Here is a 137,216-nt window from a genome sequence, read left to right on the forward strand (position 1 = left end):
AAGCCCCGTGAAAACATCCAAAATGATCCATGTGAACCTTCTTGTGCATCAGGTGAAACATCAAATCCCCGATTTTCAGCCTCCGATATCTTGTCGGGGGGGGCGAAACAGTTTCTAAAAGTAGCCAAACGTTGTGACTCCACGTGCAGTTATTCCCCGTGCTGCATAAAACTGTTCTTCTCCCCATTCTGGTAGGGAGGAGGAGGAGGAGGAGGAGGAGGAAGGCTGGTCTTCCCAGAGCCTGACGTGAACTGCCCTTGTGGAACAGCTCTGATGTGACTGACACCTTTCTCCTCTTTGTCTTTGCCTCTCCAATTAGCCTGGTGACAGGCGCATGTTGAAGAAACCAGACAATCAATTACCGTCCTCCCCTCTCTCTCATCTTTATCCCTCCATCCCCTTCATTTCCTTTCCATTATGTTCCATTCTTTACCATTCAGACAGAGTCCAGCTTCTCGTCTCTCTGCCACATGACCGTGTTCCGCCTCCCACTCGGGGTAAAGACTTTGGTGCCGTTTGGGTGGTGGTAAAGCCGGTCAGGAGCCCTAAAAGATGCGTTTTAGCATCACCTGAAGGGGCTCGGGTAGCTGCTCATGCTAATTTGCCACCCCAGATTAAATATTTATCAGATTACTAAAGTGAGTTCATCTGGAAAAATCAATAAGCATCCTTCTGGGTTCTTTAAAACACTGATGTCATTGCAGTTCTGAGGGCGGGTCCAGCTGAATGTTTGATGGCGGAAGTTTGCCACCTACTGGTATTATTTATCACCACCCTCATCGTCCTTGATGGAAACATTTTAAGCGCTTCGCCCTGCTAAAGTCAACGGTCAACTTGAATCTAGTCCCAAGTGTTAAATTGAAATGAAGTATATTCTTGGAGCAGATTACAATAAATCTATATAAACCATCATTTAACCAAGAGAACAAATGAGGTGGGACACCTACAGTCATAACCTGATGACTTGGTTATTTAGTTCAGAGATTGATATCACAGGAGGGCTTTTTTTAAAACATGAATTCAAGGATAAGCTACTTTTTTTAAGACACTTTGCCAATCCATCCTGACTAATGCTCAGGTGTCCTTGATCTTTCTCATCATGCTTTGAGTGAGAAATTGCTCCTCAATCATTTCTCCATTACTCAGCCGTCACTTAATAAGTACCTGGCGGTGCGGGTAAATGTTTTACTGGCCGCTCGGCGCGGTGGCGTGACAATGTGATCATTCTGCTGCGTTTTTATTGGACTCAAAACGACAGCGGGGGAGAGAGGGGGACTTAGAGAAAGAGACGAGGAGACGGGTGAGGCTCATCTTTTCCAATGTGTCATGGCACAATTTATTTATTAAACATAAGCATAAACTTCCAAGTCGATGATTGTGACAGTATATGTTGAACTTCATGACATTATTAGAATATCAGGCGGTTAGAGGGTGGTGGGGGGTGGGGTCGCCTACAGTAACGGAGAGAAGCGGCACTTCTGTCATAAGCTGATACAGAGAGCACGAGGGCTCCTCGTAGAGTCGCGTTAGCCGTCGGTTAGATGAGGACGCGCGACATACGAAGCGTTGGGGGGGGGGGCACGGAAAGAGGAAGGAGAGAGAGAGATGACACCTATAAAGGAGAGTCACACGCGCAAGGAGGGGAGGAAGGAGGGAGGCAGCACAGAAATGTAACAGGACCAGATCAGAGCCTTTGCAGACTCTTCATTCTAGTTGACCTCATCCCTAGAATGTCTCTGAAATTAGACTTTAAATGTGATTAACACCATCAGATCTATCTGTCACCAGTGCAACTCTGGCCTCTATTCACCTGTAAATACATTCCGGCCCTTTTGTCAGGGTATGTTTAGCGAGCATGCTCGTATGCTAGCGTGCACTCAACACTCACACCAACCCTGAATGTCGGAGGCGGGAAAAGCAGCCAAAAACCAGTAACACCAAGGCCAAACGCATGCAAGCAATGTGGGAGACACTTAAAAAAAAATGAAGAGAGAGAAAATAAATACATCTTGGGATAAAAAAAAAAATCTTAATACATTATCTTAAAATTTTCCTTTTCTCGTTTCGTGTTGCATATATATATATTCTAAACACACATCTTTGTACATTTTGGCATAAGTTCTCTTTCTTACAGGGAGTTCTGGGAAAAATGGGTTCGATTATAGAGGGGTGAGGTTTGGGGGCAGTCTCGTTTCCCTGAATGCCTTGTGCTGAGGGAGAGGGATGTGGCACCAACAATCGAGCTCCCCCCCACCCACCCCGCCCCCAAACATTTCCGCTCACGCTTGCGCCTCTCCGCCCTCCGTGGCAATCGTGGGTGACGGCGGTGGAATCCAAGAAGGGTCTCAGCAGTGAGACGACAAGCTTATAGGGCGTCCAAAAAGTCCAGGACACGAGGAGAGAGAGGGCAGACGACGCTTCGGTACTTCCTCTTCGGGGCCAAAGACCGGGCCAGAGTTGCACTATCTTTTATCTGGGGGGGGGGGGGGGGGGGGACAAGAGTTGATGGATGAGGAAAAGGACAAAGGGCGGGTTTTGTAATCCGCAGGTTGATGCAGCGTTACCTTTGCTTCCGTCCGTTTCGGCTGTCGACCCCTCTGGCCTTTGGCTTATTAGATTGTTGTACTTAACCTCCACCTCCTGCAGGAGAAACAGCTCACTGTGAGATGGCAACGACCACAGTGTGAATTATATTTATGGGTGCACCGATGTCCTTGTTCCTTGCCTTCAGATAGCTGAGGTTGGCCTGAAGGCTTCGGAGGTGAGACAAAACCTGCTTGCTGAAAGACGAGAGGCTGCCCGCCTGCGACATGGAGGAAAATCTCGAATTGCTGCACGAGTCGACGGTGCAGCCTCGCGAGGAGCGCAGACGCTTCCCTGCTGCCGCCGCCAGGATGTCGTCGTCTGTGCTGCTCTCCCCGGCACCGCCGTAGCCCTCCAGCATCAAATATCCCGCTGAGGGAATCGGGACAGTCATTTAGCGCCCGACAGATCAAATCTTTGAAACATTGCCTCTCAACTAACCATAGTCCTCAGGGCTGTCAAAGAAGCCTTTGTCTCTGGAGCCCAGGTCCTGAGCCGCTTCCTCTAGCTTGGGGCTGCTCTTCTCTGAGCCATTGTGGACCATCACGCGTGCGCAGCTGTCCACTGGGGTCCGCAGAGAGGTGGTCCTGAGGAGACGGGGCCCCGTGGAGCGTTTGTTCTGCTGCGTGGCCTCCTGGGACATCAGCTGGGTCACTAACACCTGTCTCAGAGCCGCCACTGATGGAAAGGTTTAACACATATTGTAACGCCTGCGTGTTCAGCTCATCCGTCCTGTTTCCTCCACTTACATGTTTTCAGCGCTTCGTCTGCTCTCGAGGGGAATCCGCCGTACACGTCGCGCTCTTTGCCGTCTTCAGCCACTTGGAAAGGAAGCTCCAGGTCCACAAATGCTCCCTCCTCTTCTACCTCCGCCTTCACCTCCACAAAGGTAGGACAACCAGGGAGGGCACTCTGGATGGCACTTCTGGGGGCTGGGCTGCTCTCTTTATCTTGGATAGCATGAAATTAAAGGACATAAGTGAAATGGAATATTTCAATCAAATGGAAGAGCAAAAGGAAGGGAGCCTCTGCTGTTACCTGTAGACTGTGTGCTGCCAGTAGACGTGCGGTCCGGGTCTCTAATCATCCTGGAAACACCTGCTGTAATGATCTCGACACCGTCTCTCTCCCCCCTGACAAGCGGAATCATTTGGTTATAAAAGGCCCCTGTTCTCCACATTTAACAATTAAAAATGAAGTTTAAAGCCACATACTCGGTCTGAGGTAATGGGATGACGCTATGAGGTTTGACTTTAATGGCATCTGCTCTCTGGGTGATGAGACGCTGCCACCTGGTGTGGGGACAGAAGATTTATTTCGTAAGGACGTTTGACAACGGCGGCTATTGGAGCGTCATTCCTTCTGAAGGGTTACGGGCTTACGTCATCTGATCCGAGACGGTGGGCGCCATCAGCTCATAGATCTGGGCTCCGTTTTCCGACATGGAAAGGACAAAGAAGGACTTGTTGTCTGGCGTGAGAGAGCGACGATCCAGGTTAGCCACACGTGTAACAAAGAGAGACAAGCCGAGAGGCGGCACTGACCTGTGGCCACGGAGCGCACCAGTACGGTGTTGAGCTTGATGATGGGGCTGAAGGTGTGTTTGGTGTCCGCGGTGCCCGCCAGGTTTTTGCTGTGACATTTAAGGATGAGGCGCTCATCCTGTTTCTGTAACAGGACCAGGATGTCCTCCAGGAGCAGCGTGTAAAGTTCTGATGGGAGACGGTTGCTTACTTTCAATTCATGTGTCAAAGGTTTCGCGATGAGACGTCAACGATGCTGATCACAAACCAATAGTCTTGTCTTTGTTCATTTTCCAGGACAGCGGTCCTTCATGCACCATTGTTCTCTTTGTTAGATCCAAGTTCTGGTTGGAGAAACATTCAACACCTGTAAGCACTTGCTGCTGGGCCGTGGAGCCAATTTAACAGTTTCTGGTGCAACACTATTTGTACAAGTGAAAGGAATTAAACTTCGACTGGAGATAAAAGGTTTGCGTAGACAACTCACCTTTAACTCCAGGATCATTGGGTTGTCCGTCTGTTTTAGAGACGAGAGATCCAATCTTCTCTGATAGTCCTCTAACCGCTAGGAGACACGGGAGAGAGGATAAATACATGCTCCTGAAAATGAGGCTGTGGCTTAGGCTGCAAAACAGGCAGTGAGAAATAAACTGTGGCAGACCAGGGATAGAAAAGGAGAGGAGAAATCAGAAGAGACAGGATAAAGGAAGAGGAAAGACTCAGGGACTGCATAAAGCAGAAAGGAGATTAAAAAGAAAAAAAGTCACACCTGCTTGTCCTCCGATTCCTTCACAGCCTGGTTGACGTGATTGAGAATCTTTCTACAGCAATCTGCTGCCTGCTTCACTTTGTCCTTCTCAGCCGTGTTGTCTGTAAGATATTGGGACATCAAACACGGAATAAAGCCTCGTTATTCCTGCAGGAGTTTGGCCGTGAAATTGATATTTCCCATGTCCATTAACACACCGTCGCCCTCAGAAATTATGATAAAGCAGGGGGAGCATAGCGATGCTCTGACAGCTGGTATACTTTATTGTTAGCTCCTTCCCTGTGTGGGACCCCAGTCAAGGCAAAAATGATAGACCCAGTAATGGCCGAGTCATTTCCTGGAGGGTGCGCTGCTGCTTCAGAGCCATTAAACTGCTCATCTCTCCATTTGTGTCTGTAATTCAACAACTGTGGCATTTTAAGACTCTGCTCAAGATTTATTTTCTTCCTTCCACTAAATCAAGAGTTGATTTTCACAAATGATCTGTTGTATTATGATAAATTCACATGATAAATGCCAAACTAGGTACTTTCCCTGGATAATGGGAGTTACCGCAGAGTATCACATTTAACTGAAGATCATTAAAGGTCAATAAGCTAAACTATTAATAAAGGTCGCGGGCTGAGGCCGGAGCATGTAGACTGCACATCAAATACCAGACATCAAGTCAGGAGAGTCTTGGAGCTTTCACTAGTGAGGAGTGTAATGTTTGAGAAAGGTCACTGTTACAAAGAGATGCCATCCTTCCCTCTGATGGTATGACAGACAACAGCCTTAATGAGTCCATATGAAGCCGACACATTTCTGACAGCACCGAAGGTAGAGAACTGTCATCCTCCCCCCTACAGAGTGCTTGGTCGATCTCTCATCCAGATGTGCAGCTCCTCGGTACCTGTATATTTTGCAATGTTGTCCAGCAGCAGAGGGTACTTGGTGAGCCGCTGCATCTCTATGGGGATGATGTCTTTAAGCTGAAGTCGGCGACACAGTCGGTTACTCTCGGCCTCCTGAAAAGCAATGAAATAAAACCGAGTGTGACTACTGGTAAGTGATGGTAAATGTGATCACGGAGGTGAATGAATGCCCCGAATTACGCCCTACAGCTAGGCATGGGATATTTCATTTGTCAGTGTAACATTTTGAGCCTTCCTTCTTTTATTCTAAATAACAAACTCCCAGTACCTGGATGAATGATGCGAAGCGGGAGTCCTTTTTCTGCTTCGTCTTGATGATCTCCAAAGAGAAAGGCTGGTTACTGCAGAAGGTGCCTGCTGCCCGCTTGATCTTCTCCTCCTCTCCCCTGCTGAACTATAAGCACCCAGCCGAAGACAGGGCAGAGCAGAGACGGCCATCAGTCGCCCACTTAATCTAGGTCAAGGGTAGTTGCTATGGAAATGCCTTGAATTTAACCATTACAATGCATGGCGAGTCCCAGGAGGGGGCCTGGCTTAACTTGTAGAAGACACGGCTTAAGTCTAAATTAGATTGATGCCAGGACCCTCGGGGGACTGTTTACCCTACTTAGCCCCACAGAAAAGTTTAAGACAAAGATGCCAGCTGATAACGGATTACAGAGATCAACGTGCAGAGACCTCAAGAAGATCTAGGATGTTGTCTGACATCACTAACGATGAAGAAATGCTGTACTGGCTGCTATCATCATGGAGACGGAAGGAACATCGATGCTTTTTACACTACAAAGCCATTTCAGGCCAACTATTTCTTTTCTTGCCACTCGATATTTTTTCCATTCCACATCATCATTCAAAATGGAATTTACTCAATACGAGAAAACGTCTGGAAGAGGAAAATGCAGTTTCAGTCTGGCAATTGTACTCACCCAGGAGAGCAAGTCATCTCCTATCTGATCAATTACTGAAGACTCGTTTCTCTTCCGAACGGCTGCCATTTGCTCCAGTATTGAAACTGAAATTCAAAGGAAAGTGATGGAATGTGATTGAGTAGAGATAACTTTGTTTTTAATCACCAATCAATAAGGCTGCTTTGGTTGTGAAGCATTATACGCAATATCTGAAAGGCTGAGGGATGATGTTATGCATGCGTTTGTACCGTGCAGTTGTAAAATCTCTTCCAGATTAGTAAAGATGTTCTTAATGTCAGCAGGAGGTAGGATGGCGTCTTTGGAGAGTCTCTGGTAGAAAAGGTGGTCCAAAACTCTCAGCATTCGGACGTGCGCTCGCTCGGTGTAAAGCAGTTCTGAGGGCACAGCAGAGCAACTTTAGGAGCAACCCAGTTCAAACCCAAGCAGATATATTTGGAGTATGTTCTTACCATTAATGACTTCTTGTCTCTTGATTTCCTGAGGCATCAGACCTGCGAGGACCTCCCGCCCAACCAACTGCTGCCAGTATGGGGGGTCATGCTCGGAGTCGGTCCCTTGGTCGTCCTCGCTCTGGATATCAGCGCCAACTATTCCCTCAAATCTGAGATAAAATTGTTTTAATTTAAAAATGTAGCAATAAATATCTAAAATTTGCAAATAGAAATATCACAATGTCTGATTCTTCTCACCTTCTAATAATTTTTGGTGTTCCCTCATGAGCTCTAGAAAATTAAGACGGGAGAAATTGTTTGAAATAGCTAATCTCCTCTGTAGACGTACATCAACCATCAAATGTGATGTGAATGTACCTGTCGCTTTCTCTGTCCTCCTCTTGCAGTTGGTCCAAGCTGTAAAGGTCAAAGTGTGTGGGAGGGTATGGCAACCCTTCCAGTGGGTCAGCCTGAAGGCCATCACTCATCCTGGAGGGGCCTGAGGTCAGAGTACCACCTTAAAAACGAGCCAAACTTAATAACTCATTTCTCCCTTCCTCTGGTTATTTATCTGAAGAGATGCTTACTCGCATCGGCGTCTCGGCTGCTGTCCGAGCTCACGGCTGTGCTGCTGGGGGATGAAGTGTTGACAGACGTTGAGTGAATCAGCTCGGGCCCTTCGCTTGATTGGCTGCCTCTGAGACGACCAGCCTCCGTGTGCTCGCTGGCGCCAAGCGTGGGCTGAGACAGCTGTTTCTGAGGCCGTGGACGGCCGTCCAAAGCCTTGCTCACTAAGAATGGAGATGACAGCGTTGTCAAAATCTTATAAAAGGATACAAAGGGCTTATAAAAGGTTGATTTTGAAATTTATTCTGTTATTTTAGAAGTTCTCACTCACCTGGTGCAGCTTCAATACGGCTCGGTCGACGCTGAGGTCCGAGAATACTGGGAAATCTGGGTTTCTTCTTCTCTTCTCCTTCCTTTTCTGTCTTTATGCTTTTCTATAATAATGTAAAGCAGAATATTGTGAGGGAGATATGACAGGAAGGAAGGGTGAAGATGCAGTTGCTACTGATGCGTACCTTTATCTTGGGCAGAAAGTTGATCCGGACCCGTTTGGACTCCAGACTGCGAGGTTCCTTGACCCTCACACCAAGGTGCTTCATGTATGTATAGATGACATACTGCATTGTAGTGCTACGTGGGGGGAAAAGGGCATCAATTATTCTCAGTTTTAAAAGATCTTGTTTTTAACATGTAAAGAGTCAACAACGGTAAAAAATAAAAAAAAGTAGCTGTTTATGAACTATTCATACATTGTAAAATTACAAAGACAAAAGTCAAACAGTTTACTTACCATTTCTCTTCCTCTGTTGTCTGTGTAGTTAACCTACACACAAAAAAACCTCAGTCTCAATGACCTGAATAACTGGACAATATTTATGTATTTAAGTGTGCGTGTGTTTCAGCAGTACTTACAGGATGTCCTCTATCTTGCCAATAATGTTTTCAGCATATGAGCGTTCTCGCTCCAAGGTGACGCGGTCTCTGATTCGCTCTTGGTCCAGTCTGGACAGCTCCACCTCTGCCACTGTCAGGCCCATACTGCGCTTCTGCCTACATGTACAAATACAGCCCGGCGATTGAAAACTGTCAATGTCACTGAGGAAATGGTTGAACGACACAAAGCAGATTAATAAGCCAGGTCTAACCCACCACGCCCCCAGCAGCTAATAACTCTGCATAGACACATTTACCTGAAATCCTCGAGGTTCTTCTGGATGTCAGGGAGCAGAGAGTCCTGCAGCATTTGAACAAGCTGTCTGTTTATTTCCTCTGGGATCAGTTCTGTCCGTCGCCGGTCTACAAATAATAACAGAAACAATCAAAGTCGTGTACGCTTCAAAGCACGGCTAGCTGTGATGGAACATCATGGCTGCCTATTTTATACCTATGTTGTGCCCGTTTCTAAAAGGATTTTCTTGTCATCATAATTTAGAGGGTTCTACAAAGCAACGTACACATTTGGAGTAAGGAAAATATAGATCTACTCACCAAGATCAGCAGAGATGGAGTCGGGAACAGGAACTTTCAAATTCTGCATCAACAGATGTTAAAAAGCCACATTTGTCACGCTTTACCCTTATGATTATTTATGAATAAGAATAAACAGTGAACTTACTGCTCCCCGGTCAATGAAAAAATTGTGGAGGTCCATGAACACCCGTCTGGTCTCTTTGGAGTTGGTCTGCTTGTAGAAATCAGCATAGAGGTAGCATAGCTGCAAATAGATTTAAAAAAAAAAATCAGCAAACTGTCCGCATTTAAAAAAAAAAAGAAAGTCTGGGAATTCAGAACAAGCAGAGCTCTTACCACAGGAGCAGGGTCGAACTGGGAGATGACGTGGTGGAGGAAGGCTGCGAGGTGGGCAGGCCGAGACTTGAGCTGCTCGATGCTGTTAAAGCTGTTACACTGGCCGTTTGACTGAAACACAACCAGTACAATGTTGTAAAGATCCCTAATCTCCCTGTTAGACATCTGTATCCCCTGAGAATTTGTCTAATTAGCTGTTACAACTACCTGCTCCTGGTCTGAATCAAAATAATCATCTTCAGCTCCAATGATTTGGGAGATGACGCGGGAGACGGAGGGACTGCTGACTGTGGTTGGGGAAAGAGAATCCTGGGAGGAAAATATAGACAATGAGCCGCTATTAAATGCTCTTTATGTTGCTACACTTGAAGAGAAGCGACTGCAGCTACCAGGTCAGTAACGTCCTCTGCGTCTGGCGAGTGGCAGGAGTTGAGGCTGCTTCTGGGCGTGCTCTTTGGGCTGGGGAAGGATGACTCTTTTAAATGGTGGTTCTCTGGAGATCCGCATCCGAATCCACGTGATGTCTGAAAATGAGACGAATGCTCAGATTGGAAAAGCGCATAAGCCGAAAACGCGTAGTTTGACTACTCACAACCAATAGTATCTCCTGTCAGTCAACTTATTAACAGTCTGTTAATACTTTAAACTTTATTGGGTTACTGTGAGCAAACAGTCCATTTGCAGTGAATTCATACTATTTTGCCATCTTCACCAGGCAAAATTAAACAGAAACATAGAAGGAAAGCTGTTTGGAGATTAAGTGTCAAAATTGTTTATTTTATTGGAGTTAATAGACTCACTGGAGTGCTGGTCCAGGACGAATCCGTGTTGTTGTCTCCTTTAAAGGTGGGAGAGAAGTCCGTCTCAAACATGCTACCATCGTCTGCATCAATACCATGAAAAGGTTCCTGTAGATTCACATGAACAAAAACATCCTCAAGGTGGCCAAGTTTCCAAAAAAAAAGAAAACACAGATGATTTACATAAAGAGGCTGTCACACAGACAAAAAAAGAGTGGTTTTCCACTGGGAAAGCCTAAAGTTGTGTTGCACACCGCACAAAGTTCTGTAAACAATTACAGATCACTGTAGTCGATGTAGCTGGAAAGTTTTTAGTTCTGTCTGCAGGTCTGAGGAGGCAGAGAGTCTGAGGCAGCTACCTGCGTTGCACCAGTGGTCCTGCAAGGGTGACCCTGTTGAGGAATGTGTTTCTTAGCTTCTTGGGTGTCTTTCAGTAGTTTTGGGGAGAGTTTCCTGCTGTACTCCTCCTTCATGGCCTAGACAATAGGAAGACGTGCACAAAAAGATCAAAGCTTGTACATTTGGGCCATTTCTGACAACAAAATACACTTCTGTAATTCCAAATTGCTTCCTAAACACTGGTGCACCAACAAGCGCAAACATATAAAACAAACACGGCACACAGAAAATAACAACCCAGACATTACTGAAAGAGCAATCAGATGAGTAATGGGGAGGCAAAAACGCTATATTGGCCAATTTTAGAGAGCTGTTTTCCACAGATTTCGCTGTTATGATAGAGAGCAAAAGGTCACTAATCCAATGTCTGGGTCACAGGATGAACAAAGCACCATTACCTCTAGTTTTTAGATTTGTTTGTGTGTTGGTCAATAAATAGTGATTAGATAACCTCAGGGTAGGAACACCTCAAAAGGGACTGCATTCTGAGCACATCTGAATGTCAACAAGTGGAGATAACACAAGCTGTGTGTTTAAAACTTATTGGCCATCTGCTCTTGCCAATGAATGGGTCCAGACTCAGTTGATCAGTGAAAGATCATCCAGCCTGTTCTTAGCAAATGGTCTCATGAAGAGAAACAGCAGTTGCGCAAGAAAGCAAATTCCAAAAGGACACAGGTAAAAAGAGATTTCTGGAGGTGACTCAAAGCCAGTCAAAGCACACAATAAAGTGACTGACTAAAGCTCTACGAACCTGCAGGTCCTGCTCTCTGGAGAGCATTTTTGCCGAGTAGTCAACCTTCTGGTTGCAGACACTGTTGTTCTCATCCTATGATTAAACACAAAGAGGAAAAAGATAAAGGAGGAAAAGATCCAATTCTCAAGACGCATATACACACATGAAGAGTAAAACATGAGTGAAACATTATTACCAATGAGAAAGAAAATACATTGAACAATGCTATAGATGTAGGGAACAAGACGCTGAGATGTGTGTAGTACCCATGATGGCTGGGCAGAGAAGCGATCCTGAGGACTGTATGGGCGTTCTGTTGCTGGAGAGCTTGGAGAAGAAATGCTAACACCCAACATTTCTGACTCTGCTTCAGATAGAGGTATCTGGGTAAGCCCTGGAGGACGGCCCAAAACTGTGAGGGCCACATAGGAGCCAGCTAGCATGGAAAAAAGAAATAAAGTGTGAGATTTGATTTTGGGTTAAATATCCAACGATGTATTTTAAAGGAGAACAGGCAAAAGAACTTACATTTGATGAGCTTCACCACCTCGATGTGATTAGAGTGTGTAACAAGGGTCCCGTTAACCTGTAAGACCACACGGGCAAGTGTGAAGAAGGTAATCAAACCTAGTTTTCTAGGCTGAGCTTTAAAGCCACAGCTCCTCACACAGAGTAGAAACTGACCACCAGATGGCAGCCTCTAGCCAGTATGCTGACCTTGGGACAGGAGGTTTAAATAGACCATAGAAGCAAATAAACGCAATACCTTGATAATCCTATCTCCTGTCTGAACACCTGCCCGCATAGCAGCCCCATCTGGCAAACACACAGGTGAAAAGAGCATTAAAGCAACAAAACAGATGCAGACGGGACCTGAAAACTGAGCTGTGACACTGATAAAGAAATAGACGGAAGAAAAAAACCACAGTTAAAATATAGGCTGCACCCGGTGCAAGAACAAGCATTTAGATGATGTTTCAGAGCCAATAACTTGTTATATCTGTAGTAGGACCTGTTTCACGGCTACTCCCCAAACAAAGGGATTGTGGCACAGGACAGGTTATTATGAGAAGCACAGCTGAGTCTATAGTCAGAAGCTTGTCAGCTAAACACAGTTTGACTAATGTGTTATTTACGATGTGCATTTTGGATTTTTGGGTTTGCATTGGTAAAACCATTTTAAGTACACATTTGTATGCGATTAAGTGGTGTAGAGGTATATATTTTACTGTGAAACATAAGCTTAGAGAGCATTCAATCCTCACCTAATCCCCAACACAAAAGCTGACGATGATGCAAATGTTTTGTTTTCCTCTTGGGTCATAAAATGTAACAAAATTGGCTGTATAAATTATGCAGATGATACTAAGTAGGTTGCTCTTTGTTGAGTTGGTCACAAAAGCCCAAATGGAGAGGCGTCGTGCTCCGATGACGGTGCAAGAAAAATCTCTGAAACGTTCTTCTTTCTCTCCTACCGTGTAAACCATAGAATGTTTTCAGCTTCATGACTATAACTCATACACTCGGTCCAATTGTTGAGTCTTTTATGGCTTAGTTTTGTCACAGGTAGCGTAAAGGTGTTATTAATCACATTTCCAAACCAACCTTTCAGTCAGTCAGACTTTGTAAACAAGTCTGTCCCTGAGACGCTTTTACAAATGTGATCCGTTGACATATGTTCGTTGTCGTGTCTGTGAGTTATTTAAAGTCAGCATCAACGAGCATCTGAAAGACTTGCTCCTCACCAGAAAGGCGAGCCAACTTTTGGCATACCCACAATGCCTGGTGGGAGTGAGAGAAGAGCTCAGAACAGTACACACATACAAACCGCTGCTGCCTGCAGGGAGTTGAAGTAGTGCACAGTGAGCACACACCCTCCCACACGCAAGCTAATGAAGGAATACAGCTCTGATCAAAATGCTGCTGTTCACAATGTGCAAGTGGTAATAAAAGATTTATTATCATTCCTTTGTAGCTTGAGGCAGCAACACTAGTGTGTCGTAAAGTAAGAGGAGCTGAATGTTTTAAGATGTTAGATGGTAGATTTTCTTTCGTGTCTGTTTTCATTAATGATATACACGAAAGCGTCTGATTCCACGGACGTCATCCCTGCGTGGACCTGCCTTTACCTTCTTTGACAAGCTGCACAAACACTGGGTTGTCACCGCTGACAGTGAGCCCAAAGCCATTTTCATCTTTCTGGATTATTACGCATCGCGGGACCAGACCTGCAAATGAGAAAGAGAAGAGTTAACAGGAGAGAATGCCTTCAAAATGGCTCGTTGGACTAAACTGGTCAAAAAAGAGGTCTGTAAACTGATACTGTTTCTCCATCATTTGCTTATTTACTGCATTATTTAGGAAAGTGATTGCAGCCTAATATATTTGGTTGGTGGGGGGGTTCCAAATGCCTTAACAACAGATAACACAGGTCACTAGTCTGGGACACTGGTGCCAGTATAATGTGGTAATCTCCAATAATCCCAGCATACTGTAAATAAAGAAATGACATATTTTGAAAATAGTATTAAAAGAAAACGTTTTATGTTATCAAGAAGCGTTTCCGGGATTCTTCTGCCCCAGTTGGCGTTTAAAATAAACTGTCTAAGACCTTTAGTGACGGTGGGTGGTCTGAATTGAAGAATGTAACCTTTTGAGTTTTTATGCTGTGGTTCATTACTGTTGCAAAGGAGATTAGATTTTATCTGGTGAATCATTAATACCGACTCATCCATTTATTACCAAAAAATGGGGCGAAGACACTTCCTACTTTACCATAAAGAAGAAAATCTGTGTATTTCTCATGAAAGACAGCATTCAACTTGACACTACTAAAAGCTAGTTTATAGATATGCAAGTATTAAGTGACTAAAATATTCCACATGAGTCAGAGACGCGTTAATCAATAAGGTCAGCGGAGGGTTGTGGCTGCAAGAGTGGAGGGAAAATGAGACGTAGCTCATATATTGAAAAAGGTAATAGGAGGCAAAACCCTGAGGGAGGGGGTGTTAAAAGCTGAAGGAACAGGGGGAAGGGAAGCGGAGAAATGGCATGGGAGTGAAGTATGCACTCCTGAGGACCTCCGGTCTGTTCACACATGCAGCACGCACCAGGAGGGTCTTGACTTGCTCGACCTGGTAGTCCCTTGGACTCTTTTCCAGGCTCCATTCATGTTGACAACGCGGTGCTTTTCTCAATAACGGTGAGGGATTTTACCTCGTCTTAAACAACCTACACGTCTGTACACGTGCCATAAAGGCTCTCCTGCTGCGTGCAGACACGAGGCTCTGCTGGAGAGAAGACAGGAGCGGACATTTGCTCTCCCCCAGCTGATATTCTGATCAATTGTGAAGGGTTACAGTGAATGTGTAAAGGGACTACCACAGGAGAAGAGGTCGTTGGGGTTAACACACAACCACTAGATGTTTGTCTTCTGCGCTCAACAGTGTTTAAGAGATCTCAAGGAGCAGGAGTGCTGACATGATCAATGATCAGGTTAATCCTTTTAAGCTAATGTATAATTCAAAGGTTTAGCCCATTACTAATCAACACCCTTTGGGAGAATGTTCTCTAACAACAAACCTACACTCAGTCATTACAGCACTGCACACACATTTATTATTGTTTGTTTGTTTGTTTGTTAAAGCTTTAGACTTCTAAATGCTGCTCTGTTTTATTGCACAAGTTCTAATCTGGTGCAAGACCAGATCTGACTGAGGTGACGACTCAAAAACAAAGAGCACATCTGTGCTTTGTTAAATATGTCAGCAGGAGATTATCTTGATAAACTCTGTCCTAGACAGAGACTAGACGATACAGAAACTGCCATTATTGGCAGCTGCTTTATGCCAGTTTATGGATCATCCACTTTGAATAGAATTTTGATCATTCCTCAGTTAAATGTGACATCAGAGAAGCAGGTGATGCTGCGAGAAAGTGTCAAAAGAATTAGGTAAAATCAAGAAAAGGGTCCTTATCAAATACGAACACGTGTCACAATATTCACTTATTCTTATGCGTTCAGATTTAAAATGAATTAAACATGTCTGAGGCTCACAGTAGAGCAGCATATGAGTGATACCAACAAACATCTAGTGACTCGTTCACGCCCTGACCGGCAGGATGTATTAACGCAGCTGTCACACCAGCCATACGAGCAGAAGTGTCTTACCACAGGACTCAGGCTTTCCTTCTGCTAGCACACTGCTGCTGCCACTCTTCTGCACCGACAGAGCTTCTGCCCCACAGCCCCCACCACGCAGACAGCACACATACGCACGAAAGGAGAACCAAGGAAAGGAAACACAAATCAGGAAGGAAAATATTATGAGAGAAGCATTCATGGAGGAAGAAAAATTAAATGAACAACTCAGTAGGTTTAATAAAAACAATGGCCAGGAGTTTACATGACGCGACATAATATCGCACATTCTTTTCAAGATTTTATAATGTTCCAGGACAGAAAACAAAGGCCTCTAAGCAGAAACTGTGAGTGGAGGCATTAACACACTTACATTGTCTCAGATGATGTCATGGGAAATAAGCAGTTATGGATGCAATAACAACTAAATTTAAGTTTTCCTCTGCATATCACATCGACGCCAGATAGGTTAAAGAAGCGATTTTCAAAGAGAGCAAAGAAGCTGAGTAATTATTTAATAAATGTAAACCTGGTGGCATCATTTCTACCAGATTTGGGGGCAGGCCACAGTTCTGAGCTGCTATCCAGAGAAAATGAGAAGTGGAGTATTAAATTCTGGATGATGGTGCCTTTTGCTCCCATTTGACTGACTTTTCATGCTCAGACATGATTCACCAGTTTGAGGTTTCTGTCAAACACTTTCCACATGCTCTCTGTGGAAAGGCTCGGCGTTAGCTCCAGCTGCCACGGCTGAGAGTGCACCTGGTGGAAATGTGAAGTAACAGCCGCGGTGTCGACTTCCAGGGCTTTAGTTTGGACGGTTAGGTGAAGCGTCTGTGTCTGATGGCCTGGGAGCGATCTTTACATGCAGAGAGGATATTCTAAAACCAATAATAGCCTGGAGAATATTCTGTAAGAGCATCTGACTAACTCCTGACCATCCCAATTAACTGAAGACCCGGTAGCACAAGACTGAGAAGAAAAACTAAGCATGCAAACTGGAGCTTGCTATGAAGAAACAGGCAGCATGCAGAAATTAATGACACAAATTCAAACATAAAACAGGATGAGGAATAAAGACGACGTCAGAGACACACAATCACGTGCATTTCTTGTGTAACCGCGCACAGTTATGTATTTGATGCTGCGTCATTGCGAGATAAGCCAGCGTGTGGAGAATTTGCACTTTTGTTTTGAACACAAAGGCTTCACTTATACTTTAAATCATACTGTCCCGGTCTGGAATAAACATTACAGGGCATCATCACATTATTCATGTCTGCTCACTGAACACAGCTTTGTTATGCAGATATATTTAAACAGCTCCTGTTAAACAGTAACAGCCTAACTCAAAACACTGAATGCACACATGCTACAGACTGCATGGATCAACATCCCATCATGGCATGTGCAGCCAGTAAACCATCAGCAGCACAACTTTGTATATGAGAGGGTGGTCTCATGAGTGTGTGTGTGTGTATGAGGAGACAACTAGGAAATATAGGAGGCACTCAAATAAAGCAATGCAGTCAGAGATAGGTCAGAACGTAGAACAGAAAGGCCCCTTTACAACTGGTATTAAAGTCACATTGCATAACTTTTTTGGCTTAAAATAGCATGAAAACAATCTGCGGGTGACTCCTAACAGGAAGAATGGGGCTCCTCCCAACCCCTGACACTGCAGAGCTGCGTAGTTTAGAGAAAACCAGCTCTGCTCAGTTATTGTGCTAATAATGGCTAAAAGGTAGAGTTGAGATGAAGACATGAATTACCTGTTCCAACACACTTTTACACCAACGTCGAGGTTGACAAAAGTAAAACTGGCATCGAGAAAGCTGCATGAAGCAACAGGTATGGACACGGAGCAATGGTACTTTATACAACAGCACAGCCAGAAACAGTGTTTTAGCAAGCAGCAGGATATTAGCATCCTGTCCATGGGTCAACTGAGGTGAGCAATGTCATTTGTGAAATGCTTTGGCAAACCAACTCACACCAACATTAAACCAGGGGTAAAAGAGGGTGAAAGAGGAATAAACAAGAAGTTAACAAATATGGCCCTTTTGACAATTACCTGTAGGGTCAAACTCATTGGAGCTAAGTGAGGATTTGTCACTTTTAGGTTTCTTGTCTGGGGGGTGGTCTTTACTGAGAATGCTGCTGGTTCTGGAGGAAGACAAACAGATATGTCACACATACTGCTGGAACAAGGTTCTGAACATGAGGCACCGCCGAGAATATACAATGCTTAAAACTATAATCTGAGCCTTTTGGTGGCTTACTTTTTTCTGTTGCATCACTATATGAGGAGACTGTGAAGATGGAAGAAATTAAATCAGCGGAATGCAACCGATTGGGAAATTGGATAATGGAGGGGGGGTCTAGTCAGCAGCGAGATTGCTCAGATGGTCCTAGAGGAGGTGCTCCAAGTCTCGGCTCCTGTATGAACCTCAGGAGAGTATGTATGGCTGCCTCTGCCTATACCGGCCCCAACAGTGAAAGGCCACTGTTCTGCTCACAGTGAAAGTCTGTGATGGGCCGTCCTCAGAAAAGGGACCCCTTTGTCCCTCATTCTGTGCATATGTGCACACGAGGGGGGGGTGGCTGTATATTTGGTTCAGACTCTGAAGTCCTGACTGTGGAGCACAGCAGTAAACCTGGCCCGTTTCCCTCCATTGAAAGTCTGTGTGTGCCAACAACTGCTGTGTGGATTACTTTAGCACGCTTAACTCTCTTTAATGAAATATACTAAAAAGAAAAAGAAAAAAAAAATGTCAAGAGAGTCTTACCTGTTAGCTTTCTTGGGAAACCTGCAAAAGAAAAGGAAAAAAGGATCAGTTTCGCTTTGGAAATTTGAAATGACCTTTTGCTGTGAATAAAAAGGAGGAAGTCGAGCTTATGTGAACACAGCTGGGAGCCATATAGTGGTAAACATGATAATCCCGATCAACCGTCGCGGCTCTACAGCCGCAGATTAAAGCCGTTTCCAGGTCAAATGTCCTCTGCCTCTCAGATCTGGACAGACATCACGGCCTGACTGCAACATCAGAGTCGGATCCACAACATTTCCATCTAAAACGACTTTATTGTCATTTATAACCTATCAATAACCTTAAATCTATTTTTATTAAGTGGCCTTTCGTTATTTCTGTGTGATGGAGCAGCTTTCCCTCCAGAGGAATGCTGCTGCGATCGTATCCGCTCTTAGCAACAGTCAGCAAGTGTGGAGGTAACGCGCGGTTAAAGAATCTTGCTCGAGGGCACCTCAGTGATGTCATGATAACCATGAGGTAGGGGAAATTGTAACCTTTCATTTTTCCCGTGCAGCTGGGCCAGAGGTTGAATAAACCGCATTCTGACCACAAGCACGCAGCGCTCCCCTTCTTTGTAACCCGGGACTCCGCGCGATAAACAAAAACCAAACAGACGAGTTGACAGGCGCGTTGAGGTAAAATGGCAGCATCTCGGTAGCCGTCAGTACCCTAAATTCATGCTACTTGACATCATTTCCATCTGCTAATCAAATCACTAATATAAACGAACCGATCTATTTGCTTTGTTAGAAAACGTAGACGCTTAGGAGCGGTGGCTGATGGTACCTGCGAACACCAGTCATCCATAATGGGGACCTCTCACGGCTAACTAGCCCACATTAACTCTGACTGTGCTGGCGACAGTGTGTCCCATTCACAGTCACGGAGGAAAAGCTGAAAGGCCCGTTTATACAAGCGCTTTAAACTGTAATAAGTTCCAGAGCTTACAGCAGGAAAAAAAAAAAAAGCTAAGGTTTAAGTAGCACACTCCCTAAAAACCTCTGTGTCGGAGGGATGGAAAAGTCAGCACATAAACACACACAGACGCTGAACCGGGACATGTGTACACATGTTGTGCACAGGCTCAGAGAAGCCAGAACTGAGTGGGCCTGTGTTGGTTTATCATAGAGGAACAAGTGAAAACGAGACCTGCGGGAGGCTGAATGACACATCGGCCTGTCTGCAACTCTGAAGATACGCGGCTAAAAACGAACGCTTCGACCCTTCATCCTAGATGTCGATGAACGAAAGATTCCAGGTCCTGGTTGGACTGGGCTCGGGGTAGCAGGGAGGGACAGTTCACGGCATCGATGGAGTCATTATCCAGGAAGTGGCTGGACACTGTCCTGCCCCCGAACAAACCCAGTACCTCTAGCTCTGGAGGGAGAAGCCCCTCAAGGATATTTCCCTCAACACAATAGTGACCCACCACCAAACCAGTGGTGCTGGAGGACGTAGCGGTTCACTACAGACACAAACGACTGATTCAAGCATCTCCAGGTGACAGAGCTCAGCCACGTACACCAGTATTACAACAATTTTATAAAGAATGGTGAATATTTGGCCCAAAACGAGCTGTTCGATGTAAATCATGCAAGTTTAGCTGTGATACTGGCGAGCTCTTCTACAACTGACGTCCGACACGCCATTAGTGCACATCTCAGGACGCCTGAGAGTCCTCAGAAATCCACTCCATGATGGTAGCATAAGGACAGAAGCTCCTCTGGGAGGGTTGTTTTGACAGCCAAGCTCTGAGGCATTTGCCAAAGGAGACCAGAATTAGCAGATTCTGCACCCTCACGTGACAGGCCCGGAAGAGCCCAACTACAATCTGGTGGCCATTATGCTGCCTGCAGCAGAGCCGTGAGTGGAGCTCTGCAGTGATCCCCGTGTTGTCAACGGTCCCCTCGCGACCATTACGGTGATTGTCCACGGTGCCACAGCCAGATATGACGCTGGTGAAGAGGCTCAACATACGCCCCTGGCCTCAATTCAACCGCGCAGCTACGAGAAAATATGTGTTGTTGAATCTGCTGCAACGTAATAAGTCGACTGTCGAGGGGCTCAGTGATACAACATTCAGGATCCGGGAGGAGGTCCCCCTGGACACCATCTGCCAGCTCCTCAGGAGCTACCCCATATGTTACAAGCACATTGAGCTGCTGGGATCAAATTTACACAGACCGTATTTATTATTTATTTGTTTATGCGATGTATATAACGTTATTATTTATCACGGGTGCAGGCTAGTTAGCAGCGTCGCCTCGCAGGAAGAAGGGTTTGAATCCAGCTCAGGCCCTCGTGTGTGGCGTCGGATGGGGCAGGTGAGCATTTGTCAATCAAAAGTTCCAGAATAACGCGCCGAGTTGTATGTTCAACACCTATGGGCAACATTCAAGCCTTGAGAAGCCACCGTGCATTTAAGGCTAATGCTAATCCAATTTTATAACCAAATTATCGGGCGAGAAGCAGCAATTTGTCATTTTGAGCAACGACTGACAAATGGTTTCAGCCATTTTAGAGGTGATATGTAGCATAAACGGTAGAGCTGGTCCTGCTGAAGCCATCAAATGTTAAAGCAACTCTTTGTGACACAATTTTTCAGTCAATTAGCCGGATCAATAAGCCGCCTATAAGCGCCGTCGCTGCTGCATCACTTTTTCTGATAACGTGAATGATACAATTAGCAAAGCTAATGTAGCGGTAAATCCATTTTACATCCACTTGTTTAATTGTTCAGCTCTGGCTGGAATAGCCTGAGCGAGGATCTCTTCCTGGAGAGAACCATTACTTTCACGGGGAGCGGGGTGGGCTGAGAGGGAGGGGCGGCAGCGGAGCGGGCCTGGGCTTGAATGCTCCATTGAGGTTTGGTGTTTTGATGGAAAACTGTGCGAGTGCTGGGCCAAACTGCAGCAACAGTGGCAGCGAGCGGGGCCTGGGACCGCAACCAGCCCGGGAGAGAGAAAAACGCAGCAAAAAGGACAGTGACGAACGCTCCCGAGAGAGCGCTGCTGCCAGCTAACTCTGCTGAGGAATCTCCCTCAACTAAAGCAAAAGGAAACAGGGAACAATAAGAAACTAGACCGTGTCAAACAAAGTACAGGGACGCACTTTAGGTTATTCTCTGTTCCCTTTAGAACTGGGGGGGATGGAAACCTAAACACATTCAACAGTGACGACAAAGTTGTTGCTGTAAATTGTACCGTGACTTGCGGAGATTATGGGCTGTCTGTTCCCTGAAAAAGAGCGACGCGGGTCAGGGCGCAGGTGTCGTTAAACTGGGAGAGGAATGGACAGTTTAGGGAGTCGCCTGTGGGCTGCGGAGAACGAGAGAGAGGCGACTCGGGTGTGTTCACTTTAAGGCTTAGACGCACTCAGCAAACACAATCTAGAGCCACTTAACTGGCTCTTCATCACTTAATCACAGCCAGACACCCACAAATACATTTTAGGGAACACTTTCATTTGCTTTTTCCAATAAACCAAATATATGGACGAGAATTGACCCTTTGTAATCGGCGTTTTTACAATGTTTGCTGGTCAAACTATAACAGAAATAACAACCCTTATCTGGGATTGCAACCTGAAACCAAAAACCAGTAATAACTGCTCTCAACGCCATTCAGCCAGTCTTAAAAACCAGTCATGATTCCATCTCTGCGCCGTAATGATACATTTTCAACAACAGCCTGATTCATGTCTGCAGCCTGCATACACACTTATCTAATCTGAAATGACCTGAGTCACACAATGTGGGTTCACAGAAACACACAGTTAGCATGTCACCGTCTTACACTCTCTCAAAAGGAAGACAAAATAGAGAGAGAGAAAGAGAGAGAGAGATTCCTATGACATGTGACCCTAGTGGTATAGCCACGTCCTCTTGTGTGTGATTTTAAAGAAAGCCAGCAGCGGGTGTGTGAGACAAAAATAGCAACCCAGAGAGGTATGGTGTGTTGCGAGGCAAGAGCAATAGTTCTGGAGTTCAAACTACAGCCTCGGGGGGAAAACTGTGCCCTTTCTGCCCCAATAAACCTCATCAGGATTCCTGACATGAGGTCCAAGGGAGAGACATTTCTTCACGCTAAGCTGTCTGCTGTCCTGCAGCCATGGGAAGGAAAAAGCGGTTGTTTGACGCGCGGTGGCGTCCACGGTGGTTTTGGGGTTGTTGTGGAGGCGATCAACCTGGATTTACACTAATTTGTTGCCTAATTATCTCATTATCTGTTAGAGTTTCTGTTTTTTTTTTGTAAAGGTGCTCCGTGAACGTGTTCTGGTAGAGAAACTAAAATGCTGCGGTGTGAAAAAGGCCAGTGTTGCGTTAAGTGTTAGTAGTCTATCTCCACAGCGCAGACAGTCCCAGGACACAAAAGCCCCTTTCACATCCCAGCAGTGAATGCACTGGAGAGGACCTCTAGACTCAGATCAGACGGGTCCACACATCTGTCTGGGCTCACGTATTTCACAGTGTCTCCACAGATGATGAGTTGATACAACATGACATCTAGCTTCAGCTATTGTTAAGCTATCATATGGTTAGCTTGAAGTCATTAGCCTGGTTTATGGCCACAAAACACTTTTGTGTCCGAGTGAAGACGTGACATTTGGTGGGGACAGCTTTAGCCACGTCCCCCTTTTCTCTATTCTCGTGTCTTTGGTGAGGTGAAAGTAATGCCTGAGCCCTGAAGCTCTGTTGGATAACAGGCGACGGCCGCCGTGGCTGTCCGCAAGCATCAGTCTCAGACAGACCCCGACCCATGCAGCCAAAGCCCACCGACCAATCCAGACTTCAGCGTTTGTCGCGTCCCGACTTGTGTTTCCTCCCAGAGGATCGGGCTTTGACCCTCATCAAAGAGCCCAAAGCTAAACATTCTTTATCATGGCTCACATTTGCTGTGATTCCAAGCAATACCTCTTTTTATCACTGACCAAAACCTCCAAATCTTCCAAGTCCAGCTATCGGCGCAGCTCCGCCGGCGCATAAATCAGGTCGGGGGATGTCTAAAGTTGGCATGTGTCCGCCAAAGTAACAACCAAGTGTGAGTGGAGCCTCCTTACGGTCCTCATTTACACTCAACAAGCAAACAAACCAAGAATCTGGCTACTCAATCAGCAGCTAATGACCAAATGGTGACTTAATGCTGCAGCAATGCGGCAGCACGGGCGCTATGAATCGGTCCGGCTCTCGATTTAAACGTGAAAATAGAGCAGCTGAAACGGCTGAATACGGAAAGCATCCGGTCTGTTGCGCTTGGGCGCCACCCTGCTCTGCACCGGAGACTCCCCAACTCCTCAGAGCGGAGGTTCGAACCACATCTGGATACTCGTTCAAATGCGCCGTTCCGACGAAGCTTGGCCCACATCAGCGCTGTCGGGAATACCGCGTCATGGGGGACGGATCCCAAACAACCTGTCGGGTGGCTTTTTAAAAATAAAGGAAAGGAAGATGATGCAGACACATGCCAGCACCTCCCTCTGAACTGTGGATGTACCTGATGGGAGTGGAATGCCAGTTTGTCCCACTGGAAGCTATTGTTTACCACCAGTGATGTCACTAGCACCACTTCCCGGGAGGGCCTCCGGGGGGGTGGGAAAAAAAAGTGGAGATCAGCAGAACTCTGGGACAAAGAGCTTGTAACAGCACACCAAACTGACCCATTTGCTCGTGGTTCAACCCCAGTTGATGCTGGATGCGAACACCCCCTCCCTTCGCAGCCAGCAGAGCAGAAACAAAAAGGCTGTGACGCGAACTCTGAGACACAGAAACTGTGGACTGGGTGGGTTTGGGGTGGGGGGGGGGGGACATCTGCGTAGCATCAAGGAAGGACCAAGTCTGCTGGCATTAATTGATACGTAACAGCCATCAAAAAACCCCTGAGTCGAGTCTGTAAACGGGCAAAACCTCAAATTAAGCCCACGATTAACACGGCGGATGGAAAATGGGTAGAAAATAAAGAGGACGGGGTTTGCAGGGAACCCAAAAAAGTGACGGACAAGGTCGCTGCCTGCATCAGTCCCGAGCCCAGCTGCGGATTCATGCTTCCAACGTCAAATTAAGAAAAGTGGGGGCTTCTATTTTTGTTTATTCTTCCAGCAACGTTGACAAATAGCAGGCCGGGTCAGTTTTTCCAGTCCGTCTGCTATTTACAGGTTTATGGATCAGTGTGTGTAGTGTCTTCGCACTGATGGTTAAATAACAGTTTCTTTTTGCTACAAATCTATCCCGGCTCAACGCCGCCGGCCTCGAGAGTCGTTGTTTTGGACTCGTCCTGTTTCAGCGCGCGGTTCCGTCTACGATGATGGCACATCGTCGACTGCATCGGCACCACTTTTGTCGGTCCGAGCGTGGAGAGATTAGAAAGGAGAAAGAAAAACAAATAGCACCACCACAGCAGTTGGTGCCATCGACTGTTGCCATCATTACAGTGGGGGAGGGGGGCGGTATGAAATGGGGCTGGGATTTAGCCTCCAGGGTTTGCCCCAGCCGGGGGGGGGGGGTGTTTCAGACCCTCCACCTGTGCTGTAAAGCCCCTTGTCTGATGCTCACTGACCTGCTCCCGTCGCAGGTATGTGATGCAACAGCCTCGTCTCAATTCCACATTAAAAATCCCTTTTTTCCGGCCCCCATGGACACAGAAGCAACAGTAAAATCTGCCTCCCGGAGGCCCGACAACAGCCCCGGGTCTTAGGGACGGCGATCGCTTCAGCGGGCACAGGCTTTACCTAAATCCAGGGATGGTTTTAATAGGTGTGGGTTCGCTTTAAAGGTTTAGTGGCAGACGTGACGTTGAGAGGCTTCAGGCAGTCCAGCAGCGGCACAGGCCCCCGTCTCTGCCGTCTCCCATGAAGCCCATTACCCGTGCTGAGATCAGCAGAGGGTCCATCAAGACCTGCTGCCTCTCTTGCTAATCAGATCGCAGGACACACTTATTAATGCGGAACACAAGGCTGAAAGCATGCAGGGCATCGAGAGTGCGTCTACTGTACCTGTCAGTGAAGTTGGACTGTGTGTCACTCATTGGGCTTCCGGTTCTAGCTTTGCAGAAAATTATATCCGATTAACATTTTCCAGAGAGGAAGAGGGGGGTCTTATGATGCGTCCTTCTCTGGGTTTTAGAGAGTCAGGCTGCAGCAATGCCAGACAGGGTGATGGGGGGGGGGATAAATATGCTACTTTCTGCTACCTATGGTTGTCCTGCAGTTGTCAGATCGTCGTGGCAGGAAGGAAAAATGGGAAAGTAATCGGGGCCTCTGTCGTATTCGCGCTGCAGTCAGATGATATCCTGCTCCTGCAGCAGTATTTTGGCAACAATAAATACTCTTCGCCAGCTGGCACAAGTTGTCGCGCATGTACCAACTCCTTTTTCCTCAATCACATCCCAGTTTTCCGCGTAAACAATCCGTGTTCCGAGGCTCCGGCCCGGCGACGTCGTCCGTCCGCCACCACCCCGCTCGGCTCCTAGATGAGCTTTAAAGATGCTGGAAGTTCCTCCAGTCCCATTTGGTATTCCCAGCTCCCAGAAATGTCCGTCTGCGGTGTGGGGACGACTCTCCAGTGACCATGAGAATCGCCCGACGCCGAGTTTAAAAGAGCCGTTTAAGCCGCTAACAAAATCACTGCAGCTCAGGCTCCGCCGGCGTCTGGAGCTCGGTTCGGGGAGTCAAACGGCCAGGCAGCCGGTTGAAAAGCCACGGGGAAATTGAAGAATTGTGAGTCTTCTTTCTCACGGTGGGTCGGCTGTTGGAGCTCGGCAGCCTCCCTGCTAACAAAACAGACGAAACTTTGCTTCGTTTGCAAACTCTGCTTGGCAACAATGAGCCGGGGAATATCCACAAGCCCGCATCGATTCCAAGTGTGTCGCGATGCCTCTCCGTGTCCCCCGACGGTCTCCTCGATGGGGAGGGAGGGGTGGGGGGGGGGGGAAAGAAAAATCCAGGAAAGTCTGTTAGCACAGCGCGGCGTTCCTTGACTCCATGTTTCGAGAATTCGGTCGTTTCTCGGCAGAATTCCCGTGGATGGAAGCAGGCTAGCTGTGCGAGCGGTTAAAGAAAGTTATCGCCACTCGCCTGGAAACGACGACCGAAACCCACCAACGCACCCGCAACTTTTCGTACACATCCAAAGCTTTTTTCCAAACGCGAGTCGGGTTTTAACGAGGAATAGAACTTGCGGAGAGATGCCCGGAGTCCTACTGTCCGCCGCTAGCAACGCCCTAGCCAGCTAGCCGACCGCTCTGCTAGCGCGTGCACTCACCACTTCCGCCGGGAAAACTCCTGTTTCAGTGTAATGTTGGAAAACTACAATCACAAATATCCCGGAAACAACAACAACAGAACAAAAATCTGTTAATCGTTAAGTGTTAAAATGTTGAATTTACTACCCTGTGTTTTTATATTATCTATTATTTGGTGGCCATTAGCTCTTCGTTAATGGCTTTAGCCACCAGCTGTGCAATTATAAACATCTATATATTGATTAATATAAACGTCATCAGCGATGGCTTTCTACACCTTAAAAAACAAAACATTTTTAATATTTATTTCTATAACACTGCAATAATTGATGGCCCAACGTTATTACCACCTTATTAATCGGTATCAACTAGTTTATTAGCAACAAATCTACCTGGAAACAATAACCGCATTGCATTGTTTTTATCAGAACACTTGACTGTTGTATATTTAAAGGTAGGGTCAGGGTTAGGGTTAGGGTTAGGGTTAGGGTTGGATACGAAACAGTTGTTTCTTATTTAGATTAATATCAAACTTAAAATAATAATTTGACATTAATAAATCATTTAGTATTCGTTTCTGAAATTACATTATATACAATCAGATATTATCAATGACCTGGACGGAATTTGTCATTAATTGCATTTTAAATTAACTTTCCACAAATATCTTTTAATCTTCCGGTCTCATTGTTATTTATGATTTGTCGCCATCATGTGGATGATGACAGGAACTGTAGTTGTAGCTGGAGGCTGATTTTTGACGCATATTCAGCATATATATATTTTTTAAATTTCCCTTCAATACTTAAGATCACAAATGTACTAAAACCTTTTGAATATTAAAAAGATACCTTTATTTTCCATTCACCATGTAAAAATCGTGAAATTACATTGGAATTGGTTCATTATTCTTAAATTTGAGTTGGAGGCTTGTCAGTAAAACACAAAAGAGAAATTTCAAAAAAGACAAAAAAAAGAAAGAAAAAGATTCAGGTAACTAAGGCACATGATGGTTTACATTTCTAATGCATTAGGAATAATAGTTACCGTCATTTCTTAACAAGGGCAGTGATCATTTTGGAAACATGATGCGTAATCAACAATGACTTTTAACACAAATGTGGCTGAACTGGGAGCAAACTGGAAATATCGCAGCTCTGGGTGAGAGGCTAATAAATCTACTGTACATTTAATTTGGTCTCAAAATCACAATATTCAAGAACAACCTTTGAATTAAACAACCCATTATAGTAAATAGCCACAAAAGGACTAAACTTTAAAGGCAAGACAACCCCAACCACAAGCATATACTTAAATGTTTTCTTTAAAACTAAAACAGTGTCACTTGTGTCAAGGCAAGATGTTGAAATTGACCATTTTCAAAGCCAGTCTCCTTCAGCTATGTGTCTCCACAAAAATAAATGCAGCGGCGCTCCAACATCCTGGAATGGCTTCATCTCCCTGAGGAATAACTCCGACACTGGCTAAAATCACAACACGCACCATTAAACCCAGTCAGTTGATCATTTGTATAATCAAAAATGCTTCACACGTTTAGCTTTGCAGGTCGTTTCTCTTTAAACGGAGCCGACCCGAGCGATCGGGCTGTGCTTCCACCGCACGTCTTTGGGCCTCAGAATTCAAAACTGCCATTTTGCAAACTTAACAGCCCCTCAGTCCTTCTTCCTGCCGTGACCATTAGCATCCGCCATCTCCCGCTGGTCTCTCCACTTTTCGCTTTTCCTCATGGCGAACCTAACGATGTCCACCAGGAACACCCAGGACAGGGCGTACATGGCCACACCCCCACACTTGATAAAAAACCTTGGTCTGGGAGACACCAGCTCGCAGTACAGCATGGCGCCGCCCACGAAGATCCGCATGGCCACGAACAGCAGCACGAAGAGCGCGTCCACGGCGTCCCCGAGCCGCGTCCCGTACTTTCCCGTCTGTTTGAGGAACCAGCGCGTCTGCAGGAGGGGGTTGGTGATCTCGCTGCCGAACAGGACCGCGCAGCCCTCGATGCCGGACTCGCCCAGCCACAGCGTCAGCAGGATTCCCAGGATGCTCATGGTGTGGTGGGCCAGCATGACAGCTCCTTCGGTGCGGAAGTAGACGCACCAGGCCATGTCGAAGACGAAGTATCCCAGACTCAGCACCAGGGCGCTGATTTGGAGGGGCGTGTTCTTGGTACCTGCAGGAACAACAATAAATGAGTAGAGGGACAACAACTACTTTTTCTTGTATCTGAAGAAGCTGTTCGTAGCCAGACCTGAAGCCGCCCCCAATTTACCGTCTGTTCCTCAGAATTTAAGCGTCTGTCCTCACCTGGATAGCTGAAAGGCCAGGGTCCGTCCACGTAGCCGATGTACGCCGTGATGCACACTGCCAGGATGCCGTGCAGCAGGGTGACGAGGCGACAGTTCCACTCGTAGCTCCTGGAGCCGTTAACGCCGCACAGGAAGCAGTACAGCGAGGCCCAGAGGGACAGGGACAGAACAGCTCCGATCACTACCGCTGTCATCCTCGCTTCTGCAGACAAAAACAGCCAAACAGATAAAAATCAGCTTGACACGTTCCCTGGAAAAACCTGCCAACTTGGGATCACATTACCCGACGCACGGAGGCAATTCTTGCTCTGTTATACTGCTTACAGTAGAGACAGACGCCGTCCTTTGTCAGCCGCCAACAATTCGCCTTTGCTTGAAATATAATGGCTCTTTAGTTGGCAGGCCAGAGATCTGGTGGGGTGAGGGGGACGTCTCTGCTGTGACGTGTGCACAAGAGTCAGACCATGGGGGGGAGACTCAATTTTCAAGTTTTACAGTCAGCTGAGAAACACTTTTCAGTGTTTGCCCTGTGAGGTGTTTGTGAAACCACGGAAATGAAGACCTTAATTTGGATCTTGCTGCAAAGCTAAACACATAATTAAAGTGCAGAGAAGGAAAATGACTTAAGGTTTGCAGTGGACTGTAAAAGTCTCTCTTTGCATGTCTCCAGTGTTCAAACCTGGAGTTTGAGTTGGGACACTTGTTCAACACACCCTGTCCTGTTGCCTGAATAAACTGACTCAAGGGTAACATATGTTCAGCATATAATCAGGAAGAGCTGGACCAATGAGTGCAAACAGTTCAGTTTTGCACGATTTAAAACGTTACAATACTTTAATTAGGTTATTGAGCAGAATGAGAAGAAAATATTGGTATTTATGACTAGGGTTCTGGGACAGTACTGGCTTTTACCTTGAGATGAATTCCCCAATAACAAAATAAAGGTGTTTCCCGTTTCTAAATTGACAATAATGCGGCTTTAAGCATTCTACGTAATGTTTTTCCCCACATTTAGACGGCAGCATCATGCTAAAGCCACCAGGTAGCAAGCTAGCATTAAATGCTAACAAACCTTTTGATCATGCATTCTAACATATGCACATGTGCTTTGTTACCTTGTGGGTGCGCATGTATCCGTGTCCTCCTTTACATGCTCCTTGTTGTACGTCCAGGCGGAGTATTTCTTTAGAAGAGACTGTTTACTGATGTTTTAAAGAGCTGCTTATTTTACTAACGTTCCGTGCGACCTGCCGGTACCAACAAGAGCCTCTTTCCCGGACCTGTCATTTCCCTACTGCATAATCTGCCACCGCGCATGCAAATGTGACGAGGCGTGGAGCTTCGCAATGAATATGTCATAAAAACAAAACCAGTTCGCAGAATATGGCAGGCTGATGAAAGAGGGAGGGAAACCGCATGTTTGCGCCTCAGATGCTCAGAAGCATCAGGATGAAGCACAAGATTGAGCAGTAGCGACACCCAGTGGCCAATCAGACGAATTACACGACTTTCTTCCAAACGCCTTATGAGTAAAATATTGGGGAAAATAGATTATCTTCCAGTTCTTATACCTTTCACGGATGAACTAGTACCTCAAAAGTACCCTGTCTTGTGTTTTTAGTAAACAGTATTGTAGCCAGTTATGCTTGATAGCCAGATGGCTTGATAGCCATCTAAAATAAAACCATGTACAATTAAAGAAAATATTACACCGATAATACTCAATCCTTTCTTGATGTCCTGTTAGTGTTACACAATCATTTAAAGCTGGGTCCAGGCCAACAGTGATAAAAACTGTTTCTAATTTTATTGTGACCTAATGGAATGGAAAAAACTGTCCATGCAGTGCAAAGAAAGACTTTATTAAAACGATTTTCGTAAAACACAACCACTTTAAATGATACATGATCGGTTATGCTTTCAGATTCTTCTTAAGGCAACTTATTTACATCATAGTCAGAGCTCTTTCATAGAAAAAATAAGTTTATCAACTACAATTGTAAATTCGTCAGCGGGAAACATTAAGGCACTTGATCACCCACCCAAAAAGTCACAAATCCTGGTTGGATCATTTGGTTCTTTAGTTAGCAAGTGGATGAACACTTGATTATGGTTGAAATGATGATAGAGGCTAGACGATCACAATTATTCCTCTCCGTCTTTCACACTAAAATACAGGCAGAAAGAAAGGAAGTTTGGTCCGAAGGATTCAAGAAGTGCTTCTTGAATTAAACTCAAAAAAAAAAAAAAAATCGAATGCATAAATTAAAGATATTTAAGTGTTGACAGGCACAAAGTCAACCAGAAACAAGTAACCACAGTTCTGGCACAGAGATCTAAGTGTGGAGTACCGCGTTCCACCACAAGATGGCGCCACGAAAATCCTGCAACTATCAGTGAGGTGGCCGCTTCTACATAATCCACACAGTGAAAACAAAATTGTTTTTAAGATAGAATTTTTACCGACTTTGGTATATTTATACTGGCATATGTGGGCAGCAAAGAGCTCAGACACATCTATCATAAGTGGCAGCAGTGTTTAAACACTTTTGTTATCAAGGACCTGAAGTTTAGATGTGTGAAAAATCACAAAAAAAATAAAATAAAAATCCACTGAGGTTAGTTTAAGAGGCGAGGTTTAAGATATAAAAATAGTCCTCCATGAGTTCACTTTGCGACTGAAATAAATTAAGCTAGTATCGCAGAAGCCTTCTGTCATTCAGGGGGCTGAATCAGAATGACCATTTAGCTGGTGATGAACAGTTTTTATTTCACAGAACTTTGAAAGGGAGACAAATCCGCCATCTACATTTTTCTTTTGTCGGTGTGACTCCTCCCATCAGAGCCGGACTCCGTTGTCGTTCCTCTGCTGGTGTTTAACGGAGCAGAAACCTACTGTCTGAGCTCCAAGCAGCTTATTTGAGAGGTGGTTGTTGTTGGCATCAGTCAACTGCTCTGATCTTCCCCAGTGAAAAAAAAAAAAAGGCACAGAAGTAACAGTTTTTGGCCTACGTGATGAGTCCGTCTTCCTTTTTCTTAGATCCATTTCAGTTTCAGCTGGAACATCTGTAATTGCCCCCACAGACCTGAGATAGCTTCACTGACTGTCACGTAAACTGTGGTCCAGTGTTTCCGTGTTTACTTTGACCAGAGTGGGTGGAGGACAGATGGTGGATATTTCACGTGTCTTCAGCATCCTGGAGCTCTAAGTCTCCTCGTCCCACAGACACAGCTGTTTCTGTGGGACGTAGAAGGTGAAGTGGTAGCCTTTGCTGCAGCTTTTTATGCCGCATTTGTAACTGGAGCTCTTGCCCGTGCCGTCCCGGCTGCGGCAGTACTTCAGCAGGCAGGGGTACCACTCCAGGCGAAGGCTGTATGTGCAGAGACATGGCTGCCACATGTCTGTGGTGGAGTGGCAGGCCTGGAAGCCCGGAGCCTCCGCCGTCTGTGGCAGCATCTCGAATGTGGAACCATCCACCCCTGCAACACAGGAAGGGGGAGGAGGAGGCATTACCACACAAGCCTGTGGAGGGTGAAACAATAGCCCACCACCGCCCGAGTCATGTGAATTGCCCGCTCAATTAAAACACTTCATCGAACCGGAGTGGGCGAGGAGAGGGGCTAAAATGAGGGGAGACGGCGGTAAAAGGGCAGCTTTGTTATGCTAACGTACGGCTACTGTGCCGATGATGGCGCGGAGCGCCTGGTGAACCGTGACGGCGGACATTGTTTCCTCCACAACAGCGCTGTCATGTGGATTCTCCTCAGCTCGACTCATTGGGACTTCATCGCTCCGAGGATACTGGAGCATACGGCTTTGCCAATGTCATGCAGGACTCCGGTGGATTGGAATGACTCATTTATAGACGCTCGAGCGTTTTTATCTTATCAGGAATGTAATGCTGCATGAGAGGAAAAGCACAAACAGCAATATAGTCTTATCACAAAACCTCAGATATACTCTGGGATTGGACTGGGAAGTAATTTCTGTCATGTAAATGTGTACCAGCAAATGGTTAAAGCCTGAGGTTTGTTTCAGGATGATCGTCTAATTTGTCCTACTAGAAACTTTCCATTTAGCCTCCTACCAGTACAACCAGTCTCTTTTTCCACATTCCCAGTCACCGAAACCAGTGGCTTCTAATTGGCTTTTTAGGAAAGGCAAAACTACATCAACACGATGCAATTTTAGATGCCGCTGCCACCGCGGAGAGACAAATTTTAGTGTTTCAGAATTTAGCACCTTGCAGAACCAGCGGCACTTCGTGCTTGCTTTGTTCTGGCGGGTCTCCTATATTGTCCAACATATTACGGCCACAATCGATTACCATATTTTCCGGACTATAAGTCGCACTTTTGTTTATAGTTTGTCAGGGAGTGCGACTTGTACTCCAGAGCGACTTAAATAAATACATTATTACAGAATTTCACATGTTCATTATTTTCACACTGACAACCACAAGAGGGCGCTCTAGGCGTGTGTACCTGAGGAACGAGTTCCTTTAGCGACACAGAAGAAGAAGCGGTGCTTCGTCTATGGAGTTAGACTTGATTGTTTGCTCGGATGTTCTTTATGCTATAGTTATCTGAATAACTGTTAATTTGTTACGTTAACAAAGCAGACACGTCCTCAGTTCATTGTGGGTCATGTAGCCGAATTTGTTACGTTAGCATACCGTAACCCTATTGCTAATCCATGCTAATTGCCTTTCAAGATGAAATGTATGTTCTTGGTCTCGGATTTTATCAAATAAATTTTCCCCCAAAATGCGACTTATAGTCCAGTGCGACTTGTATATCTATTTTTCTTCTTTATTATGCATTTTTTGGCTAGTGCGACTTAAACTCCAGAGCGACATTAGCTGGAAATCCACTGACCTTTGTCCAGCCAGTGTTTGACATCGGCTTCCCTGGTGTAGATGGCTTCCCCGGCCTCGCTGCACATGTTGTGGATGTGGGAGCTGAGCTGCCAGGCCCGACTCAGGTTGACCGCCACGCTCATGGTCAGCTGCTCTAGACCTCTTCGTTCCTCCGCCAGCCGGATGGCTTGAGGGTTTTTCTGAGGGAAACCAGAAAACAGGCTAAGCGACAGGAAGTCTTCACAGTTTGCCACCTGGGTCCGCCCCGTCGTACCTGTCTGAGCCGGGCCATCGACTCGCTAGGGATGATCTCGTTGCGGTTCAGGCGGGAGACGAAGCACAGGCCCTGGTACTGGTTCTGTCCTCTTTCTAGCTCACCCAGGATGAGAGCCCGGAATATCTTGACATTCTGTAGGAGACATTAAGTAGGAGATGAGTGGCTGGATGGACAAACGGACGGTTTTTAGAACCTCGTCTCTCACTCTGGTGATCCGTTTTAGTTTCTGTGGACTCCTACAAGCTGGTTTATTTGAGCTGTCAAATGAAAGCTTCGGGGTCTGGTTCTCAACGCTCTTATCAGAGTTCCTCACATGCCATAAAAGATACAAACGTTGGAGCATGTTGCTTTACGACGAACGGGTCAGAAAACTGTGACACACAAGCATACACTTGTAGCTGTTGGCAAGCGTGCACGAGTTCTGGCGCCATCGCCAAGGCCATAAACAGGATGTGCAAAGCATGATTGGAAGCTCCAATAGTTGGATAAGCATCCTCATATTCACACACATTCTTTTCCTTCTACATTTGTGAGCACTTTGGTAGACATGATGCACTACCCAGCTAACTACTCTCACCCTAACCTAAACCCAAATCTAAACTCTAAACCTTCAAACCGTCCTTTGAAGTTGTGAGGACGCAGTCAAAAATGCACACACAGACAAACACACACATACATTTGGCTCCTGCTTCGAGGGCCTTCAAACACCCCTCCTCCACCGTTCACACACCCGTCTGAAGTCAACGGCCTGTAGAGTCGCAGCTTGGAGCTTTTCACTCCCCGAGCAGGATGACCGATAAACAACCCAGAGATAACCTGCCCGAGTATTCAGGGGCCACTTCCTGTTTGCTTAAGTGCGCGTGAAAGTCGTCTACATTCAGGGTCTTGATGCTGCGCATTTCTGGTTCCTCACCCAGGCCAGGCCCCTTTTACGATCTTGTGCAGCACACAAGGAAATCATTGATACCAGTTAACATTTGGGCAACCGTTTCCTGAGTAATTATTGATGCGCCGACCTGGTTTGATACCGACTCCAGGTTTTTCTACAAGCTGTTGGGAATGGAAAAATGGCCTAAAACAGCAGCAAAAAAAATTCAAAATTCAAGGTGTCAAACGTTTCTCCGGCTTTGATAAGGAGCCAGCGCTCCTGTTGAAATGAGACTTGAAGGGACACGAATGAACTTCATAAGACCCCGGGGAGAGGGGGAACATTCCCAGCGGAGGTGGCCGGTTGGCCCCAGATGTTGGGAGACACACGGGCCGCCTGAGACCTCCCATACTGCAGACACATGGATGTGAGCGGGGCCGCTGTGTATGAATGTGTATGTGTGGGCAGGGATGGAAGGGGGGGAAAAAAATGGGGGGAGGCACTCTTGTCAGCCACACTGAATTGCCCCAGGGCCCTCTGGGTAATTACAGAGAAGTTGCGAAGCCCCACTAGATCTTAGGATCTTACTCACTGCTAAAGTGCAGAAGCTGCAGTCTCCTCCTCCCCCTCGTGTCATTATGTGTCCAGATTAATGATTGTCTACATCTACCAGCCTGTATTTGACACAAGAAGGGATCAGCAAGAGTGTTTTCAGTACTTATTACTGCATTCTGGAACAGCTGGGACTCCAATAGTGCTGTAAAACCAGAATCTGTGATCACTGCCAAGCAAAAAAAAAAAAACTGTAGTTGAATGTCTAATATTGTTGGCACTTCAAACCTTAATCTTTTAAAATGCCTACATATATATTTTAAACTATCTGCTGTCAGCCGTCATGGACTGAGCTGGTATAAACCAATCGTTCATAGTTCCAGGAGTATTTTCTTGAGTCTTTCATTTTAATATAACAATCTAAAAATTCGAATAAATTATGATCCGTATATGAAAACTGGGTGCATTGTTTACATTGGATGGGCTGTTACTTGGCATGTTATGCTAAACTAAGCTTAAGTTAACAAGCTGCTGGTTTGTGGTTGCTTCATATTTAGTGCCCAGATGTGAGCGGGGTTGTCTCGTCTCCTTCTCTCTCAAGTGGCTCTTAAATTTTCTTTAATAGTGGTCATTAAAAAGCATAGACAAAAAAATTATGTTTCTCGGGTGACATTGTTTCAGAAATGACCATCCAGGAGCACAAAAGGCCCCAACAATGACTTCATCTGCTCATCTCAAAGCAGGACGCCAAAGACTTGACATCTGCACACACAGACTCGGGCTCAACATGTGATTAAAGAAACACATCAGAAGAGGGAAAAGAAGAGTTCTGCTGTGATTAAAGCTGTAAAAACAGTTGTCAGGATGACAAACGCCATGAGAGAGTGCGCTCAGAAATGACCAGCTTTCTTAACACAACACTTTAAATATGCAGGCAGCACGGCTGATGTTTTTAAGCTGGACAGAGAAAAACTGCTGATGGGGAGAAAGATACAGTATGACAGGATATTACATATAAAATCTTATTTTGGGACAGCAAAAGCCGGAAAGTTCCACATCCTCTTGTGAAAGAATTACTGTAGCTGCCACTGCTGCTAAATACCACCAATATTTAGCAGCCAGGGGTAATTCTAGCTATTCATCTGCATAGAAAAGCACTTTGCCTACATTCAGGGAAGGCAAGACTCGGGCCGACGCACAATTAAAGGTTCGCAGACCAACATTTACTGAAAATCACCAGGTACTGACATAGAGATTAAAAAGAGCGACATTCCCCCCCTCTTCTCGAAAAAGACTGGTAATGTCATAATCAAAAGTACCAGCGCACTCTGGAGGTTTTTTCTTCCCCCGGGTAAATGTCAGCACGGCTATAAATAATCCGCACAAGTACAGATTCCTCTGCATCGCTCCTCGACAGCCACGACTTAGTCCAGTAGCTGAGGAACGGCGCTGGCCGAGGGCCAAACACAAGCTGGTATTCATGCAAAGCGACTGCGAGGTGGCACTAAAAACACAGTTTAACGCAGGCAAGGCAGTGGGCCGGTTCCATCACGGTCACCTTTTGGTGGCCCAGGTTATTTAAGAAGCAACAAAAGCCCATTCAGCCACTCAAAGGGCGCCATTTACAGTGAACACTCTGCACCACTGTTGAGGTAACCCCAACGCGCCAGACGCATTTCATCCAGCGTGCGCGCGCAACCTAACTGGCTGTGAAAGCGTGCACAATAAAGGCGAGCCCACGGCTACAAGAATAACAGGCTTATTTTCCCGGGGCTTGGTGGAAAAGTCCTGATGAAACCGCCGCATCTCTCACTCTGGGTGCCATTCTTCCTGCGCCAGCTCACACCAACACGCATGGTTAGACAGTCAGACGCGGATTTACACACGCAGAGATCCCCTGCGCTGGAGCTCCTTCCTGTCCTACAATCCCCTCTAAGACCCCGGTTGCTGATAAGTCCGATGGCTGGCCGGAGATGACCGCCAGGCAGCCACGCTCTGGTGACTCATTTGGAATCACCGGGGGTGGGGGTGCATGGGTCAGAAAGCCTGCCCGAATCACTGCATTTCTACTCCACCAACGACCCGTCTTCCTGTTCCAGCCCAGTCAAAGAGCACAGGTGTAGCAGGGATTAGAGATCACATAGGGAGACGGAGGGAAAGAGCGCACGCAGACAAAAGAGGCGGCGGAGAGATGCTTGACTTGAAGCTAATTACACAGGCAAAGGCAGGAATGCGGAGTTGCATTTTGGGGCCCATCACACCTGGTCGTCCAAAGAGTGAAGCAATTAGTAAACAGTGGAGGTGAATGGACACGCCGGAGGCCTGGACGGTCAACGGCATTGTGTTCACTTAGAAACCAGGATCACACAGAGAAAATCCGCTTCACTAGCAGCGGCTCAGGTGACGACATTCCAAACTTTAAGGTTATTTGGCAAGCCAATGGATGATGTAACCCTTCCACAGGTGTGGACCCTCATATCTTGACTATAGCTGACGGAGTTGCCCCGTCAGCTGCGTAGAGAAATGGAAACCGAGGAAAACCCTGAGGTCGGACGGCACATTGGTATCATCACCGTCACTGAGGCAGCAAAGCACAACTGCGTAGCACCATGCAGCCCCCAGTCTGCCATCGCGGGAGGGAAAATGTGAAAGGACCACAAAAAATATGCATGTGGCAGATGTCTCTGCGTGAGTTTGGGAATGAGCAGCTCTCCCCCCTTCATCAGCAGCATCACTGATGAACATCTGTTCCGCTGGTGGGTGGAGGATAAAGGATAAAGGCATCAACAGGGGCTGCGAGAGGCCAAAGGGGGGCAAAGAGGGATCTCAAAAGTGGGGAGAACACCCCCTCCCCCATCCAACAATGTCAAAACAACAACAGCTTCCAGGAATAGGTGACACTTGCCTGTTAGGAAAGACTTTACAAGTTTGTGCAAGTGACAAAGTGGGGCCGAGGTTTCAGGGAGTGAGTAAGAGGCGAGGCGTGCCAAGAAAAAAAGAAAGAAGAGAAAAGACAAGAGAGGTAACTGCTCACAACCAGCGCAGCAATCATTTGCTCCATTTGGCAAACACAAGCACTTTCGACGAGCCTCCCACACACAGGAGAATTCTGCTCGACGGCTAATAGAATAAAAAAACAAAGTCCAAATACATTTTCACCTTGGACATGAATCATGAGAATGGAAAAGCCCAGACAGAGAGGCCAGAAGAAATCTGCCCCACTAACCTCCATATTCTGATCCCAGGACAGTGCACGAGGGTGTGCGGCGGTTTGTTTTACAGTAAGCTCGTATTGTTGGGCGTATCCACTGAAGGCTCTTCGCTTTGAACAAGATGCAGAATGTACATTAGCGGGAAGAGACCTTTCAGTTGGAGAGCCCGGGGATGAAACCCAATCCGGTTTATCGGGCCGACGCGGGAATATAATAAAGCCAGGAGTCGTTGTCGCTGCGGCGCCATTATTTACAGAACCCAGACGCATTTAACGTGACGGTGCGAGATGGCAGGCCTCAAACATCTGTTGCTCCCCCCTGGCCCCACCAGTACAGCGGGGGCCATTCATGACACACACCCCCACAATGCTTTGATCTGTTATTGAAGGCAAACATTGGAAAAAAACTTTAACCTGAATTTTAAAAAAATAAAATAAAAAAAACCTCTTGTGAGTTGTGCACGAGAATCCGCATCAGCGCCGCTCCCAGTCCAAACACAGCTGAGAGACCTATGAAGTCACCCACATTCCTGCATTGATCAAAGCCACTGGTTGGACTGGATGCAAACCGTCCTTGACACAATTTCTACATCTGGAAAGCATCCCAAATAGATGAGACATCCCTCCCCCCACCTTGAGGTGGGGTCAAATATTAAATTCAAGGCCTATTAGTCTTAACAGCTGTGAAGCAAACAAACAAATGTCAAAGACACCTCATAATTGTTGCAGAATCTGACTCAACACGACTCAAATTGACTGGAGGTTCATGCAGCTCGCCAGATTTTTCTTCTAGTGTTGCAATTCCGGAAGGCTGACACGGAGCATGTTTGCAGGGTATTACCGCCAAGAGCTTGCAGCCATGACATGACTTTGAGTAGATTCAGCTGTATGTGCTCCGCTAGCAGATAACAGCGGGGCCGACTGACAACGTCTGCCTTTCATAAAAAAAATAATCATACAAAGGAGGTTAACCCTTAAAGACGATGTTACTGAGTTACTCGACATGACAGAGAGGTGATTGGAGCAAGCAGAGCGGCATCATCTTTTCCATATGTGCCTTCGGAGGGAAGGTAATCATCCTGAAAGCACGCACACACACCCACACACACACGCACCCAGATAGTCATAGTGATTCAGCGGCTGGGATAAGGTTGACTGAACTTTTGTCTAACATCCTGCAGATGACTCCGCTGACGGTGTCTAATGGATCCAACATTCAACGTTCCAGACTGGCCAGGGATTTGCAGAGACCGCTGCCGTCTGAGGATGCTTCTAGTTGTGAAACGAAGCGCCGTTTTTATCATAAACGCTGCATTAATGAAACATGCAGCTCTACTCATTATTAAGAGGAACAACTCTTCCCAAAGCCTGAGCGGCACCTCCACCTTCGGCTGCCTGGTTAATGACACGCCTCCAGCTTTTAACATCCCTGTTAAAACACTCTTTTATTTTTCTTCCCCACATGCAGTCATCTGGACTGTATATTGGCAGCAGCTGGAAGCGACAGCACATCCAACTTTCCATAAATCTCGGGGAGATAGCTCACAAAGGCCGCCTGAAAAACACATGCAGGAGAAAATGTGGACAGGAAAGACAGAATGAGGGGAACGGGGGAGGGGAGGGCAGATAAAGCCGAGGGACCGAAAAGTGAGCTGATGTCAGATGTTCTGTTGGCTGATTCCTTTGAATAAACCAAAACCATGTGTGCGCGATCATGTGCACGCGCGGCATCCACTCTTCCTGAATGGAGACTGGCGAGCGCCTCTTTACCGCCATCCGTCCTCGGTGATTGGGGGCGACGGCCTCCATCTTTCAACTATAAATTAGCCGTTTTGGTTAGTGAAGCAGACGGGCAGATCAGAAAGGTCAGACGTGCCCATTTAATCCTGGTAAATCTCCCCCTGCACATCTGACGGGGCTGTCAGCTTCTGTGTGACAGCAACCATCACGGGTGCATGCCTCTGTGAGCCCACCCCACCTCCTCTGCACAGCAGTTGTCTTTCAGGGACCGACATGGTGGTGGGCGCAGCATCGCCTATCTACAAAAATCATACGTGCTGTACCTTTTAGGGAGGGACACTCAATCCGATGTCCCCTTTTTGAAGAATGCTAAATATGGGGGGGGGGGGGGGTTGGAACTAATGAGAAGCAGTTGTCTTGACCTCTGTGAAACCTCCTAGTTTAAGTTACAGCATCCGGATGTCTCAGATTGGCGAGTTGCACATCATTCTGGGGGGTGCGGGGGTGGGGGGCAACTCTCGGGTGTCCCAGAGGAATGTGCAAAATTGAGCTTTTATATGACAGAAGCTGTAAAATAAGTAAGAGTAAACAAGAGGGGTGTCACTCCCACACAGACACCAGGCAACATTATTTGGATTTGTGACAGCAGAAAATGTGAGTCTGGTTAAGACACAGGGGCCACAATTGTCTCATATCGTCCCATGATCTGAATTGATTGTCTGCCTTCCAAAATTAAGTATGTGGATAACAAAGGAGGGACCCGGGGGACAAAAATAGGTGCTGGGGTGGAATTTGGACTCTAAAACGCAAAAAGAAATAAAGTCCTTGATTGGTGAACTGAGCATGGGTATAGTCAGGTGGAAGATCCCCGTTAATTTCGATTTTAATAATTTAGTCAAAAAAGTGGCGTAAATGCGCACCAGCGGTTCTTTTGGAGAGTCGCGACCACTCACCTGTTTGAAGTCCGCCACATACGTGATGAGGGTCCCATCTCCCTGCTTGAACTCGAGAGATATCGCGTCCCTCTCACTGTCCGCCTCCAACACTTCCTCAGTCACCAGTCCGTCAGAGAGCCGGACCCGGACCCGCAGCTCCGAGCCGAGTCCCGCGGCGACCACCAGCACCAAGGCGCAGAGACGGGCCACGATCCGAGCTGAAGCTGCCGAGGCGCAACTCGCAAACATCCCCGAACACGCAACACTGAAGCAGACTGGAAGAAAAACGGGGGAAGACGGGAAAAGTCTGCTCTCATATCCCCCGACTACCTCTCTGGCTCCTGCGTAAAGTCTTTTCCTTCATTATTCAAAGCGGGATTACAATTTACAGGTCACGGAGCCGGTGATCCCCTGTGTACCACCGATTTCCATGTGAATGAGCAGCACGGTGGTTGGAATCAGACGACAGCCGCGACACTAAAATCTCTACTTCTCACTTCTGGGAGCCTCCCTCGCTTCCATTCAAAGTCCGCAGCTCTGGCGCTGTTGTTGCACGGATTGTGCGCACTTTCCCCGCGGAACCAGCGCTCCGATGATCACACGCTGCTTCTCAGTCAGCTTTGCGTTAATATCTTCTTTTCTCGTCATCGGCGATCCACGCAGTCCCGTCACTTCCTTTTCGTCGGTATCCCACAGCTTGGCCTGGCCTCCAAACTTTCTGTTATGTGTGTGTGTGTGCGTGTGTGTGTGTGAGGTGGTAGTAAACTCTTAAAGCCACACAACCCCCTAAACACTCTGCCCATCCCCCTTAACGGCCTCATGTGATCCTCCTGCACTCCAAAGCAAGTCCCTGAACTAATAATACTCCCAACTGAGAGAGATGTCAGGATTTGAAAATGTGGCATTGTGTAGGAGAGAGGGGCCCCAAAACTGGCACCTGGTGGAAGACATGTAGCCTTTGTGTCTTTAGATTAAATTGTAGATTGTTGTTCAGATTGAGTGAAATTAGATTGTGGCTGCATCAGAAATGAGGAGTGTTTGCCTTTCTTGGGTGCAAAAATGAGGGGAAAACTTTAAAAGTGAATTTTTGCAAACAAAAAAGACATTTTTGTGTCCGGTTTGCCAGTTTTCTGCTGAAACCCTCTTTTTTGATGGGATCAGGTGAAATCCCTCCTATAATAAATCTATCAGATAATTGTTACCTCTAAAGGCAACATATGGTGGATCGACGTGCTCCGGGTGAGGAAACGCTCATATACTCTCCCAACAATTTTAATATGCTTTTACAATGCCCTCAAGAGAGACCTTGACAGATCTGAGGGGAAAGAACTGTCACGGGATGGGGGGGGGGGGGGGGGGGGGGCTTTCATCTGAAGAAAGATCTCATATTAAAAGGTGTGTCTTTTGTGAGTGTGTGCGCTGTTTGTGCACGCTGCAAAGGGGAGCGGCGGAACACCCCGAAGTCAAACCACCGAAGAAGCAGCTTTATCTCTGATGACTGGGTGGGCCGCTGAGGCCCGGGCTGGTGACCCCAGAGATGTCGAAAGCACTCCAATGCAGCTCAGACCAAGAGGCGGTCGCTCCAATGGAGGGGAAAACAAACAGGGAGGCTGTAAAGAAGGGCAAACATTGTTAGCCGGTAAACCAAACCAGGCCCTGGAACCCAATAGACTGGAGGTCATGCAAACACTCCACAGCGATGTGAATCTTGTCCACAGCTATTTTCAGGATACGTCTTAGTTGAAAAGCCGGAAGGCTCATCTGCTCGGTAGCTGCGGAGCTGCCCGCCGTTTCACTCCGCCAGCGCGGGCCGCATCCGCACGCGCAACGGTTCAAAGTGCAGTAGCCCTGCGCGGCTGTTTGCCCACAGATAGCAAAAGTTGACGCAAGCAACAGTGTGCGGAGGGAGTATATGATTAACCAGGAACGCTGCTTTTCACGCCGTCATCACAGAGGTGGCGAGCGAGGTCCCTTCTCAAACACCAGGCTAGAGAAGAAACAGCTAAGGTAGAAATCATGAACACACCCTTCCAAAAAGACAGTTATGTCTTTATCTCAATTTTTCATTGTCTGGAATGGACCGTAGCATTCAACAGGTTCCAGGTGAAATACAGAGAAGCTGTTTGCATTCCTAAAAGCAAAACCTGTGAAAGAGCCACCTCGTTCCCGCCTGGTGAGACCCTCCGCGTGTTTGCTTATTCAGTCTGTCCTTGCAGCTGCTGGAGGCTCCTTATCAGACATGATGTCCTCCTTCATTTGCGTTATTTATGCGGAATTCCATCTGTCACATTAAAGCGCCCTGATATGAAAGTAGAAAACCTCATATTCTTTGTAACAAACACCCAGACAATCGTGGGTGCAGATGGTTCCTGCCATTAAACAAAGCTCAGAAATCCACTTTTCTAATTGTCTATGTGTTGTTTCCACCCTTTGATGAGGTACAGCCATGCTTTTTTGCAAACTATTTGCCTCTGACTGCAGCGGGGGGACTAATGCTGCATTCCAGGCGTGTGTTTGCGTGGACTTGCACGATTCCCCTCAAACAATTGAAATTGTCAGGGGATTGCTGCAACCCTAATAGACTTTTTTTTGTCGTTGCAAACGCTGCTAATTTAACAGCTATAATTGAAAATGCCTGACACAGAAGGACAATATTTTGTGAGTGGGCTGGCTGCCATCACATGCAGTCATGCGCGATGCTCCCGTACCGCTGCTTTTGTAATACTCCCCGAGTATGAGCATCATGATCCTACGTGACTGAAGCTATTCGGAGGTGATCGGAGCGCCTCCTAAAGCAACAAGAATCTGATCTTTTACCTCTGCAGGACTGCCGAGTGATTAAAACCAATAGGAGAGAGCCAAACACAGCAGTGATCCCAGTTCAGTCAGATTCCATGGGTGTGTGTGTGTGTGTTTGTGTGTGTGTGTGCAGTATTTGCAGAAGGTTCGCATGAGCTCAAATCCAGCTGCTGTTCAATCCTCTGATGATATTTTCACGTCTATGCCCCAGTTCTTTTTTCCTTCTAAACTGTTTTCCCTGCAGTGTGCTGGAGCAACACCGTCTCTGTGCGAACTCCCCGCCGTCTGCTGGCGGTGGAGATATCTCCTTACACATGTGGGGCTCGGGGGCCACAGTAACACTTTTGGAGCACAGGCTCGCGCGGAGAAAAAGAGAGTCAGCGAGGAGTGGGCTGGAGGTGAGGCAATGGAGAGATATACTGTAATTGGCCCACCTTTTTGCACGAGATACAAAAGCTTATCGATATTAAACCAATGCAGGACATTATTCTTTTAGTTTTCTGAGATCACAGATAAATTGAGGCATGTTATTGCTCCGGCAGGGCAGATTTTTGTGAGTGACTGAGTGAGTAAAGCTGTAAAACACAACTTAGATGAAACATGTGACCCTTAAAATACTGTTGTTAACACACCAAAACCGAGTTTATACAATATAAGAAAAGAAATGACTAAAAATAATAAACTGCAACCTGTTGCACAAGCTAAAAAATGAAGATCTGGAGCCAGGACCCCAACAGGTTTGTGTAAATAAGCTCTAGTCCGTCTACAAAACGTGTTAGTGATGACACCGGTTGCCCTGGTGCCAATGGTCATTACAGTGATAGCAGGGCTACACCTTAACTGGCAGACTGTAAACGCAACCCAGGCTCATCACGGTTCCACTGATAACGAGGAAAGATGAACTTTGACACCTGACCTCCTGTTTAATATTCTGCTGCTCCTCCTTTGTTGGAAGAGGTGACTCCACTAGACCTGTGGTTTCTGACACCAAGATGTTAGCAGCAGAGCGTCTAAGACCTGTGAGTTACGGGGGGGTTCTGAGGATCAGGCCTGTTTGTCTAGCACGTCCCACAGATGCCTGTTTGGATGGAGCTCTGGGGGAATTTGGAGGCAAAGTTGAAAAAAGACGCTTTATTCTGCTGAAAGAGCAGCCGACCCCGTCCACAAACTCAATTAATACTCACTTCTAATGCATCATCTTTGCGGTCAAAACGTTCTTCCTTGCCTAATACACAACAGCCCGCACGATGAAGCGCTAAAGAGCGTTATTCCCTTCATCAGTCAGAGGTCAAAATGATCAGTGTGTCTCAGCACACGATATTCCAATATCACAAAAGTTCCAGCAGAAGGCTGTTCAAATGGGAAAAAAACAATGATGAAATAAAAGAGGGAATCCTCACCCCGGTCTCTCTAGGAAAACCAGCATGCCCACACGATCACTTTTATTCCAAAAGTATTTGGTGGAAAGTCCCATTTACTTAATGACACAGAGAGAGAGGCGGCGGGCAGGAGACACAGAGGGGGGAAATGGTTCTTTTGGATTGTAGAAATAAATAAACATGTTTGGGCTTATAGCTGGCAGCGTAAAACCACACAATGAGGATCTTTCCTGGCAGAGTCCCAGCAGGAGATGAAAGACAATCCAACGTTAAACACATGCGAAGGAAACGTATCATTTATCTTTCCCAGTTATGGGAGGTCGGGGGGGATGGGGGGCTATCTAATAGCTTAGGCAGAGCTTTCTTTTCCAGAAAAGTCACACACAAACAGTCAGCATGTGTTGCACGTAGACTTACGGGTAATTGAGAAGAGCAGTTTCTCCGAAACCTGCGGGTACACATCTGTCCAAAGGTTGATGCTCACTTTTAACTGTTGCTGTTTATACGGACCTACAGCATGCTAGCAGCATGTTAGCAGTGGAAAATGCAGGCCTCCAGCCAGAGGACAGATAAAGGGAGGATTTCTCTGGCATTTAATTAATCATTCCGATTCTTGGCCCTCGTCAAAGGGTGGGGGCTGCAGAGAGTCATCCCGAGGCAGGAAAAATGACATACGATGACACAAAAATGTCATATTTTAAAAGAACACAGGCAGAAATTGTTGATGTTATTCACATGCTGTGCAGGGTGTAGCCTAGTATGTTCAACATGTCAAATCCCATAAATGTGATCATAATAATTTCATCATTGTGTGCTTAGATTTATGGAATCCTTTAAGTACAATATGTGATTCTAGCCTCAGAAAATGTGTAGGTACTTTCATTACTACCCTTCCAGCCCCATTCAATGAGAAAATATCTGATGTTGTCAAAACAGCAGTTTCGCTGTAACTTTTCTGGTTTGTTTGTTCTTTCGTCTCCATGGAGACCGGGCAGGCCAACATGTCAGCTGGACTATTTAAACCGCAATGAAGGTCTGACGGCCGATTTGGTTGGATCTCTACAGGCAGTTGAGACCGTTGGTTGACCGGCTGCTTCTGGTCACAATGGGTTGGGCCGTGGACAACTTGGAGGGTTTGACTGGGTCAGTGCGAGGCAATTGTGGCAAAAGCCCATGGAAACGTGGCATTTTCTGTTTACAGGACAGGGACTTGCTTTTTTAAAATTAATTTCACTTCTCCTTTAGTGTAGAAATGTCTCCAATAAGGGTTAAAAAATAGAGCACATTGGAGGCTGAGCGTCCCCCACGGGACAAGAGCTGCAGAATGAACAAAAAACATTTTTAACTAGTTTTGCGGTGATGTGCGGTGAGGTTCATGGCTGGTGAATCACTGACGTAATCACATCTTTTCTTGTGTACCACGTCGTTTGAAAAGGTCGAATCTTCTGTCCTGTATTCTGAAGCAAACCCTGTAGCTCCAGCGTTGGTCTTCCTTTAATTATTATCTACTGCTTTGATTTCCCATTTAGAAAACTGTTTAAGTTTGGATATGTCATCCTCCATTTTTAAGTAAGTCCAAACATGGGAAAAACATGAAGGGATGACTGCACTTGGCTTGCTAAGTACTGCAGATTGGAACTTGCTGTCTCTTATTTTGCGGCCAAATTGTCGCAAAAAGGATCACAGGGATCGCTCTTGGCCGCCCCCTAACGTGTAGCGGAGGAACTGCGTCTCTATTCGCAGACGTTTTGTGATCGCTCAGCACAAGAAACACGTTATGCACGTCTACAATTGTTGACAAAAAATTATTGGGAAATTTGTTGGAAAAAATGGAAATTTAGTTCATACAACACAAGGGTTTGAGCATTATAACCGTTAATATATAATACAGAGAGAGACAGCAACGCAACCTCGCTGCATAGCATGGCAGCAGTTAGCCGGGTCATTGCGCAATCCACGGTGAGGCGCATCTGGACAGTAAATTTGAAAATCCAGCGATTTTGAAGAACACATATTCTAAAACTGGAGATGTCAGATGGGATATTTGACCTGCAAATGACCAAATAAATAGAACTACACAACTACAACTTTCCATGAAAGATTTAAAAAAAAATTATAATGGTTGATGAATTTTGAATAGTTCTCACCATCTTTTTCAAAACATTTGGCCTGCTCTGAAGAGCCGCTTTAGCTAGCATATTTATTCGCAAGAATTATTAAAAAAAACAAAAAAGACCCCAATGATATTCTATTTTATGCTGTCACTACATGAAAAGTCAGTTATACCCTCTTAAAAATGCAGTTATTTAATTATTTTTTAAAACTGTGCAGCTTGTGGTTGCATGGAAAGCAGCGGCTGCAATGCTGTCTGAGTTTGTCTGGAAGAACATTGCAAAAGACATTTTGTCAGTCAACATGGCACAGTGTGGCCTTGATTCACTCCAGATTAAACTGGTGCAGGGGGAAGCTCTGGTGAATGATTTATGGGAATGCCATCTAAAGTAGTTTCCATCTGCTCGCTGCTCTGTTACGGGGTTGCCTTAGCTGCTTTATTTGAGATTGGAGCTGGTCGCTAAAACACAGTAATCCAAGAAGAACACCAAAGCAACATAATAAATAAAAACAGTGGCGTGAGCAGCTTGTTTTTGCTGCCTCCCAGTGGCCAATAAAACACTTTAACAAAGTGGGGGAAATGGTAACAATTTGAAAATGGAAAGTTCCAATTATTTACAGCGAATAGCTTCTTTGAAAGAACACTTCACCCTCTTTACAGCACAGGCAGAGATTACCGGGATTACTTTGGAGTTGCTGCTGCTGTGGTTTGGTAACCAGACCCTGGTCGGCGTGTCCGTCTGTCATCAGAGCTGCTTTTCAGGCAGACGAGGGCCCGGCATAATTGCTGTATGTGCCTTCAATCACGTCACGGTTGCTTATGTTCTGCCAGCGCACAAGCAAGATGCCTGCTGGAGATTATCAGGCTGTAAACAAACCCATGTTGAGGCTCAGTCAATAGTCGGGCTTCTTTCATTCCCCGGGATTAGCATTTCCAACAGGCAGCTGCCAGGCTGGGCCCGCTGCTTCTGCCCTGACATTTCTGAGTGAATGGGTCTGGAACTGGGATCAGATAAATGAAATCCTGGACCTATCGTGAGAGACGTCACTCTTACTTGCAATTAAATGTAGCTCTCATAATACACACTGTGTGTTTTATTTTAATTCTGTTTTTTTGGAAATTGGTCTTTACTGGAAGACCTGCTCGCTTGCTTATCTCCAGAAAAAGAAATGGTAAAAAGCGTTTTTGAAAGCTTGCACATTGCAAGGTTGGCCAAATATTAACTTTTATGATGGTGATTATTGTAATTTTATTTGGAAAAGAAGGGGGGGGGGGGGGGTGGAGGCAGGTCTATTGCTGCCAACTTTTTGTTGCGTACGGGGCTCCAGTTTAGCCATAAATGTTCTTTTCCCCCTTGTAGGATTAAAAAACAGTGTTTTATTTATTCACTACAGTATTACCTTTGAGAGAAGTAAAGAAATTTTTAAATAAATGAAGAAAACCCATGATGCATCAATCTGTGTAAAGTTCAGCTCTTGATTAATCAGAGCAACCAGGACCAGCACATTTGTTGAAATAAGAATGGAGCCTAAATACAGCCCATAATAAACAACACAGAAAAACTGATACAGCCTCCATGAGCAGCTAAGGAAACCCTTTCAATGCTGGTAGAAACTGATATTTGAAGTCAGGCGGCCTCGATGCCAGCAGCTCTTTTGAAATGGGATCTTTTTGTGTTTACTTAAGCTAACGTTGCCTTTCTCCGCGTGAAAGAGAACAAACTGTATGGATCAGGGCGGATACTTGATATCATAATGGATGAGCACAGTGTTGCCGCCACTGAAGGCGTTCCAGCCATCAATGTGGAAAATATCCGGAAATTTCACATTTTGACCTATTTGGAGGAGCACCAGGAGCTCAGAACGATTTTAAAATCCATGCGAACCCACAAACCCTCAATTCTCCGCTGAAATAAGTCAGTTTCTGCTGAAAGCATGTTATGGAAGCATTAGATGTAAGGCTTGTTGAAGTCACATGCTGCGCAGGTGTCTCACAGCCCTGTGGCAAAAATGTGTGAGGTCTTTTCGCTTGTAAAAAAAAACAACTTGTGAGTTTTTGGAAAAGGAAGATTTAATGGCTGGCAAAAATTTAAGGGAGAGGCCCCATAAAAGAGACAATTGTACAGTTAATACAGCTGGATGGGCACTAAAAAGAGAGAAAGGTTTGGAGAAAGGAGGCTAAGTGGACACTGCTGTTTGTGCCAACAAAAATGCAGGGCGTGAATCTGAGGCGAACACTTACTGCTGACCTTTAACCTCTCGCCATTCTTGCGAGGGATGTCGAGTGCCTTCAGTAAATCTGGCCGGTCACCTAACTCTGGCGTGCAAATAAGGGACCGCGCATTCTTGAATGTGGGAGCTGGGAGGGACGGGGGCATCTTTCACCATTAAACTGCTACGCCCACAAGCGCGGCTTTGTCCACATGTGTTTGCGTACGTGAAAAGGGGGTCCGGGGGCGAGATGCAATAAGACGAAAACACGTATTGATGGGCAGCAAAAGGTAATAAAATAGGTAGCGCTGTGATCAGGATTCATTCCACTCCATGTGTTTTTGTTTTAGCCGGTTTCCCATGAAAGTAGGCCATGGATCATTCATGGCTTCCCGGTGCCAGAACTTAATTCTTTCTCTCCTTTTCTCTCTGTCTGTCTGTCACACACACACACACACACACACACACACACACACACACACACACACACACACACACACACACACTCACAATGCCCTTTTACCTTCGCTCACGCTGGGAGTAATTCTCCGTGGTGCCGCCCGAATCACCAGAGAAAAAAGGAAGGGAAAAGAATGGGATAAACAGAGGAAATGGGCGAAGATTTCATGTGAATCATGTGCAGGACTTTCATCCCTTTTAAAAGAGTTCTTCACAAATGTTAAAAGTCGCCTCTTGAGCAAAGAAATGCAAAATCAGAAATGAAAAGGTTCGCAGGGAGGCTTTAGGCTGCTTCTGTTACTTTCAAGTCAAAACAAGCTCATCCACGGGGCCGCAGTGTTGCAGCCATAACAGACGGAGGCTTGTTTTCAGCATATTATCGGCTGAGATCAACATTCCCATTTACATCTCCCTCACATGAGTCCAGCCTGATGAGCTTTTGTTGGATCTCAAACTTTCTCCCCTGTTCGTCCAGATCCTGACTCAGTCTTCTGGGGTGAATCGATGCAATAAAACTCCACAAAGGGACTGGACGATCAGTTTTTGGCAATCAAAAACAGTACGCTGCAGTATCTAATCTCCCATCACCTCAGAGCGTTTTAGATGTCAGAGATCTTAATTGCACAAAAGAGTGCTGCCGTTGCTCAGCTGCACGCTCGGAGACGTGAGTCTTTTGATGTTGTGTGTGCGTGAGGTGTCACGGTCGCTGAGGTGGAGCCTTTCACCATGTGCTGGGACAAAAACGCGCACTAACATACTGTAATAAAAGAGCAATTGGGACCTGAGAAGCTCTTTTCATAATTAACTCCACCGCTCTGTCCTTCAGAGCAATGCCTGCAGGGTAATCCCCCCAAAACCAGGGCTGTCACGCAATGTGGCGAGGGGGACGGGCAACCGCGGCGCTCAGGAACGTCAGCTCACTTTCCGGAACACGTGGGCAACTGTTTGTGTGTGTTTTTGTTCATTTAAGAGAAGACACATAGACAGGTGATGGTGAAGGCTTCATTCGCTAATCTTTTTTTTTTATGAAAAACGTAAAAAAAAGCAAAAAAAAAGCAAAAGTGCCATTATTCCTTTTCATTAAAAAAAATAAAGCTCTTATTGCTACAGTGAGGTAAAAACATTCCAGTTTGGTGCATTTTATTTTTCTACAAACAAAATAACAGGACGCACTTTCCCGAACTTCCAGTTCATACAGTTTGTTCTGCACTTATGATTCACTACCTTCACAAATGTGACTTTAACTTAAAAAGAAAGGTTCGAATAAAACACCATAAATACACGGAGAGGCCACAAGGTCCGTCTCTGTTACATTCAGTGCAAAAAGTCTAAGTCAAAGGTCAAGACATGCCACTGTGGTGCCTAAATTTAGTTCAGTGTGTAGCCAAGCTGTCTGTTTTCTTTTCCTCCCGATCCATCTGTCATCCTCGGAATGTGGAAACGTCTTCACCGAGGCCTCAGTCCTTTCCTTATTTCAGCACAAATGAAGACTGCAATGATAAAGCTCGGATCAGCCCGGGACGACAAGCTCAGGCAAATGTCACGTCAAGTTGGATGGTTATCATCTGCTAGCTAGGGGGAGGAATCAAAGCCACTAGAGGGACCTTTGTTCTAACTCTGGAGAATTTAAAGGGATAGAAAAGACTTTAGTCATTGTTCAGGCTGGAGAGGAAGCAGAGCAACATCATCATCACTTTGTTTTCCACCATGACCAAAAGCTTTATATGTACGTTACTGAGCTTTTCCAGCCACACCTACTCTACTTGGTTTTTAGGGGTTTCCCATTAATTAACGGAACCTGGTACCAGGTGCCTGCTGGGCCTCGGATCCGAGAGAAGGGAGTCAATCCAAAAAATGTGACGGGCTGCAGGTTGCTGATTGGTCTTTGCTGGATGAATCATGAGTGTGTTTTTATTATTACTGTAAATGAGGTAAATGGCTTCACGCAAACCAACACCATGGTGCTACAACAACCCCCACCGGCCTACTCATCACGGAAAACAAAAGAATCCAAGTAGAGTCGAGGTGAGTGATGCTAAAACTGTGTAATGGGGAAAATACAATAGCGATACTTGTTTGTATAGTATAGAAATCAGTTTAAAACTTTACGTTTTTGTCATCTCAAGTTAAATTTGAACATCTTGGGCTAATTTAGCTAATGCTAATGGGGAATCCAAAGTGATGAGTGTTGCTGCACATTCTAAAAAAAAAGCAAAAAGCCAAGGTTTGACTTTAGTAGACGGAGGAGACGCACACTCGTGATACTAACACACTCCAAAGACGTGTCAGAAGCTTTTACTTACACAGATAACACTGCACTCACTCACTTCACAGCTTACTTCTTCTTCCCGCCTAATGACATATTTTCAGTTTTTTTCTTCTGTGCCTCATTGAACAAAAAATACACCTTTATGTTAGCAAGCGGTTTGGCAGGTCCATGCAATGGGTGTGTGTGTGTGTGTGTGTGCACGCGTGAGCCAAATGCATAACAGAATTTGCAGTTCAAATAAAACGCTTCGGTTATATGGTGCAGATTCATTTGCATCAACATCTTGTAAAGCTGTCGTCGCGTTTACTACCTATACCACCCCCCCCCCCCCCCCCCCCCAAGCTAAACTGGCAGCACTTGCTGCTAAATATAGTGCACAAAGCAGTTTGTGGCTATTTCAACTGTGATCACCGCATGGGTGTGCAGACTTAATTTCAGCTTCTCTCAAGTCATAAATTTAAAATTACTTTTCAAGAATGTTGCCATGTGAAAACAACCAAAAAAAACCCCAAGTAAGTTGAATTTCAGATGTAATATTTTTTTTGTAATTACGCCTGAGCAACATCTGGGATTAGCATAAGACATTGTAAAGTAATTTATCTGGGTCTCATTTTTAAGAATTAAAGATAAACTTCAGTCTCGTTGGAGCATTTTAGTTTAAAATTTTCACAATATCTTTGTCTGACCTGTAGCTGGACTTTATTTAGCTTCAAGACAATAGACTTGGAGCTTTCTACCAACTCAGAGATCTATTTGGTGCAACCTTTGTCTGGTCCAAACTTGCTACAGGGAACGATAAGTAAGAAAAACAAGGTTTTCTAGGATTGATAGAAATCGAGCTGCAGCGTCCGTCTTATTTGCCTTAATTAGTTGTGCTATGCTAAGCTAACCGGCTGCATCATCGCACAAACACTGAAGCAACATTGATCTTATTTGACCCAGATTCCAAACTGCAGACCTCATGTGACTGATATGTTGCCACGGTTTCTGGAAAACTGAAGCATTTGTTTATAAGGGTGTGATCATTGTCTGAGTTTAACTGCATCTGTGGAAATGGGGCAGCCAAACTTTCCCCCCTCGACGTGTGCGAGTGTTTCACTTTTAGACAGACAGACAGACAGACAGACAGACAGACAGACAGACAGACAGACAGACAGACAGACAGACAGACAGACATATAGATAGATAGATGGGTTCTACCTCGGTCATGGCATCGTCGATCTGTTTCAGTTCTTCGTAGTGGTCTCGGGAGTCTCTCAACGGTTGGACCATGATCTCCTCAATTTGAGGGAAAAGCTGTTGGACGCAGCAACAGCGACGGGCGTCACAATGTGCTGGTTAGAGTTTACTTATGGACGCCGTCCTACCTTCATGACGGTCTCAAACATGGGGATGAGGACGAACTTGATGAAGCCGATCTGAGCGGTGGGCTTTGTGACTTTGTCCCTGTCCATGAATGGGGCCACTGGGAGACCCTCAGACTTTTCCCTGTCGCTCTGGGAGACAGCGGAATCTCGGTAAAAGGGCCCTCCGGCTCATCTCACTGTCGAGTGATGTGAGAGTCACCTGCATGAAGTACTCCTCCAGCAGGCAGTCCACCCAGGGCTCGGCCACCTCGGTGGGCCTCACTTCGTTGGAGATGTCGCAGCACTTGATCAAAACCATCTTCAGCTGGAATAGAAATGCTTTCAGCCCCGTCAATCAATTGTTTTGCACGTTAAATCTCAAAGTGTGCTTGATTGTGGAGCCACAAAGGTAGAGATGCAACAGTTCTTGCTTACACATGTCACGTGTTCTTCGTTGGTGAAGTCAAAGTTGTCCACTTTTTGCTTAAAGGAGTCTAGTATCTCTCCATGCCTGGCCATGTCCGTAGCCAGAATGAGGGTGATAATTCCCTGGATGCATTAAGTCAAACCGCTTGGGCCATTTAAGTAGTGCTCAGTCTGCTACTTGATAGTGATTTGTATGCACCGCTCACCTGTCGGATCTGTTTGAACGCCTCCAGGTCCACGTTTGCAAAGATGTTGCACTCGGGAAGGGAGAGGATCTGGAAGGCCACGGCACAGTGGTGGTTCTCCAGGGGAGATATGTCATTGTAACGCACTGCCAGCTCGGTGCGAGCATTGATTTGATACCTGACAGACGGATAATGCGGGTGGAGGCGTTCATTGAGTTCATATTCCCACTGTGATAGCTGCTCGTTGCAGCCCCCCCCCCCGCTCAACCTTTCCGAACACAATCTTCCAATTCAGCGTGTTTTCATACCTGGGATCGCCGCAATGAACTAACGCTTATAGTCCACTGACAAGTGTAGGGAGAAGGATGTGGAAACGTACTGGGGTCGGTGACCGTCTGTTTTTGGCTGCGCATCCGGACAGAAAAGGGAATCTTACGTGTTGTTGTAGCCAGGGTGGTCCAGGTCGTGACACACAGCAGCTGTCATTAGAATTCCCATGTCCGTGAGCGTCAGCTTCTCCTGGAAAGTAGTGGAAATTACATGTTAAAGCTAAATGTTCTCTTAAGGATGAATTATAGAGCCTTTGTGGTGAAGGGTGAGTGCTGGAGAAGAGGAGGTGGAGGATGATGAAGGGATGGCGCTAAGGCCAAATGAGGAGCACTCGAGTGAAGAAGCACTGCTTTAAATTACCGACTAGGACCTGAGTTCTAAAAAGGTTTAATGGTCATTTATTAACTGATTCCATTAACTGAAGTGGAAAATACTGCAGGTCTATAAAAAGAGCAGTCCAGAACATCATCACTTTAAAAGAAATGACTAATCTAGACTTGGTTCACCCTGGTCCCGCTCACCAGGATTGACCTGTGGTTCCGGGATGAAGAACATGTAAAGATGTCAGTTGTACACGACTGTAATGTGAGCATGGACCTTACCTGCAGGTTGCAGAGGTGAATCATGCCGTACATCATCTGGCTCACGCAGAAGCAGTGGCGGAAGTTATGAAAGGGGTTGTTGCGATAGTTCTCCTGAATCGCCAGCTGTGGGACACAGATGCAGCATTAGGCGACGGGAGAGCGCGGCCCCGTGCACCACTGTCACTCGGGTGTTACCAGCCAGCGTTTTAGCGTGATGGGGTTCATGTTGAACTCCTTCACCAGGCCCAAGTCGTGGTACATGTACTCCAGGCAGCTCAGCATCTGCAGCCACAGAGGAAGGAAGGGATGAACAACGGAATATTGGGTGGGAAGAACCAGCGCCACGCTTTGTCTTCAGACCTCGTTGTGTTCCCAGTGCCAGACGTCAAATGTCGGCTTCTTGAGGGCCTCGACCGTCTCCTGAGACAGCGTGTACTGGATGAGGGAAACCAACAGTTAGCAGACACCCGCGAAATCCACCGAATTCCTTCCAAAGGTGTCCCTGCGAATGTACCTTTGGGTAATTGGGGACATCCCGTCTCGGGGTGACCTTCTTCCCGTCGTCAGAGAAGTTGTATTTACATGGACAGTTGACTCTGAATTTAAAGGGGAAGTTATTTCAGGATAATTTCATATCTCTCGTCTGTAATGAAGAGATGGTTTCTTGTCACCTGCCCCCTCCTCTTGAGGTCATCTCGTCTCGGAGCTTCTTGAGGTCGTTCTTGCACTTCTCAATCTCAACCACCTTCAGTCCCTCCACTGAAACAAGCAGATGGGTCAACTTACAGTCATCTACTGGTGGAGCCCAAAGCCCAGAGGTGAAGATGCTTATGGTGCTTCCAAGCTGTGACCACACCACTTACATTCTACTCTCTTCTCCAGCATTGCCAGCCTGTTGGTGACCTCCGTCTTCAGCTCGTTGATGCGGAATGCTCTGTGAAATGGAGCCAAATGATAGAAACTAAGACTGAAGATGTGGATAAAACGGCGAGACTTTGAAATACAACGAAAGAAACCAAGCGCTCCTTCAGAAACCTGGAAAGTCTCACCAGGGTGCAAATTACCCGACGACGTCTTATGACTTTGCCACAGCGTCATCTTGGTTTGAAAAACTCCATAAACTGTCTTATTGTTTAAAATTTGATCAGAGATTCTTTTGTCCCAGAGGACCATTATCATTCTTCTGGGAATTTGAAAAACCTCAGCTGGTTGGTATCAAAATTACTTGGGGAAAAAACAGTTAACCCTAAAATGTCCTTGAAAAAAGTCCCAAATAATGGGGCAGCACTTTTCCCACTCCCTAGGAAAACATACTTACGGTTACCCTTACTTAATTTCTACAAGCTTGTTTGTGGTTGCATCTTTTATTCTGAAAACTTAAAGAAACTTACTCAAGATTGTAAGAAGACGACTAAACACAAAAGTGTCAGTGGGTCCGGCAGCCGTACACACTCCCCCATATGTTATCAGTTTGGTTTGGATACATTTTAGAAATGCAATCCGCTACATTGCCCTTAAATAAGCACCAAAAATAGTTCAAATGTCTTCTTAAACAATCAGCCTTAGGAATCAGAGCTCAAAGCGAGTGGAGGGTGTGTGAGGTATTTGTGAGGGTATAACATAACATTACGTAACGTAACGTAACGTAACGTAACATAACATAACATAACATAACATAACATAGCATAGCATAGCATAACACAAAACAACACAACACAACATAGCATAGGATAGCATTACTTAGCATAACAGCATAAATGTGCTGTTACCTGCTGAACTGCTCAGCCACCTGGGACAACACGTTCTGAAATATGTCCTCCTTGTCTGCAGACAGAAGAAAACGGTCGACCAGTAATTTGGAACGGCGGTAAAATCCAACATTAATGCTGGCGTTTTAGTCAGGGAAACAGAGTAAAAGGGAATCGGTCGGATCACCTCCCAGTTGACCAGTAGACACAGGGATGACTTTGTAGAGCGAACTGTGGGGGAATCAGAGAATTACAGTCCGGTCATCTCATCCAACATCATCTACATTTACAGTCTGTTACTTTGGAGAGTTGGTGGGCATGGTGGGATCAATGGAGACCAAGGCACCTTCAGGGTCCACCACCATGATGGCAGTGTTCCTGCAGTCAGGAAGAAATTCACGTTTCTTTAGGATTCTGGAATCATATATATTTATAACGAATACATCTGTGATTCTGTGGGTGAGGAGTGGTTTCCATGTGAGAAATAATGAACAAGGAAACCTGGGAATGTTAGACGAGGAACACAAAAGCTCTTTGATGTCACATGGGCTGCAGTGCCGGCTGAACACCACCTGAGAGGAAAACACTGTTTTTTTAATAACTTCCCCAGTTCCAAAACTAACTATATTTACACATAATCCAACAGAATAGGATAGTCTTGTATCATTATTTCCACAGATTTAGGAGGAAACGCCTGGGGTGGTTTCCCTATTAAACCTCAGTCTTAGACGCTGCTCATGTTTCATCTCTGTAATGACGACGGAGCCACGCGGGATCATAAAAAAAAGTTTGGTTTATGCTCTAACTGGGTCAGGTTGGATCAGAAACAAACGAGGAAAAAGTCAACTTGATTGTGTCATTGTGTCTGTCGTGCATTTGGATCATTTCTGGAAATGGGAGTTTATAAACACCCTCCTCTGGATGTTTAAAGTGGTTTAGGTTTATAACATGGCTGCCGATATGCTGCAGAAGTCCCGCGTCTCTAACAGGAGCAGGTGCAGCAGACACATGTTCAGGTCCAGGCCGGAGGGCCGGTGGCTCTTCAACAGACATGTGTCAAGGCCAGCTCTCTCCTTAAGCACTCTACATCATCGTCATGTGATTCAGAAGAAATCTCAACATGTTTGGAACAATGAAATGTCTCATTCCACCCTCCGATATTACTGTTTGCTCTCCAGTACTGTGCTCATGTAACACCTGAGTTTGTTACCATTACAATTATGAATTCTTATCTGTTAAAGCACAAATAAAGACAGACACATGTCCCAGTTTTATCCTTTCATCACATCTGCAGGGTAAGAGAAATCAGTGAAATGAAATCATCCTGCTGCTGTCAGTGGAAATGTATTATTGTCATGCAATACTAAGTGAGTAGGTTTAGAATTTATAACAGGAAGTGTGTCTTTTTTGTTCAATTTACAGCAATTAGTCGTCAAATAGAAAAGTCAGCTATTTAAATCGTAAAACTAAAGATTGAATTGTCTTGATTAAGAGTGTAAACAGTCAGATGGGAGTAAAAATATCACTTTTCTGTTAAAATCGGGCCCACCTTTTGAACTTTCCCATCCACATCCAGGTAAATGGTTCGGGGAGCATAGGAGGAGGAGCTGGAGCCCATGTTGACCTCCCTCTCCTCTCTTACACACCCGGGAAATTCTGACGGACGAACCTGACGACTCAAAACCCAACGAGAACCACAAAGTGACGTTGCGCAACGATAAAACAGTATAAGTAGGAGAAGATTATTATGGCAGATTATTAGACTATTAGGTTTTTAAACGAAGGGGGAGGGGAATGCCAGAAATGAAAGTCAAAGCAAAGAGAAATGCAAATACCAAGATTTTTGGATGAATTGCAGCTCAACTGGTCGTCTGCCTGCGTGACTACAGCTGGTATTATTTGGTGAAGAGGTTTTGATTTAGCAATCAAATCTTCTTTAGGCAGACAAAAATAAACGTATAGTGGACGCGTTTAACTCACAGTGTCAGCGATGCAGCTTCCCGTCCCCTGCGGAGAACTGGAGGTGATGTCCCAGGTGCTCTGGATGCAGCTGACTCACACGCAGACGTGCACAGAATCAAACACACACACACACACACACACACACACACACACACACACACACACACACACACACACACACACATGGAGGCACAGACAGAGGGAGAGCCAAGAGGGGAGGAGAGAGAAAGAGAGAGAGAGAGAGAAAAAGAGAGAGAGGAAAATGTAGTGATGGATAAGCAGAGGGAGGGAGATGGAGGGGCCTGATGCGTGGTGAAACAACCGGTGCACTTACTGGTTGCAAGGGGATGGTTGCCATGGGAAATGAATCAGATCTGAGCTGTGTATTGAAGGGTCCTGGGCTCATCTGAGATGGTCTGACTGTATTATGGAGGAAAAATCTGGAGCATCATGACATCACCTGAGACCATATCGAAGCTGTATTACCAGTATGCTGCACAGATAAGGGCTGTACTGGTTGGTAGCTGGGGGGAGGGTGGGAAATATCTGGGTTTGGTGGAAGAGAAGAACTCGCTCATTTGCTATTTTATCGCCTGACTATTCGACCTTTGATTTAAATGGGCCTCTCTCTCTCTCTCTCTCTGTTTGATTCTAGTCCAGCCTGTTCAAGTGTGTGTGAGTGTATGTGAGTGTGCATCCACTTGTTGATTTCCATTGTTGACTTTAGGTGCAGCAGATGGTGTGGTCAGCACTTGAGGCCACCTCTAAGACCATTTTATTTTTAGTCTGGACGACATTCGATTGACCTTATGGTTCGAAGAGTAAAACTATTAAATAACTCTGAGGCCGCGTTCATCAGGACCTCTTCTGTGTCTGATGACTGTACGGGAGCAGTCGCACATCATCTGATTAGTCAATGGTCTCTTTGAACCTACATGATCTTTCTGTAAATAAAAGTTCTGATTAAATCTAGAAAAAAAATAGAATGATTTCCATTTTATTTCACTACATTTGAAAGAATCGTTTTAATACAGTCCACAGAGGCAAAAGGTCTTTTTAAGCACAACCTGCTGCAGCCCCTGACAGGGTTACGTTACCCCCAGCCTGCCCCGCTGGGAGTTTCCCCTCAGCTGAGAACAGGTGTTAGTGAGGAGGCTTGACCCGGCAAGGAGGAGGTCATTAATATTAGGTGGAGAGCACAGCATACATCTATGTTAATCACAAGGTGGATCTATCCACACGCAGACACTTCCACGTGTGCAGAACCTTCTCCCCAGAGTCTGATTACTGTCTTTGGTCTTTCGTTGAGGGAGGGTGGAAATCCGGCATCAGCTCTTGCGGCGGATGAAAAAAGGATGATAAATATAAATTTCCATACAGGCACAAAAACTTGACTATCTGTAAAGATGAATTAACTGTAGGTCACGTGTGATTGTGCACGCTGACGTGCGTTGTTGCCCACATCTGTGTCTCCATGATGCCAGCATGTATATTTATGAGGCATAAATTTGGGTTTTAATAGGGGATCTTTAAAACCAGATGAATACAGGCAACAAACGCCACACCTTCAGTGTTGGAGGATACATTTCAGGATAAAAGCAATATAAAATGATGTGGATTTTCCATGACAAAAGGTGTCCAGCCAGACCTTAGAAGGGAACCAATTGGATTGATAATTGCACTGAGCTATCCTGTTTTATGTGTATTGTGGTGCATCTATCAACCAAAATTGCATGCTTGTACCTCACAGTTAATCACATCTGACATTTTCTTTTTCTTTTCAGAAAAAATAAAATGTCATTATTTTCTTGGAAAGTGTGTAGTAGTGTGCACGTGGGGACTGAAAGCTCACTCTCAAATGGGTTTAATCTACAGTTTCAATATAGATTCTTATATGTAGATTCTCATATGTAGATATGTAGATTCTCAATCATCCAGGTCATAGTTGTCTTACTTAGATCTTACTCGGATAGCTTCCATAGGAACAATAATTATAATTCTATTCCACATTTCACTGAATTATATATCAGAATTTTCACTCGTGCAAAAGTTTAAAAGTTCATAATTTATATATTGTTTATGTTTTGATACAGTAGAAAAGTAGTTTAAACAAAAACTCCCCTGGGAACAGACGTAAAGTATAACAGAAGTGGGTGAGCGACATCTACTGGAAGTATTGGGAATTACAGTCTTCACCTGTCATAAATGCGCGTGTGAGACTAAACTAATCCTTTGTAGCTTCACAGAATTGATGCCAAACTGCAAATTTTGTAAAGAGTTTTTATTATCTGTTGTAAGAATACATTTTGTGGTTTAATTGTTCCAAAGAAACACAACATCTTAATCAAAATATATCCTTTACCAGAGCCAAAAATAGTTTGCTGTCTCAGCAGCATATTGTATACAGATTTTTTTTTGTTCATATGACAAGGTATCATGAAAAAAGTTGACAAAAACTGTGCATAGACTTTAAAGAATACATAAATAAAGAGTTAGCTAAAGGTGAACTCATCTTAGTGCATCAAATACTCTCATGGTGCAAGATAAACTATACATGTACTTCACATATCACAGAATGAAAACATACATGTCTGCAGGTGTCACTGCTGTGATGGACTCTGCGTCTGATCACTGGGATCCGGACTGTCCGCCTCCACGCTGAGGTGGCCGGTGGGGCTTCCAGCAGGAGGACGCATTTTGCTTATCGGGCTGAAGCTGCGTGGAGAGGACCCAGGGGAGCGAGCGGGGGAGCGAATGGGCCGCTGGAGTGGACCCGGGAAGGTTTGCGTGAGAGGGTGGGACAGCGGAGAGGGGCTGCGGGGGTACCTGCGCGGGGCTGACCAGACAGGACGCTCGGCTCCTCTGGGGAGGAGAGATGGCGCACAGGCAGCAGGGATGTTGTGCTCTGATTGGCTGACAGCGGTGCTGGAACACTCTTCCAGATGTTCCAGAGTGTCCTGGAACAAAAGAGAAGCTTTTCATGTTTCACCTCACCTTTAGGCTGTCATCAACCTCAGACATTTAACTAACTGGGTGCTACAAACTATTGGGAATTATACCTGTAACACAAAGAGGTGCAAAAGAGAAAGAGAAAGTAAGACTGATCACCTCTTCATTGAGAACGTAAAGAGGCATCGGACTTCTCCGACCGAGGGTGGACGGTTTGGGAACCACATCAACTGCAAAACATACCCGTATATTGATAATATTCATATAATGTTAACTTGATCTGTGTTGCATGACTTTTTTTTTATAATTTAAGAATTTTGTTCAGAAAAATCTTCCACCTTCACATTCATTTTCACCTTGCTCCATGTAGACGGGAGCTCTTTGGGGGACCGGTCGATGTTTCTTTCTAAAGCAGAAACAGGTCCGTTCAGGCCAAAGGTCACAGGTGGTTACTTATTTTTTCATTTAAAAATAAAGGGGGCTGGGGGGTGGACACAGTGACACCATTCAGCTATTTGACATTCTGCTCATGCTTGTCCAGGATGAAAGAGGGATAAAAGGAGAGAGAGAGAGAATAGAGGGAAGAAGGAAACAAGTTCTCACTTGGATGGTTTCCAACAGGCACAAACTGTCACCAGGGTGATCAGGAGGAATATTCCACCGGTGGACAGGATGATATACAGCGAGCTCCTTCCTAAACCAGAGCCATTAAAAGATGGGAACACAAAGAAAGAAAGAAAGAAAGAAAGAAAGAAAGAAAGAAAGAAAGAAAGAAAGAAAGAAAGAAAGAAAGAAAGAAAGAAAGAAAGAAAGAAAGAAAGAAGTTTGCATCAAAAATATCTTAAAAAGACACATTTAGTTACTCTGCATAGCTCTTTCATGCCCCCCCCCACCAAGTTGCATATAAAGGGCCCCTCTGAAGGTTTTGTTGTTCTGCACCGTTGTGCATGTTTCAGCGCAGCAGAAATGAAGTCGGCATTGCTCAGATCCACCGAGGCGCTGCTGCCTCGTGATAAGTAACTGTCTATTCACCCCTCCAAATCCCCCCCACCCCCACCCACTGGCTCACATGGTAGCAGCCAGGCTGCCTGTGTTACAGCAGCTAGTGTTGTTAGTCAGACTCATGTAATAACTGTTAAGATTAAAATGCACTGTTTAACATTTCCCGAGAACCTAAATGCATCGCAGCGTCTCCCCTAATGTCCTCCCGGTGGGACGGGCCACCTACTGTAGACGGTGAGTTTGACGGGCACGCTTCTGGTGCTGCTGATGGGGTTGTTCACAGTGCAGGCGTACACGTCGTCGTCCGACATCAGCACGCGCAAGATGGTCAAGACCTTCTGGTCGTGCGACAGCTGCAGCCGCGAGTCGTTGGTTAGCACCTTGCCCCCCTTCAGCCAACCGTAGACGGGCTTGGTGCCGTTGTCGTGGGAACAGTGCAGGTGAAAGTGCTCGTTGTACTCCAGGACGGATGAAGCCATCATCTGGATGTAAGGCTTGGACACGGGGACTGGAGGAGACAAAGCAAACGCGAGAACGGAGAAGTTAGCTGCTGGTGCCCATCTTGAGTGTTCTGATCCGAAAGTTTTAAGGGTTCTGCCCACCATCCACGGTGAGCTCAACATGGCTCTCCCCCGTGAAGGTGTCGTCTGTGATGGAGATCTCCACCTCATACGCCCCTTCATCCGACAGCTGCAGGTTGTGCAGCAGGAGGGAGCCGTTCCCGAAGACGAAGATGCGATCACGGTACTCTGGCCTCAGGTTCCCGATTATATCCGTTCCTATGGACTGCACCACTGTGATGGGTTTCTCTCGGGGCCTCTTCATCTGCCACTTGATCACCGGCTTGTCGGCACTGCTGCTGGAGTAGCTGACTGAAAGAAGGGCCTCTCTGCCCACCGTGCCCCTCACCACTTGGGCTTGGCTGGTCACATTCACCCCTGAAACCTCACCTGGGAAAAAAAAGATGCATCAACATCCAAAAATCTAATTCACATATCCAAGGTAGTTTTCTCTCTCTCTAATTCACATAGTACTAATTTGTTTTACTGAACTTCAAACAAGAAGACAAATATGAAGCTCGTAATGTCAGAGGAGCCTTAACAATGATCCTGTCACATCATCTGTCAACACTTATCTGAACAGAAACTGCCCCACTGACGCCTATAGCCTAAAAGCTAAAGTTGCCAATATTTTACACCCCATTTGCCCTTTTGCTGCCTCTCATGGGAAAGAAATTCCAATGGTTGTTTTTGAGCACCTCAATAAGCAGATAAAGTCAGTTGAGAGAGCAACTCACTCACACATCGATGCAGGAATGCAGGTCTGGAATGCTTTTATCATTTCCACACAAGACCGCATATGTTTAGCATCTTTGTAACATGAAAAAAGGATAAAATGTCTGAAGTGGCAGGCTGAAAAGTGAATCAATCATCCAAGAAGGACAAGCTACTTGTTCAGGGTTGTTCAAAACCGGACGTATTCATGCATTCATGTGAGTAGATTTGTCTCCATTTAAGATGAAGTCACATCATTTTTCAGACAATTCCATTGGTGGACAGTTCTGTTGAGACCGAAGCTCTCACTGGGACTATTTTATTGACCCCTCGTTGTGAACAAGTGAAGGACTAATTTTGATTTGTGTTCTTCCTTTATCTTCCAGCTCCCACAGTCACACGAGTTTAAGGTGTGACAAAGCGAGCTGCATTTTATCCTTTATGGCCGACTCTGTCGGGGAAACCAAGCGGGGCAGAGTTATTACTGTTCTCAGCGGGGGTGTCCTACTGCTCGGCCTCAGCGATGGAGAAATTAACCCAGGAGAGGGAGGAGAGTGTGTGCCGCTCGCTGTTCTCTGTAGCCAGGCGTCTAGCAAGGCATCGCCTCATTGCTGTGGTAACTATTTGGTCCGTCTGACAGGGGTTGCCAAGGAGATAAGACAAAGGACATAATTGTTGGAACGGGTTTCCTCGGCCGAAAAGAGCAAGCGAGGGGTTACAGAGGGAGAGAGAGAGAGCGCTTTTGTCGCTGGTGAGGTCGGAGATGGACACTGGATCCAGTGATTCCAATAAAACTGTTTGGTAAACTGGGATCATGGTACCAATTGGGAATAAAGGAAAATAAATCAAACATGTTTTTAATGAAAATCACATGAATGAGATCTCCTTAACTGAGCTACAATTTCCCCAAACCAAGAGTAAAAAAAGATAAAACTTTGTGATGTGACACTTAAATGCATCACCTGCTCCTCACATATGTACAATGGACACTCCAGATTCCTTTGAGCCACTGACGGGGGCCCAGTCCAGAGCGCCACTCATGAATGAACCCATTGTGGAAATGACCAATTTGTGCAACATGAGGAAGAAAAACATTTCTGATTAAAACTGGATTAACTGGGAGGACCACAAACACGAGTCCTGTTGACTCGTATACGCATGAAAATAACTGGAACTGACAACTGTTGATCTATTTTCTTTGGAATAAACTCTTGAACTGAGCTGAAAACCCCTCGTCTTTTTGGAAAACGGAGCAGATTAAGGGGGTTTGTTCATTCTCTAACCTTTGCATAGCAAATAAAATGGACCTACCTGTGAAGAAAAGGAGGAAGAGGAGGCCAGAGATCGCCAGTTGCGAAGAAATGTCAATAAAACTGTCGCCTGTACAGGAGGTCTTCCTCTCCACCTTCATCTTGTGTCCTGGGCAGAGTCAGCCCAGCGAACATGGTTTATCCAACCTAAGCACGTCTGAAGCCCGACACAGTCTCTGCTGCCTGATTGAGACTCTGGCTTCTGCCGGGGGCCACTCTGAGCCCCACACTGCTCACAGCACCCCTGCCGCAGCCAACAACAGCCAACTCTGTGTGTGAGTGTGTGTGCGTGACACAGACAGTGACACAGTGTGGGTCAGCTTTTTCTCTGCACCTCCATGTTGAATTCACACAAATAAAGACTCCGATCTAAGCAATGACCCTAAATTTTTAGTGTAGAGAAGTTACTGGCAACAATTTGTGGTAGGAAAAACTACTTTACCCCCCCCCCCCTTTCCCTCCTTTCCTTGGCCCACTTTACTCACATTGTGCAAACTCCTCTCTGGACTGGAGCCTCAAAATAAACTCTGAATGCATCACTGTGCAAACAACCCTGTGATTGATAGAAAGTGATGAAGAACTGTATTGCTGCACTATTATGTGCATGGTCCAGGTTTCTGTATGTGACAGCAACAGAACTCGGAACATGAACTATGAAGAAAAAGCTGTTGTACCTACTATGTCCGTTAGGGGGCGTAAAATCTATACGAAGGCTAAAAAGGAAGGTTGTGTTTTTTAGCCTTTTGACATTTTTTTTAGCCTTTCTAATGAAAACAAGATCTTTTATTGTTAACCTTTTTCCTTTTGAGAAAGACTGGATTAAAAAACTGGGATTGGGAACTGAAAAATGTCTTGGTTCTTGATTTTCCAACTGCCGTCACACAGGGTGTCAAAGGGCTCTAATAGATGGTTCAATTATGAGATTTCTGACAACAAGGGAGGCCACACATGGAAAAGGACATCTGTCTGACAGGGTGGAAATTCAGAAAGAGACAGCCATCGCCGTCCTGTCTCCTCTTGAGCTTAGTCATCTGTGGAGTGGGCCATCAAAGCTGCACCTCTCCCCTCCACCTCTGCCCTCTCAGTAAGAGTGGCGCCGCCCTTTTCCTCTCTCCACTCTTCCAGCTTTTCTAACATGCTGTAAATCGATGGGGACTCTATCGCGTCTAGGTCTGAGCTGAGACAATTGCAGCGACAGAGAAGCCTTTGTGACCTGAAGTGATGTAATTTTGTGCGACTTGAGAGGGGGGAAAAACACTTCAGAAATTCTGCATTGGGTACTGAGGCGTCAATCAGGGCTCATTTCCACACTTGTTACAATGAAGCAGGCCTCTTCTAAAGCCAAACTTAGATGTTTAGTCTGCATAATGACGACGCTTCAGCTCCAGTGGCGTCACCGCTGGAAACAGATAATTGCGCCCCCTGCTGCTTGTCCTCACTTTTTCCATCTTTAATTATCACCCAGGAGACCACAACTTTTTTCCCCGTCCTTACTGACAGGCTGTCTGAGGAGAACAAACCAATCAAGCAGAGCTCACATATGCTTCAAGAACAGTCAATCTTAACGAGATGTAAAAGGGACTGGCTTTTGTCAAGTTTTCGGATCACACAAGGTCCCTGCGAGAATAAGGACCCCCCCCCCCCCAACCACCTTCTCCCTAACTGGGTCTCCAACAGCGAGTGGGGGTCGTGCTATGTTTGGAGGCGTGCATGCTATTGATTGTTCACCCACAGTCATTAAAGAGAGGGTTGAACGTGGCCGCGGCACCTTTGGGACTGAGTAGGAGAAAAGGTTCATCTAAAACCCATTGTGGCTATTTATGACAGAGCAGCGGAGGAGGAACATCAGGCTAAGGAGGAAGCGCCTCGCACGACCGCAGCAGAGAGCGAGACTTCTGCTGTTCGTCGCGTCTCCATGACGCGCGTCACAGCCATATGCACGGTGTGCGCGCGTGTGAGCGACTTGAGTGGGTTGCGCAGGAACGATGGGCCGCGTTCTTTCCACTGCGAGCGTGCATGTGCGGTTGCAGATTGTGCAGGGAGCAGTACGGCTCAGATGTGTGTAGGTGGCTGAGTGGGAGCGCTGGGAGACAGAAGATGCTCCAGCTTTTTTCTCAAAAGCCGAACAAGACCGGCTGGAAGAAGCAAGGAGAGAAATCGCGACATTATCTTGTGATTCACGCAGACTTCCCTGCAAAATATGAGCCACAAATGTTGATGACCACCTGTTGTAAAAGGAAAACACTTTAATTTAAAGCAGACTGGCGATGCCTTCAAAGCAATTACTTGTTATAAAATTGCTGACGCTTTACAATTATTCACGATTAAACGGTGAAACCGAGATTTTGCCATTGTAGGTGGCAGCTGTAAATATGAGGGAAAACAACCGACTTCTGCTGTTCCGCAGATAAATGAAGTTTAATGCAGACAGAGCAGCGCATAATAGGCGGATTTATTCTTCTAATCTATCTACAGGGAACTTTAAAGGCTCTGCAAACTGAAATCAGGCGATTTAACAAGTCAAAACCCATCAAAACGGCGGCTGAGCGTCATGTTTCACAAGATCAAAGGTGGAAAAAAAGGTGTAACTACTGCATGCTTACTGACTTGGAAGATCAGATTTGTAGAAAATGCTCATAAAGGTTAAATTAATCCAGGCTTGTACAATGTGACTGAATAAATAGAACATACATAGCTACTTGTCCTTTGATATTTTAATCATGTCTATAAGCGGGTAAAATAGTAACCATGATACAATCACACCAGGAAACAATACTGAGTAACAGATTAAAGCCGTTTAAGCCACTTCTTACACAAAGCTGATGTGTTCATGGTCGGTACACAGATGGCATGAAGTGATCGATCCCAGTTAAGCCCTGTTTAGCATTTAGAGGACATTCATTTTCACATTCACAGATCATCATCTAAGAACTAGCACACGAGCAGAAGTTTCACAAGTACATGCAGTGAGTTGCAAATTCCGGGTCAAAGACATCTGCACTGCTGGAGAAGCAGAGGAGTGTTACAGTTCACAAAGATGCACACAACACGCCCTCGGAATAGTTGCTTCATTCATCTACTGCTAATTTGAGTCAGAAATTAAATAAATAAGAATGAAAAAAAAGACTCCCTGGGGTGAAAAGGTGTGTCTAAAGTTGGCTGGTGCCAACCATCTCTCGCTACCTTGCCTCACTTCATCCAGGTCTGGGAGGGGGTGTCGCTGCTCTGGCACAGGTGTGGTGCCCCCCCCCTCCTCTACTGTCCCCGATCGTCCTGTCTCTGTGGAGAGAACATTGATTTAAAAAAAAATCCGAAAAAAAAATCAAACACGGTCCCTTGTTTCAAGAATCGTATAAAATGGATAAAAAAATATATAAAATTTGTATAAAAATCCAACCTAAAAACTGAAAAACCTAGTTCCGTTGGAAAAGGGGGTCTCCCCCAGTGGGAGGTGCTTGCCTTGCTCTGTTCCAACTGGACAGCTCCATTAATTCTGCAGCATGTAGACTACTACCCCTCATGCACCTGGAGCTATAAATACTCCAACTGGGTCACAGAGAACCATTCACAAGAAGGTTTCCCTGAAACCTGTGTTCAACCGACTGGAGGGCTAATGTCAATAAAGTTTTGACTATTAGATGAAAAATGTCTGTTAAAATAGCTTTATGCTCCAAGAAGTTTATTAGCCCTCTATTCTCCAGGCACAAACATGTTGCACATTCAAATGATTAAATGTATGTGTTTTCATTTTAAACTGGCAAAAATAACATTTTTGGAGGCAAATGCAATTATAACCCATTTAGCATAGAACTGCTGGGAACCCTCTGGGGTAATTCAATTAGTCACTGGTTTATGTACTGCATTATTCACAGGCAGGAGAAGTCAGGAGCAGCTCTAATCTGTGCTTTTAATTATGTATGACTTTTACACGTTTCTTTTCTTAGAGAATAAAGTGGCTAAAGATGTGTGCCAATTAATGCCTCTGAAGTAGCTGTAGCACAAAAAAACATCTTTATCTGTGACTCGACACCACTGTTCCCTTATTAACATGCAGACTATCATACCCTAACTAATGATCTTTAGAGAATCCTGACATTTAAGGTTACCTAAAGTTCCTACAACTCCCTTTCTGTTTTTATAGCAGCCACGACTGCTCACCTCCTCCCCTTCTGCTTTGTCCTCCGGCTTCAACTTCTTACGGGTCATGTGGCCGCGGAAGCCAGCTTGGATCTTGGCGGCAGCCCTGTTGGCCTCGGGATCATCCAGGGGGATGTCCATGATGTCCTCCTCCTCCTGGGGCCTGCTGCAGTCCTCCTGCTGAGAAGACCAAACCACAGAGGCTTTTCACAGAAGGAGAGCAAATTGAAACAGATTTGTTTTGCCTAGTACTTGGTTGGAGGACTGAGAAGGGTCTACGTATTGCTCGCAGTAAAGGTTTTTTTTTCACTTTTTTGAAAAACTTCTTGATCTACGGACCGGGTCAATATGGACCATGAACCAGCAAAAAAAAAAGCTGCTGCAGTCGACAGCAAAGAGCTCATTCGGTGACACATCTACGGCATCCTCTGTCCCAGTGGACGCTGTGTGGTGGGCGGACAGAGACATTGTGGTTGGTCATAAAGTGTCAGTGGAGAGACGCCAGGGCTGTTGACGAGCGATGTAAACATCAATCCAGATTCCGAGGCGAGCGCGTATCACCTCCTCCCGTGTTTTGCCTGTGCATAGCAGATCTACTCTGAATACAACAGCCCACAGAACGGCCCCGTTGTCATCCCACCAGCTCGGTGAGGCAGTGCATCATGTCTCTAGCGAAACCCCTCCAGTGTAGGAGTGTGACCACCCACCTGTGTAGCCAGCATTCATTAGCCTCCATGTCTGACTGCTCACTGAGCAGCCACATCCCAGCTCTCTCGCAGCAGCAGCTATGTCTGCCTGATGTAGCGCATTTTGTAATTGTTTTTAGCTCAGAGCTCTTTGGACCTCATTTGACCCAAACTTGACACAAGTTTCCAGTCAATTAAAATGTGTGTGGAATCAATTAAAGTAACGCGCGGTCTTAACAGACTTTATGAGAAACCATTTGATTCATGTTTAGCATTATTATTCACCGGCACATTTTTCTATGCAAGGACAGAAACAACAAACAGCAGGACACAGTTAGAGGACAGTTGTATCAAATCCAGCTCCTCTAATGTTCTCTGAGAGTAATTGTGGTGAAACAAGACAACAAATTAAGATTTTTGAAAAGAAACAAAAAGTTTTTCCAAAGCTTCTACTCACATTGTGGCAGTCCATGTCTTATTCTGGCTTCGATCTTCAGCTGTGCTGACCTGCTGTGACTTATTCGTCTCGAGTTCTACACGGATGCAGCGAAAGCCCCTCAGCAAACGTGCAACCGGTTTAATGCAGATGCCTCACTGACTGTTACCAATGATGACTGTATATTCAGTAACACCCTCTCATGCACAGAATGAGAGAGAGTTATACAGTCAGAGTGAGGACGAGGGAGGGAGGAAGGGAGGGAGGGAGACAGCGACCTCCTACAAACATGACAGCATGTGCTCCGTCTTTCCAGTCTCATTAAGGCTGCTGACCTGTGTTTACCTCACACAATTAAAGGGCCTCGCCATTTAAGATAAGCCGAAACAAAGTGACGGCGTTGGCCGTCAGCTGGTGACGCAGCTGACGGCCTCGATTAGAAGTTTGAAACACGGCAACCAGATCTGGAATAAATAAATCAGAAATGCAAAAAGTGGCTGCTTTGCACCAACCGCAGTGAAACAGAAGCATAGACAAACATTCAAATTCACACATCCACGTGCTACTAATAAACAATCAACCTCCACAAAAAAACGGATGACCAGCTTATGCAGCCTACTATGCACAAGCCAGATGGTCAACGAAAACAATTATTGCTGACTTTCCTCTTCTGCTAAAAGCGTAGCGAAAATATCTCGGGCTCTTTTACACGAGGAAGTGTTATAAATTTATTAGAGAGGAGGCAGAGAGAACTCGCAGCCCTCTCCCTCCCTCTGATCCCAGCTGGTACAGCCGCCCACACTCCTCTGCCAGGCTAGCAGACAAGTTGGAGAAAAATAGAGAGCGTCCATTTATTTGAGTTAAATGCATGACATCAACGCGCTCCTAAACAGTATATTAAATCTGTCTCCTGCCTGATTTCTCTAAGCAGCCTTGTGTATCAAGCTGTTACCTAATTTGCCTTAATTATGCTTACTGAAATCAATCACGACATAGTAGTTCTGCTCATATCAGCCTAATCAGCAGGCTGTACGATTCCTCTAAGGACAGAGGACATGGCAACTTGCAAATACTGAGCAAGCAAGCAAAGAGGAAACCAAAGTGCACCTCTGTGACGCTACAGCATTCCCCCGAACATGTGGCCGATGCAGCGTGTCCATTGCATGTTTACTTTGTTGTAACTGTAATGAATTGTCACTACTCAAAAAGGCAGAAAAACAAGACATATTGTTCAGCAATTTGATCCCTCACACGCTGCAGTTGAGGGTAGATTACTGATACAGATGGTGCATAGCAACTATCGCCATAACCATCTCCTATTAATTCCATGACGACACTAAGAGAAAGTGCATGGTGGAGAGGGGTTGCCATGGTAACGTGCTTGGCACCCATTCCTGGCTCTCCCTCCTTGTGCATTTGCAGCCGCGGTTGTCCAGACATATCAGACGAGGCTAACTGTGATGGCAGCACAAAGGTTAAAGATCTAACTGGGAATCCATTCAGTTGTCGCAGATATTAAAGAGATTAAAACTTTATCGTAGCGTAGGCCAATCAAGATAGCACACTTACTTGGAGATGTACTGTATCTCTGCATCTGCATCTTGTGTGCAGGAGAGGGACAATCAAATGAGGGTCATTGTTGATCAGGCTCACCCTTTGATGGGTTCATTTATAGGACCTGATATAGGTGAACTGCTTTGACTACAATGGCAGCAACATCTAGATTCTTTTCATTAATCAGAATTGCCATGAATGTGATGAATAGTCTTTATTGAGACAGTGCACAAGTGTTACCTTTTCACCACTGATGTCTTCAGGTCCCGTGGTGTCCTTTTCTAAATGCTCCTCCTCTACTGCGTCGGCTCGTGGGTCTGGACTAACACTGTCCTTGACAAACAGCGTCTCCCTGTCCTCTTGTTCTCCTGAGTCAAACTTTGTTTCCTCTACAGCTTCTGAGGATTCTGGTGTTTCTTCCTCTAACACTTTGAAGTCTGGCTCTGACTCTTCGGCTGTCCTTTGGTCTTCGTCCTCACCTGACAGAGGTTGGGCACTTGTCTCTAAAGTTTCAGTCTCTGTCTCCGGGGCCTCAGTTGATGAATTTGACTGGGTTGCTTGCAGCGACTGATCTTCCGCACCAGCTTCACAGCATCCTTGTTTGAAAACATCTTCTTCATCTACTTTATGCAGGTCTGCTGTCTCAGCTCCTTCAGAGATTGGATCCTTTAGCTGGGATTTACCTTCACCTATTTTCAAAGAGCTCTCAGGTGTGGAACTTTTTCCACGCTCTGGGTTATTTTCCTCTATCGTAACGGCGGACTGATCTGATGAACTGACAACTTTATCACCTTGGCCCATCTCATCCTCCCCATCAGATAGACCAGAATCATTTGTATCTACCCTCTCCTTCATTACAGATGTTCCCTGCTGATTTTCCATTCCCTTCTCTTCTGAGTTAACTTCCATTTCAACGCCCACCATTTCATGTTCTCTACCATCTTGTGTAGCGGACATGTTTTGATCTAGTTCCACAGTAGTGATTTCTTTAGATTCTTCCCCAGGCTGCTTTTCTATATTAGGCTTCAAGACCTCCACTGTATCCGGTTCCTCTGGCTCAAAGTGTTTCATCTCCTGAGCCTCTGGAAGGTCTTCAAAGCTGACCTCAACCAATGAGTTGCCTTTATGTGTATTGCTGTCTTCTATATTACTGAATCTTTCATGCTTTTCCTCAGAAGAAGTCTGTAATCTTTCCACCTCCTCTGTTGCCTCTGCTTGATCCTCTGCTTCTTGCTGATTGTCCTCGGGTCTTTCCACTTCCAATTTCAGCCCTGTGTCCTGGTCCCCTTCCTGTCTGTCATCTGTAGCAGTGTTTCCTTCCACAGTATTTTCTTTTTCCTCACAAATTGCTGCAAACACATCCACATTAGGGCATCCAGACTCTGAAACGACCTCTGATTGTTCTTCAACTATCGTTTTTTCATTTGGATCCACCATATCCTGATCAAGACCTACTTCTTTATCCCTTCCCTCACCCTCTGCAGCCAGTGGAGTTGAGGCACGGGCCGCACCATCTGTAAAACTCGGTGATATTCCAATGAACTCGAAGTCAGAATGATCGACATCTTCATGTGAAACGTGACTGATTTCTTTTTCATTGGCTGAACCCACAGTTCCCGATGGGATCTCCTCCGTCTCACCACTTGGTTCTTCTGCTTCTAGTTCCCTGTTTAGCGATTCCCCTTCAGAAAGTTTGCCTTTTGATGTGAGCCTCTCTGTAATACCATGTTTTTCTTCTTCTGTGCCTGTAGCACCATCAGATGCATCCTGTTGGATGGTGGAAAAACTGGAGACTGCTTTTGAATGACTGAATTCTTCTCCAGTTTTGGAATCAATAGAATTTTCCCTAAAAATTGTGCAAAAAATGGTGCTCAGTCTGACAAGCAGTACATCTGTAAATCATAAGTTAAGGAACACCTACTTATCTGTTTTCCTGTGCCTTTCCTTTTGCTGCTCTCCTGCACATCTTAAACTGCAAATCTGCCTTTTGCTAGTTCAAAATAATTCATAACCTACGAGTATTTGAGAATTCTTTAACGATAATATTCTCGCATTTGAAAATGGCACCTTAATGGTTAAGGCACAGCAACAGTTGCCGAGTGCTGAAGATGTGATCGACGCAGACAAAAAAAACAACACGTTTCACCTGGATAGCAATGACACATTGTCTATTGACTTTGAACACAGAACAAAAAAAATTTATTGTCAATTTCTCCTCATATATCCCTTGTTATTTTTCTTTCACTCTGGTCCCTCTCCTGGTTTTTATCTTTTGCTTTAAATAGGACATGCAATGACTCACTTGCATGTAGTCGCCCTGGTTGCACTCGTTTCTTCAGTAGCAGGGACTTGGTCTGTCTAAATATGTAATAAGACAAGAAAACAATTTCACAGATAAAGAGTACCGGTAGAATGAAGCTGTTCATTCTGACAATAGTGCTGTAAACTGTAAACTAATTTTACCTCTGTGTCTTTAAATTCATGATTATAATAGAATCTCTCTTCCAGTCTAGCAGCCCACTCAGCAGTGTCCAGGCCACTCTCTGTTATTAAATAAAGTTAAATATGTCAATAAGATACATTTTTCACTTTTTTTTAACATTTGAGTTACCTTGTCTTTGTTTGAGAAGAGAACTAAAGTACTGTGCAGCATATTTGGGAATGTCTTCAGGCTGGTCTCGCAGGACTTCTCTGACCAGACCATTCAAGATGGTACCAAAACCTCGGGGGAGCCGCAGGTGAGTGCTGGAGAATGGTACTGACATTCTAATAAATTATAGGACAAGACAAAACTTTTCACTTTCACACAACCCTTAACATATGGAGGTAGACAGTAAAGCTAACATGGCTTTTGGTGTTTTGGTTAAAAATATCTATGGTATACACACTGTTACAACTCCTCAAAAAGGCTAGTCACCATTGGCTGTCCAAAAAGTAAATCACTATCCAATTTGCATTATTTTCATTTTGAGCACCCCCCCCAAAAAAAAAACAAAAACACCTTGAATATTTTCAGAAGAAAATATAAACAAGCATATTCCTAAATAAGAACACAAACTGGAAAACTTAAAGCAGGATTGTGCTCCTTGCATTTGTGCAAAGGTACAAAGAATCAACTGTCTTTTGGTTGTAATATTCTTACCTTGTATTTTGTATTTCTTTATATCTACACAGAAAGTAGTTCTTTATTTTATAGCATTAGTGGAGTGCAGTTGTAATACAATGGAAAATAGCTGTAATTTAGCATGTTGCTCTGAATCAAGACTCCTTTGATCTTTGAAAGATCAAATGTGAAATATTGAGACTTTTGTTTTGATCTTATTTTTCTGCATCAGGGTATGGCATGGTGGTGTTGGTGTTGGTGGATGGGTGGGGGGTACAGAACAGGACAACGGGTTGCTGACTGTAATAAAGATTGTAAAGGAACGCTTCTTTCCATTTCATGCAGATGCACAGAACTAGTCTGACCCAAATTCGGGTTCAATGCTTATTTTCTTATCCTCTCCACACACAGTTGTTGTTTTCAAAGGAAGTGGTTTTTGAGTCAAATGTAATAACTTATTTCATTGTGACAGTGAAGAAACGTTTACATTTACAACGCTCTTTGGAAGACAGGGTTTGCCCATGCGCGGTGCTCCGACACGTCTGGTACGGCTGCGGGCGGCTGCTGGGAGAGTGGCCGCCCGTGGGTGCTTTAAAACGGGGGAGGAACTGACGGCAGCACCCGATGCTAGACTACACTAGAACAATACGTCAGTCTTCCCAAAAGAAGAAAAATATCCAACAACTCTCAAAATTCCCCGGATTTGTCGCTATTCGCTTTTGACAAGAAAAAAGTCACCAAGATGATTTGAAAAGTCGCTAGATTTAGCGAGAAAGTCGCCATTTTGCAACACTGCACACATCACCTGAAGTGGATCGTGAATTATAAACTTAAAGTTACCTTAAAAAGGGTTATGAGTGGAATTATACATGCGTTTGTTACCTTTACTCGCCCCCAGTACGTATGCACCTTGTTGGTCAGCGTTTAAGCTAGCTGTCGTGTTTGACAGTCGTTGCTAGGCAACAGGTCCCCTTACCGGCACCGCAGACTCAAATGTGACACTGGCTAAACATAACAGCTTTATTGGTTGACACAAACTCACTATAATCACACATTATAAACACAACGAGCGTATTCGGAGAAGGAATTTCCTTTCCCAGTCAGGCGTACGTGATGACCGCGTACTCGGAGTTGGTGCTCATTTTGCGGCTGATCTCTCTGGGCTGCGGGAGATGGAGTCTGTCAGCTGAGCGGGAAGCCTGCAGGTGACCCTGGGATTCATCCCTCCACCACTGGAGGGACGGGGGGAAGGAAAATGTTGGGAATTGACAGGCACCCCACTCTGACTTTTATTTAAGAAATAATATATCACCAACATTTTCCTAGCATATGAAGACATTGACTGTATTATGCATGAAGCGTAATAATTGTGCTCACATAGAACAGGTCGTGCAAAATTTATGATGATTGTTATATTTTTATAATTAGATTTTTCTGAGCGTGTGAATTTCACAGCGATAACTCAGGCGTTGAATGTGTTCCCCTTTTTGCATGGCAACATAGGAGATGATGACCATATTGGTATTATACCCTAAATATTTCTAATGTAAAACATATTAACTCTTTTGTCCCTTACCTCTTTTCCATCTCCGGTAGACAGGTACCCAACCTGGGTAAGCTCTGGTGTACTGACGCCTCGAACAGTGATCATGATGTCCGCATATGGAACCTCAGTGTCACTGTCATTGTCTAGGTCGAAGAAATGATTCAGTCTATTAATAACTTTGTGTCTTTGTGGCTTAGACGGTGAAGTGGTGTCAACTCATCTTACCTGGGGTAGGAATCCTCAAAGTCACTCTTTCACCTTGCATGTCAGCAGACAGAGGATACAGCAGGGGTGAACAAACCAAACAGTAAACAGATTGGACATTTTTTCAAAACTCATTTGAATCTTTTTACCCTTCACCGGTGAACTGGCAGCGTCTAAACTCAGTGATGCACTAAATAATAGATACAACAAATAATTTGTAAGCAAAATGTTAGCTTTTACCATTATTACCTTTAAATGTATTGATTCATACTCACTTTGTGGAGGACACAAGAGGCTCCCCTGCAAGATGATAGTTGTATTATAAGATTATGCCTATTTAAAATTTTAGAGTCATTATCCCAGGTTTGGTAATCACCTTTACAACTGCAGCGTTGTTTATTGCGACTCAGGCAGAGATAGGCTGCTAATACTGCCAGTGCCGTGGCCACAGCAACAGTAACTGATGCTAGAGCCTTAATTCCAATAATTTCTCCTGTTGAAAAAATATAAATGTTATTCTCCTGTTATAAAAAATCAAACATCAGTAGTAGTTTGGAGTTTATTTTAGAAAGAATATATATTTATGAGATTTTTGGTAGTGTTATAGAAAAACAGTCCACCTTTGCTGATATCCTTTGGTTTTCTGGAAACAGATGCTGAGAAATATAAAATTTAGTATCCATTAACATTGAAAGTTGCAATCGATGCTACGATTGAATGTTGTGTATTTGTGTACTGAATGTTCTATACCATGAATAACAGTAAACCTCACCAGTGTTCGTTTTAGTTTCATGTGTAACTGTAGATGGGTAATGGGTTGTTGTTGGAGCTAAAAAGACAAAAAAAGAAGACAGTTTTATATTAAATGTTGAGCCATTTTGTGATACAATATTGATAATCCTATAAGTTTGTTCACCTCGCAGCTGCAGTAAAACAGTCTGCTGAATGTTTTGTGCAAGTTCAACATGATCTGTGTTCTGCGTGTAACAAGTGTAGTTCTCCAGATCTTCCGCGGTGACATTCGGCAGATGAAGGGAAATTGTGCAAAAGTCCATTTGAGTGACTTTCCCGTAACAGCCTGACCTGTCTGATGCCTTACTCCAGCAGCCTCGCACGAATCCAACAGAGCAGTCGTAGGTACAGTTTAATATTAGAGAGTCCCCCAATGCTACAGTCAACACATCAACCTGAATGTTCCGCTGTTCTCTGTGTGTAGAACCTGCAAAACAAGGAAATGCGTATCTTAACGAAACTCGCTGCATGTAGTTAACACGATTTAAGCATCGCCCCAACATTAATATACTTTACCTTGTGTTATTGCTAAAAGGAGCATAGCGAAAGAGAAAATCATCATCACTGAGATTAGTTGTTTTTATGGCTTCTGATGCCTGACAGCATGCAATCCAATGCTGGTTTTATCTCGTAGTGTAGAGATACTTGCACCTGCAAAATGCAAACATTTTTTTTTTTTCTCCAAATCCTGTGCACAGGCCCAGGAAGTGGTATGAGGGGTATAAACTGCCTAAATATAATTCATAACCTTCCACGTGTAGCAGCTGACTTCCTGCACAAAAAGGCTGTGTTGAGAGTAGTGAAGAGGAGTCTAACACATGAGGACGTTCAGATCCATTTTACTTACACATCAATAATGCAAAGCATACATGATTTACTCCTGCTCAGTCTCTGCACTCACTCAGAAAGTGTCTGATGGAATGTTTTGCACTCAGATCGGATAGTTTTGATGGCCCTTGATCTCTGATGGTTTGATTCATTTCTGGATAATTGCTTCTAATGCCACTCATTTGTTCTTTTTAAAAAAAAACAAATATTTTTTAATACTTTTTACACACCTGAATTAATTATGCACCACATAAATAACTGAAGTGCCAGAGAGACTGTATCTAGGCTAGCATTTGCACATGCTCATGTATAATGGAAGCAGAGGATACAGTTACGGAGCGTCGCGGCATGCCATTATCAGCAGAGCAATCACACTGGAATTACATTGCCTGCTCTTGTTACACTTTCAGTCATTAAAGCCCTCTCGCTTTTCAAAGTTTTAGACAGTCTGCTCTACTGCCTGCACATATCAAACGGCCCTAAATGGAAATGACAGAAACAAGAAACAGTGGAGATGCAGTAATAATGTGCTGCCGAAAACTAACCCACCCGTTGTGTTTTTCAGTTTCAGGGATTTTTGTCTTGCTGCTGACTCAATGTGGACTCAGCTCAGGTAAGGGGGTGCCGACTACACAATCAAACACTTTGAGTTATGCTTACAGCTCTTACATTTAGTTATGTTTGCCAGAATTATCTGGCGTGACCACAGAGCTCGGCCTTGGTAAAGATGTGGACGTGTGTCCAGAAGGAAAATACTTCTCCCATCAGTTTTGTTTAGAGTGTCCTTCCGGTCATTAGTAAGTTGTCTTTTGTTATCTATTAAGCGCAAACATGAGCGTTTGTACCAAAAAAAATGAATTAATTTTACTAATTTTGTGTGTTATTATCTCCAGTGCGCCTTAAATATTGCATTTTTGTTCATAGTTGTCCTGGCAAAGCATCTGCACCTCGCAGATGTCCACCAGGAACATTCAACTTACACACAGGGAAAAGCACCCTTGGTGACTGTAAGGTAACGGCACTGTTTACCACTAGAGTTTGCAAAACCATGTCTCTAATTAGGAGGCACTCTTAATTGTGTGTGATGCTGAACAGTCAATTGTTGTTGCAGTGAGTGGTCTGTATGTTCTAGCCTTGTTTTCCAGGTCTGATCAGTTCAGAAGACAAAGTGGACTGCAGGCTGTGCCCAGCAGGATTCCAGTGTGATCCAGCCACTGGGACGCTGTCTGTGTGCCCATCGGGACAATATTCTCCAGAGGGAGTCCTGAAGTGTCTCTCCTGCCCTGTAGATTCAGTCTGCCCCTCTGGGTTTCCAATCAAAGTAAATATGACATAAGAAACCACTTCTCCAAAGCTGTGTTCTGTATTTGGAGACCATTAAATCAGACTCCCTTTACTTCTCCTCAATATTTCTAGTGTGGCCCTGGCAAGGAACCCAACATAGAGAAGACTTCATGTAATGACTGCCTCCCGGGCTTCTATTCCACTGTCTGCACCATCCAGTGTCTGGAGTGTCCTGCAGGTTAAACCTGAAATGACAGCAGAATTTAAACAAATCTGATTTAAAGGTAACAAAAGGATTAAAGCTGTACTGTGTGTCTGCCATAGGGAGTCACTGTCCACATAGTGGGATGTCACAGCCTCTTCCTTGTCCTCTTGGATGGTCTTCTGCACCGGGACAGAAGTCCTGTCACGGCTGTAATGATTCATCATTGCTGTGTGGCGGGGTTACATTTGCAGCCCCTCGCTGGAGCCAGCCAGCCATCAGGTCCAGCCAAACAATTGTCTGTCGTCCAGGGACCTACAAAGACATAAAAGAAGGCATGACATGTGTGATCTGTCCAGCAGGTTAGTGTGTTTCACTGCACATTGTCATTTTTTTTATTAAAATCTGCTTTCCTAACTTGAATCCAATTTTTCTTCTTGCCTCAGGTCATTACTGTGTGGGAGGTGTTGCTATTCCTTGTCCTGCAGGGACTTATGGGGCCCAAGAGGGTCTGCAGAATCTACGAGAGTGCACAATCTGTCCTGCAAGTATGTCCTCAACAGTGACTGAACTCATACATGATAGAAAACAATGTTGGTCTGTATCACTGTCCAGGAAACATTCTGATAACCTAATAATCTATAAATACTTTTCTCAAGGTTTTTACTGTCTGGAAGGCAGCTCACAGAGACCCACCTCCCACTTCCTGTGCCCACAGGGGTTTTTCTGTGAAGAGGGCACCGCTAGCCCTCACGGGTCACCTTGCCCGGCTGGTACAGCAGGGGAACAACTGGGTCAGACAAGTAGGGCAGCCTGTAAGAGATGTAAAGAAGGATGGTTCTGTCCTGCAGGCAAGTCTTAAAACTCCTAACACAGGAGTATTAAAAAAAGACTTGACTTGAATATGAGGATCGATTCAACAGGATTATTTTAGACTGTGCTCACTGCTCCAGTCTCCTCATAAAATCTGTGGCCCTGGCAGGTTCAGCGGGGCCTGGATTGCCCTGTGCTCGGGGAAGATATTGTCCTGCCGGTGTAGAACAGGAAGTCCTATGTCCTCCTGGTACCTTCACACCTCATCAAGGAGCAATAAGTGAGGTTATATTCTTTATCACTACTGCTGTAAAGTGCCTATTTTTACATGCTTTATATCACGTTGAGATTTATTGATTTCTTCGCAGCGCATAATACTTATGAGGCTCAGAGTTGCCATGCAAAACTGTTATTTTGAAATATCCTTCCAAGCCCTCTGCAGCTTCACATAAACTATGACGGAATTATAGCAGTCTACCTTGGCGAGGCTCAGTGGTTATATAAAAACGTCGGTTAGTTTTGCAATATATGGATGAAAAATAGCCTCTTATTCCTGTTAAAATAGATCAGGTCTTATCTAAAATGACGTCGTTCTGCCTGAAAGCATCATGATATTCCCCCCAGGTGTGAAAGACTGTCTCAAATGCTTGGCTGGTTTCTACTGTCCGGAGGGGACAAGCAACCCCGTCCCCTGTCCTCCGGGCTCCTTTAACCCCTTAGAGGGTCAGGACGAGTCCACGGATTGCCGGGAATGTTACGCCGGAAAGGCCTGCACGCAGGTGGCTCTGAGAGCTCCGGATGTGGACTGCATGCAAGGGTGAGTGATCCCTTTGAATTTTTAACTCCAGCATGCACAGTTTTAATAAATACCAGTTTACTTCAATCTGGACAGATTTGTGTGCCCCCCTGGTTCCTCTAAACCCAACGCACCAGCCAACGCCTGCCCTCCAGGGACACTGAGCAATCGCACTGACCTCACCGACCGCTCACAGTGCCAGCAGTGCCCAGCGCGATATGCTTGTCTTCGAGGTGCCATTTATTTTCATCTTGAATTGTCAGAAAGAATGATTTCAACTGAACGTGACAAGAGATTAGAAGAAATCTCAACCAAATTTATTGTAATTAAAACCAAGATTTTGTCTCTCCCACCACACTGACATTATTTATCCTTTACAAGGAACTGGTGGCATCCAGCGGCCACCACTCCTTTGCTTTGCAGGGCATTATTGTCCACCTGGAACTATGTTCCCCACCCAGTACAAGTGTCCTGTGGGGACATGGAGTGGGCAGAGTGGATTGGAAACTGAGAGGGAGTGCAAGCCATGTCCACAGGGCTGGTACTGCTTGGCTGGGTCTGGGTCTCCTTCTGGCCGATGCAGCTCTGGACACTTCTGTCTGGAAGGTAGACCCACAAATGTCAATGTCAATCTTTAAGGAAGGTTTTCTCTGTGAAATTGATTTCACACACACACACACACACACACACACACACACACACACACACACACACACACACACACACACACACACACACACTGTATGTTATCTCTTCCATATCTGTAGAAATAAGTGTAAATATAATTATTTTGATGTTGCGTCACTAGGGACTGCATATGGCACTCAGTTTCCTTGCCCTGTGGGAACGTACAGCATCCAAATTGGTAACAGACGCAGTGAAGACTGCCTGATTTGTCCTGAAGGCTCCTTCTGTCATCAGGGCACCTCGAAACCTTCACCGTGTCCACCGTGAGCACCACTGGCATGTCAAATATCAGCAGAAAGATTTTAATATGGCAGATGCTAAAATGGATGGCATTAATTTAGTCAAAATGAAAGATGTTCAGTATGATTTATGGTGTGTAACATGTTCTTTATTTCCCCAGCTCCACATATCGCAATCTAAAAGGAGGTCAGAGGCTGGAGGACTGCATTGCCTGCCCTGCTGGCTATTTTTGTCCCCACTCTGCCACTGTCAACCCCAAAGTGTGTGGAGCTGGCAGCTTTTCTGTAAGGCTTCATCTTTAACACAGGATGGTGTGACTGGAGCCGGTGTTTTAGTCTTTGCTCTCTTATCTGTTCCGATTTTGCTATTTTTAGAGCCCACGCTGATGTGTGTGTTTTATATTACTCACCATGTATGTGTATCTTTAAATTCCAGCAGGTGATGTAGGTAAAAGCACATTAGAGATGAGTTTCCAGTCCTTATTCTGCTCTGTCCCTCCCCCGTACTTGCCAATAAATTTGACTTCATTCCTCTAAATCTTCCTTCACATTATTTTGTGTGTAGGATGAAGGCTCGTTGGAGTGCTCTCCATGCCTGAAGGGTCACTTCTGCAGTAATGAGACCACGAGCGAGGAAGCCATGTTGAGTGTCATGGTGTGCCCTCCAGGGTTTCTCTGCTCACAGGGTTTGGCCCGGGACCCCCAGCGGTCAGCCACCCTCTGTCCTCGAGGCTTCTACTGCCCCGGAGGAGGCATTGTGAGACATTGAACCAGATTTCTAAAGTAAAACAAAAATCATAAATAACTAATTAAATGTGATTTCCAAGCAGGATCCAAATCCCATTCCTTGCCCTAATGGTACATACAGCGAATTTCCTGGATTACGTGATGTCACTGACTGTTTCCTGTGTCCTGAGGGAAATTACTGTTACTCCCAGAATCCTCAGGAACAACCAATTACAAAGCCCGTAAGATCACTGCTGTAGAAAATAGACAACATAATGAAGTATTTTATTATAATCCTTTCTACAAAGAACAGACATGACATGAAACATTCATGTAATTTCAGACAGGAGTGTGTCCTCATGGACACTTTTGCCCCGTAGGGACTGGTTTTCCTCACAGTTACCCCTGCCAGGCTGGCCAATATAGAAACAATACACTTAATCACAGTGGAGAGGTGTGTGTTTTATGTCCGGCCAGACATTACTGCAGCAGACTGGGAACTTCCACGCCTTCAGAGTGTCCACAGGTTGGAATAGATCACATTTATAGATTTAAAAAAAACAAAAAAACTCATTCATTGCATATATGATGGTGAGCATTCATATTAAAAAATGTCTCTTTCTTTGTAATAGGGCTTTTTCTGTCCAGAAGGTACATCTGCTCCAGAGCCGTGTCCTGAGGGGACGTTCGGTTCACGTGTAGCTCTTAGTGATGGGTCTGAGTGCTCCCCGTGTGGTGGAGGCCAGTATTGCAGTGGCGTGGGACTCTCGGAGCCCTCTGGAAGCTGCCGTGAGGGATTCTACTGCAGACAGGGGGTCAAGTCTGCAGTATGCAAATCATTTTTCAAAGAATTACTTATAATTGAATTTTATCCATGGTCTTGGAAAATATTCCATAAAGTATTTTTGTTCTGGCTGCCTATAAATAAGTTCTCTAACAAAAGAATTCTTAATGTACAAACACTCACTGATATAGTGATGAAAGTCCTGTGTGGAAAAAATGGATGAACTGTAAAATATAAGAGTTATTCCTTTACATGGCTGTGCTGTGTCTATGTTTAGACTCCTACAGATGGGCCGTCTGGTGGATTGTGTCCTACAGGAAGTTACTGTCCTCTAGCTTCCTCGTCTCCTCTGCCTTGTCCTCAGGGCACCTTCAGCAACAGCACTGGCCTCAGCACAGCTGAAGAGTGTGTCAGCTGTCCACCAGGGTGAGGCCAAACAGTGACGCAGTCATATCAAATAGACGTTTTACACCTTACATTTTAAGTGCTGTTTTGAAGAGGAAATGAGCTCTTCAGTATTACAGTTTAAATCAGATGAGCATATTGTTGTTCTTTAGATAACATTTTTTATTCATTTATGATTTATAGATCAAATTGAAAACTCTGTTTTTTTGTTGTAAGTTTAGTTTCTCTCTTGCTCAGTTTCTATTGTCTAGGGTCCAACAGCACCTCACCGACCGGCCCTTGTTTTCCTGGTTTTTATTGCACCGGTGGCTCAGCTTCACCCACTCAAAATGAAGCACAGGAGGGCCACTATACATTAGAGGGGGCATCAAGGGCCAAGCCATGTCCCCCGGGCACTTTTCAGTCTGTAGGAATAAAGCAAAATACCCTTCTATAATAATTAGAACAGGGATAAGCACAAAGTGAGGTTACTGTTCGTGCTTTACAGAGTCGAGGTGCACAGTCATGTGTGGAGTGTCAGGACGGGAGGCTGTGCAACCAAAGCGGCCTGTCTCAGTCATTATTGTGTCCCACAGGACACTATTGTCCTCCTGGGTCCTCTCTTGCTCGACCCTGCCCTCAGGTCTGTATCCTGCTTATGTGTGAAATGAAGTGTGTGCAGATTTGATGTTAGATTGCCTTCTCTAGTTTTTCAGAAAGTCTTAATAGTTTTCATGAGGATCAATCATCTTTCCATAATTGCTATTTTGTAATGATATTATCTGATCATTCAGGGGACGTACTCTGACCAACCCGGTGGCAATGTCATTCTACACTGTCGTCCATGTGAGGCTGGTTGGTACTGCAGCAAAGCAGGCCTCTCTGAGCCAGAGGGGCCCTGTAACTCAGGACACTACTGTTTGCCAGGGGCCTCCACTGCCTCTCCAGTAAGAATTGGCTTATCCTGATCAATGTTCCATAAAAGCGCACGGTAATGCGCTTAGAAACCATGGTGGTTTGTTAGAAATGATCAGTGATGATGTCAGGTCTTTTGGAATTTATGGTGTTAATCAAATTTAGACATCCTTTTAAGTTTTGCGCGAGTTAACTGTCAATATGTTTTATCAGTAAATCCTTGAGGAACCGTTCTGCCGTCTTTGTTCAAAGTTAAAATTGAATTTATGACTGTTTGACAGCTCCTGGCTTCCCACACACTTTAAGGGTTGTGTCAAAGCCAATTGTCCCACAATTCATCATAAATTATATTATATTATGCCTTAAGAACTTGCAGGGAGTGTGTGGGAGATTAATGACAGATCCAAACTACCCACAACTTTATCTTGAACCTTTAAGACTCACTGAATAGAATTTGACGCATTTTGGCGTTTTTTCACAGGTTGCCATGGCCACAGGGGATGTGTGTTCTGCAGGCTTTGTCTGTCCACCAGGAACCATGTTTCCCCAGCAGCACCCTTGCCCTGTAGGAACTTGGAGCAGTATTGTGGGGGCCCAAAACCTTTCTTCCTGTTGGCTCTGCCCTCCAGGACTGTACTGCAACAGCACCGGACTCAACCAGCCCTCCGGTGTTTGTAATAGTGGTATGAAGCCTAATTACATTCTTTAAAATCGAGTAAATTAATGTATGAAATGCTTTTATTTTTATAGACATTTCAGGATGTATTTTGTGGCCTGTATTTGTGTCTCTCCTGGTTTTTAGGATATTACTGTTCAGGAGGAGCAGTTTCAGCCATGCCCTCAGATGGTGAGACAGGGAACATTTGTCCAGTGGGTCATTACTGTCCCCTGGGCTCATCTTACCCTGTAGTCTGTCCAGATGGCACATATTCAAACACTACAGGTACAGAGCAATCCTTTAATGTTTACATTATTGTGATTTTCAACCTGAAATGTCACCTTTAATTCATGAACTCTGTTAATTGGAGGGGTTGGAATGTGTGAAGACTGTCCCACTGGAACCTACTGTCTGTCAGGAGAGGGTGCCCAGCTCTGCCCAGCAGGACACTACTGTCTAGGTGGAGGTGTTGAGGGCATTCTTCCCTGTCCTCCTGGCACGTACAGTCCTCAATTAGGCCTCAGCCAAGTGGAGCAGTGCCTCATTTGTCCAGCAGGTGAGAGTGTTGTCATCCAGTTATCTTTAGTGCCTGGCCGGCGTTACACATTCACATTATGTGAACATTTTGTCATATTCTGTAACCAGGTGGGCGACTTTAAAGCTCTAACAAAATGTTCTTGCTATTAACTCATTTAAGCATAATGTGACAGTCTTTTTTGGTGGTGTTCCAGTTTTCCCATACTCTTTTGACAGGGTTCTTTTGTGAGGAGTGGGGTCTATTTGAACCTACTGGACCCTGTCAAGCTGGCTACTACTGCATAGCAGGTTGCTCCAGAAGGGATTATATCAATTTATTATTATAAATGAGTTCAGAGAAATTTAGCTATTCCAATGTCTCAAGGTGTAAATTTTCCAAACCCGGATGGGAACTTCAGCACTGGAGTGGGAGGAGCTTGTCCTCAGGGAAAATACTGTCCTGAGGGCACGGGTATTCCACTGTCCTGCCCACCAGGAACCTACTCAAACGGGTGGATTTACCACTAGAATACACCCATCACAGCACAATTCTGAACATTCAAGCTCTGGTTTATGTGCAATGTTAATGTGATTCTGTATGTGTGTGTTTTCAGTCTCTATCTGATGGACATCTTTGGCTGTCGAGCATGTCCACCAGGTCATTTCTGTGGCTCTCCTGGTCTTAACTATCCATCTGGGCTTTGCCAGGCAGGGTTTTACTGTGCGGGTGGAGACACTAAAGCTACAGGTAATTAAAAAGTGAAAATATTATTGATGTCATATGATCGTGTCTGATATTATTTTAACCTTTTCTAAAACAGCCCATCACAGATCAGCTCAATTCTTAATTAATTTTTTAAATTAATTTCTAACATCAAAACTAAGGTTGCATTCTAACTGAACAGAGAAGAGCAAGTGTGCAGTGTGTGAAGGGAATTAATCAGAAATAGGTGTTAGTTTGCATCGGGAATGACACTTTTTGGGAATAGGGGTATGTTTAAGAATTGGTCATTACTGAATTAATCAATTTTACAGACTCCATCACGATAAGGATTTCTCAGTCATAAGCTCCTTAATTAAATTTCTAATTGTCATATTTTCCCTCTCCAGGCTCAGAAGGAGGAATTTGCCCCAGAGCTCATTACTGCCCGGAGGGTAGTGCAAATGCGGTGCCCTGCCCAGCTGGGACCTATTCCAACCTTACCGGCCAGTCTGCCTGCTCCCGCTGTCCTGCAGGCTACTACTGTGCAGGAAAGACTGACCAGTTCACCCAGTTTCCTTGCCCCCCTGGGTTCTACTGTCCTGATGGTATCCGCAAAATATGACCAATATTTATCCTTTTGCCATAAAACTGTAGACATAAATACGTGATTCAGAGTCATGGAAATCCTATGCACAGGTACGCGGCATGCGACACAGTTTCCCTGCCCTCGTGGATACTACAACCCAGAGCCCATGACTCAGAGTCTGGACAGCTGCCTTCCCTGTCCTCCAGGACATTATTGTGAGAAGGAGAGACTGACTAAAGTGTCTGGGAAGTGCAAAGCTGGTCAGTGTCAAGAGTGTCTCTGTGCTGGTTTGATTTTTCTTTCCTGCCAAAGATACAATCACAGCAATATGGTGTAATTTATCAGTGTCAGAATTTCATTCTGTATGCCGTCCTGTTTGTCTCGAGCGGCCAGCAACTCAGTTGAAAGCCGTCTGGAAAGGGGGAGGACATGTAGATAAAGCGTGAGGCATGGCAACTTTCCCGTCTAGCTAAGACATCGCTTTACTTTCTGAGCAGCAGCAGCAGCCTGCTTATTTAGTCCCGTAATGCTGCTCTCATGTCCTGTAATTGTCTTCTTTCCACCTTCTTGCGTGGCAGCAGAGTGTTTATGCATTACAGGTCACAACATCTGTTTCCCGCTCTCCCTCAGGTTGGTTTTGTGTGTCAGCGGCGTGGAACTCTCAGCCTTTTGACCTAGACAATTACACAAACGCCAACTGCCTTTGTCCAGCTACCTCCACGGGGGGCCGGTGTCAGGTGGGCTTTTACTGCCCTTTAGGCAGCCCAGAGCCCCTGCTATGTCCACCTGGAACCTTCTGTAACATGTCAGGTATTTGGAAACTGATAAATATGATTCTGTGGTTGAGGGTACTGACCTCTAATTCCACAAATGCACTTCGACTTTAGGACCAGTAAACATTTGCAAAGCACGACACAAGAATCTCCACAATATGTAAAGACTACATCATAGTTTTTGCTAATAGAGGCATTTTCAGGGATGTCAAATACGAATAATCAAACTTATGTTGCTCATAAGGGTTGGCCCTGCCAGTGGGTCCCTGCTCCCCTGGGTACTACTGTACAGGAGGAGCCACACACGCCAGACCAACAGATGGAGAAACAGGCAGCCTCTGCCCACCAGGGACATACTGTGGTAAGCTTAAGGCTTCAGGCATTTACACTTCTAGCAGGAAGTTGCCGACAAAGTTTTTAGACCTGGTAATAATTGCGTAATAAAGCCTGGACCCCTGCTTAATATTCCTTCCAGTGTATTCTGATTTCTACCACAGCCTAGTGCAAGACTGTGTAATGTCTTGCGCTATCTTTATAGTCAAAGAGCATAACAAATTGTTTTCTGCTACTGTGCTCGACTTTGCTGTGTGTCAATTCAAGGCGCAGGGATGTCAAAATAAGATCCATTATATATTCTTAAGTAGCTTTAGCTGTTACACAATTTGAGTCAACACCCCAAAATACCAATGTTCGCCTCTGAGTAATCTGATTATGAGTAATCTTATATTTATATGTCTTCACCCGTGTGGGATGTCTCTAGACTTTTCTTCTGATGCATCCTGACTTCACTGTCTGTCTTACCCTCCCCCCAGCCCACAATAGGCATGTGAAAGCAATGAAAGAGTGGATGAATGAATCACTGGTCCAAGTTTCTCCTCTGCAGTTGAGGGCTCAGGAGAACCAGAGTTGTGTCCGGTTGGTACTTTCTCCACTGTGCCTGGTTTACCTAGTGAGGCTGACTGTCAACCCTGTCCTGCTGGTTTTTATTGTGGAGAACCAGGACTCAGAGCTCCGACTGGACCTTGTAGTCATGGTCTGTTCATGTATCATAACAGGATTTATGCTGAACTCTGTATCATTTTCATATTATACTACATTGTCCTTTGGACAGGCTACTGGTGTCCCCCTGGTCAGACTGTGGATGCAGCTTTGCCGTGTCCTCCAGGCCACTTCTGCCCACAGGGTAGTGCAGCTCCAGAACCATGCCCACCAGGAACATACCAGGACAGAGAGAAACAGGCAGACTGTACTGTCTGTCTATCAGGTAGCAACAATTTCAGATATTAAAAAAATGCATTTTATTGTTGTTTTTTTACTATCTCTAGCTACAGATGTGTTTGTTTTCAAGGATTCTACTGTGACTCACGACTAGCTAACGCCTCCCTACTCAGACCTTGCCCTGAAGGACACTACTGCCCTGCAGGCACTTCCCTGCCCAACCAATACCCTTGCCCTACAGGCACCTTCAACCCTAGACAGGCCACTAGCAGCCCTTCTGACTGCATGCTATGCGGTGCTGGACAGCATTGTCCTTCTGCAGGACTAACACAGCCAGCAGGTTGAGAAATAGGAATTATTTTATGTTTATTTTCAGCTGCAGTACTGATGTACCAATGCATCAAATTACAGTATTTGATAAGAATGGGTTGTCTTCCCTGTAGGACCATGCCACGCAGGCTATTGGTGCAAAGGTGGGGCTTCCTCTCCCACTCCTCTGGATGGATTCTCAGGCTCACCATGTCCTCCTGGTCATTACTGCCCCCAAGGTTCCAACGGACTCAGTCACACGCATTATATCACCATTGCTGCTAACACAAAGCGGTTATGCAAGTTTCATGGAAGGACCCATAAATAGCCTCAAAATGTATTCTTGATTTATCTCAGTGACTAATTTCTGGAAGGAGACGTTGCTGTTGACCCAGTCGTGCTTAAATGTAGCCAATCACAAAAACAATCTAAGTAAAAAAATACATACTTAGTGTGTGAAATAAAGCTTAAATTAATAAAATGGTGTTATAATGCTTCCTCTCCGGTTCTTCTTTCTTAAAGGCCAAAACCCTTCAAATTCATGGAGCACAAGACAATTTCAATTCTAAATTAACATGTAATCATACATATAGGTCGTGTTATTTTCATTCAAATCATCATTTGGTTGCTTACAAGAAGCTCAGACGGCATATATTATTGATGACATTTTCTTCAAATTAACTTGTATATTTCCCCCCCGGCGCTGAGCACTGGCCTGTGCATTGAAAACACTGCCGAGGGGCAAACATGGAACCTTGCATGCAATTCTAGGTGTCTCTGACTAGTTCTGTCACCAAAATTTAGTTTCTGCAGCCATTCTGCAGAATACATACGACTCTGCGAATTGCCTTTGAATTGTTTGAATGTGGACCAAGAAGTGCTGTTGTCGTCTTCCTTTCATAGGCACCGTGGCTCCTTCGGCCTGCCCCCGGGGAAGATTTTCAAACAGCTCAGGTCTGCGTGTTGTGGAGGACTGCAGACCCTGCCCCGGAGGATTCTACTGCGACTCTGTTGGCATCACTGAGCCTAATGGACCCTGTCGTGGGGGGTAGAGATTTCTATAAACTTCAGTCTCTTGTCATCTTTCGTGTTTATTATGAGCTCACGGGCAGTGTTTTGAGAATTGTTGTTTTTCTGCTGCAGATATTACTGTGTGGGGGGAGCCGTCACACCTACTCCTAGTGATGGAATTACAGGAGGACCTTGTCCCGAAGGTTCCTACTGCCCAGAGGGGACCGTCCAACCTGTGCCTTGTAAACCAGGGACATTTACTGCTGTTACACGTGCTACTCAGTGCGAGCCGTGTCTGCCTGGCTGGTACTGTCTGTCTGGCGCTCTGTACTTGTGTCCTGCAGGTTTGGTTTTTTTTTTCGAATGCGCTTAAAAGCACTTTGATTCCCCCCCTCCCATTTGTATGCTAATCACCACCACTCAAAGCTTAAAAGAACCAAAAACTTTAGAATGAAGCCATTATCGAAAAAGTTTGCGAAATTTCGTGAATCTTTCATACAGGCTTTTACTGCCCAGAGGGGACAGGCTTTGACCAGAGGTCCTGCCCAGAGGGAACCTATAGTCCTGACCCAGGGCACTGGTCTGTGTCTCAGTGCAGACAGTGTGACGGCGGCCATTACTGCTCTTCTAGAAATAGCACAACCGTCAGCGGCCCCTGTCAGGAGGGATATTACTGTACATATGGAAATACATCTCCACAACCACTCCTAGTGGTTAAAGGTGAGCTGTTTTACACTCTAGCCTGACTTTTTTCACACCCTCATCATTATGCATTTGACATTGCTCTTCATTGGTATTTGTAGCTGTTGTTTTTGTGTCTCACCAGGGGAGGGAGGACCGTGTCCTGCTGGTCACTACTGCCCAGGAGGCAGCATCTTTCCTTGGCCTTGTCCACGTGGTACCTTCTCTAATCTCACCAAATTAGTCTCCCAGGTCAATATGACGCCCTATTGCACTCAAAAGTCTTTCAAACTAACACAAAGACATTCATCAGTCATTGATGACAGCTGAAGTTAGCTAATCCTTCTTGTTTGTACTCACATTACATCCAAGTCAGAGATCTAATTAAACTATGAATAGAGGATTTCCTTTTTACAAGACCTCTGTAAAAAGAGCAGTGTTGAGTTTATAGTAAAATATTTTTTTTGGTATTGTTCTTATATGTCAAACTAGCTGCAAGTATAGTCTGAGTAGTCACCATGGTGCTGCTGTTGCTTTCTGTTCTAAAATTTATGTATGAAGAAAAAAGGTTTTCCTTTGCCCTCATTACACATTAGTGGAGACTGATGTGTTTTAAAATGCATCTCAGGTTCTCAAGTTGTCACATTTTGAGGCCAAACTTTCATACCATGAAATTAAAAGTAAACGATGGAGATGAAAGAACACCGATAATGTCAGTAAATAAAAATTTTTTTTGGGGGGGGGGGGGGGGGTGGGGTACCCACAGATGTCACTCAGTTGTTTTTTTTAGTGTATAAACACTGGATAAATTTTCCTATTTTATTTTATTTTATTAATTCTCTTCCTCTCTCCTTTCCTCTGACATCTTTCTTGTTTCCTTTCTCAGGAGGAGTGTCAGCCATGTCTCCCTGGTTACTACTGTGATGCTGAGGCACTGTTGGCACCTACAGCACAATGCTGGGAAGGTTTCTTCTGTCTGCAGGGCGCGGATCGCCCTGACCCTCCTTTGAGAGACAGCCGAGGTGGACCATGTCCAGAAGGTGATCAGATGCTGCGACAGACAACTGTGCCTGAAAGCAGCTTGGAACATAGGTTTAGATAACCACAGCCTGATAATCTTGTAAGAAACACAATAAAAAATCGACCATTTAAACTTCCCAATGAAGCTTAAGTTGCCCATTAGCCTGGCTGGATAAATGGGTCTTTAGAGTTAATGGGGCTAAACACAAGCAGCTGCTCTGTTGAGTTAAACAATTCAACCCTGGAGGACCAGTGTGTGTGCTTCACTTTCACAATTCTTTGTCTTTACATAACTAGACTATTACTGTCCTGAGGGCTCTGGAGCTCCTCAGCTATGCCCCTTGGGAACCATCAACATAGAAGAAGGCCAAGCCAACTGCAGCAGCTGTCCCCAGGGGTAAACTATCAGCCACACTCAGTTTAATATAAAAAAACACCAACTGTAATAACAGCAGTAGAACCTATCTGTGCACTACGTGTGTTTCCTGATGACCACATGTGTTATTCATGCCTCATTGGCACCACCATCAGCTTTGGCCCTAATTATTCCCATTTTATCTGCATAGTTTCTACTGTCCAAGCAGATTTAATGGTTCTCATGCCAGAAGTTATGAGTGTCCGGTAGGTCATTACTGCCTGCCAGGGACCTGGTCCAAACATCAGTATCCGTGTCCAGCTGGAACCATAAATCCAAACTCTCGGATGACAAAGCCTCAGGACTGTCTGCCCTGCCCTCCAGGTCACCTGCTATTTACTGCTAACTATTATGAGTTGCCTTCAGCTCAACTAGTTGAACGGATGTTTAGGATGACCTTGAAGTGGATGCAGCAGAATGGATGACTTTATAGTGCAGCTGTTTGGATCATTACAGCATATTAAACCATCATTCTGCATTTGAGGCTTTGCTTGGAAAACCTACATGATGTTTGCCAATGCTCCAGGTTTCTTCTGTGCATCTACTGGAAAAGCTGTTCCTTCAGGCCAGTGTAGTGGGGGGTACTACTGCACCTCTGGGGCTCACTCACCCACGCCAGAGGACGGAGGGGCATCAGGAGGTTCATGCCCCGAAGGTCATTACTGTCCCCAGGGATCGTCAGCGCCACTGCCCTGTCCCACGGGATACTACAACAACAAAAACAGAAGCAGTCGTCTCTCTGATTGTCTGACTTGTCCTGCAGGTATCGACTCATTTCCTCTTTGTTTATTTATGTATTTACATGCATTCTTGAGAGTTTATGCACATAGTAATCTCATGAGGTGCACAACTATATCGCATCTGTCCTGGGTTCCAAAACATTCCACAAAAGATACCATTACATTTTGGGTATGTAAGAGCTTGCATACACAAAAAAGGATTTATATCGGAAGACAGGCTTTTATAACCAGCAGTTTAAGCTTGACTATGTAAATATTGTGTTGTTGTTTTGGTATTTATGGATCAAATGTGTTGTCCAAAGTCCTATTTGGGTTGATGATCACTGGAACTGTTGGATGTGCTGGATTTTGTTTTGCAGGTTTCCTCTGCATCACCAGGGGGCTCTCTCTCCCTTCTCATGTTTGTCCAGCCGGTTCTTACTGTCCTGGCGGCACGAACAGCAGCCAGCAGGTCTCTGTACTCTGCTCACCTGGGAACATGTGTCCACCTGGGTCTGACAGACAAGTGCCGTGCTCCCCGGGGACCTACCAGGATTTATCTGGACAGGTGCAGAAAAAGGATAAATAGACCCTTCTAATGTTGAAAAGGATAGTGGAAACAATTTCCCACCCATCTGAGGCAATAAAGAAGATATAGCACCTCTCAGTTACCACAACACACACACATAAAAACAACATATGCACAATGACACATTTAGCTTTTCTTTATATTAGCTGTCATACATGACTATTTTCACATAGTTATGTATCTCTAGAGAAGCAGCTATAGCTACATTTCAACATATGTGGCTATTGTATATGTTATAGTTGCGGGGGTGGGGGGGGGGGGGTCATTTGCAGGATACTCTGAATTCAAAAACAACCTTTAAATCTGTGCATCCTGTGTATCCTTCTGTAGGCTGACTGCATTACATGTCCACCAGGATTTTACTGCGCTGGATCGATGGATGCTGATACTGGGCTTGTTGGTGGGACTCGCGCTCCCTTGCTGTGTCCTAAAGGACACTATTGCCCTCCAGGTATGAGACAATATACATCAATACTGACATAATTTCCATGTTACAATTTCACCAGATCATGTTATGTTGTTTGTATGAGATGCCTGTGATACTGCAGCCTTTGTCAAAATGTAAATATAGTTAACAATTCAAAATTTGCTAACACTTGAAATGTTACTGAATTGCCTGGACTGAGGAATTAATGTTTATCCTGCAAATGTGGCTGTAACAGAAAATGCTTTTTTTAATCGAACAAATGGGCATTCAAGAACGTAATCAAGATAAAGATCACTGCGCAGCGTTCACTTCTGGACCATCTGTAGATGTTTTGGACTACTTATCCATAGGAACGCAGTCTGGTGTAGCATTCCCATGTCCAGCTGGTGCCTTCAACAGGCAGATGGGCTTGTCCAATCATTCAGGCTGCCAGCCCTGTCCTCCAGGGAGATACTGCAGTTCCTCTGGATTGGCAGCCCCCACTGGGATCTGCTCTCCTGGGTAAATACAGGCCATCCGAACAGCCCACTAATCGTATAGTTGCGACACGTAACAGCCTGTTTTCTGTTTATTATGTCTCCCTGGCCTGTGGTTGAACCTCCCTTATGCTCTTCTCCTGCTGTCATACTCCGTCAACACTGCTTCCCCTTTTCCATCATTGCTCTGCTCTTAGTTACCTTTGTATCCAAGGCTCTGTTACTGCTCAGCCAGAAGAGGAACCAATGGGACATCGTTGCTCTGCTGGATTTTATTGCCCCCCAGGAACCATCTATATGATTCCCTGCCCTGTTGGGACTTTCAACTCAGTTGACGGTGACGCAGAAACCAATGACTGATGTCATCAATTTAAAGTTTCACATCCTTAAAACAATAGGATGGAAATACAGCATTTTACTAAATACCAATTCAGTAAATCTTTTTATTTCTTTTCAACAAATGAGATGAGTTGATGGTGTTTTTCTTGCTGTAGGGGGGGTTTCCAAGGAGGTCTGTCAAGCTTGTTTGCCTGGACATTATTGTGCTGGAGTTGGCCTTTCTTCATCATCTGGGCCCTGCAACCCAGGATTTTACTGCACACAGGGGTCTAGAACAGCGGCTCCTCGGGGTAATACTACAGGTAACTGGGGTATTCTTGCCTTTATGTGGTGTTGGGACATGCACAGCAGAGAACATGAGGGTTCTACCTAAGTATAAGAGGTCTGCACAGTGCAGAACAGTTTTCGCTCTCCATTGTCTTGTTATTTTTTCTTTCTTTCTCGAGTTTTACAGAAAAATGGCTGTAGTTGAGATATTAGTGTGACAAATAACAGCCGACAATAAAAGTCTGTTCTTTTGGTTGCAGGAGTTACAGCATCCGACACCCCCACTTTCCATGGTGATGCGTGTCCTGCAGGTCACTATTGTCCAGAAGGCAGCTCGAAGCCGAGGCCGTGCCCGCCAGGTATACCTCCATCGTGTTCAGACGGACTTCTGCCAAAACTGTGGAAGAGTTCCAGTAATGATCGTGAACAGGAAACAGGCTACAATGAAATGACGTTCACCTCCCTAAATGAGCTACCTGTCTGACCACCATTTTATTACAGTATTATAAAACTCTCAGCGGTACAGTGTAATTGGTTTATGTATTCACAACCGAGAGTAAGTTGTAAAATCCATTGGGAGCCCATTAACCTGTCATCCTTTTCAGATAGCCACTTAACCTATTAAATAATTGGTGGCTTGTATATTATGCCCATACAAGACATTAAAAAACCTTGGTAATTCTCTGCATTTCATAAAAATACAAAGAGAACAACTAGACAAAAAGGAAAAATATAAATTGCTATTTACTTTCGTGATCATTTGACTTCCATACAGGCACATTTTTGACAAAGTCTGCAGCCGAGTCTGAAGCTGACTGTGAACCCTGTAACGAGGGGTCTTACTGTCCCTTGTGGGCGCAGACATCTGTCAACCTTCCCTGTCCCCCTGGGTGGTTCTGTCCACCAGGATCATCCCTAGCGCATTGGACAGGTACGGCACACATTTTCAGAGATTATCAGGGATTGAAGCACATACAGTCTTCTGCACGTCATCGCGTCACATTCACTCCAAAAAGAAAAGATGAACTGAATGTACTGACTGGAGAAGACGATGCTGTTCTCAGATGTAAAACTGAGTAATACTAATTAATGCTACACATCACTCACATTTAATGCTGCACCTTCTCATTAGAGAGAAGCAAAACTCTGTGAAGGGAAATTAATTGCACTCCCAGGTGATGCAAATTACAGGCATTGTAGCAAGATGCATGGGATTAAGAGGCAGTAGCTTAGCTTCTTGATTAACTTTGCTTAAGTAATTAGTTCATCAAGACTGAAAAATGCCGTTACACGTCCATGGCAAGTTTTTGTCCCATCGAAGACTTTGCGACCAGCAAATTCAACAGACATCTTCATCTAAGTGGGCACATTTTCCGTCATGTTGATGCTGTGAAACAGGTGTAACTACAGTGTTTTTTGAATGCCATTACACCAGGAGCATGCGTTGCACTGATGGAGATAATGGAAGGTCTCGGATGAATATTATACCTCAGACTTTTTCCACCATTGATTGGAAAACCTTTCATTCATTCAAGCGTGAAACAGCCCAATAATCAGGCTGGTTGCTGCTTCTTTTCCAGCAAGTCTTCCATTTTAACTCAACAGGCATGTCCACTCCAGCAGTCATCCTTTCTTTTGTGTAAATATGCCACGATAATGATGCACTTAGGTGCTATCATACTTAATACAATTTTGCCGTGGCTCGAGTTTCCACTGCTCAGGTGAGGGTGTGAAATTTATACAACTGTGTCACAGGTTCGGAATGCCCGCCTGGCCATGCCTGCCCAGCAGGTAGCGCCAAGCCAACCGTCTGCCTCTCTGGCACTTTTCAGTCTTTGTCCAGACAGTCCACATGTGACAGCTGCCCACAGGGTAATAAAGATAAAACAACTGTATAGTAATGTGCACAAATAACCATATGCTCTCTGTGTTGTATCTGTGAACTGTGTCACACTGCTGTGTCCAGGTTTCTACTGTGTGGAGGGCTCATCTGCACCATCTCCATGTCCGCTGGGCACCATCGGTCTGTCAGCTGGCAGGATGTCCTCAGCTGACTGCTCTCCGTGCCCCTCTGGTTTCTTCTGCTATGGCAGTGCACTGACAGAGCCAAATGGACCATGCAGTCCAGGTCTGATAGTCTGAGAGTACTAATACAGAGAAAAACAACTCCAGACACCTGAACCATGAAATTATATTTATCTGTTAAATCCGGCTCATGTTGTTTAATCCTTCGCAGCCACTGTGTTGTTTTAGTGAGATGTCTGATTGGTTTGCCGACCATAGGATATTTCTGCTCCCGGGGGTCCTCTGAACCGTCTCCTGTCTCCAGACCTTATGGAAACGTTTGCCCAATGGGTCACTTTTGTCCTGAGGGTAGTGGGTCACCTAGACCATGTCCTGTTGGCAGCTTCCTACCAGAACCTGGAGCATCTGCTCTATCACAGTGCCATCCCTGCCCCCCAGGGAAATACTGTCTCAGCCCTGGAAGTCCACAACCTACAGGTGGGGGGTTCACATGATATTTCATTAATTAAAGCCCTCTATCATGCATACATGTTTTTGTCTTTTTGCCCCGAGGGGACTAGAGAAGTGAAACTAAAGGACTTTTCTTGTTAGGTCTGTGTTTTGCTGGCTTTTTCTGCTCAGGGGGTGCTGACACCCCCACACCCCGAGTCAACTCCTCTTTATTCGGCTGTATTTGTGAGACACTGGAAGTTTACACAATGGAGATCATCGCCGCTTTCAGGATGCGCAATCTGGACTGCTTCAGTAATTCCTCTGGTAATAATGCTTTCTTGACAACTGAATACACACAAAGGCATGAGTGTGTGATAAAAATAAAGGCCTGATCCTTAACTCCCCCCCTTTACCTGTGATGCAAATGATCACTGTGTTACATTTTTAAGGAATCTTTTTTCATCCTCCTAACCCTGGCACCCGGAAAGTGGTTTGCTGTCTCCAAATCTCAGACACCTTCATGCCTTTTCTGCCGTGATCTGTTTCAGTGAGAGAGGCCTGGATCGATGTGGTAGAGCCACGGGCAAACTCAGACCCCAATGTGACTCACCAGCAAGCACGTCTCAGGAGCCGACATTATACCTGCTCTTCCTACAAGGGAGATATTTGCCCGGAGGGTGGGTGACTCTGACACTGAACCCGTGCTCCCTCTGAGAAGCTTTGATCATTTCTTCAGGCAAACATTTAATTCTTCTTGCTTCATGAGTCCCACTTACTGTAATTGCTGGGGCTGCTTCTCTTTGTGAACCTGCCTTATTAATGCCGGCCCAAAATTCAGAAATGCTGGGATTTAATTTTTCAGAGGGAAAGCTGTCGACCGATGGGCATCACACCGTACCGACTAATAGCAAACCAGCAAACCGTACATTTCATCCCCTGAAGTAGTAATTGCTTCCTGAGAACTTAGAATCTGAACTCCGAATGAAAAAAGTGAGAAACGGACTGCTGGGATAGAAACTTTGAGAAAGTGCCTTATCTAACCGGGGGAGCCGTACACAAAGGAACAGTAATAATCCTGATTGATTTTGGCTTTTTTTCAGGCTTTTATTGTCCGATGGGCTCTGCCTTACCTCAGCCCTGCGAGGCTGGTTTCTACTGTAATCGGACAGGTCTCCATGCCCCAGCCGGGCTTTGTGCTGCAGGATATTACTGTTCCCAAGGCGCTTCGGTCCCCAATGCCACCCCTTGCCCTGCTGGACACTACTGCCCCGATGGGACTATTTTCCCTTGGCCCTGCCCTCCTGGAACAATGAAAAGTGAGATATTACTCTTTCATTTACACATTCATAGCTGAGATATCTCCCAGGTAGAGGTGGAGCTGGTTATCGCAGGCATGCAAACTCACTATCCTCCTTTTGCTTTGGGATGAATTAATGAGAAAGGAGTTATCGGCATGTGCTGCTGAACTCAAACAACACTCACAATCTCTCTATTTTTGCACACAGCTCTAATTTTCTTGCGTCATTCTTTGAAATTCAGTGATGGATGAAAATTTGAAATAGTGTAATTGAAGCCTTTATCTTCCCTTTGGTCTAAATGAATAATTTCAAGCATATTGTGGCTTATTTGCATAATTGCATTCTTGTCTTGTGGCGGAAAACAAGAATCATATTAGAATTCTCCGTCTCCTGAGTTTGTTTATGAATTATATTTATGTACCTGCTGTTGAGGTAACACATTTTTAATGTTTTTATTATTGCTTTTGATCAAATCAGGTGTTAAAGAGCACACGGTGGATTTAAGGTTTAACTCTGAATAATATTGTGCCCGGTGTGTTCTGCAGATTCTTTGGGTGGGTCTTCGGTTGAGGAGTGCCAGCTCTGTTCTCCAGGACACTACTGCCAGCAGAGGGGGGCGGTGGAGCCAAGCGGCCTGTGTGCGGAAGGCTTCTACTGTCCGGAAGGACAGATCTCTGATAGACCGCAGCAGCATGTGTGTTCAGAGGGACACTTTTGCCAGAAGGTAAACTGCCCACTATTAGTGTCCACAATTATGTCATGCTTAAGTCCTCAAAATTATATTATGTAGCTGCATGAGTTCTCATGAGTTTCAGCTCTAGTCTATACTGCCGTTATCGCTGTCTAAGTTGTTATTATTCCAATATGTTTATGAATCATGCAACTGTCCAGACAGAAAATATACTAAAATCAATGTAATTGTTGCTGGTTAATGTTCCAGGGTAGTGTCGGCCTGACAGCCTGCCATCCAGGAAGCTACCAGCCTACAAGAGGTCAGAGCAGCTGTGAGACCTGCCCTGCTGGTTTTTATTGTCCTGAGCAAGGTAAAATTTGAGGATAAATCACTGGTCAAGAGAGCTCAGAACAGCTGGGAGCACATATTCCACACTGTCTGTATTTTAGGAATGACACTTCCAGTGGAATGTAAGAGAGGGTTTTATTGCCCCAGTGCATCAGCAACTCAACATCCCTGTCCAGCGGGGACTTATGGGAACGCATCACGCCTGACTGAAAAATGGCAGTGCTCACTGTGTGACCCCGGGATGTACTGTAAAGGAACAGGTAGAATATAGCCAGTCTATCAATTTTCTTTTATTCTGTTCTCTTTGAGGCTAAAAACACCTTTGTATGGTTATTTAAATCGGTTTTAATATTTTTTTATGCGAAGGGCAGACATTTCCCAGTGGGACATGTGCTCCAGGGTTTGTCTGTGTGGGGGGAGCATCTGAACCTGCACCACTAGACAGTCCGGGTGGATTTCCCTGTCCTTCTGGCTTCTTCTGTTCCGCAGGAACCTTCGTACCAAAACCATGTCCAAAAGGAACATTCAGGTACATATCATGCTGCTTCTTTATTATGCAAAACTGTTTTTAGTACATAAATTCTTCTTCTAAAAATCATGCACCCTCCTTATAAGAATACAACATTCTTCTAGGTACTAAACAAACAATTGAAAATGAACATTCAGCCAAATGTTTGAAATGCTAAATACATTTTAAGTATTTTCCTATGAATTGGATTCTATTTATTACAAATATGTCAATAATATGTCTAATCAGTGAGCAGAAAGGACTGGTAGATGAGTCTCAGTGTAGTGGTTGTCATCCTGGCTTCTACTGCTCAGAGCCCGGCCTCTCGGCCGTGTCTGGACCCTGCCTGCCAGGTCAGAACTGAGGCCTGAGTTAATTTCCAATGCACTCTAATTGTGTTTATCTTTGCTTGATATAAAGTGCTTTTCCCAGGTTTCTACTGCCTGGAAGGATCACAATCTTCCACTCCAGGATCAAGTATGTTTGGAGGCATCTGTCCTGTGGGTCATTACTGTGCTGAAGGAAGTAGCGTACCCTCACCCTGTCCAGCCGGCTCTTACCAAAACGAGACTGGAGGCAAAGACATACATGACTGTAAACCATGTCTTCGTGGTATGCAAATGTTATAAAAGGAATAACATTGCACATATTATCCTCTCGGGAATATCATCAATGCTTGAATGTCTGCCCCAGGCTGGTTCCAGGAGTTTTTAGCACAGGCAGAATGCAAACCCTGTCCTCCGGGCTTCCACTGCCAGGCGCTGACTTCCAGCCCTCGGGCCTGCCCTGCTGGCTACATTTGTCCTGGAAATGATCATCCGCTGCCCTGCCCCAGAGGCACCTATAGTCCAACACAGGGTCTGACCTCCATGGGTAAAAATGAGAAAGACTGAAACTTGCAGTAGTGAACAAGCATCCATGGATGAGTGATCTCACCCGACAGGTTGCTTGTTTTTCTGTCTGGACTGAGGTCAGTGCTGACCACCTTTGTTTGCAGGTGAGTGTCTAATGTGTCCTGCTGGTCAGTTCTGTGCATCCGAGGGTCTAGTTAAGCCTTCAGGCCCGTGTGCAGCAGGGTTTCTTTGTCTGATGGGAGCTACGGCTCCAAACCCCACTGACAACCGGACAGGAGCCCTGTGTCCTCCCGGTAGTTTCTGTCAACAGGGACAGCGAGCAGGTAGGAAGTCAACTTAATACTTAGATGGATTTCAATTGCCCTCAACTTGTTTTTTCCCCATTAGGCATTTGCTGGGCAGGGTTTTATTGTGACTGGGGAGCCAGCAGACCAGATGGAACTTTGTGCCCTACTGGGTTCTTTTGCCCCAGTGGAACACCAGACCCCGTCCCTTGTCCTGCAGGAATGTTTAGTTCTGATGCTGGGAACACACATAAAGACAACTGCACTATTTGCCCTCCGGGGCATTATTGTGAAGGTAGGCAAAAACTGGCACAGCACATACTGCAACCCTAATGCATCATGCTAACAGCTGCCATGTAAAAGCAGCTCAAATTAAAGGGCAGATTCTAATCAAGGTTTTTATAGACCCATATGTTCAGCTTTTAATGAAAAAAGAAAGTCAAAGCAGTTCTCTGGAAGTCTTTTAAAGTTAATTTGGGAATTGAATTCAAAGTGAAAATTTAAAGTGAAATCCTTCCCTAACAAATAGTTTTTAACTTTCCAAATAATAAAAAGCTGTCTCAGTATTTGAAAGGGTTGAAATTGTTCTCTACACATTAATCATTTTTCACCTTTCAGAGGTGTTGATGGAATTGCTTTGTCCTCCACAGTTTCAAAGATTTTGTATTTATATGCAGAACAACAGGGCCATTTTTGAAGAACACTGTGAAACTGATGTCACTGTTGAGACAATTGAAACAAAAATTTGTAATGAATTATTTAGGTCAAAGGCATTTCTAAGATAGAAACTGAGGGAGATGATTTAAAGTGGTTTCATGCTGAGAGTTGTATATTAATGTATCCCTTTCTGGCTCAGTTGAAGCAACAGTGAAACCCGCTCTGTGTCCCAGCGGATACTACTGTCCCCCTGGCCTGACTCGAGGATGGGAGTTTCCATGTCCCACTGGCACCATCCAGAGCCAGGCCGGAGTCTCAACTCCTGAGAGCTGCCTTCCCTGTCCTGCTGGTAAGGAAGGCTGTAGAATAGACACATTTTAGTGAAATGTGTTTCTTTTGTTGTAATTTTTTGGTTTGTCACGCAGGCTCGTTTTGCTCAAGACCTGGTTTGTCTGAGCCGACAGGACTCTGTGAAGCAGGATATTACTGTCTTGCCGGAACAGCCAGTCCCAACAGCACAGATCAGGTGTTGTTCTTTTTTTGCATATAATGTCGATAAAACGCAGCAGGAGATCTTTGTTCAGGGAAGATGTTGAGAATACCAAAATATTTAAAAGTTCTACTTGAATTAAATTTAACATTAAGCACTACATGTGAGAGGAATGTCATGTAGTTCCCCCTTACTCTGGTTTCACTTTGAAGATGTCTGCTGCATACACCACATATGCATTAAAGAGCAATATTTGCAATATTCCTGAGGATGTTGCTGTGTTAAATGTTCTGATAAAATATTCATATAAAGCTGACTTGGGAATGAGCTGTCAAGCCAAAGGCTTGACCCAAAATGGGGGAGACAGAAGAAGAACCACGTGTTTAAGCCCTTAAAAGTGAGCTCATTAAAATCTCAACAAGTTAAGTCCACAGGCAAAAACCCTACAATAAAAAAAGAAACAAACAGTGTTGGAAACTTAAGGGGTGAAGGGAAACCTCAAAGTATCTGAAAAAAGAGAAGACACTGGAGACAAGCTCTACAATCATCCTAACAAAAAAACGCAAGACAAAAACCAGGAGGTGTCAGAGTCATGCTGGCAGACATAGGAATTATTTGGCACTGGGTGGGAGCTAGGGCAGCCTTTAAAGAGAGCCGATTGGTGACTGGCTGCGGCTGGTTCAGGTGCTCCCATCAGTCTCCTGCCCAGGTGAGTCTGATAGGGGAGATGGAGGGAAGGAGGGAAGAAAAACACGGCACCAGATCCACAGGAAACCAGGACCTTGACAGATGTAGCATAGGTTATCCATCGTCTTAAGATGATTAGCTCACTCTGTGTGTGTGTGTGTGTGTGTGTAGGGGGGGGGGGGGGCAAGGGGATAGTGATTTTGAAATGTGCATTATGTACATTAATGTACATTTTAAAGTACATTAGGTTTAGTCTTTTTGCCAACTTTTTTAGGGGAATTCTACTGGAAGCCACATTTGTCCTTCTGGCCACTACTGCCCTCCTGGTGCTGCGTCTCCTCTCCCCTGCCCCCCAGGGTCTCTTTCTGTGTCCCAGGGCCTGAAGAGAGAAGACGAATGTCGGCCTTGCCCTCCTGGAGTGTTCTGTGACAGGCCCGCAATAGCGGCTCTCTCGGATGCTCTTCCCTGTCATGCTGGGTAAACACTTTTGCTTATGTGCTTGTAAGAAAATTTGGTTGTTTTAATTTATTGGTTGAGCTGAAGGAGAAATGTGAAAATTTGTTATTTTGCCTCAAGACATTTAATTTAAATATTAAAAATTCTTCTATTTCTTTTATCTTCCCCCTGAAGTCCAGGGCAAAGTTTGAGTGATTTTGTGTTTAAATGTAAATTAATGGAGTATTTCTGGATGTTTATAGGAGATTGGAAATGGAAAAGAGTTGAAGCAGTGGATTCATAAACATTATTATCAGATAGATAAAGTCATTTGAAGCTGGTGTTTGTTTCCACTCACTGAATAGAAGTAAATCTGCTCTTTCTGCAAGTAGTTTAAGGTTTATTTACTTTTTAAAACTCATTTCTTTGAGATAACCCTCATTTGGAAGGTGAAGTGACTTTAACCATCATCAAGGCAATGTGCTGTCTGACAAACAGCGCCTTTTTTCCTTTCTGAGTAATTGTTTATCATCTTTAACGTGGCAGTCATCGTGAGTTGAATTTTGATGTCCTAATTCGTGCCTGCAGATATGTGTGTTTGGGTGGCAGTTCCAGTCCCACTCCTTCTGATGGGCCCCATGGCTATCTGTGTCCGAAGGGACATAGCTGTCCAGTTGGGTCTGTAGTAGAAGTGCCCTGTGAGCCTGGCACTTACAGTCCTGCCCCAGGAGCAGCGTTCTGCATAATATGCCCCAAAGGCACCATGTGTGCCTCCACAGCCACTCAAGAACCTTCTATCTGCCCAGCTGGTGAGGATAGTGGAAATATACATTGACCTGCGGTCTAAAGGACCCAAAGAGAACTTATAAATAATAAGCACTGTTTTCCAAGGTCATTTGTGTCCAGCTGGGACGATGCTGCCGCAACCATGTCCTTTGGGAACTTTTAGCAATCAGACAGGAGCCCACTCTGTCTCTGTCTGCATGCCCTGTCCTTCTGGAAGGTTTTGTAGCTCACTGGGATCCTCAATACCGCAAGGTGAGCAGGTGCTAAACTAATATTTTAGTAACTACAACACTTGAACAGATCAACTCATTTGGTGTCAATGTGCCTTTGTCAAGGTTCGTGTCTCCAGGGTTTTTACTGCCAAGGTGGCGCTACAGCTCCAACACCGTCGAGCTCAAACAGTTCTCCAGAGAATGGCCCCTGCCCTTTGGGCCATTACTGTCCAGCAGGGTGCCTCTCCCCAGTTCCGTGTCCACTTGGCAGTATACGGAACACAACAGGTAGTCGTTGATGTAGACTTGCCATATACTGTTGGCCTAAGTTAGTTATTGCATTGTTATCCTGCTGTCTCAGGGGGGGAGTCCATGGAGAGCTGCTCTTCCTGTCCTGCAGGCCAGTACTGTTCCGCTGAGGGTCTGGCCAGACCCAGTGGCCCCTGTGCTGCTGGTTTCTACTGCCCCTTTGACTTTTCTTCAACCACTCCATATACATTCCTCTGCCCCAAAGTAAGTCAAATTTGGTTTCTCTTTCTAGTGCTTGTCACTTCAATGCCATTATTCTTTTTGCTTGTTCTAAGTGCCATGACTCAATTTTGGCTTTGGTATTGCATTGTCTCATAGGGCCACTACTGTCCTGAAGGCTCTGCCCTGGCCCTGCCATGTCCCACAGGCGAATACCAGCCAAACCCAGGCTCAGATAGCTGCATCCCATGTCGGCCTGGATTTTACTGTGAAGAAGCCATAGTTGGAGAACCCACGCTGTGTCCAGCACACTCATTCTGCCCTGCAGGTGCTACTGTATGAGATCCCAAAAAGTGCACTTCATCCTTTACCCATGCTCTTCGCAACTGCGCCATATAACTATGGAAATGCCCATGTGGGCTACTATGCTGTTATTTGTGGGCTGCAAAAAGATTCAAGTTGTACTAATAATATCGAACTTTCTGCTTGGTTTTCCAGGTACGATGGTTCCTCAGCCCTGCCCTAATGGGACGTACACACAGGCCAACCAAGGAGGCCTACAAGAAGAGAGGGAGTGTTTGCCATGCCCCCCAGGGAAGTTCTGCAGGTGAATACACCACTGCCCCTTGAAGTCTTAGATATGTATATCTCTTCAGTGGTGGCCCATGCATTTGGTACCTGGGGACTATCTTCAGTGTCGCTGAATGAATTCTCCTTGTAATAACACTACTATCATGTTGCAGTTATAAAGCAAGAATATTATCTAAAAAGACAATATAACAAGGTGTGGCATTGCAGAGAGGCATTTCACTCACTGAGGATGAATACCACTTTTACTAAAGCAAGAAACCCAGTTAAAACAATCGGCCATGAACCTGTACATACTAGAACTGATAGCAATATAATAAACACAGAAAATAACCTCAAACATAACCCAGAATCTACCTAAGCACATGGCAGAAATCAAACAATACATTCCCCAAAATAAAGTCATCAACATCCGCTATAAACCATGTTCCATCACCTATTATGGAAATTTGAGTGGACAAAAATACTTAACATCCACATTGGCGTACTGAACACAGTGCAGCCAAGAAAAAATGCTGATAAAAGAAGAAAAAAGACTTTTGGGGAAAAAAATATGGAAATAAAGTATTAAAACTTTAGTTGTAAACGTACATCACTGCTTCTGATAGTGTTTAGTCCAGCCCAACAGCCCACCACTGGATCTATGTGTACATTTTAAAACATATACACAGATGTTTAGACAAGTGTTCATATCTAGCAGAAAGGCAGGATCATGTGGGAGTGATCAGAAGTCATGCAGAGAGAGATGGAAAATATTAGGAAATGGTTTAGGGACTGTCAGCATCTTCTGCGTGTAAAAATAAAATCAGTTTATTTTGCTCAGGGGTGGTAGGATCCAGGGTGTGTGCGCTGCAGGCTACCTTTGTGTCTCTGGGAGTGCAGATTTCACCCCCCGTGGACCACTGTCTGGCTTGACCCAATGCCATTGGGGCGTGCAGTGTGCTGGACCATGTCCAACAGGTACTGTACATCAATTTAAAAAGAAATCATGATGTGTTCTTTAGCTCCATGATGTGTCTGGCATCTGTAGTTGCATTTACGGTACTAACTTTTTGGTTGATATTCATAAGTGATTGTTGCAGGTTTTTATTGTCCTGCTGGGACGGGGGCACCTGAATTATGTCCAGAAAACACTTTCCGCAGCTCCCCGGGAGGTGCCAGCTTACGTGACTGCTTGCACTGCCCACCTCAGCACTGGTGTAAACCAGGTAGGATCTAACAATGGGTGGAAAATGTCATGCTTTAGAAGCATTAGAAGAATTAAGTGTGTGGAAAGGAAACTTTTTAATCAAAACCCTGATGTGGCTAAAAATGGAAAAATTGTGTGATGTTTATTTAGGGAGGCCAATGGTTTTTGAAGAGGGGGTGGCCTTCCCACAAATACATACAGAGTAATATAGTGTGCGATCAAACAGAGCACCCAAGCTTTGATTTAGCTTGTACAGACTACAGACTATATTTGCACTTGGATCAGTTCTTGGGTAATGTAAAGTAAGCAGGCACAATGTGTCAGTGTTCTGTACCACCTGAACCCAGGCTTTGGTATTTCAGACACTATTTTGTATTCTGTAGAGAAGCACAGTACAATAATTACTTCCTGTGGGCTCATGAAAGTTTAACCACATATTCCTGAGTCAAATGTGCCCGTGTTTAAAATGAATTCCTCAATTTAAACACTTTTCTCTTAAATTTTTGAATTCTATGTGTGCAGGAGATCCAGTCCTCCACTTGTGTCCTGCTGGTTATTACTGTGATGGTATTCCTGGCAGTGACTTCACTAGGGGGGCAGGGCCGAGACCGTGTCCTCTGTACACATATCGAGCCTCCCCGGGAGCAGGTAGCAAGGGTGACTGCGTGCCTTGTCCTCCTGGTTCTCACTGCAACAGCACAGGTCTGAAACACGGCATCTCACACAGCAGCTGTAAAAGCCCTTTGCATTCCATTCCAAGTGAACGTACATCAAACTCTTCTACAAAAATGATCATTCTCTGGCATCTGTGTTTTACACATCTTACGTCATTTCACCTGCCTACACACACTTCCAGATGGATGCTTGCAATAAAGTGGGATGGCTCCATTGTGCTTCCATACCATTAAAACCTTTACTGTTTGCTATACAAAGTCTGTCTTTATCCAAACATATTCCATTTTAATATCTGTTTTTATCTGCCTTTTTTCTTTGTCTGGTCACAAATAAATGGCTACCAGTTGTTTTAGGGCTACTTTAAGTGTCTAATATAACTAATAATGTATTTTATCATTTAATTATCATATAATTCATTTTTAGGTCTCAAGGGCTATACAGAAAGCCTCTGTCCGCCTGGTTTCTGGTGCACAGGGTCCGGACCTCCCATTCATTGTCCTGCAGGAACTAAGAGGCTTCTTCCTGGAGCAGCTAAACCCAGCCAGTGTGAACCATGTGCAGGGGGAACCTTCTGCCCAGATCCACGTATTACAGGAAGGCCCAACGTAGAGGGGGTCCCCTGTAGAGCCTCTTACCAATGTCCAGTCGGTAGGTCCCTGATTTGGTTAAGTCTTGTATGGCACTAACTACCACAGTGATGGGCTGCAGCAGAGCTGTGTTGCCAATCGCTACAGGTGCAGTGTCAGAGAGGCTGTGCAGAGCTGGCTCATACTGTGGACCTCAAACTTCTGAACCTCGGGTTTGTCCGGAGGGTTATATTTGTCCTGAAGGATCCCATTCCTTCAACTCCTCCAAACAGCTGTAAGATGATGACAGATCAAAGATGATAAGAGTGGCATATCAAACAGGCCCTTCATGCATTTGGATGGACTCTATAAATACCCCTCTAACTCTGCCCACAGCTGTCCATTTCCCTACTATTGTCCAGCCAACAGCTCTTTTATGGTATCATGTGGAGGGGGTTCCATGCCTGTCAACACCAGTGGGGTCAGGGGATCCAAAAAGAGCTGCTGTAGAGTGTGTGAGGGGGGCACCTATCGTCCATATCTGTCCCACTTCTTAAAATGCCTCCCATGTCCAATGGGTTACTTTTGCCCCCCAGGTACCACAGATCCTCCCACAAGATGTGCTGAGTATTATTCTTTAATAATCTCTGTATATTACTCAGGTACAGAACGTTACAACGCTTATCCATGCCCTCTGGGACATGTATGTCCCTTGGGATCATCCCAGCCTGTACCTTGCCCTCCTGGCTTCTTTGGCAACCTCACTCATGCTGGGACAAATGGTGACTGTCACCCATGTCCAGCCGGGACGTTCAACCACCTGCAAGCTCAGGAGGCATGTTTGCCCTGTGGCAGCTCCTCCACCTCACCAGCAGGTCAGACTGTACATCCAGTAGCAAAAGTGTAGTTATTCTACAAATAGAAAAAGCCCTCAGGTCACCCCTGTCTTCTCAGGCTCACCGTCTTGTACCTGTATTGGTAAAAATCGAGCGTTTCAGCACTCGGATGGGTCTTGTTTGTGCAGAACTGGGTTCATTTTCTACAATGAACTGGATTTCAAAAGCTCCACCTCAGACAGTGTGTTTGACTGCCAGCCTGAGGTCAGTAGAAGTTCCCCTCAATGTCACATGTTGACAAGGATAAAAAAGGACAGTACAGGGGGAGAAACAGTGTGACTTGGGTCTGACCTGCGTCTATGACTCTCCTTCAGGTCTATAGACGGTGTGATACGGGACAGATCCGTCTGGCAGCTTCCAGAGAATGTGTCTCACCATCACTTTATTCATGTAACGTCACCTGTGGTCCACGTGGAGGGACGCTGGATGTGGAGATGGGCATGTAACAGTCAATTTAAAATTACCTTACTGAGCGACATCGTATCGTTGTTTCTGTGTTTTGTTAAAAAAAAATCACTGATTTTGTGCATCTTTCTGTCTGATCTTGACGCCCAAGATGCCAGTGTGAGCGCTACATCTCAGCTGAAGAGCTTTGCAACACAACCTGCCTTTCCAGGCTGCCCCGAATCCTCGGCCGTTTCTCCCAAGATGGACGGATACTGCTCAGCCTCAGTGAGAGAAACAGTGCGATCTGGGTAAGAGATAAGTGACACTTTTATGGATTTATCTTATTACAACTCCACTCAATATCTGCTCAAGGAGGGATTTGGGAAAGCTGGAACTAACAGATAAAAAATAAGCACAAATCTATCATTAGTACGATAGAGATGCTGCCAAAATGCCTTTTCCCTCTCTAGGCTCTTAGCAAGCTTGGTTATTTTTTGAAAGCTCGCCATTTATTGGGTTTTCTGATCACAGTTTGAACAAAATACCAGAAAATTTCCTGCACTTCTCCCAGTTTTATTTGTGAGTCCTTTTGAGTAATTGTTTCGCAATATCAGTAGTTTGGATTCAACGGTACTTTACGGTTCTCTGTTTATTTGTATTTAGTATACAGGTCTGATGAAAAAGAATGGACTGAAATCTGACAGTATCAGAATTAGTTATTGATCTTTTTTTCTGTCCTCTTCTATGATGCTGCAGCTGGATAATTTGCACTATGTGTTTCTGTTACAGACTGTGACAAATGTTTTAGGACCAGAGCTCCATGCAAAGAGAATTGGTAAAATCCATTTAGTTCAGTTTGCCTCGGAAGGAGTGTTTGGTTGGATTCCCACACACGGACAGATCATCAGTCAGTTTCTGTCAGGTGACTAAAATGAATTGTGTTCATTCTTTTGATTTTTATAGTAGAAAGATTTAATTTCTACATCCAGTATAATTTTAATGGCCCATGTTTTATTTATCACTCTTTACTAGAACCAGATCATGCCACTGGTGCCCGCACCAGAGTGAGAAGAGACACAGGGGATCACCCTGTCCTTCCACGCGTGTCCAACCCAATCATCTGCCTGTCCACTGGTGACATGCTCATTTTTGCTCTGGCCATCAACCACACCGGTACTACGAATTTGCTTTAGTGCCTTACGGACATATTATCCCAGTTTCCTGACATGAGTTTGTATCCTCAAGCCCGCCAGTTCAGCCACTTCCCAGTATATCAGAAAGACCACTTATTTAACAGTAACCCCGGATGGGACTTTGGAGCATTCAGACGTCTGCAAATACTTGTGAAGCAGACTAATTTCAATTCCACAAGGTGCTCGTGGGCCAATAAAGCACAAAAAGTCCCAAATCTGGATTTTTGTTTTCTAATCTCAGCGTCCTTCTCCTTTCCTCAGGTTTGCCCATGTGTTCTCAGAAAGAGGGAAGTATGTATTTGTAGACAGTGCTGTGTCAGAGTGGAGTATGGTCGTGGTCGTCAGCGAAGAAGGCACCGATTGCGATCCCCGGTCCTTGTCCTTCCAGCCAATGACCCCGGCGCAGCTCGTCAGACATGGGATTGTCAAGCAGCACCGACTCAACTTCCTACCAGATTGGGGAGTGATAGTAGGTGTGTATCACCACTGTCAAAGGGACATTTTTGTCTTACAACCACTTGGAATCTAAGACTGTGAAAAATGTTTTGCAGGTGTCCTGAGTCTGCTGCTGCTTGCAGTCACAGTGGTGACCATCACGGTGTTGGTTTTGCAACCCTGCAATGCCAAACTTGTCTCCCAGTTGAGGACAAAGCCAAAGTGGCGCAGTCTTGGGGAGCCTTTCTGTCCAGTGGATTGTTCGTGCAGCAGAGATGGGTATATCAGAACCGAGGCTGTCCTTTATGTCATTTATCTTGATGGTTTTTATGTGAATAATACAAATATAGCTGGAAGTAATGAGGGTTATTCTGAACAATAAACATACATTTAAGTTGGTGAATATAACTAAACAGTTCTACTCTATTATCTCCTTTATATTTACTTCCACTCATTTCTCATTTGGAAAAAGCTAACCAGTATAGATTTGGCTTAGCATTTGTGCTGAATTTACATTGAAATCCAAATTACTCATCAGAAATGGAACCTTTGTTGTTGCTCTGTTTGTCATAGAACACTATAAACTCATTGCTTTATTTTGGTGTTTCATCGTGGCAATGTCAAGCAGGGGAGGCTTCTTGGGCAGGCGTGGCGTCGGCGAGGGAGCAGAATCTGAAGAGCTGACTGTTTCAAAAGGAGGTAATGTCATTCTGTCAGCTGAATATGCTGTGGTACAGCCTAACATGAGCGCCTATGTCTTTTCATAGACATGTTTCTCACAAACGTATAGGATTTTTTTTAATAGATAAAGACCCAGCAGTGGCACTTGCAGCTGTGTGATGCTGCACAGCTGTGTTTTTCTAATGTGGCGTATCTAAAATTACACAGCACGTGGGATTTCATGACAAAAGCGCACAAAAACAGCCTCGAGTCTGTTTACTGCAGCTTAATACAGGCATACCCAGCAAATAAAAGCACTGTTTTTCAAATGTTTTGCTATATTCATTCAAGTTACACCATTACAACTTTCAATAAAGTTTGAGATGACCGTGAAACTAGATTGGATTCTCATTTTAGACGTCCAGAAGCAGATTCATTATCAAAGCAGGATAAGCGACTGCATAACACTGAACAGGTGATTCATTCTTCTGATTGAAGATAAAAAAACAATAATGGATAGTATCACATTTTAATGACTGCTGCTGCTACGGTACAGTGTCTCAAGGTCTCAAGCTACGCTGCGCATTTTAATTCACACCCTTATCATCCACCCCGTGCAGTATCGACAACAATCTAAAAAGCCAGAGAAACTGTAACTGAATTTTTAGTAGGTTAAAAATAAATAAATAACAGCTTTGAATTTCAAGGAGCAGCAGTTCAAAAGAATTCCTATCTAATTCCTCAGGTTGACACCGTGGCGTGTTTCTTTAAGTACCGTGTGTGATCCTGACATACCTGCCTTCCATTTAGCAGGTTTGTCGGCCTTGTGTGATTTAGAGGAGTTCAATGTGAAGACTCTCTATGACAAGTTGGAAGATCAGAACCTCCACATAGCGTCACAGCTGGCTCAACATCGTAGAGACGTGCAGGAATTTCATAGAAGCATTTGTCAACACGCTGAATCGCTGAAGGTCAGTTGTACTGTGATAGGTTGAACCAGATAGTTGAACACACATGTGCCACATATAAACAATCCATCCTTTCTTCTTAGAACGTGTTTGAGACCATGGATGTGAAAAAGCTGAGTCTTTTCAGGGACTTGCTACTCACCAAGTCGGTTGCAGACAACAAAACAGATTCTCAAGGTAAAAGTGATTGAAGAAAAACCTTTTCAGAGTCTACGTTTGATTTTATCCCTGAAGCTGCTACAAATGGCTTAGTTTACAAAAGATGCTAGATGTAAACAGTGGAAAGTAAACATCCAGCAGACCTTTTATAATTAAATCCTTAAAGGATCCTATTTGTCTGGGCCCACACAAAACTTTGGACTATCTATCACACTGATAAACTCCATATTATAGTTTTCACATAATCTACTACTGAAAAAAGAGCTAAATATGTGCATTCATTCATCAGTTTTCGTTGTGCGCACAGCATTAATAAATAAATACGAGAACAAATGAAACACAAGCTCAAATGTTTTCCCTGCTTCACAGTGGCCCATTAGTGCTGCAGATTTGTGGTATTTTGTATTGAATTCTTTTCCCTCCTGTCTCCTCCCTCAGCTGAGGCTTTTGCTGGCTCGCTGAGTGACGTTCTCAGGTTGGCAGAGGCCATTCTATGTCGGCTGACGGGAGACACCTGGCAGAACCAGAGTTTACTCGGCCCGTGCGATGGCAGGGAACGTGAGCAGCACTCTGGGTTCATCCACGGCGACGTCAACATGTCCAGCACTCAGGTACAGCCGTGGAACGTTCCCAAATGAGTTGGAATCAAAAGTTAGATATAAAACGTCTTTTTGAACTATCAACAGTTCTCATCAGTGACTGTGACTAAACCAGAAGGTCTTTCCCTCGAACCCGGTAAGGAAGACACTTTTCCAAAGTCCATCCAAAGTTCGCTGCTTGTCGGAAGCAGGTAAAAATGTTTTGCTCTCTCATGCGGCTGGTGATCGTGGTGGTCGGGGATGTTTTCCACAGACCATTTGCAGGGTGCAGCTCCTTGTATAAGTGACCCTGACCTGTTCAAGCTGGTCAGCATCTCTCCACTGTTTAAGACCCTACAGGAGATTTGCCAGCGTTTACACTACTCCACCAATTCTGGGTCTTCCCAGCATCTCCACAATGGTGCGGAAACACAATCAACACAAGTGAAATACAGTTCAGGCCTAAAATATATCATCTGTCCATGCAGAAGCTGAACATTCCGTGCAGGACAGCAACAATGGCTCACTTATCCCGACTCCACTGGACAGGCTCTCACCTCAGCACTCTGCCGTCTTCCTGTTTGGCTGCCAGATGATGCAGCTGCTTGCAACCTGTCCCCTGTTCCCCTCCGTGCTTCTGCTGCCGGCCAAGTCGCTCCCCGTTTCATCAAACCTCTGCGACGGGGCTCTGCTGGCCTCTTGTTCGGGAGATTTTCATTTTGATGCCATCAATCAAATCCTTTATCTGTCAGAGGCACAGCTTGGCCACGTGGGACATTTTCTTGCGACTATCCTGCAATCCATGGCCTACATAACGTCAGGTAATCAGACAGGCAGCAACAAGGGTCTGGTGACACAGTTACGCAACCATGGTGCAGCATTGAATAATGAATCAGGCAGTCATCTTTAAACGGGCAGAGTACGTAATCTACTTTCAAAGCATTATATCTGTTTCTTTCATAATGCAGGATCTGAGCCACAGCGGTTTGTGCACGCTCTCCGTGAGGCTATCTCTGTGGTAGCGCTTCAGCTGTTCAACCTTTCGTTTAAACGGAGCGGGGCAGAGGTGTGCTCAGACTTTTTAGCGAGTCGCTCGTCATACTTCCCCCATAAGTGCAAACACACCTGACCTTAACTTTCTCTTTCCGGTCAAAGTGTGATATATCGCAGGGGCAGCACGGCTCATTAGTGAAGGAATTTCTCAACATTAAAGCTCCCACAGAAGAGCAGTTCACTGACTGCCTATTAGCGAGCAGGTCAGTAAGAAATTTGAAGCCTATGGCATGGCCGACGTTGCTTTCTTGCACTTCTTTGTCCTTGTCCTCTGCTATTTAGGCTTCAGAAGTATAACTGCTTCCAATTGGAACAACTCATCACAGACCTCAAACAACAGTTGCCTGAGGACTCAGACAGAGGTAGGAGGCTTTTCCTGGTTAGATGTTACATGAGGAATGGTGTGTGAAAACAATATCAACATTTGTTGTAACCAATGATGGTTATAATTACAATTTTCAGTCCTGCAGCCAATGATTTATGACAGCACAATGAATCACAAGATGTTCTAATATTCTAGGAAGGCTCCTGTATAAAGTGGCTAACACATATAATTGATACAAAGATTAAATGTTTTGCCATCAGTGAGAAGAAAAAAATTGGATTTTTACCCTTTCATCAGCTAAACGGCTTATTTTCCTTCAGCAAACACACAGTTTAAATGGAAATTACATTTCAATAAGCGCCGAAGCTGTTCCGAGAGAATTTGATTTACAGACAGGTCTGTTTGAATAATGACACATCATAATCACTTCTACACTCTCTGCCTCTGCAACTGTGGGAATAAATCACTCAATGTTGAACTGAAGTATGGACCATTTTAACGTGAAGCGCTGATATGAATTATCATATAGACCAAGAAAAATGCATGTTAAATTGACTGGAGACTCTAAATTGTGTGTGTGTGTGTGTGTGTGTGTGTGTGTGTGTGTGTGTGTGTGTGTGTGTATGTGTCCTCTGATGACGATTATTTCTGCCTCTCACCCAGTGACTGCTGGGATGGACTGGGCAGGGATCCTTTGAATAAGCTGCAGCTTAGAGAAAGGGGATGTATGGATGGATGACTGACAACCTCCCCGGATGGATGGATGGATGACTGGCAACCTCCCCGGATGGATGGATGGATGACTGGCAACCTCCCAGGATGGATGGATGGATGGATGGATGACTGACAACCTCCCAGGATGGATGGATGGATGGATGGATGACTGGCAACCTCCCAGGATGGATGGATGGATGGATGGGTGACTGGCAACCTCCCAGGATGGATGGATGGATGGATGGATGACTGGCAACCTCCCAGGATGGATGGATGGATGGATGACTGGCAACCTCCCAGGATGGATGGATGGATGGATGGATGGATGGATGGATGGATGACTGGCAACCTCCCAGGATGGATGGATGGATGGATGACTGGCAACCTCCCAGGATGGATGGATGGATGGATGGATGACTGGCAACCTCCCAGGATGGATGGATGGATGACTGACAACCTCCATGGATGGATGGATGGATGGATGGATAGATGGATGACTGACAACCTCCATGGATGGATGGATGGATGGATGGATGGATAGATGGATGACTGACAACCTCCATAGATGGATGGATGGATGGATGGATGACTGGCAACCTCCCAGGATGGATGGATGGATGGATGACTGGCAACCTCCCAGGATGGATGGCTGGATGGATGGATGGATGGATGGATGACTGGCAACCTCCCAGGATGGATGGATGGATGGATGACTGGCAACCTCCCAGGATGGATGGATGGATGGATGGATGACTGGCAACCTCCCAGGATGGATGGATGGATGACTGACAACCTCCATGGATGGATGGATGGATGGATGGATAGATGGATGACTGACAACCTCCATGGATGGATGGATGGATGGATGGATGACTGACTGACTAACAACCTCCCAGGATGGATGGATGGATGGATGACTGACAACCTCCATGGATGGATGGATGGATGGATGACTGACTGACAACCTCCCAGGATGGATGGATGGATGGATGGATGGATGGATGGATGGATGGATGGATGACATATGGTCTACTCAGGACCCTTTTTAAGATGGTTTCTCACTGCCCCTCCTTTGTTCTTCAATGCTGCCAAATATTAACACGCTGTAACTCAGTGTCACTTCTTTATATGATTTAAAGGGCTCCCACCTCGAGGGACACCGATGCAGGTATCTTTCCTTATTTATAAGGCACTTTGGTGTAAAAGCTGACTTCTGCTCACCATTCCATTGCCTCCCTCTTTATAGGTGACCATTGTAGAGGAAGAAATCGACCGCTTAAATGAGTCTTTCTTGCAGTTGAGCATGCAGCTTCAGCAGAAGCTTCACATGCTGACAGAAACCAGTGCTGGCAGCAGTTTTGTGGTAATTAGCCGGAAGTGAATTTATCCAGTAATTGATTATATATAAGATAGAATTGTCTAGCACCTTAAAAAATGACATATCACCTGATCATGTAAAGATGACTATGAATTGCATCTCTGTGTTGTTACTAACGGCACCCGAATGAGTTCTCTGGCCACAACTCATCAGCAGTTTATTGACTGTGATCCTATCACTTTAAAACAGACAACCCTGACGAGCGTGCCAGTCCCGAGTCATAATGGAACAACCCTGCTGGAACTGAAGAGACGCCATGTAGCGCAGCGCCTCAACGAGCTCCAAATCAGATTAGGCCAGATAAAACAGTGCCAGCAGTCAAAAGACGGGACAAGAGGCCGTAGTCAGAGAGACAGCAGTTTTACTCTCCAGGGGGCAGGGCAGCAGCCTCCTGAAAGAGATGGCTGCAGTCCCACTGGCGGCCTTTGGCAGGATGGGAGTCCAGGCCGCCAAAGCCCCGGCCAAAAAACTCTAACGAGCCTCAGAGAGAGTCACATTTCAGGCCCACGGGGCTGCAGCAGTGGCACAAGGTCAGACTGCCTGGCTGGCCAGAATCAGCGGGGTGTTGACGGATCGGGCCAGTGGGAGTCACACAGTCAGGTCACTATAGAAAACACTGAACATTCAGACATGGATGAACTGTCCAGAGCCGATAAGACAATTATCTGAACATAAATACGTGATTTTGAAGTGACTTTTATTATTTCTGTGCTCGGCTTTGGTCCAGGAATGATCCAGGTTCAGGAATGAAATGATGAGTAATGATAATATAGTTATAGTTCCACTATCATGACCAGCAATCAGCCAGAGCGGATCATTTCTGGAAACAACCTAAATGTTTTTTCCACTCAATACTTGTTGAAAGACAGCTTATGTTCATTACCACCTTTTAATTGAGACAATAAACTTCAGTTACAGGCATAAAAGGCTCCTCTGTGTTTGTTCCTGTGTTTCTGTTAGCGGTGATGACCCCCTAAGTCTTCATGAATATTTGATATTCAAGCCCAATTTCACAATTTCAGAAGCACCCCCCTCGGCTCTCTCCTTTCCCAGCTCGCAAAAGTGAAAGACATTTGACATTGTCTCGCCCAAAATGTGATGTAACAGCAGCCGCGCCTCTTCTGGGTCAGTGATTTATCCTCCATGCAGGCTTCTGGCGCCTGTAGGAGAAAGTGAGTATTTCTGCAGCGGGTTGAGAGCCAAATCAGAAGGTCAGATGGAGCAAGTCTTCACTCACTATCAGTGTTAACATGGAAGCATGTGCCAAGTCCCCTGAATCTGAATGCGACATGTACATTTGTGGTCTGGTGACCCAGCTCCAGGATTTTATGCTTTATCAATTAGATTAGCAGCAAAGTGCCACCGATGTGTGTCTACCTCAGTGGGACGTGGCAACATAGATTACGCTTCCATGCTGAGCCACTCTGGAGCTCCCTACTTGATCTTCTGTGAGTTATTGCAACATTATTCTTGCTCCGGTGCCTCGATTTATAACTAAAATGGCTACAAGAAGGAATATGAATGATAGCTTAAAGGGATTTTTTCACATTTGCCAAATTGTAGCATTAAGAGTTTTGGAGTTTTTTTTAAAGCTGCCCATGAGCTTCACATTTCAGCTCCCAACATGTTTCATCCCAGGCTGCTGGCTGTAATCATGTTATAATCTTGAAATCCTGCCAAAGCCCCAGAAATCTGCCTGTGACACTGTTTTCTCGAGGAATCCTGTGCACACATACAGACAACAAACGCGCACGCGTTCGCATTTCTCTGGCAGAATCCTTTATATCAAATCCATCACACTTGCTCTCCAGCTTCAGGGTGGATGGTTGCTTTTGTGATCAGGAGATCTGGCAAAGCTGGCAGGGGGAAAAAATTACAGGCTTAAAAACATTTTATTCCTCTTTTTGGTTTTTTGTTTTGTTGTAGAGAGCAGGCTTCCCGATGTCCTAATGAGTGTGTGGGATGTCGCTAAGCAGGCCTCCTCTGTGGTCACCATGGCACTGCATTGCCGTTGCTATGGTTTCCTTATCTGCAGGATGTGGTTCAACCAGGCCTGCCATATTTTATTCTGGTCCCTGAGCGCTGGCCTGCTTCTGATGGTGACAACAACATGAGATAGCACGATAAAATCTTACATAGAAATCTGCATTTGTATAAGTTAAACAAAATAAAAATGTGTTCTCCTCGAGAGTAATCTTCCTGCTACCCCAAATACAATAGCTCAAGATTAAATGGTTTGATGTCAGAAGGATCTTAACTTTTTTTTCCAAGCTCATTTTAAATTGTTTTCTTTCCTTCTGTCACTCTGTTTCATAAACATAGGTAAAACTATAATGATAGTGATGGATTGCAGTCGGGAATAGCTAGAAGCCAGCCAAGAGAATAGTTTAATTCATCGAGCCATTAAGCTCTAAAACAGAATAACAAAACAAAAGAAATATCATTACATTGTCCAGCAGTCATGCCAGTCTTATGGAGGGTTCAATCTGATTCTCTCAGTCACAATATCCATAGTGATATCAGCTTCCTTCACCTTATTCTTATCATCCAAAAGTTGGAGAATTTAAAGAGAGAAGAAAATGACACAGGCACACCAGGAACCCCAGAGGGCTTTGTACCCCAAAACTTTAAACTGATGATAGATCATCGGTTCATTGGGGCTATGTTTATGTGTCCTGCACTGTTACTGGCGCTGCTGTGTGCGTACGTGCGTGACAAATACTGATCCACTCGCCCACAAATCGATGTCTACGTTATGAATGACACGTTGTTTACTGCTGAGAAACTTTGGGCCCTAAAGCTTTGAAAGTCCAAAATCTTAAATAACAGGTCAAGACAATAAGAAACGACAGGCATCTTCTGCCTCGTTTTTTTTAATCGCTGTGGAAAAACAAAAACATTTTTCTATACATACATGATGTTATGCGATGCTTCGTTAAGCTGCATGATGAGCAGATCACAAACAATAATGTGGAATGCTTTGGCTGCGCAGGGAGTGACTCGCGCATGCGCATTCGGGCGTTTGCTTAAGTGACTGGAAAATAAAGGCAGTGAGACGCGACTAGAAAACGTCAACAATCTATTGGAGGAAATAGACTGTAAAACCATCAATATTCATATTAAGCGAGGTGTGAAACGCCAAGATTGTGCCGCCGTTGTTTGCCGTCGCGTCTCGGGGACGTTCTACGGTGCGCAGCAGCGATTGTGACTCCACAGGTCGCTTCTCTCCCCGCGAAGCTCCGGACACATTTGCGCAGTTTGAACGTAGCAGGCTCGCTTGTTTACGTCAGGGACGGGACGGAATAATGAGGTTAGTTCTTTTATAAAAAATCCCTCCACGATGACTGACGTATCCACGAAGCGAATTGGAAAAGTGGAGTTCACAGAGGGACGTCTAAAGACTCCATAGCCTCATTTAAAGCGCGTGTTTTGTTCGTGTAAAAGTCTTGCGAGTTTGTTTATTTTTAGCCGAGTTTTAGGTATTTCTTTCACTCGCGAGAGGAAAGTTAGCCGCGCGCGCGCGCGCGTCCGGCGGGCAGAGGCGCTGTCCGCGGTCCTGAACGCATCTCAACAACTCCGGGCCTCCTGTTCAAAAGACTCAAAGGGCGCTTCAGGAAGCAGCACTTCAGAAGAAACACTGTCGAGCAGCGGCTCCGCAACCAGTTTAATATGGTAACTCAACCCGGCGTTCAGCTGCACATGTTGGTTCTATTGTTTTCTGTCGGTAAGTACGAGCGCGCATAGACGTTTGAAGTGTCTGGTTGTCTGTGAACGTTGCACGTCTCTCTGCAGCTGGAGCCATGACTGGCAAACAATGCTGTTTGGAAAAGCTCGTACATCCATGTCTAAGGTGTCAGAGAAAAATGCACCCCCACCACAGGACCTCGGTGAAAAGTCCCTCCCTTTACTTCCCTCTTTCTTGGTTTCTCCCTTCTGTCTCCGCCTGCTCCTCAGCCGCCTTGTTATTGTACAAGACCCCAGTATGAAAAGGGAAATAGTGACATAGAATCAATGTTGTCACTTTCTGCCTGGGGGGTGGGGGGTTATATAAGAGCGACACACATACAAAACGTCCATTTGGTGAGCTCACTGACAGTTGAGCCTCCACTCACTTTCTGTGCTGTTAATCTCCACAAGGAATACCTTTATCCGTCTCCCTTTATCTTATCTCCCTCTGTCTATACTTCCTCCCCTCTTTCTTGTGTCATTTCCCTGCATTACTTATATCCCTCCCCTATTTACGCCGAGGCCTTCATTAGTGCTTCCTGGCCTAGAAGATCTTGGCTTATCTCTCAGTCCTGCGACTATCTCCAGGGCTTAGTAATGATTTAAGAACTCAAGTAGAAAGACTCAACCGTAATTATAATTATAAGTAAGTCCAGCTTGCATTGTGTCGTTCAAAGCACCATCAGGCTTTATAAAACACTTGCCAGAAATCTGGCTTCGTTAGCTTGAGATGATCAAAAAGCTGTGTCGTCAGCAGTTGATCAACCCAGTGTTTCTGTCCCAGAGTGCAGAGGAAATTGCTTTGCGTTACTGCTCAGCTAAAGTTCCCCAGGAAGCTACGCAGAGGTTTCAGGGAAATTCAATCAGTAGCTTGGGAGGAACTCTTTAGCTACCATGGCTTCAAACCCTCTTGTAACCCCAGTTCTCCCTGTATTACTCCCAAGGCGGTCAGTGGATCTTAAGCACAGCATCAAATGATCTTTTATTGGTTGTGTGACAACTGAGACACAAGTGTGATCTACCTCCATTATATCACAGACTACTGTTCCTTTCAGTGGAAAATGATGTACTCTGTAAAAACACAACTGTGGCAGATGAATAACAGTGGAGAAAATGACAGCCAAATTGTATGGTCCTTCTAATGTTGTGCTTTAAATATTGATGATAACCTGTCTCTGCTTTATTGGTGTTTTCAGAGTTGTTGTTTGGAATTTAGAGAAATGAAACTACTGCCTCAAATGTCCTTTTCAGTCGATATGAGCCAGCCTGTGTGTGTGGACGTGCCGTCGGCAACAGAAGCGGTCCTCGGCGAACCCATGAAGCTGACCTGCATCGCCTGTATGAAGAGGGAGGAAATCAAAGCGAGGACGCGGGTTGATTGGTACTACATGCCCACAAAGGAAAAAAATGTCCCACCCAACAAGACTCACGTAGGTCCAGCTATGTAATAGTATGTGATGTGACGCACCTGGGCTTTCTACTCTTAGGGTTTCACGCACGCCGTCTCTGACTTTCAGATATACAGGTTTGAGGATTACAACCTTATTGAGATGGATGGACCGTTTAAAGGCCGTCTATTCTGGAATGGGACCCAGGACCTGCAGGACCTGTCCATTCGGATCAACAAAGTCAAGTACGATGACAGCGGGGTCTACGAGTGCCACGTTTTTCGCAGATTTGAGTTCAACTTGTTTGCGCCCACAGTTTTGATCACCAAGGACATCAAGTTGAGAGTGAAGGAGAAAGGTGCGACTTAAATGCTGCTCAGCCTTTTCTGTTCCCCAGTGTTTACCACATCAGTGTGGCTGTTTATGATCTTTCTTTTTCATGGGCTTTTTCAAGCACTTGCACACATCAGTAAGGTTAGTAAAAAAAAAAAAAAAAAAAGCATCTGCAGAGATGTGCAAATCTGACAGTTTGTTCGCTGTGTAGCTTCCAACGCGCCGAACGGTTCCATTTATATAAACCCAAAATGTTGTTGTTGAGACATAAAGGACGTGAAAGGCGTCACGAGCTATAAACCTCGGCAACATTAGACGCAAACAATGGCGTCAACAGTTTCCCTGTTCCATTCAGCAACAGAGCGTAAAGCCTCTTTGTCTTCATGCATTCTGCACATCTGGCTGTTTATATTTACCCAGCCTGTCCACACTGCTGATCTACTGTTGCAGCAGCCTTCCTACTGTTAGGCCTCACTACAAATACCTTAAAAGACACCAACAATATCGCCAAAATAAAGTAGCTGCAAAGAAATAGAGAAGTACCAACAGGCTGCACAGCACATGCCGTTCAGCCTCTTTTTTTCCCGCGCGGCAAGTTCAGTTAGCCTTCTTTCCCGCTGTAGCTTTTCTACCAGGTTGATCACCTGCCAGTCCCACTTACAGCTGCTGCAGTTGACCTTCCTCTTTGACTGCACCCTGTTCAACAGTCTTCCCATTGTGTTTTTGATGTGTTTTGTTGTGTGGGTATTCAATCATGTGGTTTCACCCTTTTATGTATGAAGCCTTTTGTTTTAACGGGAGAGATGTAAGGACGAATGGCTGCTAACATTTTCTCCTCTACCTTGGTTGTGGCTGCACTATAGAGAAATGATGCTGTACTGTGTTTTGTCTGCTTTTATTGTTCGTCAAAGCTTTCTTCTGTGCAATGAAGAGTTTTGTTCAAAGCAGCTACTTTGCTACCTAACATGAGGGGTAAAGTATTCTCCTCATGCTTGGCTTGCTCAACGTCTCATTTTCCACCCAGACTAAACATACACGAGCTAATGTATGTAACTGTTGCCAATAATATACAATAGTATAAAACAAAACAGCATACCTGCTTGCACATGGTTCACCATCAGAGGCATTTGATAGACATCTTCTCTTCTTCACATTCCGTTCGTGCGGGATCAAATTTCACAAAGCCAACAGCTGTAAATTACAGCTTAAGCATCATGTTACTTGAATGATGTCCATATGTCAAGAATGGATTAGCTGGCTGCAAACGTACGTGCGCGCTCCCCATCTGGTGTCACGTTACACTAACAGGCTCTATTTGCGGAGTTTGCAGATCCGGCGTGTAAGCTGCTCATGGTCTGGTCAACAGGCTCCGTGGAATTTGGCGCACGAACACAGCAGCACAGTGGTTCACAGCGGCACCATTTTGATCACAAATCCCGCCCCAGTGTGATCATCTGGCTAGTAAAAGAAAACTAGTTTCTTCTGAATTTTGGGGACATAAAACACTGTGCCCTGAGAGCTACTGACCTCATCCATCACATATAAAGAAACCTTGTGGAGTTTTCCTTTTTTTTTTTTGGACCAGTTATTAGTGATAATGGAACAATGGACCAAGTTGGGCTGAAAGCAGAAAAAACTACACGGGACCTTTACAGTTATTGGCTCTAGTGTCATCAAACATGATCATAACATGAAGGATTCATTTCTTTAAAAATCAAAAGTATCCATAACCAAAGCATGACTGCGCCTCAAATCAAACGTGCTGCTGAAGTCTCTGCTGCTCTTCTCTGCAGGCGGAGGAAGAGATCCCTCTGAATGAAACACTTTTCCTGCTGTTTTTTGATCTGCAGCCAGCCAAGACACCGCGGCGCTCTACTCTGAGATCACCATGTACGTCCTGCTGGTGTTCCTGACCTCCTGGCTGCTGGTGGAGATGGTCTACTGCTACAGGAAGATCTCCAGGTCAGATGAGCAGACGCAAGACGCTGCGTAAGTGTTTGAGAAAGTGTTTTATCTCTCACATCGGGGGGGCCAGGAGCGGTGGAAGAGTTTCAGCTTCAAACACAGCTTCGGTGTTTCAGGTTCCCAATATTAGATGCTTTTAAAGCTTTTTAGGCAGGGATCCAGCGGAGGGGATCAAGAGATCAGGAGGCGAAAGGCTGGAAAAGACAGACTGACAGACAGGAAGTTAATTGGTGTGTAACCCTCCTGCAACAGACCTCCGTCTCTTACTTTGACTGCCTGTCAGGTGTTGATCATTCTAAATTCTGCTGACTGTTCTTTTTTCCTCTCCAACCCAAAACAACCATTTTTAACATCGACTTTTCCTGACACCTTGTCAGCACCGACAACAACCCAAGTGCACCTGTGCAGTCAGCAGTAGATTAAAACCAGCAAGGGGGTGGGGATTTACACCCTGTCGACAAAAATAAATAAATAACCAACACGACACAAAACACAGTGTGTTTGTGTTTGAGCCGATTCGTGAATGAGATTTAACCCGAATTGTTTCTTAATCAGGGAGTGATGAGCACAGAACATTCACTTAAAAATGAGTAAAATTATTCACAGTGGTGCACAACATATAGCAGAAGCACCTTAAAATATTTCATTTAATTAATCCAAAAAAAAGACAATGCACCTCTCTCATGACCAAATAATAAGCTTGGATTGGGAAGTTTTTAATGAATGTTTGATTAATGAAGTTTTAAAAGTTTGCAGGCAACAATTAAAAGTAGAAATGGGTTAAATATAATTTACTTCATCCGTCTGCCTGCCCCCGCTGCTGCAGCACAGTTCATTGGTCCATGAGTGAACATTCAAGTTAATCTTCTTAAGCAGAAGTGGCCTAATGACCATCTTTCATGTGCATTACTGACTTTAAAAAGCAAAAGCAGCAAAAGGAAGATTTGCACACACCGCCGTGATATTGCAGTGGATTTTTGGTACTTCTGCTTTGACACAGTTTCTGCAGTGTCTCGGGACGGCAGAGGTGTTCACACAGGAAGTGGAGGTTTTAACCTTTAAGTCAGCACTTCTTGCATTTTTTATTGACTCCCCATTCCCTAAATAGCATTAACGTGTGATTTTGATCCGTCAGTGGGTCTGGAGCTTCCTGCTCCCCTAGCTCTCAGACACTCTTTTCTGCACGTCTGCCTGCAGGACAAGCTACCTCGCCATCCCCTCTGAGCAGAAAGTGACACCAGATGCTCCTGTTACCCAATAAAGTGCTATCTCACTGACACGGTACTTTGTACACGGCCCCCCTCCACGCGGTCTGACTCATCCATGCCCTCCTCTTTCTCACTGGTTGTTTGTTGCATACAGTCACTGTGGCTCTCAGTAGTGATGTCCTGTTGCTTGAGCACGCCCCCCCCCCCCCCCCCCCCCCCCCCACCCCGCCTCTATTTTGATCACATCAAACGCATTTTCATTCTTAGAAATTCTCGCATAATCACACGTTCTTCATCTGTCTCCATTCTCTTGTGGAGCGTTCAGCATTTGCTTGACATTATTAGTTGGCCTTAAAAAGTTCAGAACAAGCGCTCGCACTCAGAGGCGGGCGTGGATTTTTCCGAGGCTCGCCTCTTTATTTGAAGACGGCGCATTAAAGCCGGCTCCAATACTCTTCCATTTGCATGTATATGAAGTCTATCTCCTGTGTTATGATTATCTCCACGCGGTTGTGAAGCCTCTGAATTCTAAGTGACATTTGTATGATTAGTATTCCTGATATATCTCTACCTATTTAACGCTGGTGTCTAAGACGGAACATGTTCTCCCTCCTTTCCAGGTATTAAACACTCGCAGTCGGGGCCAAGGGTTGTTTGATGGGACTCCTTATCTCCCTCACTATAAAAGTCATCATTTTGACCAGACAGCCATAAATCCTGCCGGCCATCTTCTTCGGTGTGTGTCTCATGGGGAAGTGCTGACTTTATCTCCTGCTGCCCTTCTCATTTATTTAACCATATACCATACACACACACCCCACCCCCCCAAAAAAAGAAAATAACAAATAAAATAAAGTCCACCTTTTTAAATGAGGCGGGTGGAATGGCAGAAAGCAACGTCAGAACTCGGCCATGCTTCGTTTGCAGCCGCCAGCATGGAGACATATTTCGGTGCCACTGTGATTTATAACCTGTCAAAAATCAGCAGGAAAGATGCCGTCCCACTGCCGCAACCTTTTCAGTGACTCTGCACTAGTGTCAGTTTGCTTTGTTGCGATTGTGTGCACCCCAATTCAGTTTTGCAACTATTTTGTAGTCATGTAGGGAAAAACTGGGCTTTTCTACTGTGTGAATGTGCATTTCTTCATCTGAAACCGCAATGTAACACAAATATAATGTAACAGCTGTATTTGTTAGCTGCTGTGACCTTTATAGCCATCCTTAATCTATATCTTTGCTGGAATCCTGCAGTGGCTTTGCTAACTGAACACATTTAACAGTTTCTGTCTGAATCTTGTCTGTATTGTCTCTCAGTCAGACTTTGTTCTCCTTCTCACATATCAGCTGTGCAAACGAGCTGCTTTTTGTGCATTAAAAGCGACATATTTGACAGCCTGTGTTGAAGCCTTTCTCTCTCTCTCTTTTGTGCAAAGTCCTTGTCTTCTGCCAGCTTTTGAAGGGAAGACAGGTCCACTTACAGACCCCGTAGGGGTGCTAAGAAAAAAAAAACAAGAAGAAAGAACAGCTCATCATCTATTTTGTAAAGAAAAGAACAATGGTGGGTGTATGTTTCAGACCAAGTACCAAACGTGGAATCCTCATCCTTCTTGTTAACACTGCAATATAAAGAAGCTCTGAGTTCAGATATCGAATTCAATAAGAAAGGCAACACTCAAAGTGTGCACGTGCTTGAAGACGGGTCAAATGGCGGCACTGGCTGTTAGCGGGAGATGTGATGTAGATCGCTCTTTTAGCTGGTCGTGACCTGTAGCATTGAGAGATACAGCAGCAGCTGTTGTTATAGCAACCCCGGGCATGCCCGCAGCAGGGCAGAAGTCTTACTCCTGCAATGGCTGACACACTTGTCTATTGTTGGCCCTAAAAGTAATATAGTGGTTTATTGGCTGAAGAAAAAACCACAAAAAAAACCCACAAAAAAACATAAGGAGCTGTTGCCCGAAGACCCAGAACAGGAAGAACTCTCTTCCTAAATAGAACAGGCTCCCACAAGTCACACAAGGTCAGCCCGAAGGTATAAATGGAAAGCAGGTGAAGTAACAAGTGCACCTTTTATCCCTCCATCAGGTTCCTATAAATTGGTTATTGATTGTGAGACACATCCAATAAACTTTGCTACAATATTGCATTATGGCTCCGAACCCTCCTGTGAAAGTGTAATTCTCTGACCCTCCCCCTCTCCTGCTCTTTCCTCCCTCCATCTCCTGCTTCTTCCTTCCCTTTCCTATTGTTACAATGTCGCTCCCTCAGGATACAACCCAGTAATATGGCCCACATTCTACATACAGTATAGATGTTTCAATTAAACCATGAAGCCTCAGCGAAGCAGCTATGACTACAAACGCTCCGCTTCAAAGAAGGGAAATGGCCTATCAGATTATTATTTTTTTTTTAAAAAAAAGATCCCTAGTGACAAAAATTGATCGAGTGTTTTGCAGCCTGCATATTGTTTATTTTTAAACCGCATGAGCCAGCCGCCCTGACTGATGGCGTCCACGTCGTCCCCTGGAACGCCTGGAATAATTGCAGCCATTTTTCATCCCAGCATCATAAAACATGGGCTTCAATTATTTTCCAAGTGGTCCATGATGCCTGTCCATCTATGGAGGGTCTTTGTCTCCCCCTAGTGTAGCACACACTCGGCCATCACGTGCTGACAGGCAGCCAACACACATGGATGTCAAGGTCCCTCTTCACCAAAAGAGACAAACGAACTTGGGTTTGCATAATAGCCAGACAGGTGGACCGAATGGTCCCGTAAATGCGTCTTTGGATAATAGGGGATTTGATCTTGTCGCTCCTGTGTGTGCAGCAGGAATCAGAACCAATCTGAGCCTTTAGATTGACAGATGTAATCCTGGGAAACAGGTCATCGATTACATTCCAAGAGCTTCAGCGGCAGGGTGTGTGTGTGTGTGTCTGTGTGTGTGTGTTTGTTTGTGTGTGCTGCGGCTCAGTTAATCCTTGGTTCCATGTTAACTGTATTCCTCACCCACCCCTCATGAAGTCTGTTCAGGGAATTTTTCTTTTCTTTTCAAACCTCTAAAGGGCACAGTGTTGCTCTAAGTGGGGGCTAAGGAATTAAAGCGGTTTAATTCCTTAGCCTTTCTGATTTCCATTTCTATAAGCGCCTGAAAATGAGCACGCGCATTTCACATTGAGTCCTTGTCTTCAGGGAGACCCCTCGGAGATAACCGCGTTCGTTGGAAATTGTAAATCTCTACACACTCCAGGTGTTGCAGCAGGAGGGTGCTGACTCTTTCAATGCATAAACCAGCACGTCCCCATGGATGGTTGTGGGTTTCCAGCTATGGGAGGAGGAAAAGGGACCTTTTGTGACCTCCGCTGAGGCTGATAAACAGAAAATCCTGAGCCCAGAGAGCGGATCGGGCAGATAATGAAAAGTCAGTTAATGGAAAACATTATCATTTGTATTTTTACAGACGCACCCCATTGAAACATCAGTAAGGAGTTTAGGTGATGCAAATAAGTCCTGAAGTCTGAGTACCGGTAGTTTATTTGGAATTAACAGTAGTTATCACAGCTTTACCAAGGTCTTGTGTTTGTGTTGCATTTGCTTATCCAGTCGGATATCCAGCGACTACCTGCACATATCCGGTGTATGAAGTTTAATATGGTAAGACCTTGAGAGATGATCCATATTAAGATGTACTTTATTCATCCCTGTGGGGAAATTGAATATAATAATATTATTATTATTATTATTAATATTCAAGGATTTTAGCTACTTGGACTCATAAACAAAAGTTGCACTAAGGTCAGAACGCTATGAACGTGTCACCAGACTGATTTTATTCAAACAAAGCCAAACAAACTGGCGGTCTTTTCTTTTCACAGAAATTAAAACTTATCTGATTATGGATTCAAACACATTTTTCTCATTTTTGTGCAGGGAACATGGTCAATGATGCCACGGGCCGCGCTCCCCAGGGGCTGCGGTATGAATCAATATACATTACAATTAATTTGACCTCTTACCTCTCGCAGTTCAAAGTCAGTGGTTAAAGGAAATTGAACCCTTTGCTGGAGTGTTTGGAGAGTCTTTGTCAGCAGGTCCGGCGTACCTGCCGGATTTGGCCTGACTCGCCGTCGTCATCTACGAGACGCGACATTACAGGCGAATGCAGGTGAAAAGTCCTCGAATCTGTCGTGACCGTTCGAAACTGACACATGAGACCCAGGAGATTTTTCCTTTTTCTTTAAAGCACAAATCTCTTTAAATTTACTTGGCCGTTGTCTATTTTTCCAACTGTAAAAACCTGTGATCTTTAGAGCTGCAGAGGAGTCCTTTCTAACGTCACTAACAACACAGGAAAACAAACACCTCCCTCCATAAATTCAGCCTTTGAACGCAGCGCCTGGTTCAGCAGAGAGCTCCTTCGCACCCGCCTGCATCAACTGTTTGCTCAGACGATTGTGAAAACTGGAGCCGGGCTGCAGAGCTCAAAACAAACCCTCCATTTAGGACGCCTCCTTTTTTTCTCTGTCAGTTGCAGCCTCGCGCCTAATCAGTGTCATTCCTGCCGTAAACATCAGTTCAGGGACGATCGGAAAGGTCCGCTCGTCTATTTGGAGACATTCCAGGAAGGCTCCTGGAAGCATCCCAAGCAGATATATCATAACAATCCAGAGCCTCACACAATGATTATGATTATTCCATTTGGATTGGAGACCTGCCTCTAGCATCGTGACCGCTGGGACACAGTCCTCAGAGAATGAATGAATGAATGAATGAATGAATGAATGACATCTCTAATGCTACATTGGTATGTTTGATACTCCTAATCCACCAGCACATCTGAGCAGGAGGATGCGATACTCGAAGTGGGTGGGGCCTATCTAACTATAGAAAACACTGATGAACCCAGACCCATATGATGGCGGCTACACCACAGACTAGAGGACCCACTTACGACGCATTTCTTTTCCATTGCACATTTATATCAATTTCATCGAGATATATCATCAGAACAGATTCACCGTTTAAAGTGTAAATATTTTTAACAATAAAAACCCTCATCATGACGCAAAGAAAAGGAATTAATTCCTCCTTGTGAGCAGTAGTGTCTAAACCGTAACCATCACCTTTTATCGTGGATCATTATGTATTTTAATAGGACATAAACTTAATATGATATCACCGGATGGGAACTGGAGGGCTGTAAACCCTTTCTACCTACTAGGAGCTCTAGTTGTCCTTCACAACAGGAGCACAGGTATCATTATTTCATGCGCGTGGATCAAACCCCTTCATATCTCTGCTCCCCTACTGTCTGTTTTACTCAACACAGTTATTGTACGTGCGTTTGTCAACAGTTTTTCTCCAATCCCACAGCCCCAGTGGAATACTTCCTTTATTTACCATCTCTGTTCACCCACAAAGCCAATTGAACCGGACCCTCATCAACTCGCACACCTGTCACTGAGCGCTGATGCTGAGGGATGCTGAATGAGAAGAGTTCCATCGGTTCGAAACTTTCAAAAACAGTAGAAATCCATGAATTAAACAAGAACCCGTTTCTGCCCCTTAGCATCCATTTCAGCCATCCATCAGCGCGTCCTCTGCTTCATTCACCTGAATTTCAAACAAGAGGCATCTCTGATTTGCAAGACAAAGGAGGGGTCCTTAAATAAAAAGACCATTTACAAGTCAGGCCCAGGAGCGAGACAGTGACTGAACCCCGCTCTCTAGATTGTGCCGTGACGTCCCTGCACTATTGTTAGTTAAATGAACACCTGGCTGCCATAAAAGTGCTAAATCACAGCTCACTGTGTGTTGCACCTGAGGCTGCCCACAAAAAACACAAAATGGAACGTCACACCTGACGCAGGCCGAATTCAGCCTTGAGTCTCAGAGATTGGGTTTTTAATTCACCCACCAGCACCAGGTAGGTCCATCCAGCAGTATCGTTGCCAGAAAAAGGCCCAAAACTCCCAAAACTAAAGAAGTGAATATGGATGTAGGAAGGTGGGGTGCTACTATTACTATGCTAAATAATCCAGCAGAGTAAGGAACACAGTCCCAGACCTTTGATCATTTACCCTGGAGAACATGCTGAGGGGGCCTCCATATCTGATGAATTTGTTTAGCCCAAGGTCAGACACATAACTACGTTCCTCACCCAAGCATGCTCGCCTGAGGACGACCAACTTTTCAATGGTGCCAAATTAACCAAAGTCCTCAATCCTCTCAAATACGAGAAGAGTCAATCTGAGTTATAGATGGGCTCTATAAAAAAAAGGCTCCTCTTTGCCACTGCAGGATCACTCAATGTTCTTTTTCACTTTGAATCAAAACCCTTTTCTACAAATCCTCTGGGGTCAATTAACGCAGAACACAATATATGATGTAGCGGTCTCTCCAAAACACTACAGGATTTCAAGTATTAGTTAGCCTTATTACGCAGTCGTAGCACCATAAAACATGATTAAGCGCTACAGCCTGGCAGAAGATGAATGTGACAATTCCTCTGCGACTTCACTAATAATTTAAATCAGCAACTAATGAACACTTTGGATCAATAGCTGAACCACGCAGCATAGGCGGATTTACTGAAGAAACACATCGCTGCTGCAGCCAAGGACCTGTGGGAGCAGCTATTGTCATTTATCTTGACTCTGTCAAATGCTCAAGAAGAAGAAGCGAAGCCGTATAGCGAGATTCAGGGAGCACCCTTGGACGGATGAAAGAGAGGGTGACGGAATGCTCACTTTCCATCAGGGAAGTGTGAACAAAGGGGCGGAATCACCCAGAGATGATGCTGGGTGTGAGCTTCTATGTGTGAGGCATCGTTTATTAGCAGAAATGAAGGTATTCATTGAAATAGTCGCAGAACAAGTCTCTTCAAAGCGCAGCGTTTGCAATGAAACGTTCTTGCCTTTGTCTCGATCCGGTCCGCCCTTCACATATCTCTGCGATCGCTCGTTTGATTGATCGGAAGCTGCTCCTTGGGCGATCCCTGAAAGACATTACTGGCATGGCAGGTCACATTATCCTGCTCGTGTACGGTGGCGTCGCCACAGGTGGGTGTGCACGGCCCAGAAGCCGTCGTTATGTGGGCGCTGCACTAAAAATCAGCATCCACGCAACTGTCAGGACCTAAATATTTCCAGGAGAACTTTGCACCTGAATGAGATTATTAAGCCAGCGTTGTCATGGTCACGCTGCTCTGATGCTGATGGGTGCATACGAGCACATAGTGTGAAAATATGTGAAAAATCCAAAATCTTAGCAAGTACCGGTAATTTCTTTTTGGAAGAGACAATGGGGAGAAAATTGTTAATGATCTCCAAAATTCTGGAGCTACGCAACACCTGTGTCAAAATTGAAATCCAGGAGAGAGAAAAAAAGGATTTCATTAAAAATTCATTGAAAATATCAGGCTGAAAGATTAAAGCTCAGCTGAGGAGTGAAAAAGCAGAATAAAACATGCATGTGACACTCAATATTCCAATTCAGTAAAGGACAAAGAAAGAATAGATACAGACTCTTAATTCAAGGCCTTTTTCCTCCCTAAGTTGCGGCGTTTGAACACATCAGAGTTCAAATGTAGTTCCTCATTTGTAGCCTACGGTGAAAATAAAGGAGCGAATAAATAAATACACTGAGCGCATTTGATCCCTGACAAATTGGATCATGTCCTGTGACGTGAAACTGAGGAAACCACCGAAAAGGTGTGATTGAGTGGACCTTGACTGAGGCGAGGCTTTTCCGATAGTTGGAGACAAATTGCTTCTCCGAAGCCTTCCTGAACCAATTAACCTTTGTGCACACGCAAATATAAATTTTACACCTTGACAGGAGACCGGGGATGAAAAAGAAGGCAAATCACGCTGTTGTCACGATTTCCCAAAGAGAACAAAAACAGCAGAGTCGCAGACTTCGGAAACATCTGTCTTGTTAACGCAGCACCCGCTAAGTGTAAGATCGGGGTGCAAAAGGTTGAATCTGACACATGAGAACAGCCGTTGTTCCTTCCTCACAACTGTTAAAATACGACCTTATCATCGCGACAAATGCCCGCCATTGTCATAAGGGGCTGCGTGGTGAAGGGGGAACCAGAGCCGATTACCGAGGCAACTTTGACTGAGAGTCGTACCCTCTTGAGGGCAATTAATTTCCTCAAAGCCTCCAAATGGTGCTGATATCACTAAGAGAAGCAAAGGTCTTGAAACACTGCCATTCACCTGGCATCCTTCTATCTAGCTTTATTCTAATACTAATGATTCATTTAAGCTCTCGTACTTTCTGTTCACGTCAACCCTTAAAAGCTCGCCGTCAAGGACCAACCGCCCGATCAACAGGATGGGGTTCAGCTAAATCTGCTTTATCAATCAGAGCGTCCCACACTCGTACGGTTTTAAATCCACCCTCGACATATGAAAGACCTATTTGTGTCATGTTCTGTGCAATATTTACGAGTGCCATTGTGCTATTTTCCCGTATGCCAACATAAAAGTGGTGGACTGCTCTGTCAAGGTTATACAGTAAGAATAAAAATAAAACAGTTGCTGAGTCCCTGTTGCAAATAATAGGCTGTTGTGCACCAATGTGACAGCCACTTAAACTTGAAAATGTTTCGCCGACTAATTTTTTTTTTTTTAATTGTAGAGTAATGAAAGTCTAATCTTTGACGTCATTGTGTTGGAGGAAAAAAAATCAGTACAGTTTTATAACTTTCACAAATGCCGAAGATCTGTTGTCTTCTGTTGAAAATCGATGCATTCATGCAAGTCACACTCATATAATCCTTGCACGAATATAAATTATTCTTTTACATATAGAAGTCTCTGCAAGGGTGGACGATGAAGATACTCAAGGCAGTTTCAGCAGATTAAAGTCATTTTATGATTTTAGGCCTTTTTGTTCGGTTGTTGAAAGATTCTTAGAAATCTCCTCGGGATTAAAATGAATGGTTTTATTTACTTTGATTGAGAAATGATAATGAGCAAAAAATCTCATTAAAAATCTGGAAATATGTGTGGGATTAAGATCTACAGAGCTCAGGCTTCCACTATGCAAACAGGAGAAGCCCACAGATAGCATGGTTGGCTGGACAAGTTCTTATTAGGCTGACAGTTCAGTGGGGGCTGGTGGCCCTGATGCTGGAGAACAAGCCACGAGACGAGCTGCGCCTGGGTTCGAAGTCGCTGAGGCTTGAGAGACAGTGTGTGTGTGAGGGGTGATGCTTATCGTTTGTCTGTCACCAAGCAACAAATGTCCAGGCGTTCACCAGCAAGAACATCTCCAGCTGCTTAAGTGGAACCATTCAATATCCTGACGTGGTGCTAGCCACCGTCAGGAGGCTTTCAGAAATTACCAACGCATGGACAGTCCTTTTTAGAGAGGCATTGTGGTCTTTGTGAAGGGAGTGATGTCCAAATGTTGTTTTTTTTATACTTAGTGAGCGACTGACATGCTAGGCAGTTAGCAGTCATTGCATTGTATGCTAATTCTTGCTCCCTGGTGACAAAAAAAAAATCAACTTTATTCCAACATTAAGTGAAATTGGGACATTTTAGCTATAAATGATGGTGGACAGCAATTTTAGAAGAGTGCATTCCGGCGTTTCAGGAGAACAATGCTCACATCGGGTTCGTGGCAACAAACATGATTTTGCCCGGTTTGCATTATTCACAGTATTATTCAATATTATGAAGCAGAACACTGACCACTGCTGTTTCTCCAGTAAAACCATATGAGATTTACTTTTGCTGTTTGCACCAAGGTCAAAGATGCCTCTCAAAGACGCAAGAATTGAACTGTTATCACTTAAGAGTTATTGCGATGCAGTTAACCTTGTCACTGAGTCCATGCGGCAAAGTCCTGACGTCACTTTAAACTCACTTATAGGACTGTAAAGGACATCAATGACGTGAAAAGATTTAAGTCTAATTAATTTCTGGTGTAACCTTCACACGCAACCTTTGAACCTGGAAAATCCTGGGACTATTTTTTAAGTTTCTGCAGCGTTATTCTCACACGTCTCCGTACTCAGGTTCCTGCCTGCGCCCTTGATATCCACCTATACACAGATGCATTAATCGGTTG

The 137,216-nt window shown here is 45.0% G+C and overlaps 12 protein-coding genes across 25 annotated transcripts; 4 read left to right on the forward strand and 8 right to left on the reverse strand.

The window, feature by feature from the left end:
• Window positions 1-1,301: 1,301 nt before the first annotated feature.
• arhgef12a (Rho guanine nucleotide exchange factor (GEF) 12a) lies at window positions 1,302-26,667 on the reverse strand. 4 transcript variants are annotated; one of them, XM_029843758.1, is made up of 41 exons: window positions 25,399-26,667; window positions 18,388-18,408; window positions 17,673-17,764; window positions 15,629-15,691; window positions 13,587-13,685; window positions 12,224-12,273; window positions 11,986-12,043; window positions 11,724-11,893; window positions 11,476-11,550; window positions 10,682-10,798; window positions 10,323-10,430; window positions 9,912-10,046; window positions 9,730-9,831; window positions 9,523-9,633; window positions 9,332-9,430; window positions 9,205-9,247; window positions 8,907-9,012; window positions 8,629-8,766; window positions 8,507-8,539; window positions 8,232-8,346; window positions 8,048-8,150; window positions 7,737-7,940; window positions 7,528-7,666; window positions 7,408-7,440; window positions 7,168-7,319; window positions 6,946-7,092; window positions 6,716-6,801; window positions 6,058-6,183; window positions 5,768-5,882; window positions 4,876-4,976; window positions 4,594-4,671; window positions 4,375-4,450; window positions 4,128-4,295; window positions 3,966-4,053; window positions 3,798-3,875; window positions 3,622-3,716; window positions 3,333-3,533; window positions 3,025-3,261; window positions 2,726-2,955; window positions 2,565-2,640; window positions 1,302-2,473 (listed from the first exon to the last, which is right to left on the reverse strand). In XM_029843758.1, the coding sequence occupies exons 1-41, from the start codon at window positions 25,428-25,430 to the stop codon at window positions 2,463-2,465; spliced, it is 4,311 nt and encodes a 1,436-aa protein (XP_029699618.1). In that variant the 5' UTR covers window positions 25,431-26,667; the 3' UTR covers window positions 1,302-2,462. The 4 variants fall into 4 exon arrangements, with proteins under 4 accessions (XP_029699618.1, XP_029699619.1, XP_029699617.1 ...); XM_029843759.1 differs by having other exon boundaries at window positions 7,528-7,648; window positions 15,629-15,694; XM_029843757.1 differs by having other exon boundaries at window positions 15,629-15,694.
• An 812-nt stretch (window positions 26,668-27,479) lies between these two features.
• On the reverse strand, window positions 27,480-30,450 carry tlcd5a (TLC domain containing 5a). 2 transcript variants are annotated; one of them, XM_029843633.1, is made up of 4 exons: window positions 30,091-30,450; window positions 29,259-29,412; window positions 28,974-29,177; window positions 27,480-28,839 (listed from the first exon to the last, which is right to left on the reverse strand). In XM_029843633.1, exons 3-4 carry the CDS (start codon window positions 29,167-29,169, stop codon window positions 28,319-28,321), a joined length of 717 nt encoding a protein of 238 aa, XP_029699493.1. In that variant the 5' UTR covers window positions 29,170-29,177; window positions 29,259-29,412; window positions 30,091-30,450; the 3' UTR covers window positions 27,480-28,318. The 2 variants fall into 2 exon arrangements, with proteins under 2 accessions (XP_029699493.1, XP_011606724.2); XM_011608422.2 differs by lacking the exon at window positions 29,259-29,412 and having other exon boundaries at window positions 30,091-30,443.
• Window positions 30,451-30,816: 366 nt separating this feature from the next.
• oafa (OAF homolog a (Drosophila)) lies at window positions 30,817-42,163 on the reverse strand. The gene is made up of 4 exons (XM_003968460.3): window positions 41,436-42,163; window positions 34,109-34,243; window positions 33,854-34,034; window positions 30,817-32,455 (listed from the first exon to the last, which is right to left on the reverse strand). Exons 1-4 carry the CDS (start codon window positions 41,664-41,666, stop codon window positions 32,181-32,183), a joined length of 822 nt encoding a protein of 273 aa, XP_003968509.1. The 5' UTR covers window positions 41,667-42,163; the 3' UTR covers window positions 30,817-32,180.
• A 9,324-nt stretch (window positions 42,164-51,487) lies between these two features.
• On the reverse strand, window positions 51,488-59,344 carry pde9ac (phosphodiesterase 9ac). Of its 5 annotated transcripts, none has more exons than XM_029844347.1 (21): window positions 59,246-59,344; window positions 59,101-59,154; window positions 58,815-58,941; window positions 57,767-57,837; window positions 57,566-57,643; window positions 57,453-57,496; window positions 57,287-57,341; window positions 56,381-56,451; window positions 56,189-56,276; window positions 56,032-56,113; window positions 55,878-55,952; window positions 55,713-55,799; window positions 55,536-55,640; window positions 55,040-55,122; window positions 54,625-54,781; window positions 54,428-54,541; window positions 54,213-54,317; window positions 54,014-54,142; window positions 53,847-53,942; window positions 52,705-52,757; window positions 51,488-51,867 (listed from the first exon to the last, which is right to left on the reverse strand). In XM_029844347.1, the coding sequence occupies exons 3-20, from the start codon at window positions 58,881-58,883 to the stop codon at window positions 52,713-52,715; spliced, it is 1,554 nt and encodes a 517-aa protein (XP_029700207.1). In that variant the 5' UTR covers window positions 58,884-58,941; window positions 59,101-59,154; window positions 59,246-59,344; the 3' UTR covers window positions 51,488-51,867; window positions 52,705-52,712. The 5 variants fall into 5 exon arrangements, with proteins under 5 accessions (XP_029700207.1, XP_029700205.1, XP_029700206.1 ...); XM_029844345.1 differs by having other exon boundaries at window positions 52,705-52,763; XM_029844346.1 differs by having other exon boundaries at window positions 52,681-52,757; window positions 59,246-59,343.
• Window positions 59,345-61,497: 2,153 nt separating this feature from the next.
• On the reverse strand, window positions 61,498-66,127 carry hepacama (hepatic and glial cell adhesion molecule a). 3 transcript variants are annotated; one of them, XM_029844419.1, is made up of 7 exons: window positions 65,764-66,127; window positions 63,781-64,128; window positions 63,405-63,686; window positions 62,780-62,876; window positions 62,533-62,582; window positions 62,336-62,406; window positions 61,498-62,184 (listed from the first exon to the last, which is right to left on the reverse strand). In XM_029844419.1, exons 1-7 carry the CDS (start codon window positions 65,861-65,863, stop codon window positions 61,828-61,830), a joined length of 1,305 nt encoding a protein of 434 aa, XP_029700279.1. In that variant the 5' UTR covers window positions 65,864-66,127; the 3' UTR covers window positions 61,498-61,827. The 3 variants fall into 3 exon arrangements, with proteins under 3 accessions (XP_029700279.1, XP_029700277.1, XP_029700278.1); XM_029844417.1 differs by having other exon boundaries at window positions 62,515-62,582; XM_029844418.1 differs by having other exon boundaries at window positions 62,515-62,582; window positions 62,780-62,870; window positions 65,764-66,105.
• Window positions 66,128-68,192: 2,065 nt separating this feature from the next.
• On the reverse strand, window positions 68,193-71,196 carry nrgna (neurogranin (protein kinase C substrate, RC3) a). The gene is made up of 3 exons (XM_011608420.2): window positions 71,043-71,196; window positions 69,921-70,076; window positions 68,193-69,041 (listed from the first exon to the last, which is right to left on the reverse strand). The coding sequence occupies exons 1-3, from the start codon at window positions 71,055-71,057 to the stop codon at window positions 69,018-69,020; spliced, it is 195 nt and encodes a 64-aa protein (XP_011606722.1). The 5' UTR covers window positions 71,058-71,196; the 3' UTR covers window positions 68,193-69,017.
• Window positions 71,197-71,360: 164 nt separating this feature from the next.
• Window positions 71,361-76,678, reverse strand: LOC115251556 (midasin). 2 transcript variants are annotated; one of them, XM_029844239.1, is made up of 5 exons: window positions 76,561-76,678; window positions 75,187-75,341; window positions 75,039-75,118; window positions 74,878-74,933; window positions 71,361-74,421 (listed from the first exon to the last, which is right to left on the reverse strand). In XM_029844239.1, exons 2-5 carry the CDS (start codon window positions 75,338-75,340, stop codon window positions 72,759-72,761), a joined length of 1,953 nt encoding a protein of 650 aa, XP_029700099.1. In that variant the 5' UTR covers window position 75,341; window positions 76,561-76,678; the 3' UTR covers window positions 71,361-72,758. The 2 variants fall into 2 exon arrangements, with proteins under 2 accessions (XP_029700099.1, XP_029700098.1); XM_029844238.1 differs by lacking the exon at window positions 76,561-76,678 and adding an exon at window positions 75,718-76,543.
• Window positions 76,679-76,684: 6 nt separating this feature from the next.
• LOC105417061 (uncharacterized) lies at window positions 76,685-78,915 on the reverse strand. Its single transcript, XM_011608421.2, has 10 exons — window positions 78,737-78,915; window positions 78,345-78,647; window positions 78,201-78,257; window positions 78,049-78,084; window positions 77,805-77,921; window positions 77,704-77,728; window positions 77,578-77,618; window positions 77,450-77,482; window positions 77,255-77,367; window positions 76,685-76,910 (listed from the first exon to the last, which is right to left on the reverse strand). The coding sequence occupies exons 1-10, from the start codon at window positions 78,780-78,782 to the stop codon at window positions 76,779-76,781; spliced, it is 903 nt and encodes a 300-aa protein (XP_011606723.1). The 5' UTR covers window positions 78,783-78,915; the 3' UTR covers window positions 76,685-76,778.
• A 580-nt stretch (window positions 78,916-79,495) lies between these two features.
• Window positions 79,496-93,788, forward strand: LOC115251537 (multiple epidermal growth factor-like domains protein 6). Its single transcript, XM_029844138.1, has 42 exons — window positions 79,496-79,661; window positions 79,737-79,845; window positions 79,973-80,060; window positions 80,181-80,369; window positions 80,465-80,570; window positions 80,657-80,896; window positions 80,981-81,082; window positions 81,194-81,358; window positions 81,517-81,627; window positions 81,972-82,164; window positions 82,240-82,376; window positions 82,525-82,749; window positions 82,952-83,093; window positions 83,231-83,354; window positions 83,635-83,826; window positions 83,900-84,037; window positions 84,139-84,321; window positions 84,428-84,622; window positions 84,857-85,005; window positions 85,222-85,390; window positions 85,472-85,606; window positions 85,758-85,910; window positions 86,360-86,561; window positions 86,681-86,821; window positions 86,907-87,092; window positions 87,290-87,361; window positions 87,438-87,564; window positions 87,667-87,800; window positions 88,163-88,360; window positions 88,452-88,601; window positions 88,972-89,151; window positions 89,359-89,475; window positions 89,998-90,147; window positions 90,226-90,378; window positions 90,463-90,672; window positions 90,776-90,880; window positions 91,545-91,689; window positions 91,785-91,996; window positions 92,154-92,372; window positions 92,479-92,585; window positions 93,220-93,373; window positions 93,651-93,788. The coding sequence occupies exons 1-42, from the start codon at window positions 79,532-79,534 to the stop codon at window positions 93,752-93,754; spliced, it is 6,441 nt and encodes a 2,146-aa protein (XP_029699998.1). The 5' UTR covers window positions 79,496-79,531; the 3' UTR covers window positions 93,755-93,788.
• Window positions 93,789-93,963: 175 nt separating this feature from the next.
• On the forward strand, window positions 93,964-96,339 carry LOC115251538 (uncharacterized protein K04H4.2-like). The gene is made up of 6 exons (XM_029844139.1): window positions 93,964-94,092; window positions 94,295-94,531; window positions 94,868-95,055; window positions 95,407-95,527; window positions 95,854-96,004; window positions 96,177-96,339. The coding sequence occupies exons 1-6, from the start codon at window positions 94,056-94,058 to the stop codon at window positions 96,337-96,339; spliced, it is 897 nt and encodes a 298-aa protein (XP_029699999.1). The 5' UTR covers window positions 93,964-94,055.
• A 145-nt stretch (window positions 96,340-96,484) lies between these two features.
• On the forward strand, window positions 96,485-119,427 carry LOC115251583 (zonadhesin). The gene is made up of 55 exons (XM_029844421.1): window positions 96,485-96,620; window positions 96,846-96,944; window positions 97,361-97,516; window positions 98,341-98,457; window positions 98,552-98,713; window positions 98,869-99,087; window positions 99,202-99,366; window positions 99,591-99,719; window positions 100,143-100,358; window positions 100,886-101,064; window positions 101,281-101,383; window positions 101,463-101,621; window positions 101,728-101,890; window positions 102,119-102,222; window positions 102,302-102,481; window positions 102,563-102,742; window positions 102,867-103,046; window positions 103,111-103,302; window positions 103,864-104,013; window positions 104,090-104,190; window positions 105,116-105,318; window positions 105,865-106,085; window positions 106,168-106,314; window positions 106,398-106,562; window positions 106,636-106,787; window positions 106,902-107,070; window positions 107,241-107,349; window positions 108,154-108,290; window positions 108,413-108,538; window positions 109,042-109,221; window positions 109,618-109,842; window positions 109,929-110,055; window positions 110,157-110,356; window positions 110,423-110,635; window positions 110,715-110,860; window positions 110,971-111,098; window positions 111,213-111,351; window positions 111,833-111,965; window positions 112,076-112,216; window positions 112,289-112,415; window positions 112,498-112,709; window positions 112,788-112,950; window positions 113,297-113,370; window positions 114,142-114,302; window positions 114,383-114,476; window positions 114,897-115,069; window positions 115,145-115,193; window positions 115,311-115,457; window positions 115,525-115,857; window positions 116,005-116,102; window positions 116,192-116,292; window positions 116,372-116,451; window positions 118,268-118,296; window positions 118,375-118,491; window positions 118,696-119,427. Exons 5-55 carry the CDS (start codon window positions 98,626-98,628, stop codon window positions 119,173-119,175), a joined length of 8,007 nt encoding a protein of 2,668 aa, XP_029700281.1. The 5' UTR covers window positions 96,485-96,620; window positions 96,846-96,944; window positions 97,361-97,516; window positions 98,341-98,457; window positions 98,552-98,625; the 3' UTR covers window positions 119,176-119,427.
• A 2,091-nt stretch (window positions 119,428-121,518) lies between these two features.
• On the forward strand, window positions 121,519-128,414 carry scn3b (sodium channel, voltage-gated, type III, beta). 3 transcript variants are annotated; one of them, XM_003968456.3, is made up of 6 exons: window positions 121,519-122,230; window positions 123,484-123,662; window positions 123,750-123,978; window positions 125,804-125,942; window positions 127,116-127,199; window positions 127,747-128,414. In XM_003968456.3, the coding sequence occupies exons 1-5, from the start codon at window positions 122,176-122,178 to the stop codon at window positions 127,177-127,179; spliced, it is 666 nt and encodes a 221-aa protein (XP_003968505.2). In that variant the 5' UTR covers window positions 121,519-122,175; the 3' UTR covers window positions 127,180-127,199; window positions 127,747-128,414. The 3 variants fall into 3 exon arrangements, with proteins under 3 accessions (XP_003968505.2, XP_029700244.1, XP_029700243.1); XM_029844384.1 differs by lacking the exon at window positions 127,116-127,199; XM_029844383.1 differs by lacking the exons at window positions 127,116-127,199; window positions 127,747-128,414 and adding an exon at window positions 126,035-127,080.
• Window positions 128,415-137,216: the final 8,802 nt, after the last annotated feature.

This window comes from Takifugu rubripes, chromosome 11 (assembly GCF_901000725.2).
Source record: "Takifugu rubripes chromosome 11, fTakRub1.2, whole genome shotgun sequence".
Classification (NCBI taxonomy): domain Eukaryota; kingdom Metazoa; phylum Chordata; class Actinopteri; order Tetraodontiformes; family Tetraodontidae; genus Takifugu; species Takifugu rubripes.

Coding starts and splice junctions, on each gene's coding strand:
- hepacama (XM_029844417.1), bottom strand. CDS start 65,863: ATGAAGGTGGAGAGGAAGACCTCCTGTACAGGCGACAGTTTTATTGAC. Junction 62,877..63,404: donor CGTCAAACTCACCGTCTACA/GTAGGTGGCCCG, acceptor TTAATGGCTCTG/GTTTAGGAAGGAGCTCGCTG. Junction 62,185..62,335: donor TTTACGTTCTCAATGAAGAG/GTGATCAGTCTT, acceptor CTTTTGTTCCAG/GACACTCTGGAACATCTGGA.
- LOC105417061 (XM_011608421.2), bottom strand. CDS start 78,782: ATGATGATTTTCTCTTTCGCTATGCTCCTTTTAGCAATAACACAAG. Junction 77,922..78,048: donor ACCAAAGGATATCAGCAAAG/GTGGACTGTTTT, acceptor TTTTTTCAACAG/GAGAAATTATTGGAATTAAG. Junction 76,911..77,254: donor CTACCGGAGATGGAAAAGAG/GTAAGGGACAAA, acceptor CCGTCCCTCCAG/TGGTGGAGGGATGAATCCCA.
- tlcd5a (XM_029843633.1), bottom strand. CDS start 29,169: ATGACAGCGGTAGTGATCGGAGCTGTTCTGTCCCTGTCCCTCTGGGCC. Junction 28,840..28,973: donor CTGGCCTTTCAGCTATCCAG/GTGAGGACAGAC, acceptor TTGTTCCTGCAG/GTACCAAGAACACGCCCCTC.
- oafa (XM_003968460.3), bottom strand. CDS start 41,666: ATGTTTGCGAGTTGCGCCTCGGCAGCTTCAGCTCGGATCGTGGCCCGT. Junction 34,244..41,435: donor ATGTGGCGGACTTCAAACAG/GTGAGTGGTCGC, acceptor TGTCTCCTACAG/AATGTCAAGATATTCCGGGC. Junction 34,035..34,108: donor CGATGGCCCGGCTCAGACAG/GTACGACGGGGC, acceptor GGTTTCCCTCAG/AAAAACCCTCAAGCCATCCG.
- nrgna (XM_011608420.2), bottom strand. Junction 69,042..69,920: donor ACAAAGCAGAAGGGGAGGAG/GTGAGCAGTCGT, acceptor TTCTCTCCACAG/AGACAGGACGATCGGGGACA.
- arhgef12a (XM_029843757.1), bottom strand. CDS start 25,430: ATGAGTGACACACAGTCCAACTTCACTGACAG. Junction 17,765..18,387: donor TTTCCCAAGAAAGCTAACAG/GTAAGACTCTCT, acceptor GTCTTCCTCCAG/AACCAGCAGCATTCTCAGTA. Junction 6,802..6,945: donor AGAGATTTTACAACTGCACG/GTACAAACGCAT, acceptor TTTGAATTTCAG/TTTCAATACTGGAGCAAATG.
- LOC115251538 (XM_029844139.1), top strand. CDS start 94,056: ATGACAAAGCCTCAGGACTGTCTGCCCTGCCCTCCAG. Junction 95,056..95,406: donor ACCAGGATTTATCTGGACAG/GTGCAGAAAAAG, acceptor ATCCTTCTGTAG/GCTGACTGCATTACATGTCC. Junction 95,528..95,853: donor AGGACACTATTGCCCTCCAG/GTATGAGACAAT, acceptor ACTTATCCATAG/GAACGCAGTCTGGTGTAGCA.
- LOC115251556 (XM_029844239.1), bottom strand. CDS start 75,340: ATGTCAGTACCATTCTCCAGCACTCACCTGCGGCTCCCCCGAGGTTTT. Junction 74,934..75,038: donor ATGAATTTAAAGACACAGAG/GTAAAATTAGTT, acceptor TTACATATTTAG/ACAGACCAAGTCCCTGCTAC. Junction 74,422..74,877: donor ACCAGGGCGACTACATGCAA/GTGAGTCATTGC, acceptor CACAATTTTTAG/GGAAAATTCTATTGATTCCA.
- LOC115251583 (XM_029844421.1), top strand. CDS start 98,626: ATGTCCTCAGCTGACTGCTCTCCGTGCCCCTCTGGTTTCTTCTGCTAT. Junction 109,843..109,928: donor CTCTTACCAATGTCCAGTCG/GTAGGTCCCTGA, acceptor CAATCGCTACAG/GTGCAGTGTCAGAGAGGCTG. Junction 111,099..111,212: donor CTGGATGTGGAGATGGGCAT/GTAACAGTCAAT, acceptor TTGACGCCCAAG/ATGCCAGTGTGAGCGCTACA.
- scn3b (XM_003968456.3), top strand. CDS start 122,176: ATGGTAACTCAACCCGGCGTTCAGCTGCACATGTTGGTTCTATTGTTT. Junction 123,979..125,803: donor GTTGAGAGTGAAGGAGAAAG/GTGCGACTTAAA, acceptor TTTGATCTGCAG/CCAGCCAAGACACCGCGGCG. Junction 125,943..127,115: donor GAGCAGACGCAAGACGCTGC/GTAAGTGTTTGA, acceptor GTCTGCCTGCAG/GACAAGCTACCTCGCCATCC.
- LOC115251537 (XM_029844138.1), top strand. CDS start 79,532: ATGGAAATGACAGAAACAAGAAACAGTGGAGATGCAGTAATAATGTGC. Junction 79,662..79,736: donor TCAATGTGGACTCAGCTCAG/GTAAGGGGGTGC, acceptor TATGTTTGCCAG/AATTATCTGGCGTGACCACA. Junction 86,562..86,680: donor CTCCGGTGTTTGTAATAGTG/GTATGAAGCCTA, acceptor CCTGGTTTTTAG/GATATTACTGTTCAGGAGGA.
- pde9ac (XM_029844345.1), bottom strand. CDS start 58,883: ATGGGCTCCAGCTCCTCCTCCTATGCTCCCCGAACCATTTACCTGGAT. Junction 57,497..57,565: donor ATGCCCACCAACTCTCCAAA/GTAACAGACTGT, acceptor ATTCCCCCACAG/TTCGCTCTACAAAGTCATCC. Junction 54,143..54,212: donor TGGAGGAGTACTTCATGCAG/GTGACTCTCACA, acceptor GCTGTCTCCCAG/AGCGACAGGGAAAAGTCTGA.